The 132244-nt window shown below is 47.3% G+C and overlaps 3 protein-coding genes across 3 annotated transcripts; all 3 read right to left on the bottom strand.

Moving 5' to 3' along the window:
* Positions 1-33144: 33144 nt before the first annotated feature.
* LOC142012238 (uncharacterized) lies at positions 33145-40627 on the bottom strand. Its single transcript, XM_074992089.1, has 4 exons — positions 40596-40627; positions 38028-38509; positions 35002-35169; positions 33145-33891 (listed from the first exon to the last, which is right to left on the bottom strand). The coding sequence occupies exons 1-4, from the start codon at positions 40625-40627 to the stop codon at positions 33602-33604; spliced, it is 972 nt and encodes a 323-aa protein (XP_074848190.1). The 3' UTR covers positions 33145-33601.
* A 3692-nt stretch (positions 40628-44319) lies between these two features.
* Positions 44320-103100, bottom strand: DDRGK1 (DDRGK domain containing 1). Its single transcript, XM_074991662.1, has 9 exons — positions 102893-103100; positions 90763-90918; positions 76927-77033; positions 73009-73110; positions 61388-61510; positions 58893-58931; positions 53461-53517; positions 52454-52502; positions 44320-46662 (listed from the first exon to the last, which is right to left on the bottom strand). The coding sequence occupies exons 1-9, from the start codon at positions 102978-102980 to the stop codon at positions 46490-46492; spliced, it is 894 nt and encodes a 297-aa protein (XP_074847763.1). The 5' UTR covers positions 102981-103100; the 3' UTR covers positions 44320-46489.
* Positions 103101-116028: 12928 nt separating this feature from the next.
* LOC142012237 (olfactory receptor class A-like protein 4) lies at positions 116029-116931 on the bottom strand. Its single transcript, XM_074992088.1, has one exon. It carries the CDS (start codon positions 116929-116931, stop codon positions 116029-116031), a length of 903 nt encoding a protein of 300 aa, XP_074848189.1.
* Between the last annotated feature and the right edge of the window lie 15313 nt (positions 116932-132244).

The following is a 132244-nucleotide window of genomic DNA, read 5'->3' as shown; positions in this document are numbered from 1 at the left end:
AATAAAGATTTGAACAATACCAGTCCCAGAACTGATCCTTGAGGCACTCCACTTGAAACTGACCGCCAACCTGACATTGAGTCATTGATTGCTACCTGTTGGGCCCGACCATCTAGCCAGCTTTCTATCCACCTTTCAGTCCATTTATCCAATCCATAATTCCTTAATTTATGAGTAAGAATACATGGGAAACTATATCAAAGGCTTTGCTAGAGTCAAGATAAGTCACATCCATTGACTTCCTCATCTCCACAGAGCTAGTTACCTCATCACAGAAGCTTATCAGATTGGTCATTGACCTTTTTGCATCCATCTTGACTGCTTTTGATCACTTTCCCCTCTTCCAAGTCATTCAAAATGGATTCCCTGAGGAATTTTTCCAGGAACTGAGGTAAGGCTGCCCGGTCTATAGTTCCCTGGATTGTCTTTCTCTACTTTTTAAAGATGGGCACTACATTTGCCTTTTCCCAGTCATTCGGGACCTCTCCCAATTACCACAATTTTTCAAAGGTAATGGCCAAAGCTTCTGCAATGACATTTGCCAATTCCTTCAGTACCCTTAGATGCATTAAATCTGTACCCATGGATTTGTGTAAGTCTAGCTTTTCTAAATAGCCCTTAACCTGTTCTTTCCCCACCAAGGGCTGCTCAGCTCCTTCCCATACTGCATAGTAGATAGGCTCCCACGCAACAAAGAGCACACTGATTTTTGCATCTGTGATGACCCTCAAAAGAAGACCAAAACAAGGAAGCTGCGCCTCCACGATAGCACAGACTCTGGGCATCTCCCCTGAATTCCACACAAAACACCCCTATATAGAGCCCTGCGCAGATACAAAATTTGTATCCGCACGCGCAGCTGAAAAAACAACCCGCCGATATCCACATGTGCAAATGCGGACACCTGCGGAGATCCACGTGGATGGGTTCTAGATAAAAAACTTGTGTCTGTATCCATAAAAATGAGCTGCGAATATCTGCATCGCCATCCATGAATGCAGATATCTGTAGCTATAGAGCAGCACAGGCAGTGGGTAATGTAGGCAAGAAAAGGCACTGCATTCCCAAAACTGCCTATGTTCCCTGACTGCCCAGGGAGAGATGGGATTGTGGTGCTGCAGCACGGCTGCTGGGGAGGGCTGGGGCTGGCACAGCTGCCCAGCCATCCAGGGAAGGCAGAGGCCATGGTGCAGTAGCCTGGCCACCTGGGGAGGGACAGGGCAGCAGCTGTCTGGCTGCCTGTGGTGGGCTGGGGCTGTTCAGCCACCTGAGAAGGACTGGGGATGGGGTCATGTCTGTCCAGCTCCCCAGGGAGGGCTAGAGCTGAGCTCAGGGCTGAAGCTGTCTAGTTCTTCAGCCACTGTGGCCAGCCAGGAAGGGTGGGGCCATGTTACCCCTCTCCCCCCGGGATGGGAGATTTGGGGGTCAGGAGCTAGGGGAAATAACCTGGGTGGGGGCTGGGCTCAGATCTGCAGGAGTGTGGTGGTGGTGGAAGGGGTGGGGCCTTGGGCAGAAGGGGCAGGACTAGGACATGCTTTCCTCAGCTGGGCCTCCACCCACTGCCCATGTAGAGCAGATATCAGTGGATTTGCAGGGCTCCACACACTACTTCTACATCCAGCACAGTCCTAAGGAATTTAAAAGTGTGAGGTGGAGAAAACAAAAAGCAAAGTAGTTCTAGAGTTAAACACGCTCCAGGGCCAAATAAAATGTGGCAGAGCTCCAAAGCCAGCTTTCCAAACCCCAGAGAGATGGTTTTGCACGTATCTAGGATCCACATTGCACCAAATCCTACTTTAAGTTGCCCAAAACACCGCCACCGAAGAGCTGTATGTCCTCAGAGAAGGCTGTTCTATCAGAGTGTGTGTTCATTCCAATGCAAGGGGATAGAGTGGATCGACATCCCTTACTCACAACACAAGAGTAAAGGGGTAATCCATGAAATCGAAGGGCAACACATTGAAAACTGAAAAACAAACTCTTCTCCCCACAGCACTTAACAAACCCCTGGAACTCACTTCCCCACAGAGGTGGGCAAGACTTTTCTGTCTCTCGGATTTTCCTGGCAGAAAATGTAATTTTCACAAAACTCAGATTTTCCCCAGGAAAATGTTGATTAAGCTGAAACTTTTAATTTTTGTCGTTTATTTATTTATTTTTTGGGGGATGAGGAAACCTAAACAAAACATTGCCTTTGGGTTTGGCCCAAATCAAAGTATTTTAGATCAGTTCAACATTGAACTGCGTTTCTCTGTTGAGGCCGATTGTCCCCTAAGAGCTGCAGTTTTGGTTCCCATTCTCTTCTCGGGGGCAGACTCCATGGCTGGAGTACATCTCCCATCATGCTATGTACTCTTTCCTCTAAGGGGTACATGGGCATGGTGACCTGGGGAGTCACATGCCTGTAGGTGTGTCATGGAAGGAGTAGAACAGGTGGTGCATTTTCCATTCCTTTGGTCATCCAAAGGATTCATATGCTTCAGCACGGGATGCCTGAGCTGCAGCCCAAAATAATGGTGGCTGTTTGGATCTAAGAGTTCCGTTTCATTTCCCTCCGCCTTTGACACGGAACAGGGGCTGAATACGGCTTGTCTGTCTCGTTTGGGAAGGGATCATTCAGAGGCTCCATCACATGCAAGAGCTAAACTCAGAGGTTCCTCACCCTTAGCTCTGATCCCCTGTCCTGTTGAACCCTTTAAAACACTACTTGTGAGAAATGGCAAACAACTCCACTCGGAGCAGAATAAGATGCATTAGATGCTCTCCTGGCTCATAGCCAGAAGGCTGGAGGCCATATGGTTTCATTCCCAAAGCGTCTGTTCAGCTCTTTCAGTCCTGTTTTGTCCTCAAAAATGACACTGGGGGTTTAATGAGGCTGGGAGAGTGGGCTTGGGAAGGAGCAGATAGGAAGGCGGGATGAGAGGCAAGATCCTTCGGGAAGTTCTTGACTCCCTGGAGTAGCAGATCCCTGCTAAGAGAGGGGAGAGTATGGAATCCTGTCAGCAGGCAGCCAGCTGTTGAATGCTACAGGTCTCCCGCACACAGTTATCCAATTAAGGGAGCTGGCAGGTTAGAGCCATTCTTCCGCACAAGCACAAACATGGCCAGAGTGGAATGGTCCCAGGTGGGGGCTCTGAAGAGTGTAACAGGACACAAGTAACTAGCATCCTGCTTTCATGGATCTTGGCCTGCTCTGCTGAGAGTCAGTGGGGTTCAGATGTGTTTACCAATTACAACCTCCAAGTAAAGAGCCTCCCGACTGCAATGCAAAAAGAGGATTCCTTTTGGACAATGCTGGATACAGATAGACCATGTGGCTGCCCCAGGCTCTGAACTGTTTAACACAGGCTGGGGCAGACAGTCACCACAAGAGGAGTCCCAGGTCTCACCCTGCACATACAGGGGTGCTGTGTGCATCAATCAAAGGCAATTCTGCCCTGATTTCCTCTCCATGGATTTCCCCCTCCTGAAATCCATGGGCACGAGTCAGCACACAGGTGGGTCTGAGATGGAACTGCTGAGGGATATCTAGATGGAACCACAGGCTATTAGAATGTGCAGCTCCACCCACACAGACATCTCTGAATGAGCTGGAGTTTGCTGGGATTGCATTTGGAAAGAACAGGAGGAAACACATTCTGACAGCACCAAGATGCCCCTTTTGGGCTGAATCTGGGACCTAAAGTGACAGCACTGCTGAGCATCCCTTTTGACAGCTGAGAGGGGTCCTTGGTGCTGATCCATTCAGAGTCAGGGCCGATTGATATGCATTGTGACAAGTCTCGTTTAGGAGAATACAACCTCTAATCCCCATGCTTACGGAGCTCAGGCAAGGGCTGGGGCCAGGAAGGCAGAGAGCTCATTGTGCTGAGTGAGCTGTGGAAGAGAAAGAGACAGATCCACCCGTATCAGCAGATTAGACCTGGCACATGGAAGAAGGGCTGGAATCTTCTAGCCTGGGCATTTTTTGAGCTCAAACATAATTTCTCTTGGAACTCTGGTGCTGATGTGACCCCTCCTCTCCACACAGAGCAGATTCAGCATGATCAAAATTTCCCTACACCAGCGATGGGCAACCTCGGCTAGTGAGTGGTGGCCCTCTTCCATCTCCATGGGCTGCAAGACCGTCGTGACTCAGATGCTCTCCCTGGATAGGGCAGTTTTGCTAGCTGTGTTGGCATATCTGGAATTTGCAGGGTTTTGATTGGATGCACAGGGAGCACATGGGTCTCACAGTCAATGCTCTGGGCAGTCAGCACCCACCTCACTTCACATGCTCTGGTTTTACATGCATGTCACTTTAGTCATACCAGTAAGGAGAAAACCACATGGATGGAAACCAGTGGAATGTGGCAACCCTGCACGTGGGCAGTGGTAAACAAAATGTCTTGCAGGTCACATGCAGAACCACAGTTTGCCCATCCCTGTCCTATCCCATCTCCCCTGCCCCAAGGCGTGCCTCAACCCTGATCTGGAGGAAGCCCCCAGTGAAGGAGGAGGCGGAGTTTGCTCTCCTATTCCTAACAACAGTTTTTCCCATCTGATGGGCTCACCTCCTTGTGGTGATGATATTTGGGAGGTGAATGCCTGCCCACTGAGAGGATGGGTGGAGAGGAAGGATAAGAACATAAAAACAGCCATTTTGGGACAGACCAAAGGTCCATCTAGGCCAGTCTCCTGTCTTCCAACAGTGGCCAATACCAGGTGCCCCAGAGGGAGCGGGCCCAACAGGTATTGACCAAACAATCTCTCTCCTGCCATCTATCTCCAGCTTCTGACAAACTTAGGCCAGGGACACCTTTCCTTATCCATCCTGGCTAATAGCCATTAATGGACCTAACCTCCATGAATTTATCTAGCTCTTTTTTGAACTTTATGGAAGTTCTGGTCTTCGCAATGTCGTCTGGCCACGAATTCCACAGGCTGATGTTTCTTCACACAACAGACTTTACCAAGGCAGGACTATAAGCTAAAATGACCAACAGCGAGGTCAGAGCGAGGCACTTCCATTTACCCTCTCATTACACAAGGACAAGGGGACATTTAATGGAGCTGAAAGGGAGCAAATTTAAAAAGGAGAAAGGAAAAGTTTTTCCCACCTAAAGTACAAATAGCCTGGGGAACTCACTGCCAGAAGATCTCGTTGAACTTTGCAGGATTCTAAAGAGGGCTGGACAGCAATATGGGTAATAAGAACTCGTGCAGTTGCGCTAGGAAGAGTTAAGACACCAAACAAGTGTTTTGGAAGGGAACTAAATTTCCACACTTCAGTGTACAAAACAGCATCTGAAGATCTATGGGTCTGGAACCCGCTGGTTTGGCGGCAGCTGTGTGTCCACACTGCCATTTAACAGCTCCGTTGGTTGTGGATTCAGGCTCCCCTGGATACCTGGCTCACAGAGGCCCTGATTGGCAGCTCCCAGCTGGATCAGACTGCTAGTTAAGGTCTGGGGGATAAACACCTGGAGGCTGTGTGTGCAACTGAGTGGCTCCCTGGTTCTCTGCTGTATTCCTGATACTTTCCCTTACGCCTGGCCATGGGATCCAGGTTCCGTTGCCTGCCCCTGGCCCTTCACCTTGCCTTTGTCCCACTGCCCCATCCTCTGCTGACCATGTTCCCTCTAATTTTTTCCATCCATGGGTGAAATAAATTTTGTTGTGTGCACCAAGTCATGTGCGGAGGTGCACCACCATAGAAACACATGCTACCTCCTGTGGGCACCTGGCTAGTCAGCTGGGTGGCACCTGTGTCTCTCCTGCTGCTGACCCATTTGGATCCTGACTCAGCACAGCGCGTCATCAACCACATCTCTGACTTGCCCTGTCAGTGTGACACTGGCACAAGCTATGGCTTCTGGCCTTGTTCTGCATCCCACTGCCAGGGGATCCCGACCCTCTCTCATTAACAAGGGCGAGGAAGAAGCTTTCCATGCAAGCAAGTTATCCTGGAACTGGCCATGGTTTGTGCCTGCCTAAAGCATCTGTGTTCCTCAGCAGGCCAATCCGAGAGAGAGAGAGTGAGAGAGAGAGAGAAGCTACAAGACAGACTTTGGGTATGCCCCCTCTGAGAATTCCTGTGTTCCTGCGGAGAAATACGGTAACTGCCAAACGCTGGTCCCTTTAGAGCAGGAGTGGAACTTGCAAGAACTTGAGCTGAACGCTGCCAAATCTTGGAGGAATCCGGAAGCCGGATTTTTCACTCTGCAACTTTTGCACCGGATTTGGGCAGCCCAAGAACAACAATCCTGGAACACCAATACAGTCCCAGAACCTGGGACGCAAAAGGCGTTGTAAATGAACAAGTCCAGAGCCAGAGAAGACGCCAGCGTTAAAAAGAACATCCTGAAAGGACAGGAAAGGAGGTGAAATCCTGTCCTGAGCAAAAAGATTCCAACCGGCAAGAGCAATGGAATTCTGTAGCTCTTGGATAATACAATGTACTAGGCACTGCTGCATCTTAAACAATGTGCCGGAAACAAGGGAGGGGATGGCTCCTGCCCATGGAGTTACAGCCACAATGGGAGCTGCGGGGGTGGCCCCTGTGGACGGAGGCAGCGCCCCCCACTCCCCTCCGGGCACAGGAGTGGGGCAGCCATTTCCAGGAGGGGCATGTGGGCAGGGAGCCGGTCTTAGTCCCACTGAGTTGACGACTGGGAGCTACCAGAGGTAAGAGCTGCTTGTCTGGGACCCACGTCCTTCGCTCCCTCCCACAGCCCAACCCCCTGCACTTACCCTGACCCCCCTGCAGCCACATACCCTCCCAGAGCCCACACCCCAACCCCTGCCCCAGGCTAGGTCACGCACCCCTCCTGCACCCCAACTTGTGCGCCAGGCTACATCACACACCCCTCCCACACCCCAACCCCCACCCCAGGCTACATCACACACCCCTCCCACACCCCAACCCCCGCCCCAGGCTACATCACGCACCCCTCCTGCATCCCAACGTCTGCCCCAGTCTACATCACACACCCCACACCCCAATCCCCGCCCCAGCTTGGTGGAAGTGAGTGAGGGAGGGGTAGGGTGAGTGATGGAGGGAAGGAGGACAGTGAATGGGGCAGGGCCTTGCAGAAGGCACAAGACAGTGGGTGCAGCAAGGGGGTTGGGTTTGTGTGATCAGACAGGGGAACCCAGGGAACACCAGAAGCAGGGTGATGCCTGGCCCCCGAGTGCGGTTCATGGGAGGGGCCAGGGGTTAGTGGGGGGCCAGCAGGTGTTGGCCCCGCCTGCACTGACAGCGGAGGGTGGGGCAATAGGCCCCAGCCAGCTCCACTTCCACGGCGCTCAGCTGCGCGGCTGGGGCGTGGGGTGGAACTGCCGTCCGAGCTTACCGGCGGTAGGAACCAGGGCAGTGGAGCAGGCTGGGGCCTTGTCGCTCCACTTCCCCTCTCCCTGCTGCTACCAGTGAGGCCAGACTGTGCTGTGGGCACCAGGCCCCTGCGAGTGCCCCAGAGAACTTCACTTGGGGAAGGGGGTTTGGGGGAAGAGGTGGGGTGGGGGTGGAGCAGGGATGGGAAGGCAACAGAGTGGTGGGACAGGCAGGGGCAGGGCCTGGGCTCTTGAGGGGGGCGTCCCAGCCCTCCCCCGGCTAGAGGTGGCATGGGGAGGAGTCACTGGCGGCCCACTATGAATCTCACTGAAATCAACGAGTGTCTGATCAGACTCATACAAAGGCTGTCAGCTAGTCAGTATGGCACCTCTAGCCATCAACATCTCGGTCATGCTCGGAGCGGCAACAACTAAGCATAAAACCAAGCCATAAGTAGGCCATAATAATAATCCAAGATAAACAAACTATTGGCTTGTTGGTAAAAAAAATTCTTCTGCCATGGATGCTGAAGCACCGGAGCAGAAACCAAATACAAATGAATGTCCTATTCCCACATTAGATCAGACATTTCAAGAGCCTGAGGTTCGTTCTAGCAGCCCTTTAACTTACCCAGTGATGGCAATCTGAAGGGTAAACAAAGTACAAAAATGTTGAAAGGAGGGTGCAAAGCCATGAATTACAAGGGGGACACAGGATGTATTTATGCAATAATTCATGCACTTGTGTGGATATAATTCAATTATTCCTTCCTAGACATTTAGCAAAATAAGAGGAACAAGGAGGAGCAAACACTGATTGCTTGTAGCTACCACTGTGAGACCATATGCAGCTCCATCAGACAGCTGGAGAGGTGAACCCATGTTACTGTCAAAACAAAAAAGCAGTCCAATAGCACTTTAAAGACTAACAAAATAATTTATTAGGTAATGAGCTTTCATGGGACAGACCCACTTCTTCAGACCATAGCCAGACCAGAACAGACTCAATATTTAACGCACAGAGAACCAAAAACAGTAATCAAGTTTGACAAATCCGAAAAATATTATCCAGGTGAGCAAATCAGAGAGCAGTGGTGTAGCCAGACAAAAAAAAAACTGGGTTGCTTAGGACCCAGGGGAGTACCTCACCACACATTACCCAGCCACCGGCTAACAAGGGGGCAGAAGGGGTGGTGGGAGTCAAGAATTAGATGAAGCAAAGTATGTAAAAGAGCCCCTGTAATGACCCGGAAAATTGCCATCCTGTTTCAAACCACGTTAATGAGTCAAATTTGAATATAAAAGAGTGTTCAGCAGTCTCTCTTTCCAAACAGCTGTGCAAATTCCTCATATTACTTGTGGTTTGTTATAACTGTGATGCTCGCTACACCTCCACCCCCCCTCCACCGCCAACCCTCTCTAAAAGGAGAGGGATAGGAAAGCAGATTAGAACTTTGTCAGTGCTGTTGATTCACATCAGTTGAGGGTTGTCCCACAGAGCTCACTTATGATCTATCTACGCCAGTGGGGCTGATGGACTTGCCAGGCCTTTGGGCAAGGCGGGGCAGTGTGGGCCAAGTCCATGGCTACGTCTACACGTGCAGCCAACATCGAAATAGTCTATTTCGATGAATAACGTCTACACGTCCTCCAGGGCCGGCAACGTCGATGTTCAACTTCGACGTTGCTCAGCCCAACATCGAAATAGGCACAGCGAGGGAACGTCTACACGTCAAAGTAGCACACATCGAAATAGGGATGCCAGGCACAGCTGCAGACAGGGTCACAGGGCGGACTCAACAGCCAGCCGCTCCCTTAAAGGGCCCCTCCCAGACACAGTTGCACTAAACAACACAAGATACACAGAGCTGATAACTGGTTGCAGACCCTGTGCCTGCGGCATAGATTCCCAGCTGCCGCAGAAGCAGCCAGAAGCCCTGGTCTAAGGGCTGCTGCCCACGGTGACCATAGAGCCCCGCAGGGGCTGGAGAGAGAGCATCTCTCAACCCCCCAGCTGATGGCCGCCATGGAGGACCCAGCAATTTCGACGTTGCGGGACGCGGATCGTCTACACGGTCCCTACTTCGACGTTGAACGTCGAAGTAGGGCGCTATTCCTATCTCCTCATGAGGTTAGCGACTTCGACGTCTCGCCGCCTAACGTCGAAGTTAACTTCGAAATAGCGCCCGACACGTGTAGACGCGACGGGCGCTATTTCGAAGTTGGTGCCGCTACTTCGAAGTAGCGTGCACGTGTAGACACAGCTCATACCCCCCAGAGGGAGTGGAGCATGAGGCGGAGGGAGCGGGGTGTCAGGCAGAGGGAGCAGGGCTGAGGAGCACTGTGCCCCCCGTGGGAGCTGGGGCGGGGGGGCTCTGGTGATGATTTAAAGCAATGTTTCTCAAACTGTTCCACAGAACACCAGGGTTCTGCGGACAGCTCCCAGGTGTGCCGCGAGCCTTTGGAAAAAAACACACTAATGGTCTATATTTCCCGTTGTTAAAGCCAGATACGATGTTACTTCTGCATTGCTATGACACCTGATTACATTGCTTCCTTTTGGTTTTGCTGTGTGTGATACTGTCTGTTTTTTTTGTTCTGACAATTTTTTTGAAGTAAATCGTCATAGGTGTTCTGCGTAAAATATATTATTGTTCAGTGCTCCGTGGTCTCAAAACGTTTCAGAAACACTGATTTTAAGTGTCCAGGGCTCTGGCTGGGAGCTCTGGGTCCTTTTGAGTCCCCCGGCTCTAGGGCAGTTGCCCCCCCTACTCTCCCTCCCCCCTTCTGCAGGCCTGGTCGACACTAAAACAAAATCCTCAAACGCACCTACCCCCTTGAGTCTTACAGCCCAGGGCAACTGACTCAGGCTCATGTTACAGGGTTAAAAATAGGAGTGTAGGCAAGGGGCCTGGGCCCGCTATGGGAGGGGTACAATTCCATAAATAGGAGTGAAGCATTGAAATGTGGAGATATACATAGTTCATACAGCTGGAAAGGACCTTGAGGGGTCATTGAGTCCAGCCCCTTGCCCTCACAGCAGGACCTATCCCTAACTTTAAAAAAATCTAACCAGCCCTTAGAAAGGCCCCCTTAAGGGCTGAGCTCACAACTCCAGGTTTACAAGGGCAATGCTCTAACCACTGGGCCACCTGATCAGCTGCTGGGTCTCAGGCTCATCCATCTCAATAAAAATGCTGAACTAGGCTACTGTTTTTACGCCCACGTATTCACATTTATATATCGATTCATAAAGTTTTTACATGATACGGACTTCTTTGCTCACACGGGCCGAAAGGGCTTTTCTTTCATGTGAACTTAAGTGAAATGTCGACTCATTTGCGCTACATTAGACAGGTTGTGGGGTGGGGCCAGCAACTGCTAGGTGCAGGGATGAAAAGTGGGGCCTGCTGTAAAAGGTTTGCTCACCCAGTGGACACTGCTGCGCAGGGTGGGGGCTGGGCCCCGAGCTGCTCATCGTCTTGCCCGGTTTCAGATTCCGGGCTCCAGCCCGAGCAGGCAGGCTGCTGGTTTCAGCCCTGGAGTGTGAGCTCTAGTCAGCTGACCCAGGCTCTGAGACTCGCAGCTGAGGGGTATTTATTCATTTTTTAAAGTGCAGATGTAGCCTTAGGCTCTTGGTTTGGTGTTGCCCCTAGTATGATTGCTGCTGTCACCCTGGCTGGTAACACGCCCACTTTGAAGTGCGGACTCAGGCTAAAATCACTCCCGTGCTGAATCCGCCAGTGCCCTCGCACAGCTCCTAACGGGTCCTGGTCTGCCTCTTCCTTCCACAGCCCTGCCTAAGCTTCACCCCTGCTCTGCCCCAGGACCCCATCTCCTCAGCCAGCCCACCCACCACTCACCTCTCTCATCCCCCAGGGAGGAGTTGAGTGACTCCATGAGCATACTGCCATAGGGTGGTGTGGGGAAAGCGAACTGGTTTGTACAAGCTGACATGGTTGCAAATATTTAGCCAATAGAGTGATTTTTTTTGAAGAGAACAGAAATGATCAGAAGCTGAGAGCACCTGACCTATGGGGAAAGGTTAAAAATGACAGACATGTTCACCTAACATTTAGAAGAAGATGGGACCTGATAGCAGGTCTTCATATGTGTTAAGAGCTGTCAAGGGTGTCAAGGGCGGGTGGAGGAGGAGCCGGCGGGCGAGGAGCTGCGGGTTCGAGCGGAAAAAAAAATTGCTGGCTAACCTAGTGAGGAGGGCTTTAAACTAGGTTTGACGGGGGCAGGGGAGCAAACCCTGCAGGTAAGTGGAGAGCATGGATACCTGGGAGATGAACTTGAAATGGGAGGGAGTATAGGCTACACTGGGAGAGTAAAAAGAGGGCCAGGGCAAAACTGGGAGGCAAGACCAAATCAATGTCTGAGATGCCTATATATAAATGCAAGAAGTATGGGAAATAAACAAGAAGAATTGGAAGTACTAATAAATGAATACAACTATGATATCGTTGGCATCCCAGAAACTTGGTGGGATAATACTCATGATTGGAATGTTGGTATTGAAGGGTACAGCCTGCTTAGGCAGGACAGAGAGGGAAAGAAGGGAGGAGGTGTTGCCTTGTATATTAAAAATGTACACACCTGGACAGAGGTGGAGGTGGACGTAGGAGATGGATGGGTTGAAAGTCTCTGGGTTAGACTCAGAGGAGTTAAAAACAAGGATGAGGTCCTACGAGGTGTCTACTACAGGCCCCCTAACCAGGTGGAAGAGGTGGATGAGGCTTTCTTTAAACAGCTAACAAAATCATCCAGGGCCCAGAATTTGGTGGTGATGGGGGACTTCAACTATCCAGGTATATGTTGGGAAACTAATACAGCAGGGGACAGACTGTCCAATAAATTCTTGGATTACATTTCAGACAACTTTTTATTCCAAAAGGTTGAAAAAGCTACCGGGGGGAAGCTGTTCTAGATTTAATTTTAACAAATAGGGAGGAAATTATTGAGAATTTGAAAGTGGAAGGATGCTTGGGTGAAAGTGATCATGAAATCATAGAGTTCACAATTCTAAGGAAGGGTAGAAGGGAAAACAGTACAATAGAGATAATGGATTTCAGGAAGGCAGATTTTGGTAAACTCAGACAGCTGGTAGGTAAGGTCCCATGGGAAGCTAAACTGAGGGGGAAAACGGCTGAGGAGAGTTGGCAGTTTTTCAAAGGGACATTATTAAAGGCCCAAAAGCAAGCTGTCCCGCTGCGTAGGAAAGATAGAAAACATGGCAAAAGACTGCCGTGGCTTAACCAGGAGATCTTGCATGATCTCAAACTAAAAAAGGAATCGTATAAGAAATGGAAACTAGGACAAATTACAAAGGATGAGTATAGGCAAACAACACGAGTGTGCAGGAGCAAGATTAGAAAGGCTAAGGCACAAAATGAGCTCAAGCTAGCTACAAGCATAAAGGGAAACAAGAAGGCTTTTTACAAATACATTGGTAACAAGAGGAAGACCAAGGAGAGGGTAGGGCCATTGCTCAGTGAGGAGGGAGAAACAGTAACAGGGAATTTGGAAATGGCAGAGATGTTTAATGATTTCTTTGTTTCGGTCTTCACTGAGAAATCTGAAGGAATGCCTGACATAGAGAATGCTAGTGAAAAAGGGGTAGGTTTAGAAGTTGAAATATGAAAAGAACAAATTAAAATTTACTTAAAAAAATTAGATGTCTGCAAATCACCAGGGCCTGATGAAATGCATCCTAGAATCCTCAAGGAGCTGATAGAAGAGGTATCTGAGCCTTTAGCAATCATTTTTGGAAAATCATGGGAGACGGGAGAGATTCCAGAAGACTGGAAAAGGGCAAATATAGTACCCATTTATAAAAAGGGGAACAAGAATAACTCGGGAAACTACAGGCCAGTCAGCTTAACTTCTGTGCCAGGAAAGATAATGGAGCAGGTCATAAAAGAAATCATCTGCAAGCAATTGGAAGGTGGTAAGGTGATAGGGAACAGCCAGCCTGGTTTTGTTAAAAACAGAGCATGTCAAACCAATCTAGTAACTTTCTTTGATGGAATAACGAGCCTTGTGGATAAGGGAGAAGCAGTGGATGTGATATACCTAGACTTCAGTGAAGCATTTGACACGGTCTCACATAATATACTTATCAATAAACTATGCAAATACAACTTAGATGGGGCTACTATAAGGTGGGTGAACAACTGGCTGGATAACCGTACCCAGAGAGTAGTTATTAATGGCTTTCAATCCTGCTGGAAAAGTATAACTAGTGGGGTTCCACAGGGGTCTGTTTTAGGACCGGTTCCGTTCAATATCTTCATTAATGATTTAGATATTGACATAGAAAGTACACTTATCAAGTTTGCAGATGATACCAAGCTGGGAGGGGTTGCAACTTCTTTGGAGAATAGGGTCATAATTCAAAAGGATCTGGATAAACTGGAGAAATGGGCTGAGGTAAACAGGATGAAGTTTAATAACGACAAATGCAAAGTGCTCCACTTAGGAAGGAACAATCAGTGTCACACATACAGAATGGGAAAGGACTGCCTAGGAATGAGTACAGCAGAAAGGGATCTTGGGGTTATAGTGGACCACAAGTTAAATATGCGTCAACAGTATGATGCTGTTGCAAAAAAAGCAAACATGATTCTAGGATCCATTAACAGGTGTGTTGTGAACAAGACATGAGAAGTCATTCTCCCGCTCTACTCTGCGCTGGTTAGGCCTCAGCTGGAGTATTGTGTCCAGTTCTGGGCACCGCAATTCAGGAAGGATGTGGAGAAATTGGAGAGGGTCCAGAGGAGAGCAACGAGAATGATCAAAGGTCTAGAGAACATGACTTATGAGGAAAGGCTGAGGGAATTGGGCTTGTTTGGTTTGGAAAAGAGAAGATTGAGGGGGGACATGATAGTAGTTTTCAGGTATCTAAAAGGGTCTCATACGGCAGAGGGAGGGAACTTGTTCTTCCTTGCCTCTGAGGATAGAACAAGAGACAATGGACTTAAATTGCAGCAGGGGAGGTTCAGGTTGGACATTAGGAAAAAGTTCCTAGCTGTCAGGGTGATCAAACACTGGAACGAATTGCCAAGGGAGGTGGCAGAATCTCCATCACTGGAGATATTTAAGAAGAGGTTAGATAGATGACATTCAGTGATGGTCTAGAAAGTGCTTGGTCCTGCCATGAGGGCAGGGGGCTGGACTCGATGGCCTCTCGAGGTCCCTTCCAATCCTACTCTTCTATGACTCTATGACTCTAAGGGCTAAAGAGGGAGGGTGATCAATTTTATAAACAGATCAGCTTCTCAGATTGAAGACTTCTTGATGTCCAAGTGCTAAGCAAACAGGAAGAAGGGGAGAACAGTTGTATTACTGGTCACATTGAATAAAAGACGGTCCCTAATCCAAAAAGGTGGGAGAAAATGCAAAACAACTTGGCCAAGGCCATACAAGTAAAACTAGGAATACAACTCACATCTCCCGAGTCCCAGTCCAGTGCTCTATCCACTATGCCTCCCTTTGTGCTGTTTGACTGTCATTCGAGGGTAAGGGGAGAGCAGAGAAACAGACATGACTTGGTAAGATCCTAAACACCAAAATAAAACACCCACAGAAAGAAAACAAGCAGCACTAGTGGCCACAAAGGGCTCAGGAAGCTCCTGGTTTCTGATGAGCCATGATTTAGCCAGGTCTGCTCACTCAGCTCTGAACTTTCCAGGTTAGATTTTAAACAAGCGACTAGACTTTGCAGCCCTTGAAATGACGTAGAGAGATACAGCAAAGGGGATTCTTGGCCAGCCAGTGAGGAAAGGTGTGAGACTTGGAGGCAGCTAAGAAAACATCAGCATATATCATATTATTTATAGACCGTAGATTCTGGAATCTGTGTGAGAAATGAGACTCCCATTGCAGTAAGTGGGGCCCAGTCTTGTTTTTAAAGCCAGGCAGATAGGCAGAACTGGAAGACAGTCATATTATTGGCTACATTGCAACAAGTACCCTGGAATAACGAGTTAGGCATTGTCTGCAGTGCAGAGACTGGGGCCCCATCAGGCATAAGCAGAGACTAAAAGAAAGCCCCCACCCCAAACAGCTTTCCAAAGAACTCGATCAGACACGTAGTGAGTAGGAAAGGAAAGAGAGAAGGAAAATGATTGCCAAAGATCAGCTGCAGAGCTGGGAAGAAAGCCCCAGTCAGCTGAGGGCCGGTACAAAGACCAGGCCCTCCAAGCCACTCTAAAAAGCTGAGAAACCACAGAACACAGGCCAGTCACAGCCAACACATGCCAAAATGACCAAGTCACTGGGAGATTTATTACACAGACCGGCGTGTGCTGCTGTTTTCTGAAACTTGTGCTTCCTGACCCCTGCAGGCCAAAGCCCTGAAGCTCTAGATTTGACTGTAGACGTTGACTTAACACTGAGCAGCATTGCCATGGGTTGCCACTGTTTCTACTGAGTCCCATTTCACCTGCGTTTATATCTGCACAGCCCCATCGAGGACAACAGTCTTTATAGGAAGGGGCCACAGTTTCTAATTTTGAAGAGCTTTGGGACTTTTAAAGCTCACAAGAGGGAATCCTCTGACATTCCCATCAAGACAATGGGTTACAGAAAATGATTCCACAAGCTGTAAAATGCTTGAGGATTTGTTAAGAGGAACCAGTATAAATGTTGATTTTTTTTTTGTACTCCGTTCATCTGAAGACGTGGGTTTTACCCACAAAAACTCCTGACCTAATAAATTTGTTAGTTTCTAAGGTGCTACAGGGCTGCTTGTTATTGCAAACTGTTTAGTATAAAACTACAAGGATGTAGCATAGTCTAGAGCTGTGGTTCCCAACCTTTTCACTAGTGCAGGCCCCCAATCACCCCCTAAATCATTCACGGACCCCCCAATCACCCCCCAAACTGGTCACAGACCCCCAGTTGCCCCCCAACCATTCACAGACCCCACCATCAAAGCCAATTCTAGCCAGTATGTGCACTTGATTAAATGAAAAAGGAAACCACGACATAGATTTTCAGACAGCCATTAATAACATTATTGGAAGATATTTAATTTTAAAACAATAATTGATTGTACCTTTGCAATTTATTTACAACTTATTTTATATGATCCTTTTTATTTAACTTTTATTTTTTTTCCACAGACTCCCGCCCCCGTAATACCCTTGTGAACTCCCAGCGGTTTGTGGACCCTAGGTTGGGAACCACTCATCTAATGGTTCGTGGCACTGGGAATTAATGGATTCTAATCCTGGCTCCTTCCTGGGTCCGTGTGATCTTGAGGTAAGGCAAATTTTTGCGCTATACCTCAGTTTCCGCAACTGTAAAATAAGAATAGGCTCAATAAGGCTAGTCAAAAGTTGAGCTCAGTTTTCTGGACAAAACCCAGAACAGTTTCAGTTTTTCCAACCTAAAGTTTAATTTTTTTGAGAGAATTGTTGTTAGAACTAAAATAATTTTCTCATGGAAGTTTTCCCCAGGGGAAAGCCCTTTTTACCCACTAGTTCTGTGAAGTCCGGCCTCCCGGGCACATGGTGACATATCACCTGTTAATGCTTGGGAAGGTTTGAGAGTCTCAAAGGAAGGGGATCTTTCACCAAGAGGCCGTATGACTCACTGTTTCTAGATGTGTTGGACAGGACATCCAGACATAGCTCAGCTACCGTCAGGAGAAGCAATATAGGAAAACTGGCAGATCTAGCCCCTGGAGGCACACGAGCTGTGACAGGGCCTTTTACAGTTCTGGCTCAGACAAAACCAAGCAGGACACAAGACCATGTTCTTACCAACTCTGCAAGAGCAGGAAACCCAACAATTAGAAATTCAATAGCCTGTGAACTGCTGCAGCTGGGGATCATTTCCAGCGTGGCCCCAGCTGTCAGCTATAACAAGGAGGGAGGGCCAGGCTAGGGGACAAAATGCTAGTGTTGGAGAGGAGCAGTGCTTCTATTAGTCTAAGCCAAATCAAGGTCCCATTGCAGGGTAAGGCACCTTCTATGCTTATAATTTAAGGCTTTGATCCTGCATGATGATAGTCTGCAACAGGGTTCGGCCATTCACAGAGCTCAAAGTGCAGATGCTGTTGTAGTGTGGGAGGCTGGATACAGCCTTTGAGCCGAGTGACGGTGGAGGCAGTAGAGAGCCCCAGTGGGTGGAATAGTATCTTTTACTGCACCAAATACTGTTGTCGAGAGGGAGAAGCTTGTGAGCCACACAGAGGTCGTCTGGAGGGCTGGGAAAGCTCATCTCTCTCACCCACAGAAGCTGCTCTTGTGAGAGATGTTACCTCCCTCCACCCTTGTGTCTCAGATACCCTGGATCCAATAGGGCTACAACACTGCAGGCATGAAGATGGGAGTCATGTGGTTTATGAGGGCCAGCTCCTCACAGCTGTTTAGGCACCTAACTCCCTTTGAAATCCATGGGAGTAGGTGCCTGACTCATTGGAGGACCTGAGCCATAGTTAATTCTCTCTTTATGGTTGGCTCCTTTTCAGCTGGTATATCCCGCCCACCGCCCCGCCTCAGATTGTCACATTGGTTGCTCTAACTGCCTCCATTGCCTGTTGTGCTGGTGGTGTACTTCAACCGGGCTGTCACCGCCTCCCTTCTTCCCTCGACCGATTTCTCTTTTTACATGAACATTCGTAACTGGCTCCTTAGCTGTTCTGGGCTGCGGGATGGGGGCTGGTCTCAAACAAACAGTTTTCCTCATAAAAGTGTATAACTTTCACAAACCCCAAACCTTCTCAGCCCAGAATGCCCTTCCCCAGTCCCTCCCGATCTGCTGGAAGCAACGAGTCTGAGGCAGGAACACTCCATACATGAATCTCTGGGGAGACCCACTTGCGACCCCCTTATTGGGCCTGATTTTCACTGCACAGCGAATACCTACCTGCCGAAAACCAGGCCCCTGTAAGATGGCTCAGAGGAATAGCGGTTTTAGATTCTATTGCCCTAAAAGCTGTTGAGAACGCTTAACAGGACAAGCAGGTCTGGGGACTCAAGAAGACGGGCTCATTTCCTTCACCCTGCTCCCAGATTCCACTTCTTGGGATGGTCTATTACCAGCAGGGCTGACAGCTAGTGTGGGCCGGGGAGCCAATGTGTAGGGTGCCTGGCTCGACGAGCCTCAGGTGGAAGGGATGAAACCCAGGGCAGTCAGCCCTTAGCACTACTCGGCGCATGGCGCTGGGCTCCCCTCCTCCCAGCCTGCAGAAGCAACGCAGAGCAGTGGCGTGATGCTCCGGAGGTATTTCAAAGAGGCCTGGAGTTCCCAGCTGCCTCCACTGCTATTGTGTTGGCCTGGAGCTCCAGGTCCACTTTGAAAGGTCAGACCCCTGGCAATTGCTGTCACCCCGTGTCTCCTGGGGAGGGGAGTAGAAGCACCTCAGACCCTTTTTCCAGTGAAGGGCTCCTGAAAAGTGCCAGGACACAAGGCCAGGAGCCTGCAGCCATCTGTTTACTCACAGGATGGGTATCCTCAGGGCCCAAGCCACGCCAGCTTATGACACATCACCCTGCCAGCTGGCACCAGCACTGACCTGGGCTTCACTCTGCTGGGTCCACTTGCTCCTGTGCCTCTGGTTGACATGGGGGCTAACAAATGCTAATTGCAGTGGGTTGTTTTTGTCTATGTGCTCTTGGCACACATCCACTAGCACCTGGCCTCGGATGAAATCATCCTTCCAAGGGAGTGCAGGGAGCGGATTCTTTTTCTCACAATGCCATAGTCAGACACACCCTGCCAATGGTTAGCATTTTTATTGGGATGAAGACACTTGATAGTTTAACACTCCACAACTGGACAATGTGGAGTTGCCCAAGAACCGTCTGTGGTTCTTTGCCTGCTTTAAAACCCCTCTAAACGGGACCAGCCTCCTTTCCCTTCAGACAGCCAGGCAAGGAGTTAATGGAACACCATCAGAATATTTACTACTAGGGTCTCATATCTGAGCATAAGTGCAGTGAGTGCTGCTGTTACACGAGGCAGAACTCACTCAGGTTTCCTTTGTACACCTGGTTTGCTGTGCGCACTCCTTGTCTCATTTGACCCTTAGTCAGGGGCTGGTACCAGAGGGTTGGCCCTGTTATTCTGTATCCACAAACACAGCGAGGAATCCTGTGGCTCCTTAATGAGTAACAGACTTATGCGGGCATAAGCTTTTATGGGCGAAACCTCACTTCGTCAGATGCATCGTGGGTTTTTACCCACAAAAGTTTATACCCAAATAAATCTGCTAATCTGCTATAGGCCTCCTTGTTGTTTTGAGTCAGGGACCGTCCTTCCATTAGACAGTTACCGTATAACAAAAGAGGACACCCCTGAGAGGGAGTGTATCTGTATTAGTATCTACCCACTCACATTGTATTAATGCGCTACAGTAGATGTACTTTAGTACAATGTGAGTGGGCAGATACTGATACAGATACCCTGGGAAGGAGTGTATCCTCTTTTTTGAAAGGTCAGATAAAATAACCCTAGTGTGGAGCCCCTAGCACAATGGAGCCCTGATTGGTTATCTTAATAATAAATAGTTACACTGCACAGTGATTGGTTGTGGCCTGTGAGCAAGTACTTGTTACCTCTGGTGTTATTTTTCACAGCATCCAGCAGGCTGAGGGGCTCTGTGGCCCATTGTCTCATGGATATCTAAGCTCCTAACTTCCACTGGAGCCAGGGGAAGCTTAATCCCATTGAGAATCTGGGCCTTTATGGTACAAATCAATCGACAAGAGATCTCCTTAAATCTTGGGCACCCCCTCCTCCCTGAGCCCTCAACTTCAGGTCTGAGCATTCCCGGGATCGTTGCCTCTCCTACTTGCCTGATGGTCACTTTCCTGGCCGCACTAGACAGTCCCTGCTGGTTTCTTCCTCAGACCTGTGTACTGGGTTTTCTGTACCTCAGACCTCCAGCAGAATCATATCACTTCAGTCCTTTCTGGGGTTCAGCTCAAAACCAAAGACCTGTTCCCCTCACTGGACTTGACCCTCCTGAGCTTGACTTCAGCTGTGCCCTCTTCTCAGGGTACTAACTTCAGAGGCTTTTCCCTGATGGCAGCCCAACCATATAGGTTTCTATGTTAGTCCCTGATCCTCGCAGGCTCTAGGGGTCCTTTTGCCCCACCACAGAATTTAGCTTTGCCTCCTGGCCACAGCCAGTTCCAAACAACCCGACCTTATTCCAGGCCCATTCCAGGCAAAGAGAACTCACCCTAGCTCTTGCCTCCTGGGTCTCTCCTCCACCTCTTTCTCAAAGGGCTGAATTCTGCCTCCTCTGGTCAGGAGCCAATTTATCACCTCCCAGGTGCAGAGCATTAGTAATTAGGTTCCATCTCGTGCCTTACAGGAGTTGGAGATACAGCCCTTCACAGGCCTGCTGTTCCCAGGTCTTAGGGAGCCTTCTGGAGTGATTCCCAACCAGGGTCATGTGGGACTTTGAGCAGGTTCCAGGGGCTCCGCCAAACATGTCAAACATTATATTCGCTAGGACCCAGGGTAGAAAGTCAAAGTCCCACTGTGCTGGACTGTAGCCCATGGCCCTGTGCCCCATCTCCTAAAGCTGTCCTAAAACCTGCTTAGCCACCACTGAATGGTTCCCTCTGTGCTGGGCATTCCTTGGGTAGCATAGAGCGGTTTTGGCAGCTCCATGGATGGGAGAAGGAGGAGTGATGAGGGCTCCCTTGTGCTCAGCTTCCGGAACAGACTCTTTGAGACTCTGGATTTTTTCAAAGGATCCTAAGTGAGTTAGGCTCCTAAGTCCCAATAAAATGCAATAATCTTTGGGCACCTATTTCTTCTAGACCCCTCTGAAAAGCCCAGGCACTGGGGCCCAGATTTGTCACTGGACTTGGACACTGCTGAGCTGAGGGGAGCAACACCTTCAAGGAAGGAGGCCTGAAGGCCATGTTCAGCCCTGAGGTAGGCGGTTCCATGATGCCTGGGCTCCCTATTGAGTGTGGGGCTAGTTGAGCCCCTAAGAAAGAGAGTTTCAGAAGCCAACCAGCTGAGCGCAGAGGTGCCTCAGATAGCCAAGGTCAATGCCGAGCAGAGGAGCAGGGAAAAGGAACTGACAAGGTACTCTTGGCTGAGGGACCAGAGACAGGCATCTCCCTCTGCTTAGCATCCCCAGCCCCACACCCTCTGCTGGAGTTAGGCTCCTATACCAGCTCAGTTGTATTGGCTGACACAGTCTCCTGCTCACACACAGCATGTCATCCTTCTTTTCCCTGGGCTCCTGATTGTCTTTTACACAAGGGTTTTGTTTCCTGTCCACCCTGTTGCTGGCCTGTATCGGCCTTCCTCCTGCAGGGTCTGATGATTGGCAGGCCTGAGGTGTGCTTGGAGCAGGCCTGTGCGGCCATGCTCTACAGGCAAGAATGACATTGCTTTGCACAGCTGAGAAATCATGCTTCAGGCTGGTTGGGACTGCAGCTTGAGCCAGCACTCAGAGCAGCTCTTTGGGCGTGAGGGTGCCACCAGAACTTTGAAAATGCCAGCTGGCAGACACCTCAGCCCCCAGGTTGGTCAGAGACCTGCAAGTGTATGCGGTGCCTGATCTGCAGGTTGGAAATGATCAGCAGTGTCTATGTGCTAAATGTAGGTAACTGAGTCCCTTAAAAAAATCTAACGGGGGTGGGGGGGTGTAAATTAGAGCAGCCTGCCTGAAAGCCATAAACCAGGATCTGACCCGCTCCAGAATCAGGAGAGCACAAAAAAGACTTAAACCCACCTTTGCACACGAAACGCCTCGCTGCGCCAAATATTCCTCAGCAGCCAGCCAGAAGCTGGCTCGAGTTCCTGGAACTTACAATAGAGATTGAGAATTGACAATGGAGATGGAGTTGTAGCATAACATTAAGTACAACAGGCAGTGCTGGGGAGGTAGGGCGAGAGTTAGAGTGGGGCATGACTGCCACATCGCTATTGCTCTGTCCTGTTATCCCTGCTTAGGAAAACATATTCATTCTAGGTCTGGTCAGGAGATGCTGAGCACCTCCGCCTACTCAGTGAAAAATTTAGACAAAAGTTGTCTATGGAAAAGTTTGTGGTGTCTATATGCATATCTACAAGCTACAAAGCACTGTTTTCCGTTTATCTGCATGAAACCCACTTATTTTCAATTGAATGTTTTTGGGGTTTTGTCCCAACCCCCCATGTTTCACTGTAAAAACTTGGTGGTGAAACTTATTTTTAACTGCTCTAGTTTTTTTTACAGGCCAGGGTCTGCGTGGGCTTAAGACCAAATAAACTTGTTTGTCTCTAAGACTATGTCTATGCTAGAGTGATCTGTCGACAGAAATTTTTGTCAGACGCTATCTTCTGACATAACTTCTGTCGACAGATCATGGCCAGACTGCCAAGTGGATCTGAAGAGTGATCCACTCTGTTGACAGAGAGTGGCTGGACTGCCCGGCTGCTCTCTCAACAACAAGGCCAAGTGGAAGCACAGTCGATAGGATTGCCTGGTGTCCCAGAAGCCCTGCCTGTGGACAGAGGGCCCTCCCGAACATCCAGGCCAGCTTTCTGTCCCTACAAGCTGTTGACAGAGGCATTCTGCATCATGGGGGAGCGGCAGAACGTGGTCGACAGAAATGCTACGTTCTGTTGATTTGCTGTTGACAGAACGCCTTGGGAATGTGGACCTTCCATGGGTTTTATCGACAAAGCTCTCTAGTGTAGACATAGCCTAAGGTGCCACAGGCCTACTTATTATTTGTGAAGCTACAGACTAACACAGATACCCCTCTGAGGCAGTTTATTCGGCTGACAAGGGCCCTGCCGTCTTTGTGGTTGGGTTGGGTTTGGAAGGGCCATGGCTTACTCTTGTCTGGAATAGCCCTGGTCTGTCTCCCATGGTTGAGATGGTTGTTACTCACTCCGTTCTGACTGTTCCCACTGCTAATTACAATCATCTCCAGTTGGGAACAACCCACAGGCCATTGCGGGGCGAGAACAGTGGCCTGTCACGCTGAGAAGTGCAAGGCAAAGTTGCCAGGAGCCTCGTTTTCATTAGCATCAGCAATGGCATCTCAGCGTCCGAGAGGCTGGCAGAGCAAAATGTTGCTATGACAACCAGCAGCCAGTTCAGGTGTCACAAAGGCTGGAGGGGGGGCGTGAAGAGGGGAACAAAGCAATTCTTCCCAAACCCAAACTGGCTTGGGACAGAACAGGGCTGCAGCCACAGCTTTGGCTCATTTGCTTCCCCTACCAGGCTGGGGAGCAGGCAGCTGGAGAGCCTAAAATCTCCTCTGGCAAATGTCAGAGCTAAGCAGGGAACAGTCTTAAACAGCTTGTTTTGTTTGGCTACTCTAAGCAAGTGAGCTCACGTCTCCTGGAAGCCTAAGGTGATTATGTGACAGGAGCCTGCGCAGCTGGGCAGACAGCAGTGCGAGACCCTCCTCCTTCTCTTGCCCAACATGGGCCCTGCTCCCTTACAGCAGCTCAGAACAAACAGTGTCCAGGCTGAGCCGTGCTTGGAGAAATCCCACTGCTCTCTGGGATCAAGTGGTGACGAGTTGCTTCTCTACAATACCTGCCAGCCCACCAGCAAAACTGCTTTACCCAGCGCTACCTCTGCAGCCTCACATGCCTGAGTGGGAAGTGCTACACCCATTTCACAGAGTGGGCAACTGAGGGACATGGCTCCTTAGGGCCCATTTTTCCAGTTTGGCCCTGATTTTGGCTGCTTCAATTTTTTCAGAGCCCATCATTGGTTTTATGGGTCCTGATTTTCATAAGGGCTGCACATCCTCAGCTCCCAGGGACTTGTGCACCATCTGGCAATTTCCTAGCACAGCCTGGAAAGACCTTATGCTAATAAATTTATCTATTACGCTGGCCAAGACTGTGTGATCCTTTTATGGGGACAGGGCTGTGACAGATATGGCAACCTCATGAAGCATCTTTGGGGGTCTATTTTTTAAATGAAATATTATGTATGAGTGTGTTCTACAACACTTCTATCCCATGGGGGACAGGGACCTACCACAGCTCCTCCAGGAAGTAAAACCTGAAGGTGACGAATAGAGCAAATCAGTCACATTGTAAACCATGAGCTTCTCCTCTCCCCAAGAGGTACAACCTCCTGGCAGGCTCACATATACTAGTTCAAAGTGGATAATTCAGAGAGCAACACCCAAAGTAGGGGCTTTGGGACAAATTGACTGAATTTAAAGTGCCCAGGGCCTTCTTCTTGATTCAGCAAATAGACAAGACCTTCTGCCAGACAGGGCCCCCAATCCATTGGGAAGGGGGCTGAAGGGCTGATACCCATGGGACCCCTTATGGGAATGGGTGGGGATTAGTTCTGGTAATCTCATTAGCAGGTGTGCAGGTTCTTTTACTGTTCTTATGTGGTTTCTTTGGAATACATTTACCTTAAGAATAAATGTGCTTGCTTAGGAAGAAGTGTGTGTAAGTGGTAAAACCTGGCACCTGGAGGCTGGTTTGCTGGGAATTCCGCAGCACAGGCAGAGAACTGTGCAGCCTGGAGATCCTCACTTCTGACTGGAGAGAGATGCAGATCTCTGCCCAGGATGGCTGAGGAACTGGAAGCCAAGAGTGGGTGCATGTTTAGGACCACAGAGGGTGAATACAAGTGCAGTCGCATGAACTGTGACACTCGGTACCTCTGAGAATTTAGCCCGGGGCTTTGAAGGATGGACAATCAGCAACTGAGGCATCCAAAATGCAAGGCCACTTTTAGAAAATTTTGGCCTAAGCTATATGTTTGCAAGACAATGACTCAGAGACATTGCTAGGAGGCGGAGAAAAGGCTCCAGGATGCCAGTCTTGAGTGGTAACTCCTAAACCAGGGCTCAGCTGCCTTTGTGAGGCAGAGTGCCAAAATCTGACCTTTTGGCTTCTAGGTACAGTTCGAGCGCCGGTGATACTTTTTAAAGTCACTAATAGTCCTACTTATAACAGCTTCATTAATCAATAAAAATGCAGCACTTTACTGTTTAGTGTGATCCTTGGCCTCGCTCTGCCTTTGTAAGTTTTACCTTGGTGAGTGCTCTGGCAGGGGGCCCTGGGGCTGAGGCTCCAGCCTGGCCCCATGCTCAGGCAGGAGCTCCTCAGCTGAGGCTGCAGCCCCATGGCAGGGACTCTACTCCACCCCTGGCCCCATGCTCAGCCAAGGGGGCTCTGTGATGGACTCTGGCCCTGACCTCAGCCTTGCGCCATGGCAGGGGCTTCAGCTCCTGTCCCCAGCTCCTGCAGAGGCCCCACCACAGGGGCTCTGGTCCCATGACATGGCAGGCTCCAGCTTGTCCCTGTGCCATGGTGGGGGCTCTGTCCTTGTGCTCCCACCTCCTCCCATGCTGCATGGGGGAGGACGAGTGGGGCTGGCGATCCTGGCTGCTTGCCACTCCAAATGAGTTCACATGCCGAGAATGGCACGCATGCTGGGGGTTGCCGACCCATGCCCTAAACCAGGCCTCTTAATCCTTAGGCACTCACTAAGGCATAGGGCTTCTATTTAAAGAGGAGAACCATCGGCTGGAAGAAAAGGCCCAGGAGCCCAGGTGGGGCCATGCTATCCACAGCATTATGAGGGAAACTCCCTCCTGCCCTTTGCGCTGATGTCTTGGAGCCTGGGATCTGATGCCCCTCATTTTTGCTGCAAATGCCAGGCCTGAAGCCAACAGGACAGTGTACGTATAGCATTGACTGGTAGAGGCCCCTTGTACTTGGGACAAAAGTTATGCAGTCCCATGAGCCCAATAAAACTTGGGTACTACTAAGGAGGGCAGAGACTTGCCAGGTGTCATGTCTGTGATGCTGGGGGTGTCTGTCACTGATGGCAGGTCAAAGCAGTGAGCCTCGCACTTGGAGCAGAAGGTGGGGATGTTTGTGCCAGGCACGAGTTCATGGGGTTCTTCCAAAGTCCCAGGGAGGCCTCTGGGAAGGTTCTGTCTCCCACACAGAGGACCATTGCCCTCACCATGGACAGTCCCACCGTGCCTGAAGAGCAGACCTGCCAATCATCCTGCACATGCTTCAGACGTCTCCTAGATACGTCTTCCTGTTGGATGTTTGGCCCTGTGCTCCTGCTCCAGTGGGAGGTATGCAATCCAGGTCAGGGATTGCTCCACAAGTGGTTCAGGGGAGTAGAACCCTCCCTGCTCTGCACAGTCTATGTTTATTGCCTCTCTTCCTGCAGCAAGGCCTGCCTCTGATCTCTCGTGGTGTGGACTGGTGCCCAAAAATGGAACCTCGTGCCCTGGGACCAGCATGCTGGGGGCGAGGGGCCAATTACATGACCCCATCACAATGTTAGAAACTGGGGTAGCCATACCAGTGCAAATCATGCTTTACACCAGGGTTGCACAAAGGTGAAATCTTGGCCCAGCTGAAGGCAATTGCCATTGACTTCAGTGGGCACAAGATTTTTATCCTTGGGGTTTGCAGTGGGGCAACTACATCTGACTGCTCGCCCTGCATAGAAAAGGCCCAGTACTTTACATTCCTACACAATCTTTCCCTCTGAGGAGCTCAAAGTTTTGTGCAGATATTACTTTACCCTCACCTTGCCCAGGTGAGCTATATATTTTTTACCGTAGGTTTATGATAGATCTCATGATCTTGGTATGCAGGTGCCTCATAGTTTTATAAGGCAAATGAATTATAAACGAGCCCCTAACCTCATGCACGAGATCCAATGCTGTAGTCAGTCGGAGACATCTAAAGAAAACCCAGTTTGTCCCTGATGTGCCTGGAAGCTCTGCAGACTGGTAATGACCAATCCAGTAAATATTAATTAAGGGCCTGTGAAAAACTCAAAGTCTCTTGCAGAGTCTCTGCAAAGTTCTCAGACAAATTCTGGCAGACCTGCTTAAGGATCAAATTCTACAGGCAAGAGCCCTCAGCTTAACAAGGCCTACTTATGGAGGACCATGGCCCTGGGAGCAAGAAGACCCCAGGAAGGTCAGAGCACAGGGTTGGGAGAATGGCCATATGGGGGTTCTGGTCCCCATTCTGTTACTACCCAAGTTGGCCAGGATGCTTTCATGCAAAAATTGCTATAGGCTCCTCATACATAGCCAAGACCACGTATTTATACTGATCCAAGAGACAGCGTCTGTAGCAGCACAATGCACGAGAGCCGTGCAAAAGAAGAAGGCCATCTTGAGGCACATCCTGATTAGCATGTGAAATCTGAGGATCAAGAGGAGCTGTTAAAGGCGAGCTAAATAGGGTGGCACCCTACTCCGTAGTCAATAGGAGACATCTAAAGAAAACCCAGTTTGCCACCAGATGTAATCTGTAATCAGAGACAGCGAAGGAACAGAATTGATATCTCACCTAAAGAGTCCAAACAATGTCCACTTTCTATGGCTGTGTGTTTGCAGTTCCTCAGCTGGTGTTGGAACTAGAACAAGGCGAGAGACGTCCATGCTTCTAGGCCAATTGCTCTCATGATGTAAAAGGTCTTGGGGGGTAGCTGCACTAGCAGGTAGATTTACAATTAACAAGCAGTCCTGTGGCACCTAAGGGTGTGTCTACACAGCAAAGTTATTTTGGGATAACAGCCACTATTTTGAAATAACATTGATAGCAACTACACAATGCAGCCACTATTTTGAAAGAATTTTGAAATACCGGAGAGCTTATTTCAAATTTGATAAATCTCATCCTACGAAGAATAGCACCCGTTCTGACATAGATGTTTCAGACCCGGAGCCATGTAGGCAGGGAATAGGCACTATTTCAAAATAAGCGATAGTGCATACAAGGGCGCTAATCCAAAATAGGCTCTATTGTGTCTGGATGCTCTACTTCAAAATAGATGAGCGCTATTCTGATACAATTTTGTGTGTAGCTGCGCTATTTCAAAATACGCTCTTCCAGAAAATCTCTTCTGGAATAGCTTATTTTGAAATAATGCTGCTAGAGAGATACAGCCTTAGAGACTACGGCTGCGTCTACACTAGCAAGTTCTTTCGGAAGAGTTTCTTGAAAGATCCAGCAGAGCATCTAGACAGAAAATGCATTCCTTTGAAAGTAAATCAAAAGAATGTAGTGCTCCTTTTGCAATTGCTCCTCCTTTCCCATTTCAGGAAGAGCTCCCCCTTTCAAAAGCTTGTTTTGAAAGAAAATGTGTATAGACACTCTGCAGTCCCCTTTTTTCCCGAAAGAGCAGTCTTCATAGGGCCTGATTTTTTGATTCCCTGGCTCATTCTTTTGCAAGAGCAGGGGCTGCATGGATGCTCTTTTTCGAAAGAGCAGACTATACTTTTGATTGGCTCTTTTGTGTGTGGACGCACTCCTTTGAAAGAAGTTCTTTCGCAACATCTCTGTTGCGTAGACGTAGCCTAACACATTTATTAGGTCATAGAATTATAGAATCATAGAACACTAGGACTGGAAGGGACCTTGAGAGGCCATCGAATCCAGCCCCCTGCCCCAGTGTAAGGACCAAGTACTATCTAAACCATCCCTGATAGACATCTATCTAACCTGTTCTTAAATATCTCCAGAGATGGAGATTCCACAACCTCCCTTGGCAATTTATTCCGCTGTTTGACCGCCCTGACAGTTAGGAACTTTTTCCTAATGTCCAACCCAAACCTCCCTTGCTGCAGTTTAAGCCCGTTGCCTCTTGTTCTGTCCTCAGAGGCCAAGAAGAACAAGTTCTCTCCTTCCTCCTTATGACTCCCTTTTAGATACTGAAAACTGCTATCATGTCTCCCCTCAATCTTTTCTTTTCCAAACTAAACAAGCCCAATTCTTTCCACCTTTTTTCATAGGTCACATTCTCTAGACCTTTAATCTTTCTTGTTGCTCTTTTCTGGACCCTCTCTAGTTTCTCCACATCTTTTTTGAACTGCGGTGCCCAGAACTGGACACAATACTCCAGCTGAGGCCTACCCAGCACAGAGTAGAGCGGGAGAATGACTTCTCATGTCTTGTTCACAACATACCTGTTAATGCATCCTAGAATCATGTTTGCCTTTTTTTTTGCAACAGCATCACACTGTTGACTCATATTTAGCTTGTGGTCCACTATAATCCCCAGATCCCTTTCTGCTGTAGTCATTCCTAGACAGTCTCTCCCCATTCTGTATGTGTGAAACTGATTGTTCCTTCCCAAGTGGAGCACTTTGCATTTGTCCTTATTAAACGTCATCCCGTTTACCTCAGACCATTTCTCCAATTTATCCAGATCATTTTGAATTATGACCCTATCCTCCAAAGCAGTTGCAACCCCCACTTCTTCACATGGAAATGGAGTGGAAAAACAAAATGCAGGGTTATATAGCAGGGAGTTGGGGGCGGGGGAGAATAGGAAGTTACCTGTCACTCATAGGAAGCAATTAATTTGGATGGGGCCCATTTCTGCTAATATCAAAGGTGGGAAAATTGCCCTTGTAATGCATAAGCCAATTAAGATCTCCATTCAGGCCAAGGTTCAAGGTATTAAACTTGCAAATGATCTGTATGTCTTGCACCAGGCATGATCACAAAGGAGAACACGGGAGTTAGTGATTAGTGAGCAGGCCAGAGAGGCAGAACTTCAGGGTTTAATGCCTATTTTGTGATTTGGGCAGGTCACTTAATGGCTGTGTGGGTCACAATAACAACACCGATCATATTCTATATCTGGGATAATGCTGCTTGCCCACCTCACCAGCCCATTGTGAGGAACTGAGATCTGTCCAGTGCTGTGAGAACTTCAGATGAAAGGTGCTATAAGTAAAATGTGAATACAGCCGAGGGGTTGGAAAACAATCATCCTAAAAATCTATTTCTAAGCACTATTACTACGACTCCTCTCCTTTGAACTGTGCTCTCGCTGACTGTTGGAAACAAGGACATGTTCACATCAGGACAACTTCAGTCGAGTTGCATTCACATATGCTGGAATGTGGGCCCAGGAGGGCTCTGAGGACATCATATATGCAGAAATCCCCATTAATGTTAATCATTTATATGAATGTATATCAAGGGACTACTCACCCAGTGAGAACACAGGGTCACATCAGCTTCTAATTGCAAACATTCTTCATGCAAATCTATGGAATCTGCCATAATGAATTTGCACATACAGAAACTAGATTTTTTTAACATGTATATTCGTATATGTTAATTAGCATTCTCTACTGTTCATTCCAGCAGCTTGAGGGAGGATTATGCAACTCTTGTTAAGCAGCTTATTTTGGGTTGCAGCCTGTTTGGAAGCAGAAATAAAAAAAAGGCAAGTTTACAAATGCCTTGGACTAGCTCTTTAGGAGCAGCACGAATGACCTAGGCTTGTGATGCTGAGCAGTCCTGGAGACCTGCCTGGACATGGTTATGAGACTGGGCTGGAATTGTTGTCCCCACTCTCCCATTTTCATTGCTTCATACGCCGAAGATGGTGTTTTGGTGTCACTGCCTACAGCAGCTTGTTCACGACAATCCTTTCCCTCAACCTGCTCCTGCGCCCCACATAGTGAATCAATACCCTGGGCTGATTAAAGAATCAACAAAATATCCAGGGGTGTGTCCATGGCCTTGTAGTTTTTAAGTACCAAATGAAACAGAAGTAAGTTAGTTTGTTTGAACACCAGTAAATGCCTGTTGGGAAATCAGCAGTTTTCGGGGAAGCGATGGCTGTTTTGTAACCTTGCCTTTGCCCTCTAGGTTTTCCCCTTGCTTGTTCCCTGTTGCCATAGAGATGCCAGGCAAGAATGGGAGAGATGTCACTGCCATCTTCTGGGCAAATGGTGGATTGCCGGGTATTTTGGAAAATGCATATTCCTGCCACCTGCAACTGGTTAACAGGTGCATCACAAGGCCATGAAGTCACTTACTTTGGCCTCCTGAATAACACTGACTTTAGAATTTTCTCCACTTACTCCATCCATATTCTCTGATTCCAAGCAGAACAAACTGTACTCGAGAACGGGGCTCAGCAACCTTTCCTAGACAGAGTGCCGAAATTTGACCTCTCTGTATGGGCCAAGTGGCGGTGATACTTTTAAAAGTCACCAATAGGCCTACTTACAACAGCTTCATTAATAAATAAATTAAACTACACAGCTTTACCGTGTAGGTGGTGGTTTGTAGCAATAGCTGGTCTTTTGTTAATCCAAGCTCCTGGCTGCATGGGGGAGGAGGGTTGGGGCTGAGCCCCCACCTCACGTTGCGGTGAGAATTGGCTCTTGTACCACGCATGGTGGGGCGCTGCAGACTCCTCCTCTAGAACATTAATTCAGAGGGTCATTATCCCACAAACTCCCTTAAAAGCTAACAATTTCCTAACTGCCCCACCCCCTGGCCTGGTTCTTCTGTCTGCTCCCTCTGCTAGGTCTGGTTTATTTGGATTACAAATCTTTGGGGGAAGGGGTAACGTGTCTGCACAGCGCCCTGCCCAACGGGTTCCCACTCTTGTTGGCTTCTAGCTACCACAACACAAATGTTATATAACAATAGGTGTGTTCCACGCTACGACACATTCCAGTGCTATCATCACGTGAGTAGGCCTAATCGGCCCTCCTAAAGTAAATAGACATGACCCTGCCTTGAGGAACTTACCATCTCAGCGCCTGATCCTGCAAACACTTAGGCATGGGAAATGTATTCTTTACCCATTGACAACTTCAGTGGGACTGCTCACAGGAGAATAGGTACTCCCTATGCATGCCTCTGCAGGAGCAGGCCATTAGGTAGACATGATGTAAGCAGTCGGAAGGGAAAGGGGATATAATGTGTCATCACCAAGGTTCTGTGGCTGCTCAGGTCTGGGCAGATTAGTACAACGGCTAAAGTAGTAACAAGGCCAGACGTGTGTGTGGGCGACTGACTTCCCACGGTGCCATGGCCAACTGCGCAACTATTCTCACAACAAGCACAAAGCTCCTTTAGCCTTCAAGCTCTGGGGAGAGGCAGGGCTGTGGGCAAGCCAGGTCCAACTTCTACCATGCACTGGGCTCCAGCTGGTAGTCCAGATTGGGTTGGGGCAGGATGGGGCTTCCTCTTCCCCTGCACAGACTACGCCTGGGGCTGGGTCAGATCCTTCTCTGGGATGCTCCCCTGCATCCCTGCTTCCTGCACCCCCTGCTCTCCAGCTGGAGGGGGTCACTCTACCAGGACATTCTTCCCCTCCCACTTCCGACCAAGGGGCCATTTTCCCTAGAGTCAGCTCAGTATAGTAAAGAAGGAGGTGTTTGTTCTTTTAAGTAATGAATGGTTTCATTGCTCCTTTAGGATAGGTTGTGCCAGAGGTTGGTCTTACCAGGGAATTTGAAAGATGGCCAAAGGCCTAGCAGATCAGTGCAGGAAGTGACATGAAGGAAATTGTTTATGGAAGAAGAGGATGAATGAACTACATGATAGAACTTAGTCATATTGCTCAGTGCAAGGCTCTGTATACAACAGAGTAGAATCAAAATGGATTTTAACAGGCCAACCTCGGCGGCAGATCAGGGGTGATGGGGGCAATGCAATAAAACAAGTTCATCGAGGAGCGGGGGTAAAAGCCAGGATCATTGTTGACCATTGTACAGAGACAGATGAATGATTAGTATTCCTTAGAACTGAAACTAAGAATGTCTCCTGCACCGATCACAGCAAGCCTCATCCAGTCACATAAACACACAGCCTACAGAGTTCACAGGTCCAGGCTCCACGTTGTCTGGCTGCCTGAGTCAAGATGGAACACCTCCTGGTAAGAATGGCACCTCCATGTTAAAAATGAGGGCAGCTATGATACACCCTGAAGAACTGTGTGGGCTTTGTTTTAGGCATTCACCATTTTAACAGTATGATTTTATACACCAGCCTCTTACATGAGCGATGAATGAATGACTATGAAACACAGAACAACCAAATTGAATAGACAAAATGACTAACTTTTAATAGGTGTATGCAAGGGAATCCCATCTCTGTACATTGGGTTATAAGATTTATGTCCTACATTCACCACCCGGACTCATACAGTACATAGCATTTGACTCTAAAACATGCTTTTAAGCCCTGTAACACTGTGCCAAATAAATGCAAAGGAAGACAATAGATTCAGCATTATTAAAAATGGCTCCATAGGGTCCACATCCATGGAAATGTTTCTTTCCAAACAATGAACACTCAAAGGTACAAAAGGTTCAAGACGTTTCTGAGCAGTATAGCACTGAAAACTTTGGCCAGGCCACTAGGTTCAATTCCTCTGCTTCATAGTTTGTAAACAGCATATGGAAACGACTGCATGCCGCTTATACGACGACCAAGTTACACGTGCTAACAGCTCCTTGCAGAAGAATTCTAGAACCACAGGGCATGTTTCTCCGCTGCTCTGAATTGATGGCATTCGTCAACTTTAAGAGAATGTTACCGTATGCTGAGAACCCAACTGACAACTTTTGCTTTCTTTGGTTTCACTCTCCTCAATGCCCTCAATCGGAGGTGAGTCTTTTCCATAGAGCTTCACTGACCAGGTGCTAAATATAGAAGCAAGGCTCGATAAAATAAATGCTGCGATGGTTAAGTAGAAACTTTCTCCCAGCGACGCTGCATAGTGGTGCTCATTTAACAATTTACTGATACTCGGTTTCTGGATCACAGTTAAGATCCAAGTACAAAACACCAGCACTAATGCACAAAGAACGGCTGTAAGTAGAAAGTAAAGAACAAAAAAGCCAGTGACTTTATGACAAGAATCAGGGGTAGCTGTCTTAGTCTTTACCTGAAAAAACAATGAGGCATCCTGTGGTACCGTAGGCTACGTCTATAAAGCAGCTTTATTCCAAAATAATCCATTCAGGAATAGCTATTCCGAAATAGCTTGTTTTGAAATAACACAACTACACACAAGAATGCACTTCAAAATAACACTCAGCTATCTCGAAATCGCATGTCCAGACACACAGAGCCTATTTCAAAATAGACCAATTGGACGTCATTCTGGCTTATTTTGAAATAGCACTCTTCCATGTCTTAACAGCATCTATTTCAAAATAGCTATTTCGAAATAGGTGTTATTCCTCCTGCAGTGAGGTATGCGAAATTTGAAATAATGCACCCACTATTTGGAATTTATTTCAAAGGAGTGTGTGCGTAGTGTAGACACTTGCAAAATTATTTCAAAATAACGGCTGTTATCTTGAAATAACTTTGCTGTGTGGCTGTAGCTTTAGAGACGAACAGATTTATTTGGACATAAGATTTTGTGGGCAAAACCTTACTTCATCAGATGCATGGAGTTAAATGCATCTGATGTTGGGGGGTTCTGCCCATGAAAGCTTGTGGTCACATGTTTCTGTTAGTCTTTAAGGTGACTGAGGACGCCTTGTTGTTTTCGTGGATGAAGAGTAACATGGCTAGCCCTTCAATACCTTTCATAAACAACAGCAGAATCATCACAACTCAGCTGGCCCAGGAGCAAGCAACCTACGTGTGTAGGACAGGACTTTGCATAGTGCTGCATAGTGATACTGGGCCAGTAAATGTCACTTTTGAATCTAGTTGCAGGTACCTTCTAGTTCTCCTGCACTATTGCTGCTGCTATTTAGGATTTCAGCCCTTTCAAGGAAAACTTAAATGTAATCAAAATGATTAACAGAAAAAAATTGAACAGGAAAACTCTGTTCTATTCACATTGAGTTTTACAGTAACCCCAACATACCTTGTCAAGACAGAACATTTGATGATTCAAATGCAGTTAAAAGAGCCTGTTTAATATACAAAAAAAAAAAAATCTGTTCAACTAACAAAAGTTACCTGACAAAACATGTAGGACTGTTGCAATGATCAGACGCACCATCCCTATCTTCTTTATTTCTATGAAGTCAAGGAGGAAAGCAGTGAAGCCGGCCACCACACTCAGGAAGCAAATTCCCATCATCAGATGTATGAAGACCCATTGATTGGAAGTCAGGAGAACGATGTCTTCAATCAAACAAAGAAGCAGAAGAAACACAGGAGAATGTGAAATTAAACTGAACAAATAAGTACAAAATAGCACCTGCAATGCTCCCTTAATAGCTCTTCTCCTGTCTCCTGGACATTTCCCAAGGGAAGTGCCGTGTTGCCATGGGGGATCACCATTGGTTAGAACTAATGGATGTCTATATCCTGTAGATTTAGGCTGATGGCACCAGACAATTAGTATGCAGATGTGTCAGATGCCATGCTGAACATTTGGTGGAGAACTCGTTATCTCATTTTTTGCCTCCTCTGTTGTACTCATTGCTTGTCTCTTACCTTGTATTTAGACTCTAAGTTCTCCAGTGCAGGGACCATCTCTTTGGGCAGATCTACACTATGGGGCAGGGACAGCTTTTAGGTGTCTACAAGTACATCAGCTACAAATAACATTGTTGTAGGGACTTTCTGTAGAAATTATTTTTACCTAGTCTATGGGTTGGTTGTCTGTAATCTTTATATCTTGTCTAAGATCAGTCTAGAAGAGCATGCCTGTGTGAGAAAGGCCTTTAGCGTATCATTAGAAGCCTCAGAGCCTACTGGTGCGGTCATTAACACCATGGCTGGGTACTTTTCCCTCTTCTGCTCATCATTATTAATGTTATTATGATTATGTCATCTCTTCATTCTCTCTGGGTCATCTGGCTTTGGCCACTGTTGGAAGACAGGATACTGGGCTAAATGGACCTGTGGTCTGACCCACTATGGCTGTGTTTCTGTTCTTATGTTCACCATGAAAGACTTTCCAAAAGTTACATTTCATAAAGTGTATATTCAACCACCTCTTGAACTTTCCAGGAAACTTTCTGCCTGGACACTTCAGCTAGCGGCAGGGGCAGGGGAGCACCACTGTGTGCTGGGAGTCCATTTTCTTTTGGTTGTTTTGGAAAAAATTGGCTTTTTAAAATATAATTCTCTGACGGTCAAATCCAGCATTCTCCCTCCAGCTCTCAGCCCTGAATCAGGGTATTCTTCCAAGAAATCCTTTTCCAGCACAAAATGTGACACGGTAGTGTCTGATAGAGTTCACGCGGGGAAGGGCAGGTTGAGACATGGACACAGACAATGACAAGGTTGAGTAATGCTGACAAATTCTGGTTGTCCACAAGTGGAATTGAAGCTGGAAACTCTGGAGCTTCGTGCATGAGCCAAAAGCTACTGCCTGTTAGCAAAGGCTGTAGAGGCAGCTCATTCTCTCCCCTACTGGTTTCATGGCCACTAGATGGGACAGTACAACACCCCCAGAAGATGTGTGGGTTACAATGGCACAGCAGTTAATTTTTGGAACTCCTTCCTTGGGGGAAAGGGCTGCTGGCCCTCACCAGCCTTTTACAAAGGTTCCCTCTTTGTGCTTTGTAACAGGAACATGAATTTACTAATCACAGCCTGATCCTAGGTTCATAAGTAGCCCCTTTGTCTCTTCCAGTGTTTCCGTTGCACATTTCCAGCCCATGCTCACGCTCACCTTCAGAGAAGATAGACAAACACCCGGGAATCTGCTTCTCAGCTCTGCCAGGTCCTTAAAAAGCAGCAGTGACTTTGCCATAGCACCCCCGAGACAGGAACTTTGTGCCTTTCGGAGACGTGACGTGACCTGTGGCTCAGAGGCCAGTGGCTGATTTTTTCCACAGAGACTGACTTGCAGCTTCCCCCAAAGGGGCTCCATCCTGCTTGGCCCCCCCCACCCTGCCTCTTCCTGCCCCATGCCCCCAACAAACAGCTCATCGGAGGCAGGTGGGAGGGAGAGGAGCTGATCAGGAGGTGGCCAAAGGGTGCTGAGCACTCACTACTTTTTCCTGTAGGTGCTCAGCACTTACCAGCCACCTGCCAATCAGCTGGAGCACCCACAGAGCCCGCACCTACGGATTTTTCCTTTGGACATGCCAGCTGTCCATTGAGAGGTTAGACACAGACCCTTTTCTCCTCTGGCTTGGGGGCAGAACTTTGCCCTTATCTGTTTGATTTGATCTGATCTTTGTCCCACCACCAGGATGAAGTTCCAGTCTGCAGAAAATTCCAAGGACACCTGTTGTCTCAACTCAGTGGACATGGAGAATAGCTGATCATTGTCTTCTTTTTAAATAATGTTTCATGCAGAGGTGACTAGTGCAGAGATTCCGGGAGGGGCACTAGCCATGTGCCCCTCCTCCGCCCATGTTCCACCCCCTCCTCCCCTGCCCCTGCCCCTTCCCTCCCACCCTGGCTCCGTCCCCACCCACCTCTTCCTGTAGAAGTGCTGCACCATTTCTGGGGAGCACAAGGGAAGTCCCACCCCCTTCCTCACACTTCTCTCAGGCCGGACCACTCTGGGGGAGGTGTGGAACCACCCTTGCACTCATTGGAAGTTGCATGGCACTGATAGTGTGTGCGTGCGTGTGTGTGGGGGGGAGAACACACTTGGGGTGCCTGAGGCCCCCTGTGCACCCAGCACAAGTTGCCTAAGCTTTTACATATTCAAAGACTTCTCATCTCAGCTGACGCCTTCTCTACTCCCCAGACAGGCAGGTTAATCCCTGCCCAGACCACTCTTTCCCCGTAAAAGAAGAGACTGTGGTTCACCTGTCTGCACCCCCAAACTATTCGCTGGAGAGAGCCAGGCCCCCCAGTGCCCCTCCCTCTCCAAACTGTGAAATCCAGCCTGCTTCTGGGATCACCAAAGAGGGGTCTTTCCGCCTGCATTATGATCCTCTCTGCCAGACCCTCCCTTACCCCTGAGGTCTGTCCTCTCCCAGTCACCAGCCCTATTTAGCCTCCCCCACCCCAGCCCCTTTCCCCTCTTCCCACCTGTTCTGCCCTGCAGCCCGTCTCCCTGGGGCTCTCACCTGAGCTGCCTGTCTCATTCAGCCACTCCTGGGGACGCAGGGTGACAGGCACCCCGGAGACATAGATGGTGGCCCAGTACTCTGACCTCTGCAGCAGATGTTTGGCAATTTTGGTCTCCAGCACGATCCAGCTCAGGTTGGAGATTGCAATGCAGAGAGCCGCCACGCCCAGGCACTGGCATGCGGCTGCTGCCAGGCTCTGCTGGGTGGCCATCGACAGCTGCCACAGCCGCTGGTGGTCGGAGCGGGCTGGCACGTTGCTCGCGAACACCATGGCCAAAAGCCCTGAGTCCTCGCTGAGGACTGACGACCTCTGCTCCATCGCTGCCAACTGCCGGTGGAGCTGGTCCCCAGCGTGGTGGGGACCCCGCAGGCCCGGGCTGGTTTCCAAAGCGAGGTTGGCTAACATTCTGCTCCAACCGCCCGTGTCGTTCCCTTCCGAAGCAGGCCCCGCCCCTTCCACCGACCAATGGCAGATGCTGCTGCAGCTTCAGACCCGCCCCTTATAGCCACAGGCCCGGCCAGGAGCCCTGGGCACTTATAAATCCCTGGGCCCTGGGGCAGCCCTAGGCCCTGCCCCTGCTAACACCCATCAGAGGCTGCCTTCTGCCTCAGTCCTTATAGCCACCATTACCAGCCAGCCCTGAAGGCCGGGCCCCAAGCCACTCAGTCTGTTTGTTAATTATCCAACAGCAGGACCCCATTCAGGCTTGAGGCCACCATGTGCTAGGCGCTGTACAGACATATGGCAAGACAGTCCCCGCTCTAAGAGCTTTCAGTCCTCTCTGAGATGAGATGCCACACCTGGGCCTCACAAACTGAGGGGAGATGAGGGTAAGAGGGATAGGAGCATGGATTAACAATGCCTTCCGCCAAATCTCCCAGAGTACTGCTACACTGTCCAAAATACCTCCCCATCTGCATGTCTCAGCACCTGGGTCAACTGGATTAGGCTTGGGCCAGGGGTAAGGTGAACTACCAAAACCCTGGCATCCTCCCCAACAAGGCAGGCTGGTTGCACCCCAACCCCCAGCCATCTCTACACTCCAGCTTCCACTTCCACAGCCCTTTATAGTGACTCAAATGCCCTCTCTCTGGCCATGTGTGCTCATATATTGGTTGGCAGACAGACACATTTATTTTATCCCTTGCACTGTGGTTGTGGGAACACTGCAGATTCTTTAGCTGGACACTGAAACGTCTAACATTAGACAGGTCAGTTTATCAGGATAATGGAGAAAGTCTCAAGATCCTTGTTGAAAAATCCCTGGCAAGTCCATTAAAAATCTCTGAGAGCCAGAGCGTGTAGGCTCAGATCAATGAGGAACACGCACAGGGCTAGTGTTAGTTCTGCAGTGGGAGCTTGAATCGGTTGACCCTGGCTCTGAGATTTGCTGCTAGGTCTGTTTCCTCGCAGTGCAGAAGTACCCGTGCTGGCTGGCACTACTCAGGCCTACTGGTGTGTCAGTCTGATTTCAGGCCCACACTTGGGTGTACACATCTCCTTCCCTCCATCCTGGGCTTCCAGAACATCCCCTCAGCTGTGCTGGAGGGCAAAGGGAAAACCGCAGGACTGTGGAATGAGGGCAATGCCAGGAATGAGCTTCAGGCTACGTGGAAGGAGAATTCCCACTGAGGCAGGAGGAGAGGAAAGGGACAGGCAGGGATCCTGTCTGTTACTGACTTGCTCTGACAGACCTTCGTGTCCCAGAGGCCCTGGCTATCAAACAGGGATGAGGATGAAGCCACCCACAGCTCCAGGCACAAGAACAAGTGCTTTGGAATCTCTGCTTCCAATGGGGGTAAGACAGTTATTGATGGCAGAGGCCTGCCCAGTGGAGGGGAATGGCCATGAACACCATAAAGCAGCGGGGTCCTCATCCACACCATCGCCTCCTATTCTAATTTATGCAAATACACTGTTCATTGCTGCAGAGGGGGAGATGTCACCTCTCCCCCCTCAGAGATGCTCTCTCCCACAACCTTTAGCCCTGCTTGTATTAGAGTGAAAAAAAAGGAGGGAAAATAGCCCAGGTGGAAAAACAGGGAAGCCTAGAGTGGGAGGAAATGGACGACGTGGGAAGAAGTGGTGAGAGGATTTAGTGGGAGAGAGAGAGAAAAGGGGAGGGGGAATGAGGCCCTCCCACGCCTTTCCCCATCCTCCCCCTGAAACAACCAGTCCTGCCATGCCAGACCTCCTGTGCCTCCTAGCAGGTTGGCATCACACACTACCCCCTTGCTGGCCAGCCTTGCGTCTGTCACTGGCCAATGGCAGCCCAGCATTAAGGCAGGGCCTGACAGGAGCAGCAGGCCGGGCTACCAGGTGCTGCACCAAGCCAGAGAGGAAAAAGAGAGGCACTGCCGTGCAGAGCTGTATTTATGACTCACGCACCACAGCCCTGTGCAACTCAAGTCCTTCCAGAAGGTGAGAATTGAATCTCCAACTCAAATGTTGCAAAAATCAGGAAATGCAGCTATAACAACACACAATCCAGCTATGCAACTGTAAGTCTACCTCTTTTAATCCTTCCCCTCAAGCACCCATCAGAGCTACTCCAGATCCCTAACCTTCCCTCAAAGGTGCGTCCAGGGAGATTCATCTCCCCAAAGCAGTGGTGCAGCTAATGGAATACCGAACAGGAATCCCGGAGACAGATAAAATGGCAGATTTTATTTGGGGGAAATGAGCTATTTGGTTGGTCTTAGCTCCTCTTTAGTATTGCAGCAGGAGCAGAGAAGTGTTCCCTGTGAGCTGGGCCCTTGGATGGGCACCAAGGAGCGACTCAGGTGCCACTCAGCTGATGAGCTGAGTGCACACGGTCAGTAGCAGGTGTTTCTCTGATGGTGCACATCTGCACATACCTCAGTGCACATAAAATTTATTCCACACCAGATGGAAAAAATTAGAGGGAATCCTGGAGCAGAGTTACAGAGGTATGCAGGTTGCTTTGGGAAGTGTTGTCTTGACTCTAGATTTCCTGGATTCCTAAGTTAGTACATGAGAGTTTAAAGGGCATAAGGCACTCAGACTTCAGCCTGGACGCCATGGGAACAAAGATTCTTACATGTTAATTGATGTCAGGGTTTCATTTAAGTGGGGGCAATGGGAGTGCAGCCATCAGGTTCCTTCAGAGTCTCAGGCAATGCCTTACTACTACGTGCCTCCCAATCTACACAGACTCCTGCAGCCCAAGAGAGCGCACAGATGGGGGGCACTGAGGCATACAGACAAAAGTCTGGGAGCTCGGAACTGAACTCACATCTCCCAAGCCAACACCAAGAATCCTTTGCCACCCTAGTCTCTCTGGCTATGTCTAGATTGCAGGCTTCTGCCAGGAGCCCAGCAGTGTTCAGCAGAAGTTTGCCGCCTCAAGAGCACTCTGCCACCATCCCAGTCATCCTCGTTCACGGGGAAGAAGGGATGTCTCGGCAGAGGGGGTTTCCCGGCATTTGGCCCCATGTGGAAGGGCCAAATGTCAGGAAAGCCTCTTGCAACAGAACAGTCAGCACGAGATATGAAAATACATTGTGTAATTTGCATATCTTCGGCCAAGAGTTCTCAGCAACCTAGACAGTCTCTGGGCTGGTGTTCTGGGCACAGAACTCTGAACGATGTTCGGTTGTTTGTTCTCATTCTGTACAGCCTGTGGCTAATAGGACAAATCTTGGGCTAAGGCTCTGCCTCAGCTGGGAGACTGCCTGGACTGATCCTCAGGTCTTGGCTAATGATGGCAGCCCTGCAAATTAGGTCAGTAGGTCAAAATACCTCTGGCAACTGGAAACCCAAATTAAACTGACTTGTAAAAGGTGTATAGGCAGTCTACAGCCTTCCTCAGGCTGACACAAGGCAGCAGAGGTCGATCAAATATTAAAGCTGTCAAATAATGGCAGTTAACTCCCATGATTAACTTGTTTGAGTTAATCAGGACTATTCAGTGCTTTAATCACACTGTTAAACATTAAAATACCAAGGGAAATTTATTAATTATTTTTGGATGCTTTTCTACATTTTCAAATATTTTGATCTGAATGACGACGAAGAACACAGTGCTCACTTCAATTATAAATATTAGCAGTTCACACTACTGCAGTGAAATCTCTATTGTGAAAGTGAAACACACAGGGCTTTTTTTGTTATGTAACTGCACTCAAGAACAAAACAGTAAAACTTTAGAGCCTACAAGCCCACTCAGTTCTACTTCTTGGTCAGCCAAGACAAAAGTTTATTTACATTTGCTAGACGTAATGCTGCGTGCTTGTGATTTGCCATCTGAAGGTGAGAACAGGTATTTGCATGGGACTTTTGTAGCTGGTATTGTAAGGTATTTATGTGCCAGATATGCTCAATATCTGTATGTCCCTTCGTGCTTTGGTCACCGTTCCAGAGGACATGCTTCTGTGCTGATGAGCCTCATTAAAAAAAATTGCTAAATAAATTTGTGCCTGAACATCTTGGGGGGGGGGCGTAAAACTAGGTCTCCTGCACTCTGTCATACGTTTCATATTACGGCAGTTTTGAATGTTGCTCCAAGCACTCGTTGGTGTTTAAGAGCACTTTCACTGGTGACTGGACAAAACACAAGCAAGATACTAATGTGAGATTTCTAAAGCTAGCTACAGAACTCGACCCCAGCTTCAAGAGTCTAAAGTGACTTTCAAATCAGAGCAGGATGAAATGTGGAGCATAGTTAGGAAGTCTTGAAAGAGCAACACTTCAATGGAGAAACTATGGAACCTGGACCACCACCAAACAAAAATCAACCTTCTGCTGCAGGCATCTGTCTCAAAATGATGAAAATGAACACGCCTGGGCCTGCACTCCTTTGAATCGGTACTGAGCAGAACCCATTATCAGCATGGATGCGAGTCCTTGGTGGTTGAAGCATGAAGGGGCATGTAAATTTTAATGCATTTGGAATGTAAATATCTTGTGACACCAGCTACAAAAGCATCAGGAGAACTTCTGCTCTCACTTTCAGGTGACGTAAATAAGATGGGTAGCCTCATCTCCAGCAAACGTAAACAAGCTTGTTTGCCTGTCTGGGTGACTGGCTGAACAAGGAGGACGGAATGGACTTGAAGTCTCTAAAGGTTTACGTTTTCTTTTTGGATGCTGGCTTTAACAGATGATTCTACGTATGTCAACTCAACTTTCATGATACAGAAACCATACTACAAAACTTATGACAGGGGAAGGGACTGAAACGATTATTTCTTTTGTTTCTTAGGTGCAAATATTAGTAATAAAAATAAATACAAACTGAGCGCTATACACTTTGTATTCTAGCTTGTAATTGCACTCAGTGTATTTGAAAAGGTAGAAAACATCCAAAATATTTAAATAAATGCTATTCTACTATTGTTTAATAGAACGATTAATCACAATTAGTTTTTATTAATCACCTGACAGCGCGCACTCTCTCTGCCTGTGTCTCTCTCTCTCACACACACACACGGTAGAGCTTTAAACTTCATTACTTCAGGGCTGCATCTGTTTCTGCTCTGTCTCATCAAATTCAGACAAGGAATCACACGAATGTGCCCTGGCTACACATGCACTATAACACTGTGGAAGGAAGTCAAGAGATGAAGGTGACGGCCCTCAGACACTGGCTCTTCACAGGTGTTTGAGCACTTGGCCCTGGGGCATGCCCCACAGCCCAATTACACAGGACTTAGCTTGACTGCACACTTGTTGTATATATTAGGACAACAATGTCAAAGTTCATGCATCAAGCCCCCACACCATTTAAGTGCCACATTAAGGGTAGGTCTACGCTTAGCACAGACCGATCTTCCAGAGTTTGTTTTAGCCTGCCTGGTAGGGGAGTCCTAACTCAAACATTCAGGGCATCTCAGTTGACACCGGTACGCCTCACAGCAGCCAGGAGTAAGGGAAGTTGACCTGTCGACCTCCTGCTGAGGGGACGGCACAGAAATTTGACCTAAGGTACATTGACTCCAGTTATGCTATTCTCATAGTTGGAGTTGCATATCTTCGGTTGACATTGCTCCCCTGAGTGGAGACCAGGCCTAGGTGGTCAAAGACAGGATTAACTGGTACAGAGAACCTTGCCTGGACTCTGCGTGGTGGAATCTATTTCATCCTCAGAGCTCTTAGATCTGCTCTGAAGAAATTTTAGCATTTGAATAGACGTGGCCATGGACATTTGCGCCTGCTGAGCATCACATGCTAACACTGCCCCGCTGACATAGCTTTCTGAGTCACCAAACCACACTCCACCAGATTCCCTCTGGACAAACACAGGCAAGGAACCACCACGTGAGTTTTGTGATTAATTATGTAATATTTGTAAAGGGCTCTGATGACCGTGAAACCACACAACTACTGTGTAATTGGACAGACACCACTCCAAAGACATTTAATGCACAAGATGGGCTGCTCTCCATTAGGCAAATTACGCAGGTGCACCTGCAGAAGGAAGCTTGCACTAAACAATGGACCCTATTTTGATCTGTTGCATCCTGAATAACTGCATGTAAATTTCAGCTAACTGTTAGATCAGTGGAGTTACTTTGCTGTATTAAAAGTTACTGACTCTCAACTTTATAAATCAACAAGTTCTTTAAAATAACCCAACCAAACTCCAGAAGTCTGCAATTCTCCCCACTGTATTTATTTTACTAGGAAAACTGCCTGTATCATGACAGGACAAAACAAAAGATACAATGGCAGCGTAAACCCCAACCCAACTCTGAATGATTCAGGCACTTTGAAAAGCTTTAACTCAATCAATGTATTTGCTGGTGACTGAATGCCTCTGCTGGGTGATGAAAGCTGTCAGTATTCACGTCAGGCAAAGGAGGCAGCATTACAGCTGATCTGAACCTTGCCTCCCATAGCTGACAAACTCTGCAGGAATGGTGCTATTAACAAACATTTCATTTGCATAGCTACTCTGTCAGATTCACAAGTACAATGTGTTTATAGCAGAAGAAAGATAACCAAAGCACCCATCTAACCCTATAACAAATTATTCTCATCCAGGTGATAAATCCTCTCACCCAATAACACAATTAAAGCTTTGAAGTAACAGTCTTAGAAACAGTCTTTTGGTTGCAGCAACTGCAAGCTGTAGCCCTGGCAGTTAGTCGCCCCCTTGTGTTTTTTTTTTTTTTTTTTTTAAAGACAATCGAGAACACCCAGACCTTTCAGCAACTACATGTCTGAAACCTGCAGTCCCCTTGACTTGGCGTGTGGACGGCATGCCAGGGCATAACAGGGCATACAAAGTTGACCATAATCAGGACTGATCTGTACAGTAAGTTGGGGACATCCGCCTTGCTCTGTGTGTTTGCATCCTTCTGGCTTCAGCCACAGCAAGAGGGCGCACGGCTGCTTGCCACGCTTCTGTCATTACATAAACAAGAAAACAGAGGCGTTTCCATGGCAAAGGCTTTGGCTTGAAGTTCTTTGAACCAGAGAAGAGCTATACAAAGTTATCTTTACAACCAGAACAGAGCAAAACTTCTAATATAGTTTTATTTTTTATCTTCTACATCAATTCTAGATAATACAGTAAAATCTGCAAATGCCATCTGCATCCATCTATTCTTTCAGCCTGTACCTAGCAATACCACATAAAGCAGATGTTACAACTAAGACTATGTCTATCCTACTGTAGAAAGTCAACCTAAGCTATGCAACTCCAGCTACATGAGCAAATGGAGCTGACATATCTTAAGTTGAATTACTGCAGGGGAGAAGCATCTATACCATGTGAGGACAATGGGAAAGTTTCTCCTGTTGACTTTTCTTACACTTCTCATGGGGCATAGACTACAGGGTCAACAGCAGAATATGTCATTGATGTAGTGGGTCTTCTCCAGACCCACCAAACTGACCACTGGTGGATCGATCTCAGAGCCTTGATACCCGCTGTAGAGTAGCTGTAGCTTAAAGAGTATAATACAGTACAGTTGTATAGACAGCCTGGGTAATGCCAACTGCAGTTTCAAAAGCTACTGCACGTAACACAAATGTGAGATTTGGAAGCAGGACAGAAGCACTTGGAAGCATACATTCACCTAGCATGCCCTTCCTGCACACATCAGCACAGGGGTCTGAGCTTTCAGAGTAAACGGAAAAGTATGGCTGTGCTGCTACACGCATGGGGGCTAATTCCACCCTCTAATGTGTCCACAGAGTCATTGAAATCACAGAGCCACAGACGCACCAGAGAGTGTAGCTTAGTCCTGGGTTCTTTTCTAGTGTCCCCTCGGGGCAGGGATGCGCAGAAGGAAGTAGTGCTTCCATATTATTCTGATTATCTGCTCTAATCAACCGAGAAGCAAAACATTGGATAACGTCGCGCGGTTCACGTTTACAAGTAAATCACCACATCTCTTTTTCATGGTTACAAACAGACACGGAGGTTTTTTTAAATGACCTGCATGTCATTCATTTACTGCCGTATCTTCCCACACCGTGAAATGCATTATCACACCACGCTCTGAGCGACAGCTCTGCTCTCTGGCTGGAGGTTGATAAGAGAATTGCTTGCTTGGGCCAGTTCTGCGATGGAGACTCGGCCTCTCTGCTTGATAAACTGAGCCACCGCTGTCATCTCTTCTAGAGTGATATAGATGAACTTTCCTCGGTCGTCGATCACCCCTACAAGACAAGCATGACCAGGAGTCAATACTTCTAAGCTAACTACATTTTCTGACAGACATTAATGACCCCACACCAGTTAATTTAGGCAACTGCATTTACAGGACATAGACTAAGTTGCAGATTAAGGCTTGGTCTACAATAGGCAGGTAAGCTGATTGCACATATGCAATTCTAGCTACAGCAACCGCGTAGCTAGAAATGACTTATCTGCAATGCACTTACCTGGCTGTCCTCACTGAAGAAGGTCAAAAGGAGAGCTTCTCCTGTCGACCTCCTTGACTCCTTGCAATAGCGAGGAGTACAGGGTTCCACTGCTGACCCCGATAGGTCAATTTCATACATCTCTACCAGGTGCACGAAATTGAAGCTGGAAGATCGACCTTGAGCATGTAACTGCTCACAGGCAGACTTGAATCTGGGACCTCTGGAGCACAGTGCCAGTGCCTCTACAGCTTGAGCTAAAGGCCAGCTGGTTCTCAGCTTAGGCTGTAGAAAACACTTCCTCTTTCTCTGTGGTCTAGGTACCACTACATGGGACTCCTGGGGCACCTTACACACTAACAGGTATTTTGGAGCCTAAGCTTTCGTGGGCAGAGACCCGCTTCATCAGATGCATCTGACGAAGTGGGTCTTTGCCCATGAAAACTTACACTCCAAAATATCTGTTAGTCTGTAAGGTGCCATGGGACTTCTTGTTGTTTTTGAAGCTACAGATTAACTTGCTGACCTCTCTGATACATGGGACTGTGAACCACCCATAGGTGTGTGGGTTACACTTGTAACCTCTTTGCAGCAGGGATTGTCATTTTATTCTATTTGTACAGCACCCAGCACGAGGGGGTCCAGGTCCCCAGCCGGAGCTTTGCACATACATCTAATGATCTCTGCTGGGCTGTGAGGCAATAGAGTAACATGAATAAGATCCACGTAGCTCAATGCTTGTATTCATTGCAATACTATAGTTAAGACATTAGCAATTGCAGCCCAGGCTGTCATCACTACAAACGAGTGTTCTAACTATATTATTAATACCCCCTAGAGCAAACACTCTTCAGTCCTGCAGATAGCTTAGCTCAAAAGTTTTCCCTTGAGCGCAGGCAATACCTTTCCCGACCTGTCACACGATAGTAGGAAAGAACAGTTGTAGGTACCACGCTTGCATCTATTCCAGGGACAGCAACGTAAAAGTAGGGACATGAGGACAAACGTGGGCTGAACTAATGGGCGCCTGTAGCGCTACAAACTATTTTCACTTAATTTTTAAAGGGACTTGATTTCAGGCTGGCAATGTCCCAGTAGAGTTTGGAGGCTGAGGAAGGGGAAAGCCTCCTTTAAACAGCTGCACAGTTCCTTTTTTTTAGTCTGTTTTGCTTAGGGCTTTTTATTATTTTAGGAAAAAAAGATTCAAAGCAACCCTAGAAGTCTTGCCTAGCCCCTGGTCTTCAGGACTTCCCAGCTCCCCTGGAGAGGCTCACCCAAAGCCCACGCTTGCTCTCGGCTGCTCCTGTTTCCCTTTTCGCCTGACAGGTGTCGAGCACAGTGTTCCCTGCTTGGGCAGCCACCCAGCTGATTAGCAGGGACTGCCCACAGTCGGCAGCCTCTGCCTTTACTGGTGGTGCACATCCACACATGCCTTGGTGCACATAAAATTTATTCCACCCAACGATGGAAAAAGTAAGAAGGAACACTAATGGAGCGCACCCCCTGCCCACATCCTTCCCTGACCACTATCTCGCCTATCTGCTTCTCCTGCCTTGGCAGCAAGAAGCCATGCGTGTAATTTCCTGTCGGGCACATGACTATGAGCAGGCATCTGATCCACAACTACCACTCCCAGTTTTAGACTCCCCACGTCTAATGCCTGCGGCAGTCCCTTTCCTTGGCTCCAGGCTGCCAGAGAATAGTAAGACTGGGACTCGTCAGCATGGAAGAGAGACGACTAAGGTAGGATGTGTGGTAAGAGCTCTATAAAATTGTGAGCGGCGTGGAGGAAGTAAATAAGGAAAAGTTATTTACTCCTTCCCGTCATACAAGAACTCGAATGAAATGAATAGGGAGCAGGTTTAAAAAACACAAAAGGAAGTTCTTCCTCACCCAATGCAAGGTCAACCTGTGGAACTCCCTGCCAGAGCATATTGTGAAGGCCAAGAGGATAACAGCTAAAAAACAAGAACTAGCCCAGTGCCATCCCACCCTCAAACAGCCCAGCTGCACGAGAGAGGGGGGGGGGGGGGGGTGTGTGTGTGTGTGTGTGTGTGTGTGTGTGTCTCTCTCTCTCTCTCTCTCTCTCTCTCTCTCTCGCCTGGAGAGCTCAGGGGGTGGAGATGGGAAGGATCCGTGCCCCGCCTCAAGGGCTCGGGGAATCCCTTTGCCAGTCCCTGACGTGTGTTCACTCATGGCCCTCTGCAGGTTGTGATGGCCATCAGCACACCCGTCTGTGGAGGGTCACCAGTCTGGGAGACCTTGACCAGTTCGTGGCTAGCTTCGCTGCCCTGGGGTTCCTGAACCATGTCAGGGCCATTGATCGGACCCACATCCTGATTAGTGCCCTGGACCATACTGTGGTCAAGTACATTAACCAGAAGGGCTACTTCTCCATGGTGCTGCAGGCCTTGGTCAACCACCATGGGCAGTTCACAGACACTCACATTGGGTAGGCGTGCCGGGTGCACACCACCAGTGGGTTCTGGCACAGGCTGGAGGAGAGTACATTTGTCCCCCGCTGTGAGCTGGTGGTCGGGGACGTGCAGATGCCACGCTGCATGGTGGGGGACCCGGCCCACCCCCTCATGCTGTGGCTGATGAAACCCTATGCCGACCAGCTGGACCACAGCCAGGAATTGTTCAAGGCCTGTCTGAACTGCATCAGGATGCGGGCCGAGTGCACCTTCAAGGCACGGTTCAGGTGTCTGCTTGCCTGTCTGGATGTGGGGGAGCACAACATCCACCAAGTTGTGAGGGCTGCTTGTGCCCTGCACAACATTGTGGAAGGGAAGAGGGAGGTCTCCCTCCTGGGGTTGGGGGCACATGCTGCCTGCGAGGGGCGTGCCTATGAGCAGCAGGCCCACCTGCCGCCCACCTGGCCCATCAGGATGGGCTTTGGATCCAGGAGGCCCTGAGGGAGAGCTTCTCCCAAGGCCCTTAGTAACCCTCCCCAGGGCACTCCCAGAAGGGGCATCAGGCCCACAGCCCTACCTTGTCTGCACCACAACCCCTCCCTTTGCCCCCTCACCCCTCCCTGACTCCTGCACAATGAAGAGGGACATGGGTGTGGTGAACGAAACTGAAATTTACTGGAATAAAAATGTGCGCTAAATAAACTCGGTAATAAACTATATACAATAAAGTGATGCTCAAGGAATTATTTACAGGTCAGGGGCACTTAGGGCTGGGTGGAGTCCTCAGAATATGGAGGGGGTGGGGCTCTGAACCTGAGGGGAGCAGAATCCTAACCAGTGTTGGTCTCAGGATCTCCTCCTGCTGTGGCTTCAGGGTCTCCCTCAGGGCTGGGCTGGGACCAAAGGAAGGTATGGGCAGAAAGGGGCTACAGCAGGGTTAGGGGGGCGGGGAGCAGGGGCTGCAGCAAGGTCTGGGTGGGCAGGGGAAGCAGGGGGCCTGGGGAGCAGGGGGAAGGGGCCATGGCCATCACCCAGGGGATCAGGCAGGTATCCAGGATGCCATGTGGGAGGGCTGGAAGGTGCAGGGTGGTAGGAGTGGCCACCTGAGACAGCATCTCCCGCCAGACACTGGTGACAGCATCAAAGCAGGACATGAGCTGGTCCCAGACCCACGACTGTCACTCCATGTTGGCCGTGAGCCGTCGCTCCACTGTGCCCTGCATGGCCCACAGGGCAGTGTTGCGGTCCAGCTGGAGCTCTTCACAGACTCTCCTATGGCCCCTCTGACTACAGGCTCGGCCTGGTGATGAGGGTGGAATGGCTCAGCCCTTGGTCAGTGCAGGTCCAGCTGTAAGGGGCAGAGAAGGTGAGACGTTCATGCAATGTGGCCCCTAGGGCCCTGCCCCCCACCGTGAGCAGTGACCAATGTTCCCTGGGCCAGGGTATGGGAATGTCCCAGAGCGGAGCCATGTGTGCCCTACATAGTGAGCCTGGGCATGCCGGGGCTTCCCAGTGCCTCTGGGACCATTCTGACTGCTGCAGCCCAACCCCCCCAGGCAATGGGCTAGCAGCCAAGGGAATGTCTGGCCACAGAAAGGTCCCCTCATGTGTGGGGGGTGAGCCAGGAGCAGCCTCGCCCTCCCTAAGACCCACGCACACCTGCAGCTTGCAACACTGCATGAGGGACAGGTGCTGCTTCTCACCTGCGGGCATTCCAGTGTGCTGGGTGCTACACTCATTGGTGCGTCTGAGGTCAGGCTAATGCCTTTGTGACTAGCCTGCTTCCAGCCGTGGCAGGTTCTGGGAGGTCCCCAACCCCAGGGCTTGTCCGGCCTCCCACGGGGGGGGTGTCTGTCTGACAGGTCTGGGCGGCACACATTCCTGCTGCCCATGGTTCCAAATGCAGGGGCTACAGCGCAAGGTCCCACCTGGGCTGTCCAAGCGACACTAAACACTCCGTGTCTGCATCCTGCCCCTCATGCCCTGGGGTGTGTATCGCACGGGGTACTCACTGGAGGGAGCCTTGCCCTGCTCCGAAGATGCTTGGGAGGTGGCCTGGCTGGTGGGCATGGGGCCCAAGACCAGCATGAGGCTCCTGGCCTCTGAGTCCATCTGTGGCGTGGGTTGAGGCTGAGATGCTTGCACCTCCTGTGAGGGCTCCCGCTGTGGTGGGGGGCCTCAAGCGGGTGGGGATGTGGGATCCTCGAGATGCTGTTGAGCTCTGGGTAATATGGGCAGGTTGCTGGTCCTGCCCTGGAGTGTTGGGCAGCATCCCGGGCCTGGACGTAGCCCTGCGTCAGCTCCTTGACCTTTGCCCAGGCCTGCTACAGGGTGCAGTGAGGGTAGCTCCATTCAGCCAGGGCGGTGGCCATCCTGCTGCATATTTCAGCATGTCACTGCCTGGCCTTGGGGTCCCAGAGAGTTTCCTCCTCCCTGCACAGGTCCAAAAGGGCCTGAATCTTGGGACCCCTCAGTCTGCACTCCTGTGGGCCCACGGGGGTCCCGGGATGCCTGGCGTCCTGCCATCGCTGCTGGGATGAGGGCGTCTGGGAGAGCCACTCAGCATCCCCCGGCTCCAATGCTCTCAGCTTCCTGCCACGGGGTTTCCCAGGCTCCCTGTGGCTTTAAGAAGGGCTGGAGGCAGGAATCACAGAGTGTGACTTGCCATGGAGAAGGTGTCGACAGAAGGTCCCCCGGAAAGTCCAGACCAGAAATTTGTACACAGAGCTGTGTCAACAGCTGCGTTCTTCCTCATGACGAGCGAGGTCCAGCTGTCAACAAAAGTGCTGGGTTCTGTCAACCGAGAGCACTTTGCAATCTGGCTGTTCCATGGGTTTTGTTGATAAAATGGCCGTTTTATCAACAAAACTCTAATCTGGGCATAGCCTCAGAGTGCATTTCTTAATTCTGTATCACCACAAAAACCAGGCACAGAAGTGTTAGATTGCCTCTCCAGGATGGCTACCCATTTTAAATGGCCAAGTTTGAAAGCTGAAATTGTGGTACTAAATATATCTATTGATCATGTCATGTAGGAGTCTTCTGTGATTTCAGTATAAAGAGAAAAGAAAGAATTTGCTTACTAATTGCTTAAGTGGTCCTGCACATTTCTGCATCACCTATGAATACTCTAAAAACCCGAAAGAACCCCTTAACGTTTCCACTGTCACCTGTTAGTGAGCCATCTGCCATCAGGTCTTGTACTCTATTAATTGCATCCTGTTGGGGAGAGGGAAACAAGAACCAGTTAAAAGGAGAGAGGTCTTAGGTTTCCAAGACTACAAAAAAAGATTGTGCTTCATATCTTATTCTCAAGAATATTGAGGCAGAACATGTGTTAACAGCACCTCTTACTAATGCGAGTGATAAGTCTTTTTACCGGGACAAGGTTTTGTCTTAGCCAGGATGCGGTCAGCCTCTAACCCAGAATATGCAAATAGCTGCCTCCCCACAAGTGACTGTTCTTGTAAAGTTATCTGCATGTCAGGCCAGCCCATGCAACTCTGACAGTTTACACCAGCTAAGCATTTGGTCCAAATACATTAATGAAAAATCCATCTGGTCTGCTTAAAAGCTGTTGTGTTCTCCACTGGCTCAGCAGGTAACCTGCTAAATTTCCACCCGGTAACTCCACTGTTATTCTGTCACTCCACGCGACCAGATGGGTTTTTATTCTTTGATCAGCAGCTGAAGGGTGCTAGGTGTGTCAGAATCAAATCAAATCCATGGCTCCTCCTCGAACCACAGAAAGAGCTAACGCGGAAGAGGCGCAAATGCAGAAAACGGTTATGACGAATGTTGCAATTTTCCCACTCATCTCGGGAACTCCCACCCTATCCACCAATGACCATGCTCAGAAACAGGTAAATCAGGAGAGCGTACAAGCACGTGCTGCATTCAGAGCAAGGCTTGGATGGCAGTGCTAGGGGCCAGCCAGAAATGCTGGGGTGTAAGACATTCTGGGCAGGCCCTTCAGGACAAGGACTCATTGGCTGATGAGGTTATTGGCTGGATATTTCTTCCAATTCATTCCCCTTTTTTTGTGTGGGCTTCTTTTGAACTTCAGTCAAGATCTAAGTGTTGTCAGCAGGACCACCAAGACACTCATGGAAACAGTCAGTCTACCCACCCTCCCAACCACAAGCATGTCATCTTAATTCTGGCTCAAAATGCTTACCTGGGTTCTTAACCCAAAATGGGAAGCCAGGTCTTCCAGCAGAACCACCTTTGCATTCTAGGGAAACAAACCAAGGACTATAAGCAGCTGATGAGAACAGGGACCAGCTTTTTATCTGCTTGGCCACAGAAATAAGCAGCAAACATATAGCTGGACAGAAACTAGAATTTAAGTTCACAACTCCTAGCAAATGCTCCTGCTTGGGAAAAATCAGACTTTGCTGATTTATTTAAATCATTCAGTTTGGCCTACTGAGAAATTAGAGGCTCTCTCCACCTGCAGATGGGGCACTGAGCCTACGACTACACAGCTGTGTTATTTCAGAATAAGCTGTTACAGAAGAGATTTTTCTGGAATATCGTATTTCAAAATAATACATCTATACACAAAATGAGTATCAAAATAGCACTCAGCTATTCTGAAATACAGCATCCATGCACAAGAGTCTATTTTGGATCAGAGCCCCTAGAAGCACTATAGCTTATTTCAAAATAGCCCCTTCTTGTCTGTCTATACAACCCCATTATGAAATATCTATTTCAGAACAGGTGTTATTCCTCATAGAATGAGGTTTCCAGAATTCCAAATGAGCTGTCCGCTAGTTCTAAATTATTTCAAAATAGCAGTTTTGATGTATAGAGACCCACAAAGTTATTTTAAGGTAACTTTGCTGTGTAGACACACCCTGACTGCGTTTCTAGGGATCTGTTTGAACCAAGCTCTTATTTTAGAGGTGCCAGGTAAGCAGAAACATTTTGGACTATCACCGAGCAGCTACTCATAAAAGGCTCCTAACTGTTCTTCCTGCAACCTGCAGCCTACCCTGCCAGCATTAAGGTATACTTCTGGTTTGCACAATGCTATCTACTCCTTTTCTCTTGTTTGGGATGTTCCAAACTAGGCCTCCAGGTATGCTGGGCTCTTCAATGGTGTGTCTTTACTAATACTGGCACTGTCGCCCCAATGACTTTCCTTAGCAAATTAATCCCTTCCCTAGTTTTTCCTCACCAGAGGTACATTGCTGGTGCTCTGTCAGAAGGGCAGCACAACATGGAGTGAGGACAGAACTGCAAGCCAGAAACTCTTCAATATTCTAACTGGCTTAAGCACTGGCTCCCTTCATCACTCTAGCCAAGTGACTTCATAGCTGATTCCCCACTTCTTCACTCTAGTTCTACACCGCTGTAACCACAGGGAGTTATACACTGCACTGGTGAAATGGGAATTCAACCACTCCATGCCTCGGTTTCTACACCAGTAAAATGGGTTACTCTCTCAGCTATCTAATAGCACTGTAAAGATGTATTAATGCTTGTAAGGAACTTTAAATATAAAAGGCTATAGAGATGTTAAGCATTAGTCTCTCTCAGTTCCAAGTCATTGTTCTTTGAGTATCACAGGGACGTTGTATCTAGCAGAGCTCTACAATTTCAGATGCAAGCACTACACTTCAATTGGACACATGCTTCCAGAATGACGACATTTATGTTTTGACTTATTTAAGACACAGCAACCAGAATGGACATTCAGGAAATAAATAGGTTGTACACACAGTCATACTCTCTTTCGTTAAGGGGGAAAAAATTAAAATCCCACGGACTTACTAGTTGTGAAGTTAGACACAGCCAAGCTACAGAACTGACTACCATGGACTGAAGATACAGAACTGAAACCAGTCCATGGAATTCAGTTCTCAGAGCTGGGAACTGCTATGGATCATCACATCTTCATTTTAAAGGACAGGGGGTGAACCCACCCCCCACCAACATGCCCACCCTCTCACTAAATGAGAAAAGAGGATTTTAATCTCCCTTTAAAAACAGCCATTCCCTAAGTACGGACAGAATTTACTGGAAGCTTTCCAGGTTAATTGCTTATCCTGGCTGGTATTCTAGGAAATCAAGGCTCTCTTTTGCAGAAATACAATCATTGATGCTTCAGGCCTGATTCATGCCACAGCATTTAAGCATGTACTTAACTGCAGAAAACATACGCTGATCTTTCATTAATTTCAATAAGCTGGCACGAGCTTAGGTACTTTGCCCAACTGGGGTGAGAAACCATTCTGTAGGACCAAGTCCTCTCCAGTTACTTAAGCAGCAATACCACCATAATCAAGAGAGGATTCATGGGAGTACCAGAAGCAGGATTTTGAGAGAGTGTGAGTGTGCATATGAGCATTCAGGATTCATCCCCCAGCCTCCTGGGGTAGTTTTGCATCAGGTTCTTTGTGAAAACAAGTTGGGAGCCATTTGAAGCGGCTCAGAGATGTAGAAAGTAGGAGTCCCAGCGAAAGTGACTTTGCATTTTGGGCCCCCTCCCCAGCGCTCTGCCCACTCCTGCCTCTCACAGTTCCCATGGGCCAAACCTCCCTGCAGCTGTCAGACAATGGCCAATCCATTTCTTCAAGTACTCATTGGGCCCACAGAATCTCTTCGGTGAAGTGTCCTGCACTGCTCTGGTGGCATGTTCAAAATAAAGCAGATTTCCTCTTCCATAAGCCAGATTCCCACCTTTGTAACATCACGATGGGTTGCTGGGAATGGAAATACTTTGGGTACTAATTTCACACACAGGCCCTGAGGTCACAGAGGCCTGAGACTTGAGGAGCAGCCGATGAGCTTAATAATCAAGGGATTTTCATAGGAGCTTTCAGGGAATTAGGTGCTCACATGCCATTTAATTTAAATCGAACACAAAACCAATGCCCCCAAAAGCAAACCAAAGAGTCTGCGTTTCTTACAAAACACCCCCACAAATAAAATACGAAAGAAGCTGCCTACACTCAAACTGGCAAAAGCAAAACAGCATCTTCCACGGACAGGCTAATCTACACTTATGTTTATGGTTTTGAGGCGTCAGCTGATCGGGAAGCCCACACGACAGGCGTGCTTTCAGACTGAGGCTGATGGATTAGCACTGTTTCAGCAGAGAAGTCGTTCCCTGTAAAAAAGGAACAACATATCCAGCTAGGGTGGACTACATGCCACCCTTGTCTTCTATAACCCATACATATTTTCAAGCCAAACAGAATACTAAATGTTTTAAAGAAAATAACGCTCCAGATGCTGTTGTCTATCTCCAGTCCGCAATGAATTCACTTAAGTGCCCTCCTGAATTGGGAAGTTTTTCTGAATCGAGGCCCTTCACACAAACTTAAGTCACATTTATTGAGCTGCTGATCTCACATGAGTCAAGCTGTCTTAGCTTTCAGATCTCAAGAGTCACACACTGTTATTGTTTTTCCAGTTCCAGACAGACAACGTGTATCTCAGTCAAAAATGTAGCAGCTGAGGTTTCTCTTTTAATTGGTGAACGTGAATCACCACAGATACCCCAATGCTATTAAAAGGAAGCCTAAGACACCCTGAGGAGTGACCTTTTCCATAACACCTTTCTAAAGGTTAAGACGCTGCCACACATCTCCCGGGTAGAGAGGAAATCAAGTTCGAGGTTTGCGTGACCTTTACTGTGCTCATGTTTCAAAAGGATAAGAAAAACGCACATGGTACAACAGATACCACACAAATTTCAGCAATCTTCAATCTCACTCGCTGGTTGGGGGAAGGGAACCAAACTGCAATGCAGCCAGTGAATTCATTTAAAATCAACACCGTACATTCAACATGAGCAAAATCGGGGCTGAATCTCACCCGGTGTGGCATGTCCTCAACGAGTTGAGTGCTATCACCACCTCACGGGGTTGGACACCAAAAATTGGTAGGAATATATTTTAATATCATAACCTCTCTACTCTAGGCCATAGAAATTGAACTACAAGGACTGTAGGTATTGTCTACACCAATGTTTCTTGAACAGTGTTTCACCGCACATGGCTGTTCCGTGAACAACTTGCAGGTGTCCTGCGAGCGTTTGGAAAAATACACTGATGGCGTGTATGTCCCATTATTAAAACCAGATACAATGTTACTCCTTCATTGCTGTGATACCTGATTAAATTACTTCAATTTGCTTTTGCTGTGTATGTTGCTGTTTGCTTTTTTCAGGTTCGACAATCATTTTTTAAAGAAAATTTTCATAGGTGTTTCCCATAAACAAAAAAAACCCCACAACATTGTTTGGTGTTCCATGGTCTCAAAGTTTGAGAAACACTGGTCTACACCGCAGTCAAAGGTGCAATTCAGTATCAAGCAAACTATTGTCTACCCAACAGGCAGAGGTTGATTAAGAACATGTGGAGCCCTGGGATAACAGTCCCAAATGGTCCCCCAGTATATTAAAATATTAATGTACAAATCAGTAAGTATAAATTAATATTTATACTTTAAAATCTATTCATGTTTATTATTACTCACAATGCGTAATAAAATTACGCTTAAATTCATTTAAAAAAGAATTACATGACATTTCTTTTGTTCCTTTAGAGCAAATTGTTTTAACAAAATGGAGTTATGGAGCCCTGGGGCTCCTCATGCCTGGTGGCCCTGGGACAATGACTCTTTTGCCCTTATGTTAATCCACCCCTGCTAACAGGAGTAGGACAAGCAGTCAAGGCACAGCAGCATCAACTGTGAAGGCCAGTGCATGGGACTTATTTGGCAGCCGGCCCACGCTGCCATGGCTACTGATACCTGAGCTTGCTACATCACAACTACTGTGGTCCCTATACCCGGGCTCCTGTTACACCCCCAACTGCAGAGCTGACACTCCCTTGGACAGACCAAAGTGCCACCAAGTCTAGACTATGCTTTTACAAAGGCCTTTTAAAGGCAGAATAAAACGTGTAGTCATCGATAACTTCTAAAAGGAAATTACATGTTACTCAAGGGCTCTGCTTAAACTGGAACATCCAGTATGTGATCCCAAAGCGAACAGCAACGAGGAGTCCTGTGGCACCTTATGGACTAACAGAAATGTATGAGCATAAGCTTTCGTGGGCAAAGACCCACTTCGTCCGATGTAGGTCAATGAAGGTTGCCCATGAAAGCTTATGCTCATACACTTCTGTTAGTCTATAAGGTGCGACAGGACCCCTCGTTGCTTTTGCAGATACAGACTAACATGGCTACCCCTCTGACACAAAGCGAACATGAAATGAAAAGTCTATGTGAACCTTTCCAGAGTTTGGCTTTTAATATGCCTGGTACCAGTTCATCTTCGGGAGCATGTGTTGACTTCAGGGAGCGGTACAACAGCCACCATCATGCATATAAGTGCCACAGCATGGCCACGAGATAAATGGAGAAAGAGGAACTACCCCAACAACTAGTCACACTTTTGTGATCTGCTAGAGCAAACATGCACTGTAGTTCTACTTCACAGACACTTTAGGTACCTGTTTACTAAATATGCACCCAGACATTAACAAAACAGGTGTCCTCCTGCATACAGTTCTCTGCCAAGAGACTGTTATAATAATATACATAAAAGGAACACATGCTGGGTATAAAGAATGAGGAACATTAGCTTACCTTGATGTAACTGATAAATTCCGTTAGAAAGCTATGGGACTGGATACAGCAAGGAAAACAGTTATTAATTCACAGGAACAGAAACCATCTAAAATGCATCTACAAACTGATGGGAAAACAAGGGTTAAATAATAGTCAATCATACAAGGCACTATATGCAGCCACAGGGGGACCAATTCTTATTTGTTGCACCAGTGTAAATCTGGAGTTAATATCATCCAGATTTATATGGTTGTAGCTGGAATCAGAATAAAGCACAAGGCGCCTGTATTTAAATTAAAATATAAAAGACGTGCCCAATTAACGTGGAAATATCCAATTTCTATCTTCTTTATGTGTGCACCATAGACAGAGTGCCACCCTCACATTTAGACCAAGTTACTTTGTGGACTGTCTAAATAAGCTACACACTCTAAGGACCAAACCTTGCCCTATGGATACACGAAGGGCGTGTGTGAAATGGTATCAATGGGAGACCGGTTCTATGCATCTGTGGGTACAATTTAGCCAGCACTATTCACCACAGAGAGAAACTGAAGGCAATGTTTTAAAAACTCTGATAACTAGCTGATCGATATCTAGTACTAGACACCAAAATAGAAATTGATGGAGCACACCCAAAATTTGTACTCAAGTCAACAAATGATGCCTGGTGCTTAGCACTTCTGGAAATTAAGTCATGTATAGTGTTAGTTGCCTAATTACAGATATAAGTGCTTAACTCTAGAGACTTCAGCTTGAGGATGCTGGGCTTTGAATTTACTAGTGATGGAGCAGGTGACTGACTACAGGAGGTTACTGGATGCCTTGTAAAGCACAAGGCAGAAAGTTTACAGCCTCCTAGCTAGGTTAGCACGGACAGCAGCCCTGTATACCTTGGAACGCCTTTATTTAGAAAGCATTTGAAATGCATAATTTAATATAAGAAAAAAACCACAACATTTTAAAGCTGAGAATAAGGCTCTAGCCTCTGTCACATGCAAATGAAACCCCTTTCTGCTCCTATTTACATACAATGAACTGGCCTGGTCTAGGACCTTGTGCATAGATTCTGTCCCCCTGCCCCTTCCTGCTCCTCCCCACCGCAAGCAAACCAATGTGACAAAATTATATACTCCTGTTTAAAGAGAGCAGACAGTGGGACTGTTTTGTTTTTGCTATACCTGATCTCCTTATAACAGCTGGGCACAGTTGCTTAACACTGCACGTAACTTACAAACGGATGGGAATAGTCCATGTTAACCACTTTCTGCTGGTGTAAAACATCACTTCTCACAGGTTCAGAAAGATTTTCACAGGGACGGAAAGGAGTTAGGATTAGTAGTCAAACTTTCAGGCTGAGCTTGGCTCCAGACTGCTCTTTGTACCTCTGAAAAATCTTACCTCCCCCCTCCAAATCACTAATGTGGCATGACTTATGTTGGTCCTAATTTAGAGCCATGATGAAGCACACTCCTGGAGTTTATAGTGAGCGGCTGGACAGAGGGGGAGAGAAACAAAGATGACCAATACTGCTCTGATGTACACCAATGCCATCTCACTGACCTCAGTGGGATCACAGTAGCTTAAAAATGTTGGACTCTTAGAAAAGAGTTATGCTAAAATCCAATGTATTCAACTGAATGTGAGATCTCCATAACCTTCATTATTTTCTAGCAACGAAAATTTAAATACATCAAAATATTTAGGTTCTGCTGGATTGTGAATGAGAATCTTGTCCTCCACATTCCAGCACTAAAAAGTTTCATGTACCACAAGGGGAAATATACATTTTATCATCATCTTTGCATGCGGCCATAATAGAGCATTACAGACCTATGCAAAGAGTAAGAAATTGGCAAGTCATTTCTAAGCCGCCCAGAAACAGATTTTAATGCTTCATTTAATAAAGTACTTTTAAAATCAGCTTTTGTTCAGTTTCATTCCCCTGATTTAGTGATAATTAAAGCCCTTAGATAACAAAACTGGATGTAGAACATATTTGGCAGATAGGTTGGAACCCTGCCTTTGTGATTGCTCTGTTTCACTATTATCTGTCCTTCTATTGCAGGGCTTCTCTACCCTTAAAGAAGGTATTTGGATTACAGAACTCCAAGCCAGGCTGTAAAGCAAGTGGAACTGCACTGGACGGAGCAAGGGTACGAACTCCTTGCCATATGAGTTGAATTTGCGTTTCTTTCTAAATCTAAGGGTTGGGATAAAGAATTCTGGAGTTCTCCAATAAAGGCTCTAGGTTCACATTTACTACATCTGTCACTTAGAGACAAAAAAAATCCTGAGGTGCACTCAGCACATCCCATCCAAGAGACTTTTTTAGAAGCCGCTCACCCAAGACTCAATTCAGAATGGTTTGGATGGGTTTTCTCAGGTTTGATTTTAAAAACAATGCTGGGATAAAATGCCATCAGGACAATTTAAACAGCTGGATCTAGTCAGACTTAGGAAACTGAGCAGGAAAGCCAGGGATTCTAGCTGCAGGGGACAGCACAACTCACCTCTTCCTCAGTCATTGCTTCTTCAACGCCCTCCTCTTCAACTACAAAACTCTCCTTTAGCTTCAGGTACTCTTCATGTTCCCTCTGCTCCTGTTCTTCTTTTGCTTTCTTTTCTTCCTCCGCCTGCAGAAAAATGAAGTGGTCAATTCATTCCTCCCCAACACCAGGTTTAGTTTAATGGCGACCCTGCTTACTTCATCATCTGGGTGCACATGGGATGTGCTGGGACAGGCCAAGAACAGACAGACTTTCTGAAAACAGAAGCTTTTAAACTCTCCCTTGATTGCCTCATTAATTTCACAAGCTGCTCTACCTCAGCCGTTCTTTTAATACACTAACTGTCTCATGCATAGTGTCTCGGTCAGTTCAGCCGCTCCTGGCCTGCCTCAGAAAAGATCTGATGAAGGGGAGAAAGACACTTTTATACAGCAAACTGCTTACTCAATTTGCATGAACACGGTTCTTTTGCAATGCAAGCTACAGGAAGTCCCTGCCCTCAACCCATACATTGATGCTACTGACTGGCCCTGATTCTGCTCCCAGGGTAGAAGAGGAGTAACTACTGAAGTCAGAGGTGTTGCACTGATGTCAAACAAGTGAAAGAGAAGAATCAAGCCTATTAGAAGGCTTACACGTGGCTTTTTTTTAAACTAAACTAGTTATATCTAAAAGACAGGAGGAGCTGTACTAAATGCCTGTTTTACAAACAGAACAAAGGTGGCCATATGGAGGCAAACAGTAAAGTTTTTCTGTGAGCTGTTGACTCAAGTTAGCTAAAACCTACACATGCTGGTGGCTTTCAATCATTTGCCATCACAAATAATACTTAAAGCATTTTAAGTCTTCCAAGCTGTGTACAGCCAATAATCGCTGTGCTGGAGACATTATAACCATTTCACAGACAGGAAAACAGAGCCACACATGTTAAGTGACTTGTTCTAGGCTGCCCAGAAAAAAGCAGGGGCACAGTCATCATGGGACTGCAAGGGTTTGGTGCTCAGAGATCACCATATTGCTGCTTTCTTTGTATTTTCCCCTTTGTGCTCCCAGGAGGAAATAATACCAGACACACTAAGCTATGTTTGAAGCAAAATATCAGCACGTCTGTTTTTAATGAGCAGCTGTTCTCTCTATTCCACACTGAAATAATGATGCAGCGTTTCTTTGAGGCTAGTGTTATATAGAAGTTTCCCTCTTAAGCAGGCAGGAAAACTGAACACTTGCAACAAGAAAATGAACGCAGGAATTAAAAAATGGAGGCCATATCATGAAATGTTAGCCAGAAACACACACCTTAAGGGCTACTGTTTAAGGCCAGATGCTACAAGAGACAGGATCAGGCCCTTCAGAAGACAGCTTGGATAGCTCTGCTCTGCAATGTACATTGACAAAATTTATTTTAGGCTTCAGCTCTGCTGGATCTGACTCCCAGGCAGAGTCACTTGAGGGACTATGACCCTAAAGCATGGCTATGACAAAAAAGTGAGCAGGTGAAAAAAGCCTCTTGTTTCTTAACAGCTCTGATGTTTTTGTGCATCCAGAGTCAAATGGGAAACTTTTTGCCACTTTTTATTCCTGCAGATTTAACATTCCTTTTGAGAGCAAGTGAGATTCTCCTCTGGGTCCTACCTTGCCAAGAAAGTTATTAACCAACATCTAGTAGTAGAATCTTTATTATTAGCAACGAGCTTGAAAGCGCACAGACTGGCTTTCAGAACCTGTCTTCACTTGTAAACTGAGTGGATTTGTTTGAGAATCACTGAGACACAATCCAGTTCTTTACTGCTTTGTGCCTCCCTGTAACTCAAATGCTACGCAGAATTCTGAAGCAGAAAGAACTTGACAACACTTTTCAAGGGAACTGATAAATGCTGAAGAATTCATCTGAGCGTCCAGGTTCTTCTGCAAAAATCAAGACAACTGGCCCATCTACAACAGTCCGATATCATTTTCTGTTTCTACACGAGGCTGATAAGTAAAACCACCCCACTCAGTCTCTCTCTCTTCCATGTGAAGAGCTGCTATTCAGTCGGACTGATGTCTGCCACGTTAGTGTCAAAATTTCCATGTCCAGCATATGTGAACACCTCAGTGCGAGGAGACTGATAAAGTGCTCCTGTAGCGATCCCAAGTCTTTTTCTCTTGGTCAGCCATTACACGACCTGCACTTGTTTCTCAGACCTATGTCTCTCATATTGTGGCCAGTGGAGCACTTCCAGAGGTCTGAGCCATGCCTTCAGTGAGTACCCACCACTCTCAACGCCGCTGGTTCATTTTAGACTTGTGCAGAACACGCTGGATTTCTAGAGGCTCTTCTGACCAACTCAGCAGAACATAAAATACCCAGCTACCCCCTGCACAGCTGCTGTGTGTGTGTCTAGGGCAGCAGTTCCCAACCTGGGGTCTGGGAGGGCATGGCAAGGGGTCCATGAAAAAAAATAAAATAAAAATGAGCATAGAAAATAAGTTTTAAATAAATTGCAAAGTTACAATCCATTATTATTTTTAATTAAATATCTTCCAATAATGTTATTAATTGCTGTCTGAAAAGCTATGCTGCAGTTTCCTTTTTCATTTAATGAAGCGTACATAGCTGCTGGTTGGAGGTTGGGGGGAGTGGGACTTGGGGTGGTGCACAGTTCAGGGGTTGTTTGAGGGTCCACACTAATGAAAAGGTTGGGGACTACTGGTCTGTGGTATAAATCCAACCAGGAGCAAACCTGAGGACAGACCAAATTGTAAAATGGCCCAGAGATAAGAGAGCAGCTTGTGTACTAATAAATGCAGGCAACAGACAGCAGAGATAGGCTGTGGGGAAAAAAATATAGTAAAGCAGTTTTGTCTATGCCACCAGCACATCTTTATTTTCACCTCGCTCTTTGTTTTCTTCTTTCACATCACCAAGCACAACAGACGCTGCGCATAAAGTGTGGACTTGGGACTAGATGTAGACATGTCCACAGGAGAACCAATTCCCCTTTAGAAGTGGTCCTTGCTATAAAACAGCTCTAGAACCAGTCGTTAATTAGTTGGCTTAGTGATCATTTATGGAGCACCCTGCCTCACTCCCATGGATTTAGAAAACACAAGGGCTACCAGTGAAAATGTTCCAGGGAACTTGAGGCACAAATGCGAAATTAAACTTTTGGAAAAATACAGTCATGTGGGTTAGTTCGGCTTCCTCTTAGATCTACTGCTCGCAAGTGGGGAAAGAACAGACGGCCACCACCCTGCAAGGACGGGGTGGGGAAGCCCCAGCAGTAAGGAAATTTGGTAACTGTCACTGTCTACCTTGCTGACGGCAGGATTTTTTGTGTGCCGTGAAGCAGTTGTATCTTACTCTTCTCCCACCTCAGCACTACCCAGCATCTGGGCTCTGTACAAAGCATTTTTTCTGATCCATTTCACTTCTACAAAATATTTCAAACCTCTCCCACCGCACAGAAAGTCTCTCAAACCAGAGCATAAATTCACATTGCCTTAGAGAATGTCACCTTCCCCCACCCTCGTGTAAACAACTGCAAAAATGCACTCTCTTTGGTTGTGCCAATCCCACATGCAGTCACTTGCTGGGTACCTGCAAGGACACACTGAACACTTGGCTAGGCAAGGGGCTAGAGGCTTCAGGGATTTTTTTCTAGATCAGTTCCGTGGTCTCACCCCGCTGAATCTCTGGAATACTCTGCGAAGTTTCTTCCCTCTGCAGTCACTGTTTTCTACCTGGATTTGTTCTGCACAGCTGTGGGTCGCCAGATCCAACAGCCCTTCCCGACTGCCCTCCTTGCTCTTCCTCCACTCCAACCGCCAGCCTGGAGCTGGCGCTCTCGCACAAGCCCTTCCCATTGTCTCCTCTCTCACACCCCTTCTTTCTGCCCTCCTCTCACAACCCATTTTGATCTATTGTTCCCATGGCTTTAGAAGTCTCACTGGGGTAAGCGTCAGGCTCGCATCTTAGACCCACTGTCAAACCAGAGGAACTCCCCTGAACTCAGTGGCTCATGTGGATTTATACTCAACAAGGGAGAACAGAATCCAGCCTCGGGGCTCTTACAGGCCTGTGAAAGGCTGCGCAGTTCTGCTTTGCTATATAAATCACCCCGTGCCAGGGGTGATGTTGGGGGCAGGGGGCGCTGAATGAGGGGTCACATGCTCCCCACCCCTCAGCACCAGAAATGACATGGGACTTCTGAAGCATGGGGCTTCTGGAAGAAGGAGCAGGGGTGGGGTGGAGGCAAAGCAGGGGTTTGGAGTGGCCCCCCCAGTGGCTCCTTCACCAGTCGCCACTGCCCCATGCTGTGCATGCCAGAGGGATCACGGCCCCAAAAGCATTCTATTGCACACAATTAGTTTGATGGGGACAGTAACAGACAGCAAGGCGGCAAGAAGTGGCATCACCCTATAAAGCAGACATCAACCCATTGCTAGGTCCTTATTTAGCAAACTGTTTAAACTGAAATTCAGCCCAAAAGCAGCATGGTGAAAGTTCACAGCATTAGGGTGGGACTTAAGAGACCTGGATTCAATGCCTGGCTCTGCCATTGGTCTGATAAGAGATGGGGGTGCGGGGGAAGAGTCATACCTGCTTCAGTTTCCCCAACTGTGTAACAGGGATGAGGATATTGATCTCATCTGCAAAGTATCAAGGTCTATGGATGAAAAGAATTAGGTAATACCATTCATCATCATTAATTCTGATGGTACAGGGTTTGCAGGGAGATGGAAGGGAGCAGAGGCCAACCAGGGAAAAATTAATCAGACTGTTTTTATTTAGGTGCCGAAATGTGACATTAGAAACCTAACTTGAGACTTCAGTAGGGAGCACAGCTCAGGAGTTAGGTAAAAGCCCCAGGAGTTATTTCTGAAACCCACACTGAGTTCCTCTGGATTTCATGTTCTCATGGCTTTTCAAACTCTCTCCTAACTCTGTTAATGGGAACTGCTCCAAAAGAATTTAGTTCCAGCTTCTCAAATAATTTACCTTAGTGACAACATCAAGCAGGGGAATTCTTCAGAAACTACGAAAACTTGAAAATAGCCACAAACCAACACTCCCTTGCAGTCTTAACTAGTGAGTGTCCAAGTGAACTTGTGGAGGTGGATGTATTTAATACAGCCTCCCACCCCAGATGAACAATAAGGCTGCACTTTGTAAAATGACATTTACTCTGACAAAATAAAGGGTAAGGGCAATGTTTAGGCGGTTCCTAGATATTGCCAGCAGCGCTACACAGGATAAAAATAGAGGCAAGAATTTTCAAAGAGGATGCTTAAATTAGGTCCTTTAATACCAAGTAGGAGATAAAGTCTAAGTGGCCCAGTTTTTAGAAGCACCGAGCACCCAAAAGCCCAGCGAGTCACTGGCAGCAGCTGCAAAATTGCGGAAAAGAAATATTAGGTCATTTTTATTTAGGTGCAGAAATATGACATTAGAAGCCTAACTTCAGGCATCAGAAAGGCTGACCACAGCCTTGTCTGTACAACATGGGCATGGTTTATTATTTATAACACTGACGCTAACACGCCAATTCTGCAGTGGTGTGTTAAACAGACAGTTAGCTCAGTGGAAGATGGGCAAACCTGGGTGTTTTTTTTTAGTACAGCAAGCCATATTTCAAAGTCAATTTACTCTCATGTAACACATCCTGTTCTCGGGTAATACCTTGTTACAGGACAGGCATGAAGTTGCACGTCTGTCTCAGTTACATGCACTGTGTGCAAATTTTCAAACTAGACTGGTGGGAGCTGTAGGGAGAGAAACATACAAAATCCCTGTGCAGGCAATGCAAGCTCTTCACACAAAAGCTTTGCAGATTGCTCGCCAAGGGCGCTGTTTTGCAACATCAGAGGAAGTTCGTTCTCATTGATAAGGTGTCGGTTGGTAAACCATTTCACCACCAAAAAACTCCAAGAGCAAAAGGGAAATCCCCAGGTTAAGGCATTGCTGAAGCTAATACCAATCATAAAGGAGGTTCCTCTCATGCGCAGCCAATCAGGTCACCCGAACGCTGGAAAGGAAACTTACGAAATTTAAAAATACATATTCTAGTTTTGCAACACTGCAGCCGAGGGACAACCACATTTTATTTATATATCTCTACAATTACTTTTAAAAAATAGCACCAGTGAGTTCATTTTCTCACAACGGTCAAGATTTTAGTGGCCAAGACTCCTACCGAAGAGCAGTTTTCCATTTACAGCTAAACTTTATGCAATGTTGTGAAAAGTTACCCAGCAGGAATGGACGACATTTATTCACTCACAAAGGTGAGCCAGAACGATTCTGGGAGTTCACTTGTTTTTGAGATTGTCAGTGTTCATTCAATTGTCAGTCTTAAATCAGTCAGAGTAGTGTGTTACTAGACAGGTTGAAAATATAAGTGAATCCTTTGAATGGCATTTGTAACCTAGTAAATCCAGTTACAAGATTGTATAAATTGCAGGTTGGCACTTTATTGACAGTAACCCAGTCAGGAATCACAGGGACTTTTGACAAATTTTTCTGGACCATCGGAGAGAATCTCTCTTTTTGTTTTAGGTGTAACTAAATTTCTCTAGAACAGCATCACCAACAGGAAGTAAATGTCAATTCCTGTGGAAAGGAAGGCATGCACAAAAGGAAGACATTCTAATGGTAACTCAGTTAGCTCACTGTCTTTTACTGCTTGTTTGCGAAATCCTTTGGGGAATAGCAACCTTTAAATAATCTCTCTTGCATGTATAAATCAGGGTGCTGCTATGACATGGACAGGGTCCATTTGAAAAAACAGGGGGTTCATCTCTTAGAATGTTCATTACTGTTGGTCTGGGCTGAGAGAGAGAAACAGAAACAAAGGAGAGGGCAAGTCCCTGGGTCGGGGACCCCTCAGGGCCTCCCCTCCTCAAAATGGATTAGACTGGCCATCTCTAACTGCTGTCCTGACACCTCTGTACGATGCTCTGTCCCTTAGGCTAATAAACCCGCTGTCCTGCTGAGTGAAAGTCACTTCTGCCTGTGGATGGGGTGCAGAGTTTGGGGACCCCTGAACCTCACAACAACTAACAGTTATTAACACTAGTTACAAAATATCCCCCTTTCACATCCATGACTGTTACTTGTCTTCATAACTGTACTCTGAAATCAGTAAGAAAAGGAACAGAAAAACCCCCGGGAGCAGATGGCTCAGCTACCTTGAAATTCAGGAGCTACACGATGGGTCAGAGACAAGCATCAGGATGTTAGGAAGATTCAGTACAATTTCTCAGCTAAACTCTTAATACTGAAAATGATTCGGCAGCAGAAGCACCGGTACTCAACAGAACACAGAGCTGGGGATACGCAGCTTCGTAACGGTCGTCTCTCCCTTTTAAAATTCATGACCAACCAGTCAATCTCTGGTTGCACAGATCCTTTGTAATTTTGCCTTTCCATCTTCTAACTGATCTAGATAGAGCGCACTGCACTGGCCCCCCATCCCCGACCTGTGCTGAGAGTCATCTGGGGCACACTGGATGGCGCTCCAGCAGCAATTTAAAGGGCTGGGGGTTCTGGCCGTCATTGTGCCTGCAGTATTGGTGGCAGCAAGGAGTCCCTAGGCCCTTTTGAATTGCAAGGACCTGGAGCAACTGCCTCTTCTGCACCCCTTCCCCGCCCCCAGTTGGGTATACTCTTCCCCCAATTTTTTTTTTTTTTAACTCCCTTTTATTCTCCCTGTAAAAGGGCTGACCTGCCCCTTTAAGGGCCAGCAGTCTGGCCCGGCTAATTACCAAACTTAACTGTGAAGGGAGCCAGTGAACAGAAAGGGAAGCAATCAGCAGCCTTGAGGGGGCATGGCAGGAAGGGTCAGGCTCCTGCAGCAGTGCCTCAGGGAGGAGGTCTCCAGGCGGTAAGCCCTGGGCACCACTGTTGGGCAGAAAGCCCCGGGCGGAGGTTCTGTTCCCCTTTTGTGGGTCTGTGGCCGTTTGGAGAAGAAGGGCAGCCCAGGACGAAGAGCTGGAGACCAGCTTGGTGGGGAGGATAAATTCCTCCAGCTGGTGAGGGAGCAGGCCTCTTCAAGTCTCCTATACCACCAGGTTAAAAACACCTGTTACTGAGATGCTCCCTGTAAACACTACTGGGTCTGAAACAGGAGCTTCTGCTTTATAAGCCTGGCTCTTGGGGAAGGTCGGAGGTGGGATAAAGGGGGAGCGCACAGCACTGGCATGGTCCCATTTCCTGTTAAAGATTCAGAGAAGAGTCCAACGAGAAATGCAGCTATAACAACAGATGTCCAGCTCAACTCAAGAGCCACAGAGGAGCTGGCTCTGTGGAGGAGTCCAGAGCACTGGGTGGTTCCTCAACTACTGCACTCTGGCCCATAAAATAGAATCCATTTGCTTATAAACTGTGGGTGTGTTTTGTAAAGCGGTAGAATATTCTCGACCCATCGGTCTGTCACCCCTACTGTTGCTACAAGACTACTGAAGGAAAGGGCTGAAAGGACCCAGTAAGATACAGTTACAAATAAAACATGACTAAAACCAGACTAGTTATGGTTAGGCTGGGGTCTCCAGGAGCCTGGGGGTCCTTATCTTTCCCCCAGCTTGGCAAAGCTGCCATAAAAAACCCCACTAGCCCAGGCATAAAAATCTCTTCCCCCTCACTTAACCATGAACAATGACAATGAAAAAGTAACAAGTCTTTTATTCATTTGCCAAAATAAAGCTGCTCACTTGGGATGAAAAGAATTTTGCAAAGACTGAGTTGTCCTCTGAATGAAGCAACACTGGTCTGGAGAGATCATGGCGTAAGGTTCTACACATCCCTACTACTCAGCTACTCAACTATGGCTGACGGGTCCCTCATCAGCTGTTATGCTAATTCCAGCAAAAGTCATTGCCACTGGGAGTGAAGGGAGCGCCACAGGTTAACCTAACTTGCAAATACCCTATGCCACAACCTCTGCCTTCGCTAAGGAAGCCTGGGCTCCATCAGCTTGCAAATACTGAGCAATCTGCCTTCCTGGTAAGAAATCCACCAGCTGCAGCGGTTGTGTTTGATGACAGATTTTGAAATTGGACGGTTTTGTTTCACATGGGAGTTGCTATATTAAATCAGACCAGACCTCTGTCTAGTCCAGCATCACATCTCTGTCAACGATCAGTACGAGCTGCTTCCAAGGGTGGTGCAAGAAACTGTGGAGTGGGTGGTTAAGGGAAGTGTTCCCTGTGCGCTAAATGCTTGGGTAGCTGCCAAGGGGAGATTCAGGTGCTGCCCAGCAGGTTAGCAGAGTGCCCCCAGCCACAGCCAGGCTGGAGGATGGGTTTCTATTGGTGGTGCACATCTCCACATGCCTTGGTGAAGATAAAATTTACTCTGCAAATGGATGGAAAACATTAGAGGGAGCCCTGGTTACAGGACAGCCTGCTCAGAGAACATTTCTTCCTGAGCCCTGCAAGTCGGAGGTTGTTTATGCCCTGGAAGAAAGGGACTTATGACCCCTTCCAAAATACTTCGTTTTAGCTTTTTTAGTCCCTGCTAACAATCCCTGCTCTGGATAACGCTCTCGTTGTTCATAGCCAACTAACAGCCCAGCTGCTTTTCACTCATGTACCAGCACATCAGAGTAGATGAGAAGCAAGGAAAGAATTTTGAGTAAACAGGGAGGAAACAACAAGAAATCCTGTGGCACCTTATAGACTAGCAGATTTTTTGGAGCATGAGCTTCCGTGGGCAAAGACCTGCTTCGTCATTTTGTTTCTGAAGTAAAGTAAGAGCATTTTAGACATCTCCAATTAGGCCAGGTCTACGCTAGACCTTAAAGTTGATAGTAGATACACAATTCCAGCTACAGCAATTACACAGCTGGAATCGATTTATCTACAATCGACTCACCCAGCTGTCCTCACTGAGGGAGGTCAATTCGAGACGGAGTACCGGGGTCGACTGTTGATTCCCGATAGCTCGATTTCACGCATCCCCAGTAGGCTGTGAAATCAAACCCCAGAAGACTGACCCTGAGTGGGTAGGGAAGAGACACCACTAACTCCTTTGAAGTTTGCAAAAAATAAAACCCACTTTTAAAATATTTCCTGCACTATGTTCTGTGCATTCAGCAAAAGGCAAAGTGACTCCTTTTTTCAGACACCAGCATACACCAGGGGTGGCCAACCAGTTAGGGATTAAGAGCCACAGACAGAGTGCAGAGACCTGTGTGTTATACATTCATTTACCTTTCTATAGATAGATAGAAATAAATATATAATACATGGCTCAATGCCCTCCCGCTCCCCCAGAGCCAGGCACCCCCACCTCCCTGCTCTAAATCAATCTCCTTCCTCCAGCCCCACCCACTAACTCAATTCCTCCACCCCCCGATTCAAGCCCCCCCAGGTCTCCCACTGCTCTGACTGAAAGCCACCCCCCTCCCCTGGCCAGGCACCCCCAGCCCCTCATGCTCTAACTTAATATCGTTGACTCATCTGAGGTGCTGCCATCACGCTCTTCTCCCACCAAGCACGGGGGCGTGCATGCAGAGCTGCAGACAGCACCCCCAGAGCGTGGCTCAGAGCAAGAGCCACATTTAATAGCTCAAAGAGCCACATGTGGCTCCGTGGGTTGGCAACCTCTAGCGCCCGCAATCCCTATTTTAAACAACTAAAATAAACATGTGTATTGCAAGCAGGCTGACAACTCCGCATTCTCATTCCAGCATGCCTGGCGATTAACTCAGAGGCTAGCTGGCTTCTCTGGTAGGTGAGAACGCAATGTGTGATGCTGCACAGCAACTGACAGTGACTCGCTCCTAAACATACGCGTCGCAGAGCTCAAGTGCCCAAGGGCATATGAAGCTTGTTCTTTGCCTCTAGCGATCACCAGAGCGGTCCTTGCTGCTGGGAGAAGCCTCGGATGAACTGTTTTCCTTCCAGCCTCCTAGCTGAAGGGATCCTTTCTTAGAGGCTTTGGTGTAGGCCCAGTTTCTGCTTTTCCAAATCAATTTTGATACCCTAATATTCACTTTTAAAGATTTCCAAAGTGAGTATTCACACCGCCACGTCTCCAGGAGGTGCTGAGGCAGTCTAGCACTCCAGCTGTGGCAGGCCTTCCACTCTACATGACCTGGTTTTAAAGTAACAGTAAAAGCAAGGCAAAGCAGCTCTTCTGATCACCAGCTCTCTCCGCTAGGAAACCAATCGGAGGCACCTTACCAAAAGCTCCCGTTATAATTCAACAGGACCTCTTTCATTAAGTACATTGCTGAGAAACCAAGCAGTTCTCTGCAGGTCCCTTGGGTGGCTGTCTAAGTCAATATTCACGTCACAGCAAATCAAGCAAAAAACTCTTCTGTGGCAAAGCTGTAACTCAAAGGGAGTCAGTGTGGACCAGTGGACAGCCTGCTGGACTGGGAGTCAGAAAATGAGAATTCCAGACACCAACCAGCGGTATGACCGTGGGGCTTCGTCATGTCCCTTGCCTGTCTGTATTGCCTACTTAAACGAGCAAGGACTGTCTCTGTGTCTGTCAAGAGCTTAGTGACAGAACCCCGTCCTTGGCTCATTTCAGTTCCCCCTTGCACGCAGCCTTCATTGTGTTAAAGATGTAAAAAAAAAAAAAAAAAAGAAACTTCCCTTTAAAATTTCCATCAGCAAATTCAGTCAAGTCCCACCTGTCTCTCTTCTTCAAGACGTATTCTCTCCTCTTCTTTCCGCCTTTCCTCCTCTTTCTTTGACTCGAGTTTTTTCCGTTCCTCACGCTCTGCTTCTTCAGCCTAAAAATAAATTTTAAAAAAGCCATTATTACTTTTCTCTCTCTTTGGTTTCATGCTTTACAAGTGTCAGTTCTCTCTCACCAGTTTCCTGGACTCTTGTATCCAGAAACACACATTTTTTGCTTGTGTTATTTTGAAAAATGAACGCTCCTTTAGTTTGTTTTCGTCACTAGGGTTTTCTGTTTGTTTAGAATTTCAGTATTTTCACTCAGGTGTATAATTTAACCAAACGTTGGTTTAAAATATCAGTTTCTTTGTTGAACTTTTCGCCTCCACTGCATGCAGAGCAGCTTGTTTTTGTAGCTTTGCTGCTGAATATTGTGATATAATCATTTACTTTCCCCTTCAATTTAACTTTAAAGATAAAATTTTGTTTTAAAATGTATCTTGAATTTTGTTCAGAGTGGCTCTCTCTTAAGAAGTGATGGATACAATGAAATCACTTAAATTATTCTACAATTAAAATGGAGAAACTGCTCTCTCAGATGAAGATTGGAAATCTGACTGTTAAGGAAGAATAGGGCCTTGCCCACTATGCTCGCCAAGCCCCCTCTCTTCCCAGGGGTCTGGGGAACCACGCAGCTAGCCCCAGCCTTCTGTGGGTTGGAGTTAGGGGGAGGATGGAGAATGGTGTGGCAAGCCCTGGCCTGCCCCAGCCCTCCCTTGCTCCTCTCCCCGCCTCCACCCCCTGGGCAGCAGACAGACATTTGCATAATGATATAGGGAGAGACTATATTTAACTTAGCATCAGAGAGGGAGCCGTGTTAGTCTACAGCTTTGAGAACAACAAGAAGTCCTGTGGCACCTTATAGACTAACAGATATTTTGGAGCATAAGCTGTCATAGGCAAAGACCCGCTTCATCAGATGTATGAGTGGGTGGGTGGTTTCAGAGTGGTATTTAAAAAGTGGGGTCCCAGTAAAAGGGGGGCCAGAGCACAAGTCCCCTGTTCCCAAAACAACAAGCCACTAGCCACACACAAGGAGGAAAAAAAATAACGGATGATTGTTTAAAAATATCGATAGACTTTCTAAATTGCTCCTTTCCCCCCATTCCAACCACAAAAAACAACCCTCTAATTTGTGTTTTTAAATGAAATAGCCAGGAGATGCATCCTCACTGAGGATATGCCACCTGAAATAGTGCCACTTTAAGAGTTAACTGGTTGGAGTTATCTGTGTGGGAAAGAAAAATCAGCTTGTTTTCAAATAGAACAATGGATCTCTCCTACTCCCTCTCTAACTCAGTGAGTTTCAATCTTTTTTCATTTGCAGGCAGCTAAACATTTCAAATGGAGATGGAAACCCCAAGAGCCCACATGCCAGTCTGAAAACTTAACTGATTTTGCTCAGACCTTAAGTTGGAACCCGCAAGGAAAAAGGAAAAGAGGGAGCCCAAGAAACACCTGGGGTAGAGACCTGAAAGCAGACACTAAAAGACAGGACACAGCTTGTCAGAACTGGAAAAGATCACCCAGGACAGGGGATGCTGGTGAATGGTTGTCGGTGGACTACGCTCCAAGACGTAGGAGTGGAAGAGGCTTTACTACTACTATTACTACTAGTACTATTATTATTATTACTACTACTACTACTACTATCATAAGATGTCAAACGAGGAAAATAAAAACCAAAATGGCTAACGTTTTGAGCAAGAGAAGGCAGGATCATTGTGGAAATCTTTGAGTCTTCACGTAGTACAAGTAGCAGAGAGGTAGCCATGTTAGCCTGTATCCTCGAGAACAACACGAAGGCCTGTGGCACCTTATGAACTACCCATAGTACAGTGGTTCTTAACCTTTACTGCATCCCTTTTGTTTTCAAAATATGTTCTCAAACTCCTTATCAGAAATGGAAATGGAGGGGCCTATACACTTTTAAATGCATATTAAATAGATGTAAAATAATTTTGTCATTACTCACCACAAATAGTACAGAAGGCATACAAAAATATACAAGTACTGCCCAGAGATATTGCGGAGTTTTGCTGTGAAAGCAAACTGTAACCCATGCACTGACAGTTAGTGGCTAACTGAATTCAAACAAAGTGCATGTGTCAAGAAATACCCTGTAACACAGCAGTACACTGTATTTGGTAGCGAGATAGATTCACTACAAACTTTTCACTAAAAACTTGAAAATAAATTTGTTTGTATATTACAATAATCATTTAAAAATTTATAATGTTAAGAAATACACAGGTTTGATGAAACAAAGTAGTTCTACTTATGTGCCTGTGCTTAATTTTCAATGATTTACCTTCTAAAAATAATCTGGCACGTCTTGTACTCCCATAAAGGCCATCACACACCCCTGGAGGTGCGTGCACCCCAGGCTAAGAACCACTGATGATGTAGTTGTTACCATGCATGCTATCTATAGTGCTTATCACTACAACCTGCCAAATTTAATCCCTGTAAAACCTAGGCACACTTTACTTCTTAAAATGGGGCCTACGTGGAATCTGATGCTTTGTGTTGATCCCATGCAGAGGTTAATTTCAGCCCAACAGACTCCTTTAACTCTTTCAGTTGCTGTGCTCACTCTAGTGCTGTGTCTTCTCCATTATACAAAAGGCTGTTGCAGTTACAGCTATCTTTTGCAAGCCGTGCTCCAGGTTACAGAGATCGCAGGCCAATAAAGTAGAACAGGAAAAAGAAATTAACGTATAAAAACTTGAGTCATCCCCTGATGTGCTTTAGGAAGATGTTGCTGATTAGTTACGCCCTACTCACAGCAGTTAAACAAGTGTAACTGAAAACGCCAGAGTGGTTAAATAGATAATTTAATACACGGAGCTAGACTTTGGAAAATGGAAGATATTCAGAGCAACGAGGTTATCTGTTTTCTAGGTTTACTCCCTTCTGCTAAATTCTGGCCTAAGGACTGAGGGCTCAGCTTGCGTAGGCTTCAATGGGCTTTGTAAAGACCGAGCTTGTCTATGTCGCCAAATTCTCATTCAGTCTGCAAGGAAGGAGCAAACAAGGCAATGCTTTGAAAACCAGCAGGGTGGTGGTGCATGGAGGGGAGCCCTCCTGCAACTCGTGAGCAAATGGAACACTGCACAGACATTCCATGGCTGAGATGAAAAACTTGAGGCTGTGGCAAAGGCAAGCCCCACGCTCCCTTCTTGTGGGTTTCGGAAACAATCTGCCAGCACGCAGAGTTGTGTGTGCAGTGCTGCAGGAATGGGCACCATGGGGAGAATTCTTCATGTATTTCAGTCCATTTTCTAGTTGGTTTGAGGCACAGAACCTTCTGTGCAACAAAATTAACAACATTTCCGTGGGGGTGCTTGTTCAAGGGGCCACATGACTGAGTAAGAAAAATGCCCACTGCAGCTTCTTCGGGCCCCTGGGCAAGGTGCATGTGGAGGCCCCAGCTCTGTGCCCCCAAAGGGGGTGGGGCCTCAGGCAAAGGGGCGAGGCCAGGACATCCAGCAGCAGCTCTAGGCCCCTCATCCTAGCCCTCAGACCCACACTGAGCATGTGGTGCGGTGCACCAGTGGCAATTTCAAGGAACCACAGCTGGCGCCCCTTTGATTCACTGGGCCCTGGGGCAACTGCCCCTTTTGCTCTCCCTGTTGCCAGGCCTGGCCATGGTTGTCACGGGGTGGAAACAAAATATGCCATCACTCTGTGAGGTGCTCTCCAGAGCCCCGGATGATTGGCTGGGGAGGAGGTGCTCCTGCGACAGTGTTTTGGTTTTTCACTTTTGCTAAATCTCCCAGCTCTTGTAAGCAAACAACTCCTGCTGCTTACAGGCACACGACCTTTCACCCCGGCTTTGTGCTTCAGGCTTGGCACAAAACTCTCACCTCTCTCTGAGCTTTTCTAGCTTGTTTCTCTTCTAGCTTCCGCTGCTTCTTTGCTCCAATTTTCCCAGAGAACTGAAATTCTGCAGCCTCATCTCCATCTTCTTCTTCTGCAACATTACAGAGACAAAGCACTGTTAGAGCTCTCGGAAGGCTGGAGGTCCCTGCTTCTGAAGAGAGGTAAGCTGCAGATGAGAAGACAGCTAAACGTCTGATGAGATTCAATAAAAAGGAAGACAGACATTCACAAGGGGCTGCCAAAGTCACAAAGCAAATTTACAAGCCAGGCATATGTATGGTGAAATCAGAGGCAAATTTTACTGGATCCTTTGAAGAAAGGCAGTTTATCAACAACATTTCCTGCTTTCCATAGTTAAATGTAATTTCCTTTACATATGAACAAAGTCATGTATTACGTACACTTATTTTTACAATTTAACATCTGGCTGTAGGGATTTTGTTTTCCTGGTACCTTCAAGCCCAGTGCAACAATTATGCTAATTTTAAAGGTGCCATTTAGGGAAGGTTTGTTATCTCTACTGTGATGCCATCTTGTCTGCTGTTTAAAGAAAACATATAAAACCCTTCAAAGAATATAATGCATATCACGGGCTTAATCTTTAATAGCCTGAACATCTGTTATTAAAGATCACAGCAACCACACAAGCAAAACCAACATGCTAACCTGAAACTGGTTGTTTGCAACTTTCTGCAATTGTGGAATATGATAATTTAGTGTGGATGGTAGATATGAAAATGTCCATGCATTTGCACATACTTAAACATTTGCTAATCAAGTGATTAATAAGCTACAGTCTTTGGAAGAGAGCACGCTCACCCCAGAATATATTCTCTCCCCTTGTTTCTGTGCATGCCACATGTTTGAGTTTACTACTCATTTGCCTGCCTAACTCGGGACCCAACCTTGTGACAAAGGGAGAGAAGGCTGACTCCTGCACTGAGAGAGATATTTCTTGGGATTCTGCCCCTTGCCCAAATCAAACTGCATAGCTGGAATCCCGGACTGCGAGTTCTTTGCAAGATGGACCTCATGATCTTACTCATACGTGAACTATTATGCATGTCAGTGGTGTGATTATTCAGCTGTTGATTTTGAGCTACAAAACACCGAGTTCAGCTAGGCTGCTCAGACTGGGCAGCATTATCAACTCATAAGTCATGAGAACAGCCATACTGGGCAAAATCAAAAGTCCATTTAGCTCAGTGTCTTGTCTTCTGACAGTGGCCCCTGCCAAGTGCCCCACAGGAAATGAACAAGACCAGGAATCCATCAAGTGATTCAGCCTGCTGTCCATTCCCAGCTTCTGGCAAACAGAGGTGAAGGACCCCACTCCTGCCCACCCTGGTTAATAGCCATTGATAGACCTATTCTCCATTAATGTATTTAGTTTTGTCCTGGTGGTCACACCATCCTCTAGCAAAGAGTTCCATAGGTTGACCATGCATTGGGTAAAGAAATACTTCCTTTTGTTTGTTTTAAATCTGCTACCAATTAATTTTACTTGGTGACCCCTAGTTCTTGTGTTATGGGAAGAAGTAAATGACTTTTCCTTATTTTCTTTCTCCATACCAGTAATGATTTTATAGACCTCCAATATAACCCCTTTAGTATTTTTGTTTATAAACTGAAGAGTCCCGCAGTTGTTTTAATTTCTTTAAATGTGGCACCTGTTCCAAGCCCCTAATCATTTTTGTTGTCCTTTTCCAAACCTTTTCCAATACCAATATATATTTTCTGAGATGAGGTGACCACATCTATATGTAGTATTCAAAATGTGGGCGAACCATGGATTTATACAGAGGCAATAAAATATTCTGTCATATTCTCTATCTCCCTTTTAATGATTCCCAACATTGTTTGCTTATGTGACTACTGCTGCACTTTGAGTGGATGTTTTCAGAGAATGATGCAGAATGACTCTGAGATCTCTTGCTTGAGTGCCAACAGCTAATTTAGTTTCCATCCTTTTATATACACAGTTGGGATTATGTTTTCTAATATGCATTACTTTGCTTTTATCAGCATTAAAATTCGTCTGTAACTTTGTCATCCAGTGATGACCTAGTTTTATGAGCGCCTTATGAGCTCTTCACAGTTTGCTTTGGTCTTAACTTGAGCAGCTTAGTATCAATTTTGCCACCTCACTGTTTACCCCTTTCTTTTGAGATTCTGCTTCCAGCCTTGCAATATTTGCTTTTATTACTTTTTTTTAAAAGCAAGCCCACATTCCTAGAGTCATATCAATTTTGATTTAAAAATGTTTTAGCCTCCAAGGTGGTGGTGGTGATGGGACAACTGTGACCCAAGTGCATACTGATAATTCAGAAACCAGAAAACATCTTGAAAACAACAAAAACAAAACAAAAAACCCCTGATGGTGGTGGCAGGGGCAGCGGGGGATTGTTTGTGTAATCTCATTACTTTCAGGGACCAGCTCATGTTTTCTGAATACTTGGAACAGGACAGTCGCTATGCTGAAATGCAATGGGTTTGATTACAGTATTTTCAACTGATGCATTACAGGACTCAAACAAGACTCTTTCCACGTGGAATTTAATTCCTTGTCCGACAGAGCCTAAGATCGCTGACCTTTAAGGCATGGGGTTAAGCTCTGATTTTCTCAGGCATTTGCTAGAGAGTACATTCGGGTGGCTGAAGGATCGAGTACTCTCTCCTTTGGTGAGATTAGCTTTTGACTGTGTATCCCAAGGCACGTCAGACACACACATACTGTTTGACAAACACACACGACTACTATAGATACACTACTGAAAGTAGCTGCATTCTGTACTAAATTTCTTTTTTTAATAAATGGTTCTCAAATTATTCTACTGCTCACTTGCTCTGGAAGAAAACAAATTCAAGGGAGACTTCTCAGCCCGGGTTTCAGTAGGAGTGAACTCATACTAGCCAGATGTTCAGAAAGATTCCCCCTGTCTTCCCTGACATACCAGAAAGCACAAGGCCCACTCACGTTTCACACAGCAGCTGCTTCTGAAATTTTACTACGTGTGAAAATAATTTGACTCCAGGTCACGTGGCAATATCAAAACCACCAATGCATCCTTAAAAGCCCTGGATGGAATTACACACTTCCAAGTCACAATTAGCTGCTATTCGTATTCTCTAAGAGTCACCACAGGCTTGGCTGGTGCCTTCCAGAAGCAAGTAAGAAAACACAGCCCCTGCCATAAAAGGCTTAGAGCTATCAGATCAACACCTCTTACTGGTTCCCCTGGCTTGATGGCATATGCGGTATTTGTACCAGTGTTTGGTTCTCAGTCTAGCAATGCTGTTTAAACACTTGTTGGACACCGACCTCTGACCATTAAAATTTTCCTCCCCACAGTATGAAGCATCTGATGGGATCCCACAAGACCCACTTCCTCGAGACAGCACATTTCCTTGAATGTGCAGTTGCTAGAAATGCACCACATCTCTTTAGACATTTTTGTTAAGCTCATGATTCAGCAAAGTGCTTCAAGTTAATAAGGTGCCCAAGTATGTGCTTACCAGAACTTAAGTACATGCTGAAGTGCTTTTGCTGAGTTACCGCCTTTGTTATTAAAGTAGAAGAATCATTAAACCAAATGCAGCACAGATGTTAAAGGCAGCACTCCATTTGAGATTTCACATGCAGTTATTACCACTACAGCTTAATCATTCTGCACAGACCTTTTCAGATCTGCACCGCAACAGACAGTGCGCAAGGGAGAGGCAGAGTTTATTGCTGATGAAGGGATCATTTTTAAGCTTCCCCAGTCGTACGTGCACCATTTAAGGTTTTTTTTCTTGTTTGGGACACTGCGAGAGAGGGGGTTGTTTTCTTTTTGCGTTTCATCTATACCATCTGCAGAGATGCCTCTTTTGTAAGTAAGCTTTTAACAATAAAGTCATCGGAATTCAGATGCATTTCTTCCTATTCCTCTAACAACTGTTCTTTGCTCTGGTCTCTGGATCTGTATATCAGGGACTAAATTCTGCTCTGTTTCACCAATGTAAATTGTAAGTCTACTGAAGTAAACTGTTTTGCATCACTGAAACTACATCAGAATCCGGCCCTGAAGGTACACACCTCTGATTACTTTGAGTGTCAGGTCTTTGGGCAGCGGCCATCTTTTTATTACGTTTTTGTACAGTACCTAGCACAATGGGACCCTAACTCCGTAACTGGGGCTCCCAAACTACTGCAGTGCAAATGATAACACATAAAACTTCTACGGTATTGGCTTCAGAAATCCATCCAACCCCGATGACAACAGAATCTTTGTTACACACAGCCATGTAAGTGGACAAATCTATTTGCCACATGGAAAAGCGTGAGCAAGAAGATGACTAACATGAGTCATGCATGCAGCTTCCCTTCTTTTCAAAGCGAAGAGATTTATCAGTGATGTATTTTAGGACTCAAACAAGATGCTGGCCTAGTAATCTGCAGCCACAAAACCAGCCTACATTGATGACAACCAAGTGCAGCGCATAATGGGCACAGGCTCCTTTGAAAAGCAGGTGAACCACTCCAAATTCCTTTTCTGATCAAGGGCATATGCGCAACTGAGAAACCACTCAAACTTACCTCCTTCACTTATGTCTGGGGTGGAAATGTCTTAAGGACAAAGATCGTCAGACCTGAACCATATCATGTGGTTTACAGGTGTAAAGCAAATCTAGGTTGCTATAAAAATGCAGATACATTATATATATATATATATATATTCCTGCAAGAGGATAATGTAACAGACATGGAACCTCTCTCGTCCAGCACCATCTGGAATCCGGCATGATTTGAGTTAGCTGGAAAACCACTTATGGCTGTGGCCAACTTTCCTGTGGTCCTATAAAGTTTGTTGACAGTGACCAGTCCTGGCTCTCAGTATTCCGTGCTGTTATTTAGCTGTGATTTACCCCTAAATGTCTTCTTAGAGCCCAATAAGCTGCAGAAGTGTTGGTAACGTGCTAGATTACATGGACCTCCTATCGCCTGGCAAATTCTCTTGTTCAGCCCCAGTCAGCTCCTGAGGGTGCCACACTAAAGAGGTTCAATTTGTAGAAGCGTAGTCCAGTAACTTCATGCATTAATGAAGCTCCAACAGTACCTACCTCTCAGGAGTTTGAGGCATTACTAGCGTTTACAGAACACGGTGTTCTTGGACAGATGACACTATGGTGAATAAGTAACAGGTATTTATTACCTAGTAGCTACACCGATTCAGAGATTCTAAGGCCAGAAGAGAATACTGTGGGCATCTTGTCTGACCCTTGTATTACAAGCCAGAGAATCTCTCCAAAATAATAACTCTAGTGCACATCATTTAGAAAAACATTCAATTTGATTTAAAATGATCATTCACTGCAGGTTGACCTATGAACTAAAATAGTGCACAACTTCCCATTTAGGAGTGAAGAATTAATTCAGTCATCCCATGAAGGGATACACATGGGATCCACTATTTAAAGAAAATTATAAAGCAATAATAGGATTTAAAATAAACTCAAAGCACAGCATTTGCTTGAGTGAATTTTATGTAGTCACTAGTTCAAATGCCAAAATTATGAACAGCTGCAGATTTAAATGCTACACAAATGAGTGGCGTGCCTTATGAAAAGCAAAATGTTTTTAAAAAAAAAAAAAAAAACTGTCAGAGCCCACGCTGGAGATTTCTGGGTTCTTCCTGCAGCAGTTGACAACTAAGCAGTCCAACAAGCTGTAGGTGGTCAATGACTTCTGGGGGAAGCACACCATTGTGAGTTCCAGGTCTCAGTAGGTAAGTAAAAGAATTGTATTTCATCTACAGTGAAACCCCTATTTAGGCGATTTAGACTTCCACATTATGTGGATTAACGTGAGTCGAAATCATGATTGGTGGGGAGCCAGGAACCAGGCGGCAGCCTGGCTCCCGGCTGCCCTCTGCTTGTGGGAGCTGGGAAACTGACCAGTGCTGCTGTACTGGTCAGTTTACTGGATCCCCTCCACTCCTAGCTCCCCTCCGCTTGTGGGAGCCAAGATGCCACTTGGTTTGCAGTCCCCCCCTACTCTGCCACCTGGTTCGCAAATCCCCATCAGTCCTGGGAGCTGGGATGCTGACTAGTGCAGTAGCACTAATCAGTTTTCTGGCTCCCCCTACGTGCTCAAAATTCAACTTACACATGGTTGCCAGGGAACACAACCTATGTATTAAGTTGGGAGTTTACTGTACAGGTTGAACCTCTCTAATCCAGCACCCTTGGGACCTGGCTGGTGCTGGACAAGAGAATTTGCTGGATCTTGGGAGGTCAATATAATAATCTAGCACAGCGTTTCCCAAAGTGTGGTCCGCAGCTCCGTACCAATCCTTGGCGGGGGCTGGGGGGGGGGGGGAAGAGAATACCAGTCCTTAGAAAATATACAAATTATCAGGCACAATCCTATTAGTTCGGTACATCTAGTATTTTCCTAACTAATTAAGGTAATAACCATAAGATAGGCATTTAAGATTTGTATTATTATTATTATGTACTACTATTATTGTGAATAAACAAACAGTGAAAATGTATTCATTTTTCAATTTTTATTTGCGTTTATATTTTTGGGCCAAAAAATAGCTACTGAAAAAAAAATGGGTCCCAACTATAGAAACTTTGGGAAACCCTGATCTAGCACGTTATCAACATATCTACTGCTTATTGGGCTCTAAGAAGACATTTTGGGATAAATCACAGCTAACAACAGCACAGAACTGGTGGCTGGAAATAAACTTTATGGAACCATGGGGAAACCTGGTCACATCCATGATAAGTGGTCGTCTGGCTAACTAAAATCATGCCGGATTACAGATATTGCCAGACGATCGTTCTGGATTAGAGAGGTTCAACCTGTATTACATTTTAATCTGCAGTGTTTAAACAAACATCTGATTTCCCTGTATTTTAAAAGCTAGGTTGTAGGGTGCTTGGTGGCATGTCTGGCTGTCCCAGCACTTTTCTGGGGACTCTCCTGGGTCTTGAAGGTTGAATGACAGTGTAGGAGGCAGAAAGATAACCTTCCAGACGTGATCCAATGAAAACTGCGTTTGGTCTTGCTCAGTTTGCATAGAAACAGCAGCACAGATAGGAGATCTCAAAATGCCCACATGGTTTTTCACTGTTTTCAAGCTAGGGCACTGGAGAGAGACCTGCTGTGAACCTTGGAAAAGTCACTGCCCCATCCTGTATGCCTGCTTTCCCTGTTAGTCTAATGATCATCTCTTTGGGGAAAAGAGCATCTCTCGATGTGTGTCTGCACAGTATGCAGAACAATTGGGCTCTGATCTTGCTGAAGGTGACTTCTTACAATTAAAAGAAGCAGTTACTTTCCAGATCAGCAGAGAGTCCTGTGGCATAAACAATAAGAATAATTTTCTTGCCATGACATTCATCATGCAAAGTCCTGTATGGTCTTCGGTGTATTCTTGAGGATTTAAGTCATTTTACTAGGAATCAAGGGCACAGATAGGTTGAGTAAACACCTAGGCAACCAGATACTTTTTTGAACTTACCAAAGGAAAATTAAAAGTGTCCAGGAGGCTAAATCCTTAATTCTGAGCATTTCAGTGGCAACCCCTCACTTCTCTGGGAGTGCAGGTTCAGTTTGAGGACATGGTCACCCCTTGATCCAAAGTATGAATTAAACACTAAAAGCAATCAGACTCCACCAGAGCTGTGAGCTCAGCGCTTTGGTGATTCTGCCTTTCACAGCCACCTCGACTTGAATCAACTGAAGGGACTTGGTTCCAGCAAATGCTGTTCCTGCAAACTCTTCCCCTGTGGACATCCTGAGCATTGCAAACTCTCACTCTTACTTGAAATCCCTTCCTCATCCTTTCTGAGGCACAGTGACTGGGCCAAGTATACAGGGGAGGCCTATGGCCAAGCATGGAATTGAACCTGGCCTCCCAAGCTGGAGAGAAGTGCCCTAACCACTAGGAAACACTTCCTCTTTTCACTATCACACCCCTAACTGCTAACCATTCAAACAAACACAGAGCATTCAGTACCTATCGATAAGGCTACGTCTACACTAGCCCCAAACTTCGAAATGGCCATTCGAATGGCCATTTTGAAGTTTACTAATGAAGCGCTGAAATGCATATTCAGCGCTTCATTAGCATGCGGGCGGCCGCGGTGCTTTGAAATTGACGCAGCTCACCGCCACGCGGCTCGTCCCGACGGGGCTCCTTTTCAAAAGGACCCCACCTACTTCAAAGTCCCCTTATTCCCATCTGCTCATGGGAATAAGGGGACTTCAAAATTGACGCAGCTCACCGCCGCGTAGCTCATCCTGATGGGGCTCCTTTTCGAAAGGACCCACCTACTTCGAAGCGCTGCGGCCGCCCGCATGCTAATGAAGCGCTGAATATGCATTTCAGCGCTTCATTAGTAAACTTCGAAATGGCCATTTGAATGGCCATTTCGAAGTTTGGGGCTAGTGTAGACACGGCCTACGCGTACTCACTATCTTCACCGATGTAACACCTGCACCAGAAAGGTCTCCTGAAGGTGCCCATCTTGCTGTGTTAAGCCTAACATGCTACAAGCAACCTCGACAAGTGTTCCCTGTAAGCTGAGTGCTTGGGCAGCTGCCCAAGTGAGATTCAGGTGCCACCCAGCTGATTAGCAGAGTGCCTACAGCCAGCAGCCTGTGTTTCTATTGGTGGTGCACATTCACACATGCCGTGGCACACCTAAAATTTGCTCTGCCCATGGATGGAAATAATTAGTGGGAACACTGCCCTAGAGCATAAGCTTTGTCATCTGCTTGTCCAGCACCTCATAGATCTATGCAACTCGTATTCTCAGCTCCTGCAGTCGCACCACCTCTGTGGCCTGAATGACCAACATCTGCCAGTGCAAGAATATTTTCTAAGCCAATTCAGAAAGGAGGAGGTTTGAAATGAGCTTGATGGGGCCACTCATTTTGAGACTCATTCAGCCGCAAATCTGCCCCAACATGTTGATCTGAGCAGGTTATTAATAGACAAGGTTGTTCTCATCAGAGATGACCTTCTTTAAGTAGTCAACTAACCACTGAAAAATTTACTCAGCAGGCAGAGCTGGTGTGGGCTGTTTGGCTAACAGGCCTGCCTGCATGACCTGTGGCAGCCCACGCGGAACCCTTGAATAAGGAGCCTGCCTACACTCTGGTGGCTGAGGTTCTGTGGGGAAGCCATTGGCATTAGACTGTTTTCTGGGCCAATCTGCAAATCATTCAGATGTCCTACCCTGCCCTGCCCCAGCCACAGGAAGAAGCAGCCACAATAAAGATTTCATGTTGATTTAATTCCACTTGCTAAGGGTGGATATATTATATCCCTCTCCCAGTAATCATGTACCATCTCTCTCTCTATTAACTATTCCTCCTCCCATACCCTCAAGATCTAGACACAGTTCCAGTAAATAAAATTAAGCCTGTACCCAATTTATTTCAATAGCTAGTTATACAAACCTGCAGAGATTAAAATATAAATTCGACAGCCTGGATACAAGAACCAAGCAATGAAAACAAGAAGCTATCAAAAAATTCCTCTCCCTGGCATGGTCTGGTAAAACTGGGAAGGTTCAGAGAAGAGCCACAACAACAATTAACAGATTAGAATTCCTGCCTTAGAGAAGGATTCCAGGGAGCTAAATCTCCTTCACTTAGCAAACACAAGTTTATGGGATGACTTGACCATGGTCACTAAGTACTAACATGGAGAACAGATACTAGATAATTGGCTCTAGGAGGGAAAGGTATAAGATGATGCAATGGCTGGTGAAGCAAGATGAATTCAGCCTGCAACATGATTCCCCTCAATTTTTGTCATCCACGGGTGGAATAAATTTTATGTGCACCAAGACATATAGGGACGTGCACCACCAACAGACACATGCTGACAGCTGTGGGTGCTCTGATAACCAGCTGGGCGACCACCCCAGCAGTCAGCTTGCAGGGAATACCGGCCTGCAGACAGAGTGCCCATTTTCAACACTGAAGGTAATGAATCACTGGAAGGATTTACCAAGGATCCTGGTGGTTTCTGTCACTGGCAATTTTAAAATCAAGATTAGGTTTAAAAAAATTCCTTAGTTCAAACAAGAGCTATTTCAGGGCAGTTCCCTAGCCTGTGCTATATAGGAAGTCAGACCAGATGAACACTTTATTTTACCGGAGAACACTTCAGACTTGAAGTGATACAGCAACTCAGCAGGGTCAGCAAAAGTACAGATTCACCCTTCCTTCTGTAACCCAAGGCAGCCACATCTATACTTACTTCAAAATCAACCTCGGGAAGCTCAAACTTCCAGGGTTTGATTTATGGCACCTAGTGGGGATGTGCCAAATTGAACCATTGGGGCTCGACAGTTGACCCTGGCACTCCCATCGACCTCCCTCTGTGAGGATAGCCTGACGACATATCTAAGATTAACTTGAATCCAGTTATGCAACTGTTGTAGCTGGGATTACGTATCTATGATCAACTTTCAGCTCTAGTGTAGACCTGGTCTTGTTCTAGCAAGGGAATTTGTCAGATGGAAAAAATCTGAACCTCCTACTCCCAATGTCCAAACTACAATTACTGAAGGCCCAAAGCTCAGGTGTCCTTGCTAGAGTTTTTTTGTATCAGTCTGCTAGAACAAAGCAAATATTGCCTCCAGAAGGACCACACCGTGTAGGGGGATCCTCTGGTGCTGGCAATGACTTCTATGTCAATGTATTCTCAGCTCTCAACATCCAGGAGTGCTTGGGGGAAAGGGAATGTTGACAGCTGGTGCAGATTAGTTTTAGTAATTTGTGGCAGGAACCAAGCTGGCCCAACAGTCGTCCTAGGACCAGGAGACTGAGGTGGCCCTTACACAAAAAAGCTCAGCTCAGCTGGACCAGAGCATCTGACCCATAACACAAGTCCGAAACCAGAAAGCAGACAGACAAGCAGCTTGGTTTCAGCAGCTGTGTTTAAAACACAGATGCCTGAACGACAGTCCTGCAACTCATCTAAAGGCAGCCTGCAGAAGAGATCAGCAAGTCCAGTCACTGATTTTTCTGTCTTGTGTTCTTTTTCGTTGCGGTAGTAGGTAGACTAACAAGGCTCTCTCTCTGTTACTCTCTTTGAAGTGCTAGCCCCCCCTCCCCCCCATCAGTGCTCAGGTACTTAACTGCGAATGGCTGGCTAAATACAAAAGCAGCTTCCCCTCCCTTGGTGTTCACACCTCCAGATCAACTGCTGGTAGTAAGCTTCACCCTTGCTGACTGAGCTAACCGTGTTATCCCCACCCTTGCTCTGGCTTATTTATACCTGGCCCTGCAGATTTCCAAGACCAGCATCTGATGAAGTGAGTCTGTGCTCACGAAACCCCATGCTCAAAACTTTTCTCTTAGCCTATAAGGTGCCACAGGACCCTTCGTTGCTGTTACAGATCCAGACTAACACGGCTACCCCTCCGATACAGGTACTTAAGTGTGTCCCAACAGCACAAGACAGAGGTGAGAGAAGCCACAACAAGGGAAAAGGGGAGTTGTCTCAATGTGATACTGACTACAGAAACAAGTAAACATAGATATCAATTTAAAGACAACTTCACATAAAGGCTCAGTCAATTGCCTTTGATGTGCATTGAGCCACAAAGGAATTTATCAGGGCTGGTGACATGTATGCATCCACAGCTGGAGTACAAACACACACTTCACATTTGGTGCCTCGGGAAAAGGTCTGAGTGGCCCAGGCCGCAGCCATCAGAAGACTGGTAGATTTCACTGTCTTTCACCTATGCCAGCACAAGGAACAGCAAAGTTCAGGCCCTGTCAATCTCCCACATGTGACACAAATGTAATTAGCGTGGGTGGCACATTTACCTGCCAAAGCAAACACAAACATCTACTAAAACAAGCAGAAAAATAAAAGCAGGTAAAGTGTGAGTCTCTCCAAGACAAAGCTCCCTCACTCTCCTTCCATATTTATCATCTCTCCCCGATGGCAGATGAAACAGACTTGGAATATCAAGGACAAGATTCCCCTTCTTCCCAATGCGATATAGTGTCATCCAGGGTTGCAATCACAAGCAAAGCAGGCTCTGCCCTGACCAGCCCTTGAATGGGAGTCCTACAAACGCTACCTAAGATTTGAGAGTCAAGCTGGCTCTTGGTTCATAACTCAGCATGTCAACACTACCACGTTTTGTTGCCAAATCTGGTTTGTGGCAAACAAACTGTGAGGGTATATGCACTGCCACGTGGCTGGCGGGGGAGGAAATGCCCAGTTTTGGCGACAAAAACTTTCCACCCTTGAGAGACTTTTTTCCCTTTATTGTCAACAAAAAGCCAGTGTAGATGCTGCTCTTTGTGTTGACAGAACTGACTTCCACCAATATCCCACAATGCCTGTCGTGATTGCTCTGCTCAGGGTTTTGCCCTCTGTTGCCCTGCAGGCATGTGCCCCTCCCCTTTCACAGCTCCAAGAAGTAGCTGACAGCTGGGTAGGCTGTTCCCTTTGGGGAACAACCAACCAGTCACTGGACAAGGCCAGATGGCTGCTGCGGAAGGAGGGGGACAGGTTTCTGTGCTGTTTTGACATTCCTCAGCACGGAGGGATCACAGAATTACTCCAGATGCCGCTCCCAGCAGCTGAGGAGGCTGTGAGAGAACCTGGAGGGAATCTCAAGATATGCAGAGATCAGTTCTGCCTTCCTGCAGTATCACACTATGGGGTACGTACTCGGTGAGGCACTCCAGGCTCCCACCACCCCTGCCAAAGTGGACATGATCTGGAGACAAAGGGAGCAAGTATGAAGACCCCTTCTGGTGATGTTTGTTTTGTTGACTTTAGTTTTGTTGTGTGCCTTGGTAGTGCTGCCTTAGCCTCCGTGAGCAACATTGTTAATGATGCAAGCCAAGAAAGCATCAAACTCAGTCACCCATAGCCACAGTGGCTCTGCTGACCTACTGGGTGTGGGTTAGCAAAAAAAAAAAAAAAAAATAGTTTGGTTAGAAAAGTCAGCAACTAGCACTGATGGAATAAAAAGGTGTTATTTATAGGCACTTTCCTGATGGAAACTGCACTGTGATAACACAGTTACTACCTCAAGACACAGAACAAAATTAGGGGACCCTGCCCACACAGACTGACAAGCACACCACACACTGTTCCAACAATCTCAAGCTAAGCAGGGTCTACCCTGATCCATACTGGATATAAGACCACCAAGGAAAACTCAGACGCTGCAGGAAGAGGAGCTGGTGATTTAGCATGCTGTGTTCTTTCCCCTAAGACAGCACTAACCCCAAGCTTTGTGCTGCTGGAGCAGTGATCATTCAGAACGAGTATAAATGCCAATTCTGTTCGTACCCGAAGATCCCCTGGCACTTCTCATAGGGTAGAGATCTTAACCCAGGTGAAGCCACATTTTAACTTGATTACCTATGTTATAGCTTTTTCCTCATCTCCCCCTGCAGATTACAACTGTGTGCGCAAGTTGCGGGGCTGGGAAGGGGGAGAGGATGACACAGACAGTGATCTTCATCCTCCTCCTAAAAACAGTGTAACATTGCTGGCACAGAACAGCTGCTACAACCCATCACTGAAGCAGCGGCACTTCCATGATGGACAAACAACCTCTAGTGATGTGAGATCTAACACCCCGCAGGAAACGTTTTGTCAATTTACCTTCATACTATTAGGACACCACATCATGTCAGCTTCAACTATGCAGTCTCCAATCAGCACATTTGGCCGACTCATTGTAGGAGGCTTAACTTGTACCCAGCCCAACCAAGCTCATCTGCTAGTCGAATCTGTGGATAGGAGTGGAGCCGAATCAGAAGTTACCTTCCATCTCATCTTCTGCTTGCTGGGCTCTCCTCTGGGCCAGCATCCTGCTGCCCAGGTTCCTTCGGCGCCTGGGCATCCCTTCTCCCCGCTCCTCAATGTAAGGCCGAGGCCTGGCCACCGCCGCTGCCACATGTCGCTGGTGTTCCTCGTCAGCTGGAAAAGGAGAATGTTTTAAATCAAAGGTTTAATATGGATCTGCTGCAGCCATCCCTTCACAAGGGTGAAAGGAACTAGCCGGCTGAGTGGTTTGCAATGCTATAGTCAAGTAATTCCAACCTCCTGTTATGTTTCTCTCTGGTAGCACCTACCACATGCCACCCCTTCCCTAACGTTCAAGGAGGGTGGCCCAAGGAGTTGGCAATCAGATAGGGAGAAAAAGGAGTAGAAAAGATGGACAGGCAAATGATATCTGAATCAGCATGATTAAATGATGCAGGTGTTAGGCAAACACTAAGCACTTGGAAAACCCCACCTTTAATCTCTCAGGGTTAGATTTTAAAGGCCCTTGGGCACCTAGCGGGATTTTCAAAAGCACCTAAGGTGCCCAACTTCCATTGATCCCACTGGAGACATCTCAGCACCTTTAGGTACTCAAGTGCATATCTTCCCCTGAAATCGACTTCAATCAATCCAAGTTAAGGCGCTTGAATACCTAGAAGAATCTTGGTCTTAAGTGCCTTTAAGAACCTGGCCTTCTGGGCCTTGGCTCCCCACCAGTAAAAACAAGGGTGAGTCTCATCCATCCCTTCAGACAGGGACAGTTTTCTGAGGGGGGAGGGCGGGTGCCTAGCTCAGTGGCCGGCCAGCGTGGATTGTGGTCTCTTGGCACTGCCATCATTAGAATGGAAGATGACAAAGTTTATGGACAGGCACTTTAAATACCGGGATGACCATGCACTAGCTGTAGATCAGGGTTTCCCAACCTATGGGTTGGGACCCAAACATGGGTCGCGATTACATTTGAAAAGGGTTGCTGGCTGGGCTGGGCGGCTCCACAGGTGGCTCTTAAGAAGCCATTCAGACTGAAGTGGTTCTCAACTTCTTGTTTGGATTAACAGCCCTCAGGCAGTTAAGCCAATCAATTAAATTGAGAATCATGTCAGCTGTAGGACAGAGACCTGCATACCTGAGGAGCAGTGCCCAGCTCACGTGAGGTGGGGCCTGGGTGTGAGGTTAGAAGGGAGGGCAGAGCTGACCAGCTCCCCGGCTTCCAGCCTCTGCATGAGGTGGGGCCCCCTCAGCCCCCAGCAGGGTTCCTGTGGCTGGTACTGCCGGTGGGGCTCTGACAGCAGGGATCCCTCCCGTACCCAGCCAGGGTTCCCACGGCTGGCGCTGCCAGCTGGGGTGCCGCACCCCAGTCAGCTTCCAGCTGCAGGGAGGGGGGTTCCCCCCATACCAGCTGCAGGTCCCATGGCTGGCGCTGACAGCCCAGGGCTCTATGCCCCAGCTGGCTTCCAGCTGTGAGAGTTGAGGTTCCCCTCCACCCGGGTGGCTGTTGCTGATGGCCAGAGCTCCACGCCCCAGCCAGCTTCCAGCCACATGGGTCCCTGTGCCTCCCCTCGTCCCCTGCAGCCCCCTGAGTGACACCCTTAGCCCCTGAATGTGACTCCCCTAGCCCCATTCAGACCCTGAGTGTGACTCCCCTAGCCCTCCCTAGTCCCTTAGTGTGACTCCCCTAGCCCCTGATTGTGGGGTTTAAGCTGGGGGGTGCAATTTGGGGATGAGTGACTTTCCACCACCACAGCTCTCACTAACTATAGTAAATGTAGTGTTATTTTTAATATATTTCCCCTTTTCTATGAAATAACTATTTTGAATATATAAACATGAGGGGGCACAATTTTATGTTCCTGCCTCAGGCACAAAATTAGCTAGTTATGCCACTCCACTCCCCTCCCCTCCCCTCCCCTCCCCCCTGGTTTTGAAATGCCTTGGGTCACTAAGTCTTCCTGAATTGTCAAAATGGGTCCCCATCTGGAAAAGGCTGGGAAGCGCTGCTCTAGATGAAAACGCTCTGTCATTTTACCTGAGCCCATGGCTCTTGGATATCTCCTGACAAAGGACCCTTTGTGATGAACTTCCTTTTTTCAGACCAATAAGTGATTTTTATATATTACTCCACCACCACCTCCTCCTCCTTCCTCCCCCACCTGCCAAGAGAATCAGTTCTGTCCTTTCTGAATTAGCTGAATGTGGGACCCAAATGTGTTTTCCTCCTTTTCAGGTGATTCAGATTTTTTGGGGGTGTTTCTGCACTTCAGCCATTCAGCCCTGTGACCACATGTGCATTTTTCACAGAGCGATGTACAAATTGCTGCACTTGCAGCAAAACTTCACCAGCAGCTAAGGACTACAGATCACAATTTGTGCCTCCAGAGATCCTTCATTTTTCCTTGCTGCCTACAGTGCAGTGATCCCCAGAATACACAACTACTGAAGTGGGTGTTGGTAGATCACAGTTAGCAAGAGATACAAGCTTCCTCCGTAATGTTCCAAGTTCATACAACCATACTTGAATCCTCCTACTTACTTATAAAGGTTACCAATCATGGATGACAAGTACGTAACAGAGTGACGCAACTTTCTCCCATCTCCCCACAGTCTTCCTGTCCTCTGATGACTCTCTTGATCTGTCAAGCACCCACAGAACCAGATTTATGCTTGTAATCATCTACTTAATTCCACCCCGCCTATGCATCTAGTAACACATCTCATCCTGTCCCCTGTGCCGCTCCAGCTGCGCCACCCTTTGACACCGGCTTCATCCACTTGTTCTCCAAGCATCCTCGTGTCTTTCTGCATGCTGCCACCTATGTGTGGAAGGCTTGATCCTGAAAGGGAAGAAGCTCTCTGGATCCGAGCCAAAAAACACTTAAGAACATGCCTCACTTTACTGCAGGACTGGTCTCACTCAAGGCTTAACTTTAAGCCTACAAGGGGACTACTCACATTCTTAAAGTATGCGCATGAGCGCATTGCTGGTGTGGGCCACCATGCTCAGCACCTCGCAGGACTGAGCCCAGAACGCCCTTCACACGCTGCTCTACCATGTCACTACCCCCTTCTTGCCAGAAGGGAATACGATTTACATGCACATCCTTGAAGAAGTCACAGCCACATGCTCAGGTGGTAATCCCCATCCACCTCACCCAGGAGTGAAAGTAATTTAAATTCCTTACTGGTACGGTTGTCTACACAGCCACTTGTTGTGCTGAAGCTCTCCTCATTCAGGGCTGTGAAAAGACACCTTCCTGAGAGACACAGGTTTCAGTGCTGGTAGCCGCAGCACAGACAGTGCTACAGTGCAGGTAGCTGTGCTACAAGTGGCAGGGGCTACTGCCTTGGTGCAGGCGGTTTTATTAGGGTTACCATACAAAAAAAAAAGAGGACACCCCAGGGAGGGAGTTTGTCTGTATGAGTATCTACTGCCTCATGCTGCATTAATGTACTACATATACTATAGTACATGAATACAATGTGAGTTGGTACGCTTACAGATACACTTCCTCTCAGGGATGTCCTCTTTTTCGAAAGGTAAAATCTGCTAACCCTACTTACTGCCTTAGCTGAGTTCTCTCATCCAGAGATGGAGCTGCGACTGCACAGTCACGTTACAAGCTCTGCTGCCACAGCGCTTTATCTTTGGTCAGGTACACAAAAAGCTACTTCAGCCACTCTCTTACCAGGAGGCTGCATCAGCATGTACCAGCCTGCTTACTCCTCTGTCCTCACCCCAGCCACCCACTTCTTCTGGCTCTCTTTGTCACTGTATCATGTCTAAAATGGAGAGTAAGCTCTTTAAGGCCATGAATGAGTCTTATCTTCAGTGAAGCACCTAGCGTGTTTCTGAGAACTATACAATAATTCAATGAGATACAGTATACTACAAATATCATTTCTTACAGTGCTCTGTAATTATTATTAAAAACCCTCAGAAGTGTTTTGGGATACACTCTTTATGGAAGAACAATGCAAATGAGCATATTGTTTTTTTAACCTCTTAAAATATCCTACTGTTCAAGGCTGGGCATTCTTTAATCTAAAAGGATTCACCATGACTTATTTTACTTCTTCCACTGGTCCCATTAGTGAGAGGTGACCCCCCACCAGCCTCCTCCTCCTTGTTACATAAACCCTGGATTCTTACTGTCTGCTCCAAATCTGATGAAGTGAGTCTTACCCATGAAAGTTTATTACCTAATAAATAAATTTGTTAGTCTTTAAGGTGCTACACTTATTTTGTCAAATGTTAAAGAGGTTCCTGCATAGCTCCTCAGCTGGGATATTCTAGTGTGTGTTTATTTGTGTTAAAAAAAAAAACACACACAGAACATAATTCCTGTGAAGCAGAGCCGTTATGCATTTCACAAGAAATAAATCTATTTATAAAATATGTGTTCATTTCAAACCTGGCTCTCAGCTCTCACAAGGACAAACGCGTGAACACTGTGACCGCATCACCTTGACTCAAATCAACCCAGAAGACATGGTTAGTCCCCAAATCTAGCACTGTTAATCCAACAAATAAAGCTGTCTCACGGCCACTGAATGCACAGAATAACTGAGCTGCATTGCCTGTCCATTCAATTTGCCAGACAGGTCCTTATCGATGTCAGCTTTGTACAGAGCATAAAACACTATAAACTCTGAGCAAAATATAATAATGTCCTTCAGTTGGGGGCTTGACTGTATAACACCAAAACAAGAGGGGGGAAAAAAAGCAGAATAGAAAAACTGAGATATCTTGGAAGTGCATGCTTAATTTTATCAAAGTTTTCCATAGCTCCAGTTTTATGAATCAGAGTTTCTACATTTAGAAGGTACCACAGTTCACCAGAAAGCTCAATTTTTTTCCCTGTTGGCTGCAAAATCCACTTTATTTTAGATTTTTGAAAGCCAACAACATAGTGGGGGCAAAACAGGAAACCCTGAAAGGGCCCAATGCAGTTTAAAAACAGAAGTGTTCACATCTTTCGACCACTTCACTTGGCTCTACAGCAGACGTACAAGGCAACACTACATGGAGCTAAAGGAGGAAAGAAGAATACAAACCACCCACTGGGAGTGCAGATGCACTGAGGAGAGAAGAGTATTCCAAGCAGGCATTTAGCAAAGGCACTGGGTTATAACACTACAGAACATAAGAATGACCATGGTAGGTCAGACCAAAGGTTCACCTAGCCCAGTACTCTGTCTTCTGACAGTGGTCAATACCAGATGCTTCAGAGGGAATGAACAGAACAGATAACTGCCCATTCCCAGAGCTCCATGGTTTCTTTCACAGCCCATAATACTGAGAGAGGCAGTTTAACATCTCAGCTCAAATAAGGCACCTTCAGGAGCGCTCCCTAACCCAACTTCTCACAATTTCACTTCTCCACAGCAAGGACTAACTTTTTTTTTCCTTTTTCTTTTGACCAGAATGTAAAACACATTCTCTCCTCATATCAGTGTATCGCCTTCAACAGCTTGATAAGATGGCAAGTCAGTATCACGCTGCGCCCGGCAGATTTTCACGACAACTTTTCAACACTGCCCTAATGGTCACTAGTTCTGTACTCACTCAGAAGAAATAGCACCACCTATTGCACTTATTCAGACAGTTGCACAACGATGAACACTGCTGTGGCAACTGCCTCACCAACAGGTCTCAAGTAAGCCATCACCGCACCAGTTCCTGCAAGACCCTCTCTGGCCTATTAACCCAGCTTGTGACAGCCAAGGAGATGGTAGGACAGAGCAGCAGGGCTGAAGGCATGCCATTAAAAAAAAAAAGCCACACATATGCTGCAGACAGTTTGACCGACGTGGCATACGATACTCCACAGCAGTCTTGGCATAAAGAACTAGACATGTCTGGACTACAAAACCACGCAACGCTGACTACTCCGGAGTACAGCTTCCAGAGTCAGCATATTGCTCAGTCACATGCATGCTTGCATGAGGCTGGGGAACGCAGGCAAGGCAAGACACTGCCTTCCCCAAACTGCCCATGCTTTGGCTGGGATTGCAAAGCAGGTGCCTGGCCCCCTGGGAAGGCTGGGGCTGTGATGGGGCTGCCTGGCTGACGGGCACTGTGCCTGGCTGGAAAGGGTGGAGCATACCACCTGCTGGGAGAGGGGAAGATGAGGGGCCAGCAAGTGTTCAGGGGCCACCATGGCTCCATGGAGGCAACTGGGAAGAGGTGGTTGTGGAAGGGGCGCAGCCTTGGGCAGAACAGGAGAGGCTGGGTCTTCCTTTCCCCAGCTAGATGTTCACCCACTGCCATGCACACTTGTCTGTTTATACAGACACTGTGCACGCTCACCAGAAGTGTGTGTGTTAATGCAAGGTGTGCCACACCTGGGGTAAGTAGGTGTCCTCGTGTGCAAATAAGCCATTCGTCAGTGACGGAAGTAGCCTTTTGGGAGACTTCCCCAATGTGCTAAACAGTTTAACCTTGCAAGGCTGAAAGCTAAGACTAAGGTGCGAGAAGTCCTCATCAGAGACATGCTGTTCACAGACGATGCTGCTGTAGTGTCTCACACAGAAGACCAGCTTCAAAAACCGCTGGATCAGTTCTCCAAAGAGTGCAAGGACTTTGGGCTTACCATCAGCCTAAAGAAGACAAACGTACTCGGTCAGGATGTTGCTGAATCCCCATCAATCAGCATCGACAACTATACGTTAGAGGTCGTCCACGAGTTCGTTTACCTCGGGTCCACCATCACTGACACCCTGTCATTGGACACTGAGCTAAATAGGAGGATTGGAAAAGCACCCACAACTCTGTCCAGACTCAGCAAGAGAGTGTGGAACAACAACAAGCTGTACACTCACACCAAAATGCAAGTCTACAGAGCCTGCATCCTCCGCACCCTCCTTTATGGCAGCGAGACTTGGACCCTGTACGCCCGCCAGGAAAAGAAGCTGAACGTCTTCCACTTGCGCTGCCTCAGGCGCATCCTTGGAATATCATGGAAGGATAGAGTGACCAACACCGCCGTCCTCGAGCAAGCTGGAATCCCAGCCACGCACACCCTCCTCAGGCAGCGTCGACTCCACTGGCTTGGCCACGTCCACAGGATGAATGATGGAAGGATTCCAAAAGACGTCCTGTATGGTGAGCTAGCCTCTGGCAAAAGACCTCCCGGACGCTCCCAGCTGCGCTACAAAGATGTCTGCAAGAGAGACCTCAGAGAGGTAGACATCGAGCTGGACAACTGGGAAGAACTAGCAGACGACCGCGGCAGATGGAGGCAGGGGTTACACAAGGGCCTTCAGAAGGGCAAGATGAGGATCAGACAGCTAGCAGAGGAGAAGCGAGCGCACAGAAAGCACAATAAGGACTTGCCTGACACCCACTACATCTGCAAGAGATGCAGCAAGGACTGTCACTCTTGTGTGGGTCTTCATAGTCACAATAGACACTGTAAATGAAGTCCTCAATTGAAACTTTAAAGGGCGCGATCCATAGTCTATGCAGACTGAAGGATGCCTACTACCAATGTGCTAGGGGTAGAAATGAGGGAATACAGGGAACTCGGAGGTAGGAGTCAAGATCCTGCCATACAACTTTTCCACATCCTATAATGACATCCATATGCCATAATTTTTGTGCCTTTTTTGAAAGGCACTTCTCAATGTCCGTCATCTCTAATGGATAGAGCAATTTACCCCAGAAGCAATTCTTCCTCCCCCACTCCAAGCTTCAATTTTTCAAACCCTAGAAATTGATAGAGTGTAACTTCTGGGTTAAATACATGGGTAGTGTTCTTTACTCTTGGTGGACTGAATTTATATCTCAGCAGGATACAACTGCATTGCTAGAGGCAGTCTTTTCAAGGAGATTCAACCGAGGTCTTGACTGTGAAAGCAGGGCCCTTTCTGCAATATCTTTGGGAGGCCAACTTGCAGTAAGGGCATTCCACAAGGGACTGTATGCATGCCATGAAAGAAGGGTTATCACAGCTCTTGCAGGAAGGGACAATAGAGAAGAAGAAGCAAATCATCAGGTTATAAAACCTCCAGAGAGGTACCATCTCCCAGGAAAGTGCCCATATTCTGCTTTCAACTGGATTCCTCAAAGATCAACAGAAAACTAATATTTGCTCAACAGCCTGATCGTCAATCGACACAGGGCCTTCAATCTGGCACCATAGTTAAAGACTGATGGTAACATGTAACCACGGAGAAACACATCTGCAGGGTTTGAAAGACCAGAGCTCTATGTTGGAGCGGAGGAGTGAAGTGGAAGTGACCTTTTCAGGCTGCACGTAGGCTTTTTTATAATCTTCATACACATTCACTTAAGTGTCTTCCCCAATGAATAAGTCAGACCCCGTGACGTTCTGGGATGTCCACAGCCTGCAGGTGCAACTGACCCATGTGCTAGCTGCACTGGGCCCTCACCTACGCCCTGCAGCAGAGGTGGTTCCAGGCCAGTGGAGCCGCCCCCTGCCAGCCGCATCAACGGCAGTTCTGGGCTTTCTCCCACTGTGAACCACTGGAGGGCTTAGAGGCTCCCCTCCAGAACAGCAGCTTTCTCCGCCCACTACCCAGACCACCAAAGATTTAGTCAGGTGAGGTCATGGACAAGATGACAGGGCTGTGAATTTTTCTTATCACCCAATACCTGACAGCGACTTCTACCAAAAATGCCCATGACTAGCCCTTAGCCTTAGTTATGAATAAACATGCTAGACACTGCCCTTGTACACAGAGTGAGAAAGCAATAGAAGCCGATGGCAGGTTGCCTTCTGGGGAGAGCAGAATGTAAATCCAGAATCAGCAGCCTTTCCGAGGCAGAGTGCCGAATTTTGACCTTTTGACCTCTATACACTGTCCAAGTGCTGGTGATATTTTTACAGTCACTAACAATCCTACTTACAACAGCTCCATTAATAAATCAATTCAGATTCAGAGCTTTTCCCTTGAGGTGGTGGTTGGTAGCACTAGCTGGTCTTTTGTTAATGCACAGGCAGCATGGCTTTGAGCTGGCTCCCGGCTACACGGGGAGGAGGGGTAGGGCTCAACTCTCACCTCACATGCTGATGAAAATCTGCTCTTGTGCCATTCTTCGCACTTGTGCTGGGGGTAGGGGGTTACTGATCCCTAATGTAGATGAAGAAGCTGTGCAGCCTTAAAAGCCCCAGCCACAAGGAAGTGAGACACAGATCTCCATCTAAGGGAGATGGCTGGGAGCCAGACCTCTAAGTGCCCACAGACACTGTTACCTGACACTGAACCCATGTGTTCTCACTACACACCTCCCTAGAGCAGTGGGATTCTCAACCTTTTCCTGACTGTAACTTCATCACATAAGTCAAGCTCTGGGACCTCTATCCAGGCATACAAAACTTCTTTTGTGAGGGTTAGCACAAGCCCTTAAATCAATTTGCAAGCCCCCATGCTGAAGAGGTCTGGCCTAAAGCGCCTTCCACAGTGGAATGCAGCGTAATTACAATAGCTGCTGCCTTCCAGCCCTGGAGAAAATGCAATGAAATAACCCTGGTGACAGACTGTACTCTGCTGCCATTGAATGCAGGGAAAGCCCAGTGTTGCTGAACCCAACTTTTTGGTGTGCCAGGAGGCTCAAAGTTTGCAATTCTGTAAAGTGCTTTGAGGTTACAGAAATCAATCACCAAACAATAAAACAGATCTGTTCGAGGACAAAGCAAGTCAGGTATTGTCAACGAATGCCATTGGAAAAAGAGTTTCAACCCGATCACAAATATTTCAAATATAAACTGATCTGAACCAAAAAACCTTTTGAAGAAAGGCTGCTTGGGATCCCAGACCATTAACAGATAGATGCACAGGCTTCAGCAGAAGTAAGGTTTTAGAAGAAAGTTGTTTAAAAAATCCCTTCAAAACACGACAAAACACACAATTCTTGCTTCACCCTGGCTTACAAGTCCTGAGTTCAGGAAGTCGTATTTCTCCTGCAAGAGTTACAGACCCATCATCATTTAAAGCAGGGACAACAGAGGCATCTGGCTGCTCTGCCTTAGGAATCAGCAAGTTCCTGAGCTGTTGTGGAAGAAACACTAAGGTCAGGCCTGTGGTAGAAAAGATACAGCTAAACAAACCCTACTGTTGTAGACACAGTTTATGACGACAGAAAGTGCTTTTGCAAGTGTACTTTATACTAATCTGGCAAGTGACAAAAAGTATTCCAGGAAAAGCACAGGTGTGCTAGTCTAACTGCCTCTACACCACTGCTTCTGTTGATAGCAGAATGTCACTTACACACCATAACCAGCATTACTAGAAATGTTTGCCAGGATAGTGCAGATCTGAACTTGGGTCTTGATAGCCAAGCCACCTCTTCTTGCTCTTTTAAAATGCAAATAGCTGGACAGCTTATGTCTACATTTGGGCTGTAAGGAAACTACAGCAAAAGGTTTCACACTATTGTAACCACAGGCAGCCAACCCAGTTTTAAGCACTGTGTCACCTAACCCTTTTCAGAACAGGACTGCAAAAATATAGTGCTTAAAACACTGCTAACTTATCCAAATCTCCTCTTCCCTAATGCTACCACCAATCCAACTGACCCACCGGTGGCAACAGAGGAAATTTTTTATGGAAACTTCCTACTAGAAACAAGGCCAGAAGTAGAGACAGGAGCCAGTTTGCCTCTCAGGTGTATCAAATTAGACCCTAAGGGGCCTGTCTACCTTTGAAATGTTACTGTGACACAGCTGTGCTTCTACAGCACTTCAGTAGAGCCCATATCTAGGCTGACAGGAGGGTTTCTCCCATTGGAGTATGTAATCCCCACCCTGAAGAGTCAGTAGCTGTGACAATAGAAGAACTCTGTCCACTTAATGCTGTCTACATTGGTGGTTAGTATGGCTCGACTACACCACTCAGAGATGGATTTTTCACCCTCTTGATTGACCAAGGTGCACCAATCTAATTTTCTAACATAGACCAGACTTAACGCTTCGAACTCTGTCCTCTTTAGAGACTTTCAAAGTTGCGTTCAGGACCTAATAGGGGAGAACCTGGGGTAGGAAATGTTCTCTAATACAGTCTGATGAATTACTCTACTTCACGTACAACCAAATTTCACAGTCCAGGGCATGAGAAATATCCACAACCTGTAGAAAGCATTTCACCACTTCAGCCTAAGTGTTTCACTGGGGAATCAAATTTGGCTTTCTTCAGGATCTGGAGCATCCAGTCTCCTCAAACATCCTGTCTCAGGTATTGATCAAACTGACCCGTAAATGGATCAGGCACAGGAAATGTGCACCTGCAAGAGGACAGCAGAAATGCCTTCAAGGGGCAATTTAAATCAATACATCCAAACTGGCAGCACAAAATCTGCCAGGATTTCTTTTCTTTGAATATTGTGGCAGGAAACAACCAGTGACTACTGACTATGACCTCTTTGGGAGGGAGAAATGTTTCTTTCTGTGCACTCCTACAACTCCTTGGACAGCAGAGCTCTCATTCCCCAGTACAGCTTATAGCACCTATTGCAATACTACTGACACCCATAAATGCAGACAGAGAAAGCAAAACACTAACACTGTCGTTCCCCCCACCCCCGGGCGTTCCCAAAATGAAAAGAAAAAGTCAACTTTCACTGATGAGCAGAGCTGCTACAAAGCAGGTGCCAGACAAGGCACCTCCACACTGTCAGAGAGGAGCAGGCTGGGGACACCCACTTTACACCTTCCTTATAGGGACGTGATCATTGGTCTGCCTCCTACTATCCCCAAGTGTCCTCACCCTCCAGCCTCCCCGTGCCCCTCACCCTGCAGTCTCTCCCCAGAAGCCTCCCTCCACCCTTTACTCACTGCCACAACGGGGCGCCCACCGACCCTTCCCAGCAGCTCCTCATCCTCTACTGCCCCCGACACTCCACTGTCTCCCACCCCAGGTGTCCCCTCCACTCCCCCCAGGAGCCTAGGGCCTGCCTCCCCCATCTCCCAGTAGAGAACCTCACCCACGCCCCCTGCTCTCCCCCAGGGGCTCGGCTTCCCTCGTCACGCGGCGGGGCCCACGGGGGTCCCACCCGTGAGGGGAGGGGAGGGGGGTGAGGTCTTGCCCCGTCCCCCGCGCGGGGAGTCGGACCGAGGTCAGGAGAGGCCGCCGGACGAGGCGCGGACCGAGGGGAGGACTGCCCGTGTACCTTCGCACGCCTGGCCACGCAGCCGGGTGGCAAAGAAGAGGAGAGCGGCCAGCAGCGCAGCGGCCAGCACGTACAGCACAGGATCCATCTTCCCACGTGACTACCCCCCTATGGCCACGCCCCCTCAGGCGGCCGCGCTCCTTCTTCCCGAACGCCGCCGCGGCCGGTTCCACGGATCCGGGGGATGGACGAGTAAGGTTTGGTACGTTCCGTCTCCCAACGCGGAAGTTGGGAGGAGGAGGAGGAGGAGGAGGGGGGGGCAGTCACGTGAAGCTCCCTACTCCGGGGTGGCTGCTTCGGTGCCTGTTCCCTTCGCGTGGCTGGCAGCGCAGGGGGTTGGCTAAGTTGCTGCCTGCAATGGCGCACGCTCCCAGGTGGCAGGTGATCTCAAAGCGCGGTGGGACAGCTGGCCAGAGCAGAGATGGGCTCAGGCAGCAGTAGGGGCGCCGCAGCCTGGAGGGCCCCTACCTGCCTCCAAAGCGGGAGGGGGGTCCGTGGCAGAGGCTGACCGGGAGCAGCTGTGGCAGGGTTGTGGCTGCTCTCCACGTGCTTACCTAGGGGTGCACCATCTGTGTTTGCTCTATGCCTGGTCCCCAGCACTGGGCTCCCTAGCCTGGGAAATCTCCTCATGTGTCACGCGTGCGAAAGCTGCACCCTTGGGTGGCTCTTAGCCCGGCTGCAGTCCAGCTGTTGAGTGTCACACGCGTGCGAGCGCCAGTCTCCGGGCAGACTGCAAAGAAACAGGACGCAGCCCCCAGAGTGGCTGTGCGAAGCTGCACCTCTGTTTCCTTAACTCAGCATCAAGTGTGAGCTCCTCAGGCACAGTGAGACCCTGTGCAGGCAGTCACTGACAGTCCCCTGGGGCACTCCTGTCTGTCTTGCTGCCCAGGCATTCTTGCCTTTGTAATGGATGGTCCCTTACACCAACAATCACAATAATATTAAGTAAAAGCAATGAGGAGTCCTGTAGCAACTTAGTGCCTGGTGGATTAAGGTGCTACAGGACTTCTCATTTTTATGTATTAAGGTGCTAGAGGTCTCCTTGTTTGTTTTCACAGATACTGACTAACACGGCTACCCATTTGAGACTAATAATATTCAGGTCACTCCCAGTCTCAAAGGAACAGTCACTTACTCCCAGATCAACTGCACTGCAGATCTCAAACCAAAGGCAATGCTTCCAGCCAAGCCTTTAGTATAGCCGTAGTGGCTAAGATGTATTGTCTAGAGATGTATTGGCTAAGAAGGAAGTGAGGGACATTTACAAGGTTAAAGCAGGTAAATATAAACACAAATGTGTTACAGACTCACATTCCAAAAGATAATATAGAAGCTTCTTTAGTTATCATACAGTATGATACAAGTTTGAAAAGGCCATGCTAATGGCCAAATTGGAGAATACTAATGAGGTGCTGAAATGAATATTAGGTGCCTCATTAGTAGTCTGCCAGCCACGGCACTTTGAAAGTGCTGCATTTTGATTGCGTGTGGCTCATCTACACAGGTCCCTTTCGGGGCCCTTATTCCTATCAGGGAAATTTGACGTTTGTGGGGTCCTTTTGAAAAGGGCCCTGTGTAGCTGAGCTGCGCGCAATCGAAACATGGCACTTTCGAAGTGCTGTGGCTGGCAGCATGCTAATGAAGCACTGAATATTCATTTCAGTGCCTCATTAGTATTCTCCAATTTGACCACGAGCATGGCCCTTTCGAAATTTTGACCAAGTGTAGACACAGCCTATGTGTCCTTTAAAGCTAACCCAAGCCAACCAGCTGGAGAATCTCTGGCTTGAAGTCTTTGCCTCAAGGAACTCAAGCAGCATAGAAATGAATTTCCTTCTGGTCAGGCATTTTTATTACCTTGCCCTAGAGTTCAAAGTTATGGGATGAGCATTCATGCATGTCTCCTCTTCATGAGCGTGTGTTGTGGGGGAGGGGGAGGCCATTGACAAAAGCTCTTGTTCTCTGATGTCCCACAATGGCTCGTCTGATGTTTATAGACCTCCTTAGACAGGAAACACCACCTCTTGTTATAAACTAGCATTTCACATTGGGTGATTTCTCTCTCCTGACTTTCCTTTTCCAGTTTCACAGCAAAACACATCTATAGTTACAGAGGAAATATTATTATTACCTATCATATAGGCTACAGATGTAATAAATGAGATGAATGCTTGCAGCAACTTTCAACTATTTCATAAAGTCCCAACACTAAACTAAGGTTGTCAACTTTCTAACCACACAAAACCAAACACACTCTCCTCACCCCCTGCCCTGAGGCCCTGCCACTGTTCCACCCCTTTCCTGAACCCCCACCCCTGCTCACGCCATTCCCCCCACCCTCATTCATTTTCATTGGGCTGGAGCAGGAGGTTGGGGTACAGGAGGGTTGAGGGCTCTGGCTGGGTATCCATACTGTGGACTGGGACCACAAATGGGAGGTTCAGGAGGTGGGAGGGGGGCTCAGAGCAGGGGCAGGAGGTTGGGGTGTGGGAGGGAGGACTCCAGATGGGGATGTGGGCTGTAGGGTTGGGCCAGGGATGAAGGGTTTGGGGTGCAGGAGGTGGCTAAGGGCTGGGGGAAGGGGTTGGGGTGCAGGAGTGAGGGAGTGGTCTTAGGACTTGGTTGTAGGAATAAGGGGATTTCGAAGTGTGCAGGGTCCTTTGAAAAAGGACCCTGTGTAGACAAGCCGTGCGCAATTGAAAGCAGCACTTTCAAAGTGCTGTGGCTGCCATTATGCTAATGAGGCGCTGCATATTCATTGCAGTACATCATTAGCATATCCCAAAGTGCCTCATTAGTGTCCCCTTTTTGAAAGGGGGGGGGGCTAGTGTAGACATTGCCAAAGAGACAAACTATGAGTAAAGGCCAATGTGGCAGAGTTATTCTGTTTTCTCTGTATATTCATTGTTTTATGTCAAACACAAGATTGTTTAAATTTAGACTAGCAGAAATAAGAATTGGAAAAAGCTGTTTTGTCATTCAGGTAATTTCTTTATCTCTGCAGGATGCTGCCCTGCACAATTTTTGCTAATGCTTAACCAACCTAATTTTGAAGGTCATAAGAATGGCCATAATGGGTCAGACCAATCATCAGTCTAGTTCAGTACCTTGTCTTCTGACCACGTCCATCTGCAGACACTTCAGAGAGAGTGAACAGAACAGAGCAGTTCTTGAGTGATCCATCCCATCATCCACTCCCAGCTTCTGGCCATTTCGAAGTTTGGGGCTAGTGTAGACGTAGCCATGGTGGGATACCTGATTATCTTGGCTAATAGTTATTAGTGGACCTATTCTCCAGAAACTTCTCTAATTTTTTTTTTTTTTTTTTTGCACCCAGTTATACTTTTGGCCTTCACAACGTTCCCCAGCAATGAGTTCCACAGGTTGATTGTGCGTTATGTAAAGGAGTTAAATTCAGTGTGGCTTCTTCCACTTTCTTTAGGAGACTATTCCCTGTGGCCAGGTCTACACTAAACATTAAAGTCAACTATAGATATGCAAATCTAGCTACAGCAAGGGCATAGCTGGAATTGACTTAACTACAATAGATTTACCTGGTGCCCTTACAGAAGGAGGTCAACGGGAGAAACTCTCCCCTCTACCTTCCATACTCCTTGCACTAATGAGGAGTACGGGGTCAACTGCTGACTCCAGATAGTTCGATTTTGTGCATCCCTACTAGGCATGCAAAATCAAACCTGGAAGATTGACCCTGTGCAGGTCAATCTTCCACACAGTAAAGACAAACCCTGAATAAGTATCCTCCCCATTAGATTGCTTTCCCTTTTATTCAATCTGTTCCTTAATACCATCCAGTAACCACTCAAATCCCCCTCATGGAGACTTTCCTTTCATGTGTCTACATCCATCAGCATTTTTAGTCAGTTGTGTTTGCTCTGGATATAATATACTAAACATCAAATATAAGCAATATAAGACCTCCACATACTTCTTTGTACTCTACCACTATTCTATCAAAGTAGAAATTTTAGGGTGGTAGGAGATTTATAGACTTTTGGATTATTTTTATGATCCAATAGCTGCCTGTTATTTATCATTTTACTTTCCCCCAGCCATTCAGATTGTGCAATGAAGATACAGTAGGCAGCAGACACCACAGTCAAACTCAAACTAGCTTTTTCCATGAGGAAACGAAACAAATACCCTTAGATGGGACAGAGTCTCAGCCTGACAGTGCAAACTGTACCAATATGAGCAATCTGCATTCATTGGAGAAGTCCCTGGAGCCTTCAGTGAAGTCAGTAAAATTACTCCTGTGCGCACGGAGGGACTACCCAGGTGTGTGTTCATTCCCAGGATCAGACCCGGCTTAGTTTGCGTGAGTGTCTGGTTGTACCACTAGGTGTCACTCTTGTTTCACATTAACACAAATGGGAAAAAAGCAGTCATGTAGCACTTCAGAGACTAACAAAATAATTTGTTTGGTGATGAGCTTTTGTGGGACAGACCCACTTCATCAGATCATGGCCTTACCAGAGCAGACTCAATATATAAAGCACAGAGGTCCAAAATTGTTATCAAGGTTGACAAATCAGAAAAATTGTTATCAAGGTTGGTGAATCAGAAGAGCAGAGGAACGGCATGTGTGTGTGGGGGGGGGGGAAGTTAAGAGTTAGGTAAAACATCAAAGTATGTAAAAGAGCCCTTATAATGGGTCAGGTAATTGCTGTCCCTGTTCAAAGCACATGTTAATGTGTTGAATTTGAATATGAAAGTTAGTTCTGAACATTCCCTCTGTAGATGGTTGTTAAAGCTTTTTTTCAGTAGAACACAAACTCTCAGGTCTTTAACAGAATGGCTCACCCCACTAAAGTGCTGGCTGACAGGTTTGTGTATCTGGAGATTTTTGATGTCTGTTCTATGTCCATTCTTTCTTTGTCGAAGAGTGTTTGCTCTGGCCCTTCAGTAATAGCTCAGTCACACAGCAGTTATAAGTGCCTGAGGAGATCCAATTCTGTTCCAGATGCGGCCACTTGTTTGGGGCAAATCATTTAATTTCTTTATGCCTCAGTTTCCCCATCTGTGAAATGGTGAAAATGACACAACCCTCCTTTGCAAAGTGCTTTGGAAATCTATGGATGAAAAGCAATTACGTGAACATTAGGGATAATTAATCACTGTCAGGCTTTGTTTTGGTAGCAGTAAGGCCTTCTGAGCTGTTTGTACAGCACGGTAATGAGCTTCTTTTCTTGTTTTAAAATGCGAATTGTAAACAGTTTGAAAAACATTAGTCAAGAGCCCTGTCAATGTCAGCCCCATTTCCATTTCACTTGCCTACACCCTCACATCCATTAAAACCTGTTTAATTAAACCCGTTATCTTGTTAGCTCAATCATTTCCATTTGAAATAAACCAGGACAGGGACGTCTCTGAATCACACAACACATACAAGGAGCAACTGACACACAGAAGGGGCCAATTTCTGCTCATGCCAATGGAAATCGGGGATTTCCCTCGTAGCTGGTCGTGTTACCTAGTGTAAGGTGAGCAGACAAGCAGATTCATAGGAGTGTATTGGTTTGGATGTGCTGCGACATGGTCTCTTGGGAGCTACGTCTACACTGTGACTAGCGAGACTGTTACATCCGGGCTGACTTACTCACACTAACTTTCATGCAGCTAAATATAGCCGTTAAGGATGCAGCAGCACAACTGTACAAGTACCCTGGGGTCCTAGGTACGTACTGGCATTGCCAAGATGTGCCACCCCATCTTTACTGTTACATTTAATCGTGGGAGCTCCATGGAAGCTACTGTGTAGGTGGTGACATAGACTCCACTTAGCAAAGGGTCCCTGTTCTTTGTAAACATGTCTCCTGAGGCCTGACAAACTCTGTACACCCAACACTTGACTTGAAGGAGGATCACTAAATAGTAACACATATGGTATCTGCTGAAAGCTGAGTGGCACCTGAATCACTCCTGGGTGGCCACCCAAGTGCTCCGCTTACTAGGAACCCTGCCCCGAGCAAAGTAATTATACTGCTGCTGGTCTGTAGCATAGGCCTGGCCTCAGGAAAACCGCTGGAAGAGAGGGGAGTTTTGCATGAACATTTCGAGCTTGGTTTTTGAGCAGCTAGCGAGCTCTGCAATAGACTGACCTTCCATGGGTGGGAACTGACTTTGTTAGGTAGGAGGGTAACTGTCAGTCCCACTGACAGCTGGAGGCAAACAAAGCAACTGGCCTAGGACCCAGTAATTCAGAAGGGCCGGTGGCAGCTGGAGCACTGTGCACTTTATATCGGTGCTGGAGCCCTGCTTGGCGTGGCTCTAAGGCCTGGGAGTTGGGGAGAGGTGCGACATGGCATGGTCTGGGTGTCACTGAGGGCTGTCTGCCTCAGCTCTCTGTCCCGTCCTCCCAGGGCCCCACCCCTTTTGGGAGTGTGAAACCAGCCCCTGCCCCCGCACCTTGCACAGTATCCCGCCACTTGCCGGCCCCCCAGTAGCTGGTAATAAGTGTAGACGCAGGTCTGTATTTTACAATTTTGTTCTGTGTTATAGCCATTTGTTTCCATCACTCCCTTATTTCTCATTAAATCCTATTCCTCCTGTTTCAGCAAACATTCTTTGGTTTTATTTTAAGTGCTCCCAAGTGTGGTGAGGGTTACAGTCATGGAGGTTTAAAGTGTGGCTTGTTGCAGGGAGGAGATTTGGCATTTCTGAGATTCACCGCTGCTGTGGATTGTGTATCAAAGGAGAATAACTCAAAGGGACACAGGACCTCCTTGCTAACCTCCAAGACAGAATTAGGGCTGGCACATCCCTGAGCAGAACAAATGAGTGGCTGAAGGCCTGGCAGTGTCTAGCAGCTGAAACCCAGCTACGGTAAGGAGTACTCCCTCATTCTGGAGGCCAGGGGTAACAAGGTGTCTCAGACCTGAATGGGTAGCCTGAAAACCATCACAGCTGGATGTGCATTGTGGATAGGCTCCACTTTCTCTGACATCCCCCGCCCCAGAAATTAAGGGCTTAGGTTGTGGCACAGCTTCTAGATCGGACAACAGTCTCTGGGAGAAAGAAAGAGTCTGTTCCCCGTCAGGAATGGAGTAGAGCACCTGGGTTTGTGTGTGCTTATCCAGCCTCTTCTCTGAACGCGTGGGCAACATGCAGGGATCTTCCTGATAATAATGTCAGTGCTACGCTACTGTCGGCAAAGAGAGAGCCCAAAGCCCTGCCCATGTTAAGCACAGACCAAGCTGGACGCAGAGCTGCCTCCACAGATAAGACCGGCTTTGGGAAAGAATCGGTCAGTTTCATGGGGAGCTCCTCATTACTTGTTGCGTGCCTAACAGCCGCTGAGAAGGCTAACCCCACCAACAGCTAAACAAACTGCATTACCCGCGAGGTGTGTTTGCCTTTCGACTTGAATGGCACAGGGCTGGCAGCTAGCTCTGAGAGCAGAAAGGCTGCTTTGGTTTGGTTGGAGGCAGGCCAAACCCAACCTCTTGGTTTAGAGAGGAAAATGGTTTTGGGGAGGAGGGCAGCTTTGGGTCTACTTTTTTGTGGTTAAAAGTAATGAAAAGCTCCTAAAGTGGGGCATGGGGGCTGGATGCTGTGGGGAAGCTGACCCAGCAGCTGCCTGTGTGTTACTTGACCCGCAGAAAGCATGAGGAACATAGAAGCATGGAATTGCCAGACTGGTACAGATCCAAGGTCCCGCTAGCCCAGGGATTCCCAACCTCTGGGTTGGGACCCAAACATGGGTCCCCATTAGATTTTCTAAGGGTCGCCAGGTGGGTGGCTCCAAGCTGCATGTGGCCATTTAAGGAGCCATTTGTAGCTCCCGCTGCAGCTGTTGCTCACTCCTCTGGCTCCCAGTCCCTGCCCTGCTGCAGTGCGCTGAAACGGAACTCAATTTATTGCTTTAATGGCTGGCAGGAGGAATCGGGTTGTTAAATTAATTAACTTGAGTCCCATTTCAGTGTGGCAGGGCAGTAAACGACCCGCACTGTGGGTGGAAAAGGGGAGGAGGAGGGCTGGAGGGAGCCACGTGGAGACTGGCGAAGGAGCAGTGGTGCTTGTGTGAAGTAGGTGGGGGGATGTGTTGGGGCTGTGAGGGGTTTAAGCCTGGAGGTTGGGGAAGGGCTAATCAAGATTTATAATTTTTTTCCCCAGGGGAGAACCTCCTTCACCTCCAGTTTTGAATTGCTTTGGGTCACAAAGTCTGACTGGATAGTCAGAATGGGTTGCCATCTTGAAAAGGTTGGGAACTGCTGCTCTAGCCCAATATCCTGTCTAACAGAGGCCAGCGCCTTATGCTTCTCAGGGCATCATTAGTAGGGAGACGTGGGCTATGCTGTTCCCCAGCAACAGGCCCTCCAATGGGGATGAGGGTCAGTGGTGGCCAGGAGCTCTGGGTCCCTTTGAAATGCCGTGGGAGCACCACTCCATGCAGCTTCTGAGGGGTGGGCAGGGCCAACATCATGCTCTGGTTGGCACCAAGGGCTGACTGCCCTTGGCCCCACCCCTTCTGACTGAGGCTCCGCCCTTTCCTGGCAAGTGGCGCTACACACACCCCATTGCCCTCAGGTTTGTGGTGACTGTCCACCCTGCATAACTCCCCCCATTTCCATCTGCAATGTTGTTAATCTTGTATCCATCATAAGCAGCAGGAAATCTTCTGAAGCCACCTTCTAGGAGAGATAGATACAGCTTGTGGAATATTGTAGCTAGGCGTTTGTGATATTTACTGTAAATTTTCAGTGGTGGATCAAGTCATTAAAAAAATAAAAATGAGGCCCCTTGGGGCACAGCTTGGTGGCTGTTTGAGCCTCCATCACTGAGGGTGTGTCTACACGGTAAAGTTATTTCAGAATAATGTCCGCTATTCTCAAATAACTTTGTGAGCATCTACACAATGCAACCACTATTTAGAAATAATTTCTCGCTAGTGGATGGCTTATTTCTAATTTGGTAAACCTCACTCTACGAGGAATAGTACCTATTCTGAAACAGATCTTTTGGAATAGGGGCTGTGTAGACAGGGAACGGGGCTATTTCAAAATAAGCTACAGTACATCCAATGGCTCTAATCTGAAATAGGCTCTCTTGTCTCTGGACGCTGTATTTCAAAATAGCTGAGTGCTATTTCAATAAGCATTTTGTGCATAGATGCACTATTTCAAAATAAGCTATTCTGGAATCTCTCTTCCAGAATAGACTATTTTGAAGTAACTCTGCTGTGTAGACATACCTTGAGTGAGAAGCTGCAGAATTTGCCTCTATTGGGCCATCCAAGTCAACATATGATCCTCAAAAAATCATCCCACAGGAATCCAGTGACCAAACCATCCAAGTCAAGAGCTATTGTGGCAGTCTGATCCTTCAGGAAATTTTGTCTCAGCTCCCTACTGGAGTAAACATGGAGCTCTTGCCCTCAAAACAAGAAAAAGAAGATCTTCTATCTACACAAGCGGACATGAAAGAGCTTCTAGCCGCGATCAGGACACTCAGAACTGCTATTCACCCCAAGATGCAATGCTTAAAAAGAGACATGTCTGACCTTGATGAGAAAATAGGCAGAGATGAAATCTCACTGGAGGAGGACAGAGCGCGGATGCAGTCTTGAATCTGCAGGCCAGAATCAAGCAGTCTGAGAGAAAGCAGGGCCAGACCTGTTGCAGGGCACAACTCCCCCTGCAGAAAGAGTTTCTAAAGTTGTTTTAACTCCCCCCATAAGAGTATCTCCTCCTTTTGTAAACGATTCCTTAAGTGCACTCCTGCTAGCCTTCTGCAGAGGGGTTAATTTACCGGAATGTGCATGTAGTTCAACCAGCTCAAGCCACATAAGGAAAAGTTACTTACTTGTTCCCACAGCAAAAGAATTAGGGATCACCAAATGAAATTCATGGGTAGCAGGTTTAAAACTAACAAAAGGAGGTTTTTCTCCATGCAATGCATAGTAGGCCTGCGGAACTTTTTGCCAGAGCATGTTGTGAAGACCAGGACTTTAATCGGGTTCGAAACAGAACGAGATAAATTCGTGGAGGTTAAGCCTGTCAATGGATGTTAGCCAGGATGGGCAGGAATGGTGTCCCTGGATGTCAGGAGAGGGATCGCTTTGGTGATTCCCTGTTCTATTCACTCCCTCTGGGGCATCAGGTATTGGCTCTGTCAGAAAACAGAACACTGGGCTAGATGGACCTTTGGTCTAACCCAGTATGGCCGTTCTTATGTTCTCTTATGTTCACTGTCATCTACAGAAATTAGCACACTGGCCTCTTGATAGAACCTTATCCGTTCAAAGGTTAGACTGTGACTGTACACAACTAAGTATTACAGTTTACATGGACACAAACAGATTTTTAATTAACAAGCGTAATTTTGAGCACTGTGCCTCACTGGGTTAGAGTAAGACTGAGGTGGTAGGGCAGCAGGTTTTGAATCCAGAACTTATTGTTGAGGGGTTGGTTCAGGGGTAGTGATAGGGTGAGTTTTGGGTCTGAGAACCAATAAGGGTTAGAAATCAGGTTTGGATTTGAGGGGGTAGAGCTCTTGTGAGCTGTTCTCGAGTTTAGCCTCAAATGGGGAGAGAGAAGCTGATTAACACTATGATCTGATGATTTACGAAGGGCCGACAGTTGTTCAGACAAAAATACACAGGCAGTTTATATAATCTGGACAGCCTCTCGTGATTCAGCCAGCCACTGAGCAGACAGGATTTGTCACAAATCCCAGGGATGGGAATACCACTCAGCTGTGGAGTTTTATTTTGTGGTTATATATTGAGTGTCTGGGTAGGTACACCAAGGGAGGAGAGAGTCTTTAGAAAGGATTTCAGTGAAGGAAACCCCACACATTCCCCTCTCCTCAAGAGATTTTAGCCATTTTGGACCATGAACAAACTAATACGGAAAACAGGCTCCTACCAGTTTGGGGTTCCCCTCATAGATATAGAGCAACAGTCATGGCCAGGATTAGATCTGGAGCAGGAAGGGGAGTGGGGGTTTGGATTTAAGATTCTAGTCCATATGTAGTGAGCCTGGAATGAGGAAAAGCACAGGATGCACTCAGGCTTGCTGATGGCGAGGGGCAGGTATAGCAGATAAAGGGGGCGGTTGCACAGGGACCCAGTGGTTCAAAGGGGCCTGGAGCTCCTGCCTGCCACTGTGGCAGCAGTGATGGCCGGAGCCCTGGGCTCCTTTGAAATGCCATGGAAGTGCCATTCCACCGCTCAGCGCAGCCCTGAGGGCTGGGGGAGAGGGCCCAGCACCTTGCTCCAGGCGGTGTTAAGAGCTGACTCCCCTCACTCCTGTCCCTTCCACCCCTTCTGGGAGCAAGAGCGGGCCCCCCCCCCCACACCTTTCCCCCAGACATGCAGTGGCTGTCAGCCCCACTGAACACACTTGATGCAATTTCACTTTATAGTCTTTGGGGGAAATGAAAACAAATGGTACTGGTTGGGCCATTAGCTCTCTCAGGTGTAGAGCATCACCTCAGACCAGGTTCATGTCTCTTCAGAGTGCTCCAGGGTCTACCCTACAAGTAAACATCCATACTGGCCCATCTGGCTGAGTCAGGCTAACGGGGCTTTGGGTGTAGTGCTGTAACTCCAGCAGAGCTGTTTGGGTTGGAGCAGAACCTGGGTTCTTGGACTCCCTGTGGGGGAGCGGTTCCAGGCTGAGACCCATAATCTATATTGCACACACCTGAGCCTTCTGACCCATGCCAGCCACAGGAGCATAACTTCCGTGTGGACATACCATACCTCCACTACTCTGACGCAATGAAACTATGCAGTAAAGCTAGACGTCCTGTGGCACCTTATAGACTAACAGATATTTTGGAGCATAAACTTTCATAGGCAAAGACCTTCATCATCAGATAAAGCGGGTCTTTGCCCACAAAAGCTTATGCTCCAAAATATCTGTTAGTCTAAAAGGTGCCACTGGACTTGTTGTTTTTGAAGATACAAACTAACACAGCTACTTCTCTTATATTTATGCAGTAAAATAAAACTCGTCTGTGCAGGAGACAGAGTCTTCCTGGGGGCCAGTCTGAGACTATGGATTTAACTCCCCCAGAAACCAAATGTAAGCCCAGAGGCACCGAGACCACTGACAGAGCGAAGTCTCTGCTCTCCAGCCTTAGCTGAGAGCCAGCTGGCTTACAGATCATGAGGTAGAGGCACATGGCTTTAGCCCCTCAGGTCACAGGCTCAGTCCCACCTGTTAAAGACCTGGGTCTGTTGGTGTTACTTTACAATCATCTTAGACCTAACCACCATGCGTAAGGCACATTGCTTTGACCTGCCTTCTCTAACATAGATATAGAACAACAGGTATATGTATAAAAGCACCCCCTTCAAACTCTCCATTTATCCCAAAAGGACCCGCAAGCAAAACAAAACACCCCACTACACACGCTTCTCCTCCTGGCGTGAGGCTGAGAGGACAAACATGTAACCGATGTTAGACATGTTGCTTACTACAGCACTAGAAGGTCATGGGTGCAGGATGAGAACCAGTACAGAAGAGAATTCTTCAGTTGCTTTTCCCAGTTTCCTTAATGATTTCATTTGTGAAACATGTTGGCAAAGTCTACTTGGAGCACTAGTGAGCATTTGTAGTTTAAATGATCTACAGCCGACAAGTGACTACTTCGCTGACAATGACAATGACAATATCAAAAAGCAATAATTTCTCCCCCTGCCATCCTTGCAGCTTTAAAAGATAATGGCTATCATACCCCTGAATGCTCAGGGTCATGCGTATGCTCAGTCTTTTGTTTAAAATCAGTGCTGCTGTGGGCCGGTAAAGATCGGACTATTTCCATTTGCTTTCATCCGACTGAAGGCAAATGTTTACCTGTCACTTGCCTTTTGAAATATGCTTTCTGCTGGGTGTTTTCTGTGGCAGATCTCCAGGCTGTATCCATTGTGTTGTGTCTAATAGGCCTGCTGTTTGAATAATCCACCACTCCGCTTGACACTGCTTCAGTATGAATATTGCTATAAAGGTTGGGGGTGGAGAAAGCATATGGGAACCTTCTGAACATCAAGCAGTATCCAGGGCAGGATTTCAAAAGACTGGTCCAAAGGTAAACGTAAAGGTCCAAATAAAGCCCTGGCTGCAAACTACATTTAAGGTTTGAAAGATGGAGGACCCTGCCACTGGCTACAGCTCCATGCTCTGAACAACTGTGGGCCTCTTCCATTTCAGGCACCAGCACACTTCAGCCAGATACTCTCTGACCTTTCGGTAGCCAAACATCACGATATAGGAGCTGGAGGAGTAATAGATGCAGGACAGAATTCCAGAGAGATTGTTGAGGGTGCTGTTTTCAAAATTTCTTTTGATCAGCCCTGAAATGATGGCAATCCAGACCATGTCATTGGAGATCCAGCAGACCACATAGATGGATAGCAACGAGAGCAAGACTTTTGTGGCTTGGACCGTGTGCTTGTTCCAGCTGCTGGCGGTGGTCCAAGTAGTCCTCACTTTTCTCCGATGCTTGCAGAGCAGGTCAATGGTGAAGCCATTTAAGACGATCACAAGGATGATGAAAATGAGGTCCAAGCTGACTGACGTGTAGGTGGTGAACTTCATGATGAAAGTGTCCGTGTAGCTTAAGCAGGTTGTAATTGCCAGATAGTCTATGGTCCTGTTACTCTTCTCTGCCGTTCTGTCTTGTTGAAGGTAAGGGATATGGAAAACAATGGTAAAGATCCAGCAGCCTGCAAGGACACTATTGACGTACTGCCCCTCGTGCCTGTCGATGAATTTGGACCAGCGGTGGTTGGGTCTTCGGATCTTGATCAGGTGAAGAAAGCTTAAGTTCTCCACAGACCAGATGCTGATCAGCCGCAGCGTGTGGTAAGTGTAGAGCAGGATCCTGCAGCTCAGCTTCCCAAAAAGCTTGGCGTTGGCAAGGAAGATAAGCCCAGGGACTACCTGGTAGCAGCAGAGTAAGAGATTCACCAGGGCCATGTTCATGATGATCCTGTCCAAGGGAAGAAGGGCCCTGTGTCGGAGAGCATTGCTAAGGAAGGCAAGGACAACAATGAGGTTGCCGACCATGCCAATAAATGCTGCTAGATAAATGAGAATGGGCGCAACATACTCAGGTTTACACATCATAACCAAACCAATCGAGGGAAGAATTTGCTTGGAGTCTCCCAGCTTGTTTCTTAACTTCCTCCCGTTTCCTGTCCCCTTCTTGTCTAGGCTGCTTTAACATATCACCTCTGCCTCTTGCCCTCAACAGCGTGTTCATAATAAAGTAATTCTGCCGCTATTTTTTCTGCCCGGTTATTCCCTCCCCCTAGTGCTTATATAGTCCCTCGCATGAAACACTCAGGGGCGTGCTTCCTAGGCTGTTTGTGTAACTGCTGTTATCTTATTCTGTGAGCAAAGGGTAGGTGTGGTATAGATTAGGCAACGACTAATAGAAAAGGTGGTGTGATAGGAAGTGCTGCCTGTATAATAAGAGGCTTTCAGATGAAAAGGCTACGTCAGGGAGTGACAGGCTACACACAGCCACATTGCTCAGCTTATGTCTGAGGGAAACCTGCCACAGGTGCCCAGCTAAGAGGCAGGCTGTGATTGGTTGCCTAGGGGCGGTGATCATCAGTGCAAGGTTAAGCTTATACTTGCAGGTGATGCCCAGATGCTTTGTATATTGGAAAGACTTCAAACTCTTTTTGACAAAGAGTTAATGGGCACAAAACAGACATAAAAACACTCCTGATCCACAAACCAGTCAGCCGACATTTTAATGGAGTGGGCCATTCTGTTAATGACTTCAGAGTCTGCATGTTACTGAAGAGGAATTTTCGCACTGCTTTGGAAAGAGAGGCTGCTGAACTCTCTTTTATATTCAAATTTGACACATTAACACGTGGTTTGAACTGGGGTGCGAATTTTCTGGGTCATTATAGGGGCTCTTTTGCAAACTTGGCTTAATCTAATTCTTGATCTCCCCACCCCACCCCTCCACTCTCTGATTTGCTCACCTTGATGATCTTTTTTCTGATTTGTCCTCCTTGCTTACTGTTTTTGGTTCTCTGTGCCTTAAATATTGAGTCTGTTCTGGTATGGCTATGGTCTGAAGAAGTGGGTCTGTCCCACGAAAGCTCATCACCTAATAAATTATTTTGTTAGTCTTTGAAGTGCTACTTTACTGCTTTTTTGTTTTGTACGTAGGGGTGTGTGTGGAAGAAAGCAGACTTGATGAGATGGTAGATAATGTTAATTAAGGGCTATATTATGCTTGCCTGGCCTTTACAAAAGATATGGAGTCCAAAAGAGGTATTCCGTGGAGATACACAGGAGTCAGAGCAGAGGGGGGAAAGGCCCTTACCCCCATTCCCAGCCCCGCAGAACAGGCACTCAGGAGTCAGCATGAGCCCCCTCTGCCCTTGCAGACCCCATTTGTACACAGGCTCCAAGGGTCACTCTCTCCTGGGAAGTCCTGACCCCTTGGCTGCAGGGGTGATGTGGTCCAGCCATTAGGGAGTTCAACCAAGGCCGCATCTACATGTGCACGCTACTTCAAAGTAGCGGCACCAACTTCGAAATAGCACCCATCACGGCTACACGTGTTGGGTGCTATTTCGAAGTTGAAATCGACATTAGGCGGTGAGACGTCGAAGTCGCTAACCCCATGAGGGGATGGGAATAGCGCCCTACTTTGAAGTTGAACGTCAAAGTAGGGCACGTGTAGACGATCTGCGTCTCGCAACATCGAAATAGCGGGGTCCACCATGGCAGCCATCAGCTGAGGGGTTGAGAGACGCTCTCTCTCCAGCCCCTGCAGGGCTCTATGGTCACCGTGTGCAGCAGCCCTTAGCCCAGGGCTTCTGGCTGCTGCTGCGGCAGCTGGGGATCCATGCTGCATGCACAGGGTCTGCAACCAGTTGTCGGCTCTGTGGATCTTGTGGTGTTTAGTGCAACTGTGTCTGGGAGGGGCCCTTTAAGGGAGCGGCTTGCTGTTGAGTCCGCCCTGTGACCCTGTCTGCAGCTGTTCCTGGCACCCTTATTTCGATGTGTGCTACTTTGGTGTGTAGACGTTCCCTCGCAGCGCCTATTTCGATGTTGTGCTGCGCAACGTCGAAGTTGAACGTCATCGTTGCCAGCCCTGGAGGACGTGTAGACGTTATTCATCGAAATAGACTATTTCGATGTCACTACATCGAAATAAGCTATTTCGATGTAGTGTGCATGTGTAGACGTAGCCTAAAAGTCAGAGGAGTTCTAGTCCCTCCTTGACCTGCCACGATTGGTTTTTCAAGTCACCCTCTATGCCGCTGTTCCTCTTCCCTCCCCTTCTTTACTTAGGTTGTGAGCTCTTTGGGGAAGGCACTTGTGTACAACTCCTGGCACGCTGGGGCCCAATCTTGATTGGAGCTTCTAGGTGCTTTTGTAATACAATAAACTATGACAGCTGCACTGAGTGGGTGGGGGAGGGGAGACCACAGGGGTCTCTGGAGCTTCCCGATACAAGACAGAATGAAGCTGGAGACATGCCTGGAAGTGACATGGATCACAACCCCACCTCCTTTTAGAGCGGCTCTTAGGAGCCAGCTTCACAGGTGTTATAGCTGGTTCAAGCATCAAACATCATGAAGTTTGATGCTCAAGAACTCAATTAGCCCCAAGATAATGCAGAGATGTATAACTAAGGAGAAGGGTGGGTATAGGGAGAGAGGCAGAAGCCAAGTTAACCCCAAGGAGGAACCACCATGCATTTGAGGGACCTCAGTGACCTACCAGCTTGATGCCAAAACTACCTAGTGTAAGACCCTACCTGTAAATACAAACCTTCCCATACAAACCAGTGACAATGAGAAGGAGGAAATACTGTTTTCCAGCCAACAAAAGCAGATGAATTTTGGAGCAGGGAGAAGTCACAACATTGTGGGCTCTTTTGTATCTGGTGCTCAGATCAGAAGGGTGGAAATATTTAGGTTGCTCCAGCCTAAATTTTTTTTTTTTTAAAAGGGCTACCGGACTTCAGTGAAACAAAATGCTGATGTCCTTTCTTCAGCCATGTAACATTTTTCTGACAAAACTTTCTTGGAGGAGCAACACAGATGTGGGTTGGCCAAAACAGTTAATAATTTGTGGCGAATTTGCCAGTTTGTTTCACTAGGGAAAAATAGTCCTTTTTAAAATATATTTTCAAAGCAAAACACTTGGCTTTTAATTTTGAATGTTACTTCAATGTGCCAATTTTTAAAGGTTAAAAAACCCCACAAAATATAAAACATTGTGTCAAATGAAACACTGGGTTTGAACACTTTTTTTTTTCTCTTATGATTCAGCCACTGAACTGGAAAATTGTTTTTTCACACAGCTGTAGCCTTTACTAAAGCAAACTCCTATTGTATTTAGTAGACATTTTGTCTGTCAGAGCTAAATGCAAGCTAGTTTCAGGCCATTGCGGTACATTCCATTTGCAAGACAGGTTGTTAAGTTCAGCTGGTCAGGAGATTATTCTCTCCCCCGCCCCCAATTAAATAGGTCAACAAAGCCACCCTCCCTTCCCATTTTAATTGAGAAGTGTCTTCCAATTTTTTCAAGTCTTTATTGGAAAAAAATTGAACCTTAAGCATTTTCAACTGTCAAAAACTGAATCCTTTTAATGTTTAACTTGGATCAGTTTTTGTGTGTGAAAGTTTCCATTTTGTCAAAAAGCCATTTGGTAAAATATCATTTTTTCCACCAAACACTCTGAAGGAAACGTTTTGACGAACTCTGCTCCTCAGACAGTTTCCTTCCCTCACTGCATTCAGTCTCACTCTGTTCTAAGGGAAGGGGAACTGCATTCAATGCTACAGAGGAGTTTGTTTGTTTGGTACTGGCCTGTCTCTTTCAATCCAGAGGCTATTATTGCCTTTGGCTAGGAAGCTTACCATTCAAGTCTTGTCAATGCTGCCACAGGTTGAACCTCTGTCATTCACCAGCCTTGGGACCTGACTGGTGCTGGACAAAAGAATTTGCCAGACAATGGGAAGTCAATGTCATCTAGCAACATTACCAACACTTCTACTATTCAGTGGGCTCTTACAAGACACTGGGGTAAATTACAGCTAGACAACAGCACAGAACACTGAGTGCCAGGACTGGTGTCTGTAAACAAACTTTATGGGACAACAAAAAAGTTGGCCACACCCATTATAAGTGGTCATCCAGCTAACTAAAATCATGCTGGATTATGGATGTTGCTGGACGAGAGCGTTCTGGATTAGAGAGGTTCAACCTATATCTATTTGGCCACTGTGTTAGTCATTGCAGATAGCCCTCCTAGAAGAGGCAACTCTGGGCAAGAATCACTGGTGTATTGCTAGTTATAGGAAAACAAAATTATACAAAAAAAGAACAATGGCTTTGTTCCTCCCTCCCTTCTGGCTTTGTTTCCATGATGGTGACTTACCAGATAGGGACCTACATCGGATAGGGAAAGACTGAGGATGCACTCTACCTGCACTGACTCGTGCAAGTCAGACTCACTTATGGGAGCAGTTCGGTTGCATGTCAGGTTTCAAGGGCTTAATTTTTGTTGGCTGACACATTGCTGGACCATGGAATGGGCCCGATCCTTACTGGGGTGCCTATATGCCACCAAATAGATATTAATTCTATTTGGTGGCATATAGGCACCCAGTAAGGGTCAGGCCCATTCCATTAATAAGTAATTGTGGTCAAGGACATTTTATGGAGGCTTCCAGGATGGTGACTTTTTCCTGCCCCTGCTTCTCGATGTTTAGCTTTTGTATCTTCTCAAAAGTCAGTGCTCAGGGATCTGTTTTAATTAGCTTCCTGAGACAGCTTCAAGCACTCCAATTCCCCAGTTCTCCAGTCACCACTTAATACACACATTCGCATTCCACCTCTGCAGGTGCTTCCCCTCTTGTCAAGATCTGCTGGGGAAATTTGAAATTAATTAGTGCTGCATGCTGAATTTTTAAACGTGATTATAATTAACAAAATGTGCTTCGATAAAAGCGTAGGGGACCACCAGCCAGAAAAATAATGAAGTGCCATAGCTGAGACAGAATGTTTTAAAGGAGAAGATCCTTGGAGATTGTCAGTCCTTGGAACGCTCTCTGGTACTCAACATTATCAAGAAAGTTTCACAAAGAACAACATGAGGGGAGAGAGTCACAGAATCATAGGGCTGGAAGGGACTTCAGGAGGTCATCTAGTCCAGCCCCGTTTCAAGCAGGATCAACCCCCACTGTCATCCCAGCCAGGACCTTGTTCAGATGGGACTTAAAATCTTCGAGGGATGGAGAATCCACCACCTCTGTAGGCAACACATTCCAGTGCTTCACCACCCACCTGGTGAAGTAGTTTTTTCTAATGTCTAACCTACACCTCTCCCTCTTCAACTTCAGACCATTACTCCTTGTTCTGCCACCTGACACCATTGAGAACAGCTCCTCACCCTCCTTTTTAGAGCTCCCGTTCAAGAAGTTGAAGGCTGCTATTAAATCACCTCTACGTCTTCTCTTCTGTAAACTAAACAAACCCAAATCCCTCAGCCTATCCTCATAGGTCTTGTGCTCCAGACCCTTAATCATTTTTGATGCCCTTCGCTGAACCTGCTCCAGCAAATCTACATCCTTTTTTATATTGGGGGGCCCAAAACTGGACACAATATTCCAAATGTGGCCTCACCAGTGCCAGATAAAGAGGAATAACTACTTCTCTGGATCTGCTCGAAATGCTCCTCCTAATGCACCCCAGTATGCCATTAGCCTTCTTGGCTACAAGGGCACACTGTTTACTCATATCCACCCTTTCATCCAGCATAACCCCTAGGTCCCTTTCCATTGTACTGATGCTGAGCCAGTAGGTCCCCAGCCTGTAACAATGCTTGGGATTCTTCCGCCCCAGGTGCAGGACTCTACACTTTTCCTTATTGAACCGCATCAGATTTCTTTTGGCCCAGTCCTCCAATTTATCCAGGTCCCTCTGGATTCTCTCTCTACCCTCCAATGAATCTACCTCTCCCCCTAGTTTTGTGTCATCCGCAAACTTGCTGAGGGTGCAATCCAGTCCCTCATCCAGGTCATTAATAAAGATGTTGAATAACACCAGCCCCAGAACCGAGCCTTGCAGAACTCCACTCAAAACAGACCGTGATCCAGATATTGAACCATTGACCACTACCTGTTGGACCTGACCATCAAGCCAGCTTTCTATCCATCTTATAGTCCAAGGATCCAATCCATATTTCCTTAACTTATGGACAAGAATGTTGTGGGAGACCATATCAAAAGCCTTGCTGATGTCAAGGTATATCACATCCACTGACTTCCCCATGTCCTCAGAGCTTGTTACCTCGTCATAGAAGCTAATCAGATTGGTCAGGCAGGACTTGCCCCTGGTGAATCCATGTTGGCTACTTTTGATCACTTTCCCCTCTTCCAAGTACTCCAAAACAGATTTCTTGAGGATTCCCTCCATTATTTTCCCAGGGATTGAGGTAAGGCTGACAGGTCTATAGTTCCCTGGATTGTCCTTCTTTCCCTTTTTAAAGATGGGCACTACGTTTGCCTTCTTCCAGTCGTCTGGTATCTCCCCCGATCTCCAAGAGTCTTCAAGGATAATGGCCAAAGATTCAGCAATGACCTCTGCCAATTCCCTCAGTACCCTGGGGTGCATTAAATCCAGACCCATGGACTTGTGCACATCTAGTTTTTCTAGATTGCTCAGAACTTGTTCCTTCCCCACAGATGGCTGCCCTCCACCTTCCCGCACTGCATCGTCTAGGACCGTCTTGTGGAAATTGACTTTGTCCGTGAAGACTGAGGCAAAAAAAGCATTGAGTACTTCAGCTTTTCCTGCATCATCTGTCACTAGGTTACCTCCCTCATCGAGTAATGGCCCCACACCTTCTCTGATAACCTGTTTATTGTTCACGTGCCTGTAGAAACCTTTCTTGTTACTGTTCGCATCCCTTGCCAGCTGCAGTTCCAATTGTGCTTTCGCTTTGCTGATTACTGCCCGGCATTCTCCAGCCGTATGTTTATACTCCTCCTTAGTCAACTGTCCACGTTTCCATTTCTTGTATGCATCCTTTTTGAATTTAAGCTGACTAATGATTTCCCTGTTAAGCCAAGCTGGTTGCCTATCACGTTTGCATTTCTTACTATGCAGCGGTATTGTTTGTTCCTGTGCCTTCAGTTAGACTTCTTTAAAATACTGCCAGTTCTCTTCAACTCTTTTCCCCTTCATCTTCGTTTCCCAAGGGATCCTGCTCATCTGTTCTCTCAGAGAGTCAGAGTCTGCTCTTCTGAAATCAAGGGTCTGTATGTTACTGCTCACCTTTCTTACTTTTGTCCGGAAAAGTCTTTTGTTAGAGTATGTATCATAGCACCTCAGAGTTAATGGGAGTTAAACATATCAAAAGGACCATATATTTTTGAAACATGCACATCCTAGATTATCAAGAGATATCATCAAAAGAAACAGGTAGGAAGAGGAACCTTCTATGCCATGTTCTAGGCACAGAGATTATCATAGTGTAACCCACACAACTATGTGTGGTTAACTATCCCAAATAGTGGTACCTAGACAACTATACAGAGAAAGAATAAGTGTCCTCTACAGCCTAAGCTGAGAGCCAGCTGGCCTTTAGTTCAAGCTGTAGAGGTTCCTGCACTCAACTGGCTTGTCTACACTACCTCCCTACTTTGAAGGGAGGATGGTAAGTAGGGTGTCAGGAGATTATTAATGAAGCTCTGTGGTGCATATGCAGCACTTCATTAAGCTAATTCTCCCCCGCAGCAACTTTGAAGTGTTAAACTTTGAAATGCTGGCTCGTGTGTTACCGCGGCTAACCCGCTGGTACTTCCAAGTGCCCGGGGTACTTCAAAGTCCCTCTACTCCTCAAAATTTTGTAAAGGGACGTGTAAAGGGACTTTGAAGTATACCAGGCACTTTGAAGTACCGGCGGGTTAGCCACGGCTGCAAGCGACCCGGCGCTTCGAAGTTTAACACTTGGGAATTGCTGCGGGGGAGAATTAGCTTAATGAAGTGCTGCATATGCACTGCAGCACTTCATTAATAATTTCCCGACACCCTACTTACCCTCCTCCCTTTAAAGTAGGGAGGTAGCGTAGACAAGCCCCAGAGGTCCCAGGTTGAATCTGCTTGTGGGCAGTTACGATAGGACTGAAAGGAACCTCAAGAGATTATCTAGTCCAGTTCCCTACATTTATGGCAGATTGACCTAGAACATCTGTGGTCCTATGATAGAACATCAAGAGTCAGCGCTGGAGGTGTGCAGCTGCTGTGAGTGTGGCAAGGCCATGATACTAGAGTATTCCCAAGGTACAAGAGTGTACAACAAAAAGGCACTAGTGTTATGCAGGTAGCCAGAAGGTAGATCATGTGTCATTGGACCAAGAGCAAAACAGCTCCTCAGAGAGTAATGTGTTCCTCTAGGAAAGGTTCTGGAAGCAGAGATGCGTCAAAAACATTTGGAGTGAAATGATGACACAGTGAAAGTGAAAGTCGGACACAGACTTGCTAACCTGGTGAGGAGGGCTTTAAACTAGCTTTGCCGGGGACAGGGGAGCAAAGCCCGCAGGTAAGTGGAGAACATGGAAACCTGGGAGATGGGTCGGAAGTGGGAGGGAGCATGGGCAACAATGTCAGAGTAAAAAGAGGGCCAGGAAAAAACTGGGGGGAAAGTTCAAATCAATATCTAAGGTGCCTATATACCAATGCAAGAATTATGGGTAATAAGCAGGAAGAACTGGAAGTGCTAATAAATAAATACAACTATGATATCATTGGCATCACAGAAACTTGGTGGGATAATACACATGATTGGAATGTTGGTATTGAAGGCTACAGCCTGGTTAGGAAAGATAGACAGGGAAAAAAGGGGGAGGTGTTGTCTTATATATAAAAAATGTACACACTTGGACTGAGGTGGAGATGGACATAGGAGATGGACGTGTTGAGAGTCTGTGGGTTAGTTTAAGAGGGGTAAAAAACAAGGGTGATGTCCTGTTAGGAGTCTACTACAAGCCACCTAACCAGGTGGAAGAGGTGGATGATGCTTTTTTTAAACAACTAACAAAATCATCCAGAGCCCAGGATTTGGTGATGATGGGGGACTTTAACTATCCAGATATATGCTGGGACACTAATACAGCGGGGCACAGACTATCCAATAAGTTCTTAGACCGCATTGGAGACAATTTTTTATTCCAAAAAGTTGAAAAAGCCACCAGGGGAGAAACTGTTCTGGATTTGATTTTAACAAATAAGGAGGACTTGGTCGAGAATTTGAATGTGGGAGGCTGCTTGGGTGAAAGTGATCATGAAATCATAGAATTCACAGTTCTAAGGACTGGTAGGAGGGAAAATAGCAAAATAGAGATGATGGATTTCAGGAAGGCAGATTTTGGTAAACTCAGAGAGCTGGTAGGTAAGATCCCATGGGAGGAAAAACTGAGGGGAAAAACAACTGAGGAGAGTTGGCAGTTTTTCAAGAGACATTATTAAGGGCCCAAAAACAAGCTATTCCCCTATGTAGGAAAGATAGTAAATATGGGCAAAGACCGCCTTGGCTTAACATGGAGATCCTGTATGATCTCAAACTAAAAAAGGAATCCTATAAAAAATGGAAACTAGGACAAATTACAAAGAATGAACACAGGCAAATAACACAGGAATGCAGGAGTAAAATTAGAAAGGCTAAGGCACAAAATGAGCTCCAACTAGCTACAGGCATAAAGGGTAACAAGAAGGCCTTTTACAAATATATTAGAAACAAGAGGAAGACCAAGAACAGGGTAGGGCCATTGCTTAGTGAGGAGGGAGAAACAGTAACGGGGAACTTGGAAATGGCAGAGATGCTTAATGACTTCTTTGTTTCGGTCTTCACAGAGAAGTCTGAAGGAATGCCTGACATAGTGAATGCTAGTGGAAAAGGGGTAAAGTTAGTTTTTGAAATAAAAAAAGAACAAGTTAAAAACCATTTGGAAAAATTAGATGTCTGCAAGTCACCAGGGCCTGATGAAATGCATCCTAGAATCCTCAAGGAGCTGATAGAAGAGGTAGCTGAGCCGTTAGCTCTCATTTTTGGAAAGTCATGGGAGACAGGAGAGATTCCAGAAGACTGGAAGAGGGCAAATATAGCGCCCATCTACAAAAAGGGGAATAAGAACAACCCAGGAAATTACAGGCCAGCCAGCTTAACTTCTGTGCCAGGAAAGGTAATGGAGCAGGTAGTTAAGGAAGTCATCTACAAGCACTTGGAAGGTAGTAAAGTGATAGGGAACAGCCAGCATGGTTTTGTAGAAAACAAATCGTGTCAAACCAACCTGATAGCTTTTTTTGACACGATAATGAGACTCGTAGATAAGGGAGAAGCAGTGGATGTGGTATACCTAGACTTTAGTAAAGCATTTGATACGGTCTCACATAATAATCTTATCGACAAACTAGGCAAGTCCAACTTAAATGGGGCTGCAATAAGGTGGGTGCATAACTGGCTGGCTAATCGTACCCAGAGAGTAGTTGTTAATGGTGCTCAAACCTGCTGGAGAAGCATAACAAGTGGGGTTCCACAGGGGTCTGTTTTGGGACCAGTTCTGGTCAATATCTTCATTAATGATTTGGACATTGGCGTAGAAAGTACGCTTATTAAGTTTGCAGATGATACCAAGCTGGGAGGGGTTGCAACTACCTTGGAGGATAGGGACATAATTCAGAATGATCTAGATAAATTGGAGAAATGGTCTGAAGTAAACAGGATGAAGTTTAATAAAGATAAATGTAAAGTGCTGCACTTAGGAAGGAATAATCTGTTTCACACATACAGAATGGGAAAAGACTGTCTAGGAAGGAGTACAGCAGAAAGGGATCTAGGGGTTCTAGCAGATCACAAGTTAAATATGAGTCAACAGTGTGATGATGTTGCGAAAAAAGCAAACATGATTCTGGGATGCCTTAGCAGGTGCGTTGTGAACAAGACACAAGAAATCATTCTACCGCTCTACTCTGCGCTGGTTAGGCCTCAGCTGGAATATTGTGTCCAGTTCTGGGCACCCCAATTCAAGAAAGATGTGGAGAAATTAGAGAAGGTCCAGAGAAGAGCAACTAGAATGATAAAAGGTCTGGAGAACATGACTTATGAAGAAAGGCTGAAAGAATTGGGCTTGTTTAGCTTGGAAAAAAGAAGATTGAGGGGGGACATGATAGCGGTTTTCAGATATCTTAAAGGGTGTCATAAGGAGGAGGGAGAAAACTTGTTCTTCTTGGCCTCTGAGGAGAGAACAAGAGGCAATGGACTTAAGCTGCAGCAAGGGAAGTTTAGGTTGGACATTAGGAAAAAGTTCCTAACTGTCAGGGTGGTCAAGTACTGGAATAAGTTGCCAAGGGAGGTTGTGGAATCTCCCTCGCTGGAGATATTTAAGAACAGATTTGATTAGGGATGGTGTAGATAGTGGTCGGTCCTGCCGTCAGGGCAGGGGACTGGACTCGATGGCCTCTCGAGGCCCCTTCCGGTCCTAGTGTTCTATGATTCTATAAACCAGTAGGAGAGCACTTCAGTCTCTCCAAACATTCAGTAACAGCCCTGAAAGTTGCCATATTTTGCAGGGGGGGGTTGCGGAAAAAGCCCACACCCTTCAAAACTAGACTTCAGAGTGAAACTGCAGAGCTGGAACTCACATGCAAACTTGACGCTCTCCGACGGGGTCTGAATAGAGACCAGGAGTGGAGAGCTCACAGCAAAAAGTAATTTTCCCTCTTCAGCTATTCATAACTTCTCATTTACTGTTGGGAATGGGCCATATCCACCCTGATTGAATTGCCCTTGTTAACCTTGATCTTCATTTGAAGGCACTTGAACAATACTATCAAGGCTGCCTAAGGAGAATACTAACTATCTCTTGGGAGGAGAGGCACACAAATGTGAGCATCCTGAAAGAGTTGAAGACGACCGGCATTGAAGCCATCATCATTCATCAACAATGTCGTTGGACTGTTCACATGGTTCTGATGTTTGATCAGCACCTGCCAAAATAGATTCTGTTTTCCGAGCTGAAGGAAGGACACAGGAGCATTGTGGGTGTAACACGTCCCGTGACGCCCAGCCCCGTGGTCTAGGGCGGGCGGCAGTTCACCCGAGTTATATAGTTCTGGGCCCAGCCCTCAGTCCAGGGCGGGGCAGCAGTTCACAAGAGTTATATAGTTCTGGGCCCAGCCCTCAGTCCAGGGCGGGGCAGCAGTTCACAAGAGTCAAGCACCAGCCCAGCCCTCAGTTTGGGGCGGGGCAGCAACACAAGGATAAGCCCCGGCCCAACCCTCAGTTTGGGGCGGGGCAGCAACACAAAGGAAAAACACCAGCCCAGCCCTCAGTTTGGGGCGGGGCAGCAACACAAGGATACGCACCGGCCCAACCCTCAGTTTGGGGCAGGGCAGCAACACAAGGGACTATAGACAGGCTCAGCGGGGGCTGGCCCTGTCAGGGAGGGGGGTAGGGGGTCGCAGGCCCTCCCGCTCCACTGCGACCCGGCCCGGGGCCCTGGGGGTCGCTCACATGCAACCCCGGCAGTGGGGATCCAGGCCGCAACACACTGCCATTGGTTCGTGAGCGACGTTCCCCGGGCCACTTCCTACCTCACCCTCTGTTGGCGGCAGGTCCCAGTCCATCTGGTCGAGGGGTCCTCCTAGGTCGGTCTCCTCTGGGTCATCCACCTGTGGGGGCCCTGGCCAATCGTCCATGACCACGTCGTTAGGGTAGTCAGGCGGTGGCAATACAGGAGATGCAGGGCGGTCCTGGGTCCAAATGTTATAGGGATCCGCCGGGGCTCTGAGGCAGCCTGCTCCCGGGGCCTCTTCCACGGCAGGGGGTCTCCACCGGCGGGAAGGTCCTGGTAGGTCCGGGAAGTCCGGGTAGTCTCCTTGGGGCATACGGATGCGGAGTTGCGTGGAGCCTCTGGGGGCCTGCTCCTCCCGCCTGGCTGGGCGGCTGCAGGCCCTCTCCCTTTGGCCCCGGGGAGCTCGTGCAGGCACGTCCTCCTTGCCCGGAGGCCCAGCACTGAATGGTGCCCGAGTCCCGCCTTTGGCTCTTCTAGCCCTTGGCCCCGCCCTCTGAGGGGCGGGCCTCTGGTCTCCTGACTCCGGCCCCGCCCACCAGGGCCTTGGCATAGCTTCCCCGGCCTCTGGGTCCGCAGGAGGCCATACTGACCCACTACATTCCCCCCCCCTCAAGTTCGTCTCCCATGCCATGGGGGCGGGCTCTTCCATTTCCCCCAGGCGGGACAGGAAGTCTGCATTTATGTGGTCCTTACCTGCCCGATGACGTATGTCGAAGGCATACGGTTGCAGTGCCAAGTACCACCGCATAATACGGGCATTTGTATCCCTCATCCGCGCCAGCCACTGTAAGGGTGCATGGTCTGTAACTAAGGTGAAGGGGGCACCCAGCAGGTAGTACCTCAGGGCGTCGCAGGCCCACTTCACCGCCAGAGCCTCCGTTTCTATCACGGCATAGCGCTGTTCCCTGGGGAAGAGCTTCCGGCTGATGTAAACTACGGGGTGGTCCTCTCCGTCCACTTCCTGGGACAGGACAGCTCCCAGGCCTACACCGGAGGCATCCGTCTGCAGGATGAACGGACGAGTGAAGTCGGGGCTGTAGAGGACTGGTTCCCGTATTAGGCATTGTTTTAGTGCCCGGAATGCCTTGTCGGCAGCCGCAGTCCACACCACCCTTTGTGGCTGGGTTTTCGTTAGCAGCTGCGTCAGGGGGGCTGCAACTGAGGCGAATTCAGGGATGAAGCGCCGGTAATATCCTGCCAGTCCCAGGAACTGTCGTACCTGTCGCTTGGTACTGGGGGGAGGGCAGGCCGCTAAGGCCTGTACCTTGCCCACGGGGGGCTTTACCCGGCCCCCTCCTATGGTATACCCCAGGTAGGTCGTCTCCTGCCAACCAATCCGGCACTTCTTTGGGTTCATTGTTAGGCCCGCGGCCCTCAGAGACCTAAGGACCGCGGCCACCCGGTCTAGATGTTCCTCCCAGTGACGACTATATATAACGATGTCATCAAGGTAGGCCGCGGCATAGTCCCTGTGGGGCTGAAGGAGACGGTCCATAAGCCTCTGGAAAGTCGCCGGGGCACCATGGAGACCAAAAGGCATCGGGGTGAACTGATACAGGCCCGATGGGGTCGCGAAGGCGGTCTTCTCTCGTGAGGAAGGTGTCAGGGGGATCTGCCAGTACCCCTTGCTGAGATCCAGGGTACTAAAGTAGCGGGCGGCCCCCAGACGTCCCAGCAGCTCATCGATGCGGGGCATCGGGTACGCATCGAATTTGGAGACTGCATTCACCCGCCTGAAATCGATGCAGAACCGCTGGGTGCCGTCGGGCTTTGGGACGAGCACCACGGGGCTGCGCCACTCGCTTTGGGATGGCTCTATGACTCCCAGAGCCAGCATCGCCCGTACCTCCTCCTCTACTACCTCACGCATTCGAAAGGGTAGTGGACGTGTGGCATCGCGAACCACCTTCCCTGGCTCTGTACAGATGACGTGGCAGACTAGGGAGGTGTGTCCTGGGAGGGCCGTGAAGTTCTCTTGGAACGCCTGGAGGAGGCACTGGGCCTGTTTCTGCTGCTCCCCCGTTAGCGTTGCCCCAAGGGCCGGTTGTACAGGTTCCTCCCCATGAGGCACCTGGGGTCCTAGTTCGGGTTCCGGGGGGCAGGGGTTTATCATGAAGCCCTCCCGGTCCCGCCATGGTTTTAAAAGGTTAACGTGGTACCGCTGTGTCTTCTTGCGGCGGTCGGGTTGGCGGACTTCGTAGGTGACCGGCCCTACGGCTCGAACAACCTCGTAGGGTCCCTGCCACCTAGCCAACAGCTTCGATTCGCTGGACGGCAGTAGGACCAGGACCCGGTCACCTGGCTCGAAGCTGCGGCTCCGTGCCTCCTGATTGTACGATCGAGCCTGGGACACCTGCGCAGTTCTCAAATTTTCTTCTGCGAGAGCCCCTACTCGTTCCAGGTGCTTCTGGAGCTGGAGAACGTATTGCAGCAGTCCTTTTGAGGGGGACGCGGTTTGTTCCCAGACCTCTCGCACCAGGTCAAGGACTCCCCGGGGACGCCGTCCGTATAACAGTTCAAATGGCGAAAACCGCGTCGAGGACTGGGGAACCTCGCGGATGGCCAAAAGCAAGGGGGGCAACAACTGATCCCACCGTCGCAGGTCTTCTGGGGGGAATTTGCGCATCATTTCTTTTAGCGTGCGGTTGAATCGCTCGACCAGGCCATCTGTCTGAGGGTGGTACACGGAGGTGTGTAACTGTTTGATCCCAAGGAGGGCACAGACCTGTTTCATCAGGCGTGATGTGAAGTTAGTTCCC

The sequence above is a fragment of the Carettochelys insculpta genome, chromosome 4 (assembly GCF_033958435.1).
Source record: "Carettochelys insculpta isolate YL-2023 chromosome 4, ASM3395843v1, whole genome shotgun sequence".
Taxonomy (NCBI): Eukaryota; Metazoa; Chordata; order Testudines; family Carettochelyidae; genus Carettochelys; species Carettochelys insculpta.
The sequence above is the reverse complement of the archived record's forward strand: the minus strand, read 5'-3'. Positions and strand labels throughout refer to the sequence as shown.

Bases quoted from the DNA above. Each gene is read 5' to 3' on its own strand.
- LOC142012238 (XM_074992089.1), bottom strand. From the start codon at position 40,627: ATGAATCTCCCTGGACGCACCTTTGAGGGAAG. The intron at 38,510-40,595 runs GTTAGGGATCTG...CTGAAGCTGCAG, and splicing joins GGACGCACCTTTGAGGGAAG to CAGCATCTGCCATTGGTCGG. The intron at 33,892-35,001 runs GTAACTTTTGTT...TTCTACTTACAG, and splicing joins AGTCCTACATGTTTTGTCAG to CCGTTCTTTGTGCATTAGTG.
- DDRGK1 (XM_074991662.1), bottom strand. From the start codon at position 102,980: ATGGATCCTGTGCTGTACGTGCTGGCCGCTGCGCTGCTGGCCGCTCTC. The intron at 61,511-73,008 runs GTGGGACTTGAC...ATTTTTCTGCAG, and splicing joins GTCTTGAAGAAGAGAGACAG to GCGGAGGAAGAAAAGAAAGC. The intron at 53,518-58,892 runs GTAAGCTAATGT...TTGTTTCCCTAG, and splicing joins AATTTATCAGTTACATCAAG to AATGCAAAGGTGGTTCTGCT.
- LOC142012237 (XM_074992088.1), bottom strand. From the start codon at position 116,931: ATGGTCGGCAACCTCATTGTTGTCCTTGCCTTCCTTAGCAATGCTCTC.